The sequence below is a fragment of the Dendropsophus ebraccatus genome, chromosome 14 (genome assembly GCF_027789765.1).
Source record: "Dendropsophus ebraccatus isolate aDenEbr1 chromosome 14, aDenEbr1.pat, whole genome shotgun sequence".
Classification (NCBI taxonomy): domain Eukaryota; kingdom Metazoa; phylum Chordata; class Amphibia; order Anura; family Hylidae; genus Dendropsophus; species Dendropsophus ebraccatus.
The window spans coordinates 8,640,609-8,765,760 of NC_091467.1; the positions used below are offsets into that span (position 1 = coordinate 8,640,609).

The 125,152-nt window shown below is 46.5% G+C and overlaps 4 protein-coding genes and 1 long non-coding RNA gene across 6 annotated transcripts; 2 read left to right on the plus strand and 3 right to left on the minus strand.

The window, feature by feature from the left end:
* The first annotated feature begins 30,600 nt into the window (after nt 1-30,600).
* Nucleotides 30,601-39,146, plus strand: STK35 (serine/threonine kinase 35). Its single transcript, XM_069952833.1, has 3 exons — nt 30,601-31,221; nt 35,187-35,926; nt 39,005-39,146. Exons 1-2 carry the CDS (start codon nt 30,777-30,779, stop codon nt 35,909-35,911), a joined length of 1,170 nt encoding a protein of 389 aa, XP_069808934.1. The 5' UTR covers nt 30,601-30,776; the 3' UTR covers nt 35,912-35,926; nt 39,005-39,146.
* A 13,725-nt stretch (nt 39,147-52,871) lies between these two features.
* On the minus strand, nt 52,872-75,029 carry HELZ2 (helicase with zinc finger 2). Its single transcript, XM_069951481.1, has 20 exons — nt 74,756-75,029; nt 72,964-73,918; nt 70,829-71,012; nt 70,586-70,693; nt 68,848-69,377; nt 67,944-68,573; nt 65,970-66,747; nt 65,094-65,169; nt 60,121-63,508; nt 59,133-59,218; nt 58,904-59,035; nt 57,978-58,145; nt 57,734-57,875; nt 57,538-57,654; nt 56,173-56,365; nt 55,952-56,086; nt 55,593-55,808; nt 55,335-55,488; nt 55,088-55,255; nt 52,872-53,633 (listed from the first exon to the last, which is right to left on the minus strand). The coding sequence occupies exons 2-20, from the start codon at nt 73,908-73,910 to the stop codon at nt 53,515-53,517; spliced, it is 8,271 nt and encodes a 2,756-aa protein (XP_069807582.1). The 5' UTR covers nt 73,911-73,918; nt 74,756-75,029; the 3' UTR covers nt 52,872-53,514.
* Nucleotides 75,030-80,754: 5,725 nt separating this feature from the next.
* Nucleotides 80,755-94,130, minus strand: GMEB2 (glucocorticoid modulatory element binding protein 2). Of its 2 annotated transcripts, none has more exons than XM_069952353.1 (11): nt 93,980-94,130; nt 91,575-91,715; nt 90,518-90,592; nt 90,242-90,336; nt 89,730-89,860; nt 89,411-89,514; nt 88,321-88,478; nt 86,617-86,697; nt 85,349-85,486; nt 84,589-84,711; nt 80,755-83,676 (listed from the first exon to the last, which is right to left on the minus strand). In XM_069952353.1, the coding sequence occupies exons 2-11, from the start codon at nt 91,691-91,693 to the stop codon at nt 83,036-83,038; spliced, it is 1,665 nt and encodes a 554-aa protein (XP_069808454.1). In that variant the 5' UTR covers nt 91,694-91,715; nt 93,980-94,130; the 3' UTR covers nt 80,755-83,035. The 2 variants fall into 2 exon arrangements, with proteins under 2 accessions (XP_069808454.1, XP_069808455.1); XM_069952354.1 differs by lacking the exon at nt 93,980-94,130 and adding an exon at nt 91,798-92,303.
* A 13-nt stretch (nt 94,131-94,143) lies between these two features.
* Nucleotides 94,144-103,191, plus strand: LOC138772163 (uncharacterized). The gene is made up of 3 exons (XR_011359719.1): nt 94,144-94,303; nt 102,656-102,812; nt 103,104-103,191. It is a non-coding gene; the product is annotated as an uncharacterized lncRNA (long non-coding RNA).
* STMN3 (stathmin 3) lies at nt 102,423-116,116 on the minus strand. The gene is given in 6 exon segments (XM_069952355.1): nt 102,423-102,708; nt 102,711-102,749; nt 102,984-103,175; nt 109,316-109,491; nt 109,573-109,668; nt 115,903-116,116. Coding segments are annotated over 6 exon segments (579 nt in total). The 5' UTR covers nt 115,922-116,116; the 3' UTR covers nt 102,423-102,651.
* Between the last annotated feature and the right edge of the window lie 9,036 nt (nt 116,117-125,152).

The window sequence follows — 125,152 nt, forward strand, 5'->3', positions numbered from 1 at the left end:
CGGGAGCATCCGCCCCCTCTGCCCCCACCAAATTACGCTACTGATATATATATATATATATATATATATATGATAATAGCGAGGAGCAAAATGCTACAATGTATCAGTGCACCAGGACTGCCTATACTGGGTACAATGGTAACCAGGATTATATCTACAGTCCAGACTCCATAGAAAGAGCTGGAGACTCTTTCTATACATATACCTACAGGTGGTATATATAGGTATATGTTATTAGTACAGGTGGTATCTGTAAGTATAAGTTATTAGGATAGGTGGGATCTATAGGGATCTGTTATTAGAATATGTGGGATCTATAGGGATCCGTTATTAGGATACGTGGGATCTATAGATACTGTATCTGTTATGATTGGTGGGATCTATTGGGAATAGTTATCATGATTGGTGGGATCTATAGGGATCTGTTATTAGGTTAGGTGGGATCTGTTATTAGAATAGGTGGGGCCAATAGGGATCTGTTATTCGAATAGGTGGGGCCTATAGGGATCTGTTATTAGGATAGGTGGGATCTATAAGTATCTGGTTTTATGATTGGTGGGATGTATAGGCATCTGTTATTATGAATGGTGGTATCTATAGAGATCGGTTATTATAATTGGTGGGATCTATAGAAATCTGATCTTATGATTGGTGGGACCAATAGGAATCTGTTATTAGGATAGGTGGGATCTATAGGGATCAGTTATTAAGATAGGTGGGACCTATAGGGATCTGTTATTAGTATAGGTGGGATTTATAGGGATCTGTTATTAGTATAGGTGGGATCTATAGGGATCTGGGGCAAACTGAGGACTATGATAACATGTTGATGGATGAAATTACCAAACTGTCAGTAATATCCTTTGTAAAAGCAAGAATGTAATAGAGGCCCTTACAGAGACATCTCTAATACAGCTTGTGAGGTCACCGACCAGAGGAGAGAACATTCTGGATTTAGCATTTAATAATTAGACTGGAAGAAAATTTAGGTTCCAGTGATCAAGAGTGTTTATGGTTTGACATAAATAAGCCATCTCCTGCTGGTCCCGTCTCCGCCAGTGTGTTACATGGGAGACAGCATATGTACAGAGCCGGGACCAGTCGGCACGCACAGGTATACACTGCACCCACCAGGACAGATTTCCAGCCCCATTGGAGGCCGGACATCACGTACTGAGGGGACATAGTAAAGGCCCTATTCCACAGAACGATTATCGGCCGTAACATCCCGTGGAATAGAAAGCAACAATCAGCCAACATCGTTCATGTCGGCTGATCATTGCTTCGTTTGTCTTTCAAACATGTTCAAAGACAAATGACTCCGGCAGCAGACCACTGCTGTATGCCATGCGCTGCCCGGACGATCTAGCGATCACCCGGGCAGCCCCCGCAGCCCCCCTCGGACTCACCCGCTCGCTGCTGCCATGTGGAATAGCGGCAGCAGCGAACGGGGAACGAGGCGCAAACAAGCGCTAATAGCGCTCGTTTGCTCCTATCAGTCCGCCCGTGGAATAGGGGCTTAAGAGGCTCGGCTGAGACACAGTCTTTTCTGTTTTATCTCCTCAGAGATTTTACATTTGACTCCGTGTGAGGTCGGCTCTCTGTCAGTATGGCACTAATAGTCACTATGTAGGTGCGAAAGTGCCAAGACTGCTGATGGGAACACACATCTCTGTAAGAGTTTCGTTACTTATTAATATGGCACCATAGATTGTATTTAGGCACCGCTACACCAACTTTTGACTGATTGGGTCTTATAAAGGATGTGATTTCTGGGTGAATCACCAAGAGCAGAATTGCTTGATATACAGTATATGTGACCTTCTTAACCCCTGATGAACCGTTTCTTACACCCACAGGGAAATGTGTTGGGTTTTGAGTGTTTTTTTTTTTTGTATTTTTCTTCTTTTTTTGAGTGTATTTATACAGCTACTGACATTATTTGTTGGATTGTTTGTAGTCCGGCATATCATGCAACATGATATAGACCCTACCCTAGATCAGTGGGTATGTCAGAATCTTTGTGTGTGGCCTTTTTTTAATGTTTTAGCCGTATAATTAAAAGCTATGTTTTAATGTGTGATACACTTCTGTGAACGGTTCTATACTGCCCCCTATAACCCTATACTATGCCCTATAATCCTATACTGTACCCTGTAATCCTATACTATACACTATAAGGCTATAAGGCTATGTTCACACTATGTAAAATAACGGCTGTTGTCCGCGCCGCAAAACTACAGCCGTTGTTTTGAGGTTCCCTATAATGACTACAATGCAATGTAACTACAGCCGTTGAATTCACACTACATTTCAGATAACGGACGTTGTTTATATGGCCCCGTGAAAAATTAACATGTCATTTATTTCCAGATGGTAATACTGCAACAACGGCCGTGGATTTCAATGCGGCCGCGAACGTAAAACTTATATCTGCTGAATTGATTTTGATGTAAAGATTTTTTTGAGTGGTTTCTCGGGCTTGGCGCAGTATTTAAATGACCTGTTTCATCCCGTTTATAATCATGCTAGGAATCTAAATTAAACAACGGCCGTAGTTTCACAACTAGCCCGTACGATAGTAATTCTACGGCCGTTGTTTTGGCCTCAAAATAACGGCCGTTATTTTACGCAGTGTGAACATAGCCTAATACTATACTGCATTCTATTACCCTATATTAGACCCTATACTCCTATACTACGCCCTATAATCCTATACTGCCCCTATAATCCCAAACTGTACATTGTAATCCTATATTATACCCTATAATCCTATACTGTACCCTGTTATCCTATACTATACACTATAATACTATACTGCATTCTATTACCCTATACTCCTATACTACACCCTATAATCCTATACTGCCCCCTATAATCCTATATTGTACCCTATAATCCTATACTGTACCCTGTAATCCTATACTATACACTATAGTACTATACTGCATTCTATTACCCTATATTAAACCCTATACTCTTATACTACACCCTATAATCCTATACTGTACCCTGTAATCCTATACTATACACTATAGTACTATACTGCATTCTATTACCCTATATTAGACCCTATACTCCTATACTACACCCTATAATCCTATACTACACCCTAAATATTGGATTATAGAAAGAAACATTTGGTATACAAAAGAGTCCAACAGCAGAAGACAGTCCCAAGTGAAGGCACGTATGAGGATGCACGCTGGGGCCCACTATCCCAATCGGTGGGTGAATAGCTAGGAGTAAGATAAATCCAACAGCGTCCGTAGACATCTTCAAAACTTCATTCAGCTCACAAGTACAATACAACGTTTCGACTCACATACTTGACAAAGACTCATGGAGAGTCGAAACATCGTATTGTACTGGTGATCTGAATAAAGTTTTGAAGATTTCTACGGACGCTGTTGGATTTATCTTACTTATAGAAAGAAACATGTCTAGGAAAATGGAGGAGTATATACTGAATTCTCAGGATGGGATATAGCATCGGGAGGGAGCGTTCAGTACTTATAAATGACATAGGCAACTAGATTATGTGTAGGAGAAATTATTTAGAGAGAAATTAGCAAAAGGAAACCATTATACTAGAGATGTTCGGGCTATCGTGAGGGAACAAAGTCATCCTATACGAGGTATAAAGAGACTGGGGGTGTAGATGACAAAGAGATGGATAAAATTAGACAGAAGGAGACAAAGCAGATTATAAATGCAGCTAAAGCCTCAAAAGAGGAAGAAACGGCAAAACATGTTGTGGAGAGGAAGAAAACCTTCAGATATATTAGTGACAGGAAGAAGAAGACAGAAGGTTTGGTAGGTAAGGATAGTGACATAGAAGAAGTGTTGGTAGGTAAGGATAGTGACATAGCAGAAGGTTTGGTAGGTAAGGATAGTGACATAGAAGGTTTGATATGTAAGGATAGTGACATAGGAGAAGGGTTGGTAGGTAAGGGTAGTGACATAGGAGAAGGGTTGGTAGGTAAGGATAGTGACATAGGAGAAGGGTTGGTAGGTGAGGATAGTGACATAGGAGAAGGGTTGGTAGGTAAGGATAGTGACAGAGAAGGTTTGGTAGGTAAGGATAGTGACATAGGAGAAGGTTTGGTAGGTAAGGATAGTGACATAGGAGAAGGGTTGGTAGGTAAGGATAGTGACATAGGAGAAGGGTTGGTAGGTGAGGATAGTGACATAGGAGAAGGGTTGGTAGGTAAGGATAGTGACAGAGAAGGTTTGGTAGGTAAGGATAGTGACATAGGAGAAGGTTTGGTAGGTAAGGATAGTGACATAGGAGAAGGTTTGGTAGGTAAGGATAGTGACATAGGAGAAGGTTTGGTAGGTAAGGATAGTGATATAGAAGGTTTGGTAGGTAAGGATAGTGACATAGGAGAAGGTTTGGTAGGTAAGGATAGTGACATAGGAGAAGGTTTGGTAGGTAAGGATAGTGACATAGAAGGTTTGATATGTAAGGATAGTGACATAGGAGAAGGTTTGGTAGGTAAGGATAGTGACATAGGAGAAGGTTTGGTAGGTAAGGATAGTGACATAGGAGAAGGGTTGGTAGGTAAGGATAGTGACATAGGAGAAGGGTTGGTAGGTGAGGATAGTGACATAGGAGAAGGGTTGGTAGGTAAGGATAGTGATATAGGAGAAGGTTTGGTAGGTAAGGATAGTGACAGAGAAGGTTTGGTAGGTAAGGATAGTGACATAGGAGAAGGTTTGGTAGGTAAGGATAGTGACATAACCAGGAGAAGGTTTGGTAGGTAAGGATAGTGACATAGAAGGTTTGGTAGGTAAGGATAGTGACATAGAAGGTTTGGTAGGTACATTTTTCTTTTTTTATCAGATGCCAGTTTATTAAAAACAATAAAATAGAAAGACAGTATACATACACTGGCAAGTACATTGCATAACAATAAGCCCGACGGACTTGGCTGACACAAGTGGACTCACTAAACCAATATCTAGCAGTATTGTTGATATAACTCTGCCCCCCCCCCAACTCCCTGGCTGTATAGTCCCTTAACATATAGACCAATCACCCGTAGAATACTCCGTAACACAAAAACATGTCCTCTATTAGCGCGTCTGATTGCAACCCAGGATAATTCAACCATTTTCCCCATATTTTGTCAAACTTAGCAGGTGCCTGTCTTTTTAAGGTAGACCCTTTGTTCCATTAGAATAAGATTTGATGCATTGATTATTTCTGGCATACTTGGTGTATCTTCCTGGATCCAGTATTCCACAATCGCCTTTCACACATAATATATGATTTATCTTTACTATACCCTATAACCCTATAGTGCACCCTATAACCGTATACTATATCCTATAATCCCTATACTGCACCCTATAATCCTATTCTCTTCCCTATAACCCTATAACCATATACTATATCTTATAATCCTGCAGTTTGAAGCTACCAAATGTAAAATAATGCACTTGGGGAGATGAAATGCTCTGTCTAAGTATCATATCTGGAATTTAAGAGTCTCGAAACACAGGACCAGCCAGGTATCACTCTGGGAAGGACCCAGCCAAGGGGTAGCTCCTGTATGGAAACCACCATATTAAGTGGCCCCATAAGTCAATGTAATGTCGAGGGAAAACCAAGGCAAGGTATCCATCCACATACAGCTGTTTCGGGGTGTTACCCCTCATCAGTGTGAAGCAGGATTCTGGCTAGGTGGGAGCAAAGCCTAGTAAAGCCATAAGAGAAACAGATCCCTGATCTCAGGGAGACCAGCCAAACGATAACACTGCCGGCTGCTTGTTAAAGCGCCCAATGCAGTGAAATCCTAAGTGCATTGCTACCTGGGAAAAATAAATATGCAAAAAAGAGAGCCCATGGAGCCTCATTTAAAGAGGTATTCCCCCAAAAATTATTTTTGCATTAATACGTTGCCTACCCATAGCTTTCCATCTTTCCAATATCAATGTGTTATGGATTCTGCATAGTTTTGCTGTTATCTAGGTGCATTCACCCCCACCAAACGCACATAATTATCAAATCTCAGTCCAACCGACACCAATCCCTGCTCCTGGCCCCCACCCTCGGAGTCAGGATCACATGTCCTCAGTCTCTTCAATGGGCCGGGTTAGCGCTTCTAACCCAGTCCACTGAAGTGAGGGAGGACACCGAGACAGTGACAGCTTCTCCTATGTCACTATCCTTACCTGCCAACCCTTCTCCTATGTCTCCCACGGCACGACCCCCCCATTCACCTGCGGCCGCCTCTCCCGCGGATCAAATGCGGCAGCCAACCCCCTGCCTCACTCACCCGCGGCTAACCTGCGGCTCCCCTGTCACCTGCGGCCCGCCATCACCTGCAGCTTCTTCTGTCTGCACCTATATCTACATGAGATTGGTATACAAAGATGTAATATGTAATGTATTATAAAACTGTTTCATACTATTTACAGGAATTTAATTTTTTTTTATGGGGGGAGGGAGTTTTACTCCCCTTAAAGCATGATGCTATAACAATCCTGTTTATTCTTCTTTTAGGTCAGTGGGCTTACAATCAGATCCCTCTATCCTACCTTATTTCAGTAGTTTTACTGTGTGGGAGGAAAATAACAGATGGAGCCCCTGGTTGAAGTTGAACCCTGGACCCCAGCCCTATATACACACACACGTATAAGCCTAGGGCTAGGTTTTGTGAATCAGGTTGCTTCTATGGTAATTGTGTTCTTCTTCACCTCCTCCTCCTCCTCGGGTTCATCCCACTATCTGCAGCTCCACTATGTGACTTTCTACAACTTGTTGCTTCCTGGCGCTCTGGTTGTAACGTGTGTCCTCTGATTACTCCATACAGTTTCTGTGATTCATGCTGCTAAATATACATATATCTAAATTGTAGCGGCACGTTTATTGTCACGCATTACCTGGCCTCCCAATGGCAAGCAGGGTGGGGGCCCTCGGGGGACGTGTTATCGAGGGAGTGAAAGGTGCACAGTCCCCTGGGGGATAGGTTCTCGCTGACTCCGCGGTCACTACGCAAGGTGGCAGTCTCCAAGCGACGCTAATGAGACACTTTTAGGGCTGAGTGGGAGTCTGACTGTCTAATTTAACCCTCCAGTCACTGTAATGAGATAATAGATCCCTCTGTCATACCAAAGATATCAGTGACAGGTACTTTATGGTTCTAGTGCAGACGTCAGCCACATGTAGCTTTCCAGCTAAAGACATTGCAACTCTCAACATCCAACAATCACAACTCTCAACACCTTTATCAACAAGAATATAATACTGATCCTATTTACAAGACTATAACTACTATAATACTGCTCCTATTTACAGGAATATAACTACTATAATACTGCTCCTATATACAAGAATATAACTACTATAATACTGCTCCTATTTACAGGAATATAACTACTATAATACGGTTCAGGGAAGAAAAAGAGTGCTGCACCTCACACCTATGGCTGATACTAGTACCTCTCGGCTGCATAAAAAACATCAGAATTCTGTATGTGAATTGATCAAGCCACACTGCCCCATGTACCTCATGCAGGTATCTGATACACATGGGTCCCTACACTAAGTCCACACTGTGCCGGTTCCATTCTCTCCAGTTCGTGTTTTGCAATTCTCCCTCTCTGAACAGCTAGCACTCCTTTATAAGACCCACATGACCAAAATTAGCAGGAGATGCCTGTGCTCACATGTCTGGACCCTATGTCTTCCCTATTCTGTGAGAGCAGCAATGGTAAGTGTAATACCATATCCATACTTGTGTCGTTTGGGGGCAGCCTTCCCCGCCGGTGGTGCTGGCTGGGTTTTGGTGGGGCTTTTTGGGTCTGGTCCTGTGACATTGGGGTTGCAGGGCCGTTCCATGGCCTCCCTTCCCTGCACGTGCACGCTTTGCGGGGTTGGCGGTCGCTGACCGACACGGTGTGGAGTTAGCGTAGGGACCCGTGTGGACCAGAGGACCTGCGCGGTGGTACACGGGGCAATATGGCTTGATCAATTCATATACAGACACTCTGGTGTTGATTATTTATATAGGCCTAGCGGCATTAGTATCAGCCATAGATGGGATGTGCAGCCGTTCCACTCTCTCCAGTTCATATAACTGCTATAATACTGCTCCTATATACAAGAATATAACTACTATAATACTGCTCCTATATACAAGACTATAACTACTATAATACCGCTCCTATATACAGGAATATAACTACTATAATAGCTTTTATATTCTGTATAACACGTTGCTGGTTTTGTGGCCAGTGACCGGGGGCAGACCCTCTTCCCCCTCCAATAAGATCATGTAGCGGATGCACACAGTGAGTAATCCGATAAGACGCCGGGGTCTGCACGACTCTTCCTATTACTCTCACTCTCAGGTCGCTGACCCCTGTTCTGTCCGCAGCTTAATGCAGCCATCTGTAAACTCACCTCACGCCTCCAAACACTCGACTTCTGTTGCAGGTTTGGATAGTGTGATAATGGGGTGGCGTGGAGGGGGCAGGGGTGGCATGTGCCCAGCGGTGAAGGAGTTAACCTGTGCGACACCTTCTGGGCAGCCATAGAGATAGATGTTGATCCATATTGTCATGTGTTTATTTTCTGCTTGGATTATTGATCACCGCACCCGTACCTCATGCCTCTCAGATTAATGGCCGTTCATCCTCACTTTGCTGCCGCTGCAGATCACCGTCTTATTAATTTCCTTGGCCGGGTAATGATAAACTGCCAATTAGAAGGCTAATATCTGTACCGCGCCCGCACGTCACCTACCGCCATCTATCCTAACCCGCTAGATATATCACCATGATCTATGTGCTGGCATCCCAAGAGCAATGGCCCGGGAAACGCTGTGGATGCATCCGATACGTACAGAAGAGAAGGATGGCGACCATTAGGTTAAGCACGACTGAGCTCATAAAATAGTTGTTACCCAGCTTTCCTAGACGCCAGAACGGCATATTAGCCTGGTTACAAAGCATTGCAGGGATGCATTACTGGACCAATTCACGGGAAAGGCGGCTGATAACTTCTCATATGTAATCAAAGCTCTATTATAGATTATCACCCAGCTTTCCCAGACCCCTGAATGTGAGATTGGCCTCCTATACAGAACCATGATGTATGACTGTATAGAAAGCCATATTGTCTGTTATTCAGCTTTCCCATATTCCTGACAGGTACATTTTCTTAATAACAAAGTCGGCTGACAACTTCTTTGTGAGTTACAAAGTTGGTTGTCACCCAACTTTCTCCTAAACATCAAATGAATGAGACACACTGACACCTTCCACCAGGGATGGGGAACCTTCGGCACTCCAGCTGTTACAAAACTACAACTCCCATCATGGCTGTCCAGGCACGATGGGAATTGTAGTTTTGCAACAGCTGGAGTGCCGAAGGTTCCCCATCCCTGCCTTACACTATCCTCAATGCCATTCCAGACCATCTATAGAGGATATAGGAACGTAATAGATCTCCTCCGCACTTGTTCTGCAGACGCGGCCTCATTGCACCCACATCGTCTGGGCCCAGACCGGCATTTGTCATGTGGATTAATGGCTCCCATTACCCCCTCCCACCCGCGGCTCCCATGTACCGTATATACTCAGCACTCTGGGACAGATGTAATATTTTTTGGGAGACCTCTCTTCCTAAATAGGATGGTTATAATGGATTCACTGTTGATAAAAGCTTTGCAGATCCCCCGCAATAATTCAGAAGAGGCAGCGGACGGTGGGAATACAGTATTACACACCATATCCGGCCAATAAAGAGGGGGTCTAGAGTGGGCATAATATGGCATATTACATAATCCCATTAAACCTGGATGAAGACGTGCCAGTCGAGCATCACACCAAACACCACCTATAATCCGCACATATTACAACCAGTGGGTTCTAAACTCAACAGAGTACATGATGGGAGAACTGGGCTTTACCTACAGCAATTGCCGTACCTGGGTCCCTAATACTCATATAACCCCAGGACTTAGAGTAGGGCCAAATGTGAACATAAAAGAGATGTGACAATGCAATGCAGGTAAATAACAAGAATAAGAGGTTACCCGTAGATAATAGAACTGGAATGATGATGATGGGGATAGATGATTATGACACTGAAGTACAAAAATTGACCCTAACAAGATTACCTTAAATCAACCCCTAAACAGTGACTCTTACCATAAATACCTATAGGCCATGTTCAGACAGCGCATACCACTGGCCTTTCTGTGACCCGGTCGGGTCACAGAACGGCCTGTGTCAGAGAAGATCATGCCGACAGGTAATGCAGTACTGGCCGGATGATCTTCATTTTTGATGAATCCCAATTCACTGCTGCACACAATGGAGCGTGCGGCCGGAGCTGCGCGCTCCATTGTGTGAACTGACAATGAATAGCAGCCGCTGAAAACTGACATGTCAATTTTCTGTTCGGCCAGATGGAATCCCGGCCGGTGCATATACTATGTGTATACGCTCTGGCAGGGACTCCATTCATTCCAATAAAACATGCGTTGTGTGAACATGGCCATACACTGTGATCCACATAGAGCATACACTATAATCCGCACAGATCATACACTATAATCCACACAGAGCATACACTATCCTAACAATTAATGTTGAGCGGATCTGTCAAACTGTTCAGGTTTGGCAATGTTTTCCGTACCCGAATGCTCAGCCCTTGATTCCCTGCAGTTCCAAAAGTTGGACGCAGCCCTGGGGGGTCCTGGAAAACATGGATACAGCCACAGGCTGTCCAATCGGACATCAGCATGCTCCATTTATCTACTATAGGGATCCATATTCCCTGCACAGATATACGGCTGAGTTAGGTTATAACATTCTGTTTGCCTGCAGCCACCACTAGGGGGAGCTTACTGCATACAGACAGTGATTACCCTACATTCTGAGCATCCTCTAGAGGCAGCTGCAAACAGACAGATATTATACAACTCTACGGTATATTTATGCAGTAGGTTTTCAGCTCTGTACCAGGAAAAATCAGACCTTTGAGGCGACTTTTTTTAGACATGGATCCAGGGTCCTGAAAACAATTGGAGGTATCTGACACGTCATGGGAGAGTGAAAAAGATCCTGGCTTCCAGCCCCGGCTGAGGTAAATGGTCTTGCTGTAGCATCCGTGAATAGTTAGCACAATTGAAAAGACGACACATGTCCATCAATAATTCCCATCTCGTAACACTAAAGACAGTAATGTTCCGGATCCTTTCTCTCCAGCGCAGCCTGCGTCAGTCCTGGCACATTGAGACGCCTACGTGTGTGTGTTCTGGATTCATGTCATAGAACAGCACGCACTTGTCACAAAGACTCTGGCCTTGACAGCACAGTCCCCTATAGAACCTGTCAGTGCAGCACAACACCCTGCTTTCTCACAATGCAAGACGGATGGCTGCGGCTGACAAGGGGTTAACCCGTTCTTCACTGACCGTGAGAATCCATCATTGCTGCCACTACGTATACAGCCACCTTTGTCAGAGCCATTCACATAGGTGTCACATAATGCTTTCATGGGTGTCATATGTTGCAATCACAGACTAGTCGGTGACCAGGATCGGGTGCAATATGTAGCCAGTAGGTGGCCCGTAAAGATGAGCGAACATCGAGCGTGTGGTATTTCATTACTGGTGGCTGGAGAAGTTGGATTCAACCCTAGGAAGTCCTGGAAAACACATACAAACATAGGCCATATCGCCCAGGAATACATGACAAATTTTCTTGCAATATAACAGGCAGCACCCGTAGTTGTCAGCCACTAAAAGATATATAGTTATGTATCCCTGAATATGCCCATGCATACATGATTATGGGGATACAACCCTTATGGGTGACACCGCAGACAGCAGTGGTAATATTCTGCAGGTTATTAGTACATCTGTGCCCCCTTGTGACCAGGCTGGGTAACTGCATCTTCACTAGACTACACAGGTGTTTCCACCTAATGTTAAACTACAACTCACAGGTAGAGAGTCACAGGTTGGATGTCACTGCCCTATAATAGTTCACCGTCACCCATAAATCTGTTAGAATTATTGTATAAAGGGGTCAGACAATAAATTTGGGGGAGAGGGGTCCTTAGAACTTTTCCAGTTTCCCCGGCAGGATCGCTCCCTAAAACCAGAAATTCCCCAGTAAATAGAAGTCCTGGAGACATTTCTTCTATCAAAGTATATGCAATACTGCTCAGCTGCTTCTTGGAAAGCTGGGTGGCAACCAATATGGCAGCCATGCGTCTGTCACCCAGCTTTTCCCAAAAACTGTTACATAGCACGCGGAGAATCCCACCCATCTTTCCTAGATGCTGAATGCTATATTTGCCTGGTTATGCGTTAATGAGTTTTTCTGTAAAGATTTGCCATACGCAGCTCTAGAAAAGCTGGGTTACAACCCCAGTGTGGACCATAATGGCATCACTACTGTAACCCAGCATGTGTAATGCATTTGTGGTGTCCCACCACGGGTGTTGCTATTGCTTACACGCCTCGCAAAAGCCTGTACTTTTGTATTTAAGTGGTGATGTAGTAGTGATAAAGTTTCGCCACAAGATGTTGCTATTGTAAGTAAGTATATGCACTTAGGTATTGCACAGCTGTAGAACTGAAAGGGTTATTCTTTGTTTGCATGTCACATGGATCTGTAGACCAATGAGTGTGTTTTCTTCTTCTGTCTTACCATTTCTCTCTTTACTTTCCACATATGCACTCTTCACCCACTCACAGTACACCTTAAAGGGGCTGTAGATAGAAAGTCAAATGGGTAGAGGAAGTGTAGATGTCTTTTGGCACTAGACTCAGTAGAGGAAGGACGCAAGCCAGAACGCTCTCTATAGTAGTCCAGTTGGGCCCTGGCCCTCTGCCAGGTCCCCAGTCACAGTGTGCAGTCTAAAAGCAGACACAGGCACATGACGCCAACTGTTTCCTCTTTAGTAACTCCACTCCGCACTATTAAACCCTTCCCTAGAGAGAAGTCAGATATCATCTCAACCCACACCGTGGACAAGGAGAGTCACAGTGAAGGACAGTATCCACAAAGCAGAAGGCTAGGAACTGATCCGGATAGAGCAAAGTTGCTAGAAACCTATGAACTCAATCTCGCAGAGCAGGTGTCAGCAGGGAACCCTCAGCATTCCACTCATCCCAGGTAACAAGGTCTGGGGCTTGTGTCAACCACTAGGACGGGTCCCCCGACACTGGTAGGGCAATAGGTGGTGCGAAGACCCAAGAGTCAAAACACAGGCACAAGTATTCTCTCTTTCTTCTCAAGTATTCTTCTACCTCATCCTCCAACATCCCTTCTGATTCTCTACTCTCAGGACGCAACTCAGTCCGCACGACTGTACCACTCCCTATCCGCTCATTACAGATCTGGATTAACTTATACAGTGTCTTATTAAGTGTGACGTATCATTTCAAGGGAAAGCTGTATGACTTCCAAGTAAAGCAGATCTTATTTATGATAAAGAGACTTTGTGATTCCTCGCCCGGCACCAACACAGTACACAAACATTCCTTGGGTCATCTCCCCTTACTGTTGGTGGCAGTGCCAATAGTCCGGGTGGGTCATCACTCCACTCCGGACCACCGTGACAACAGCCCAAGGGACAATCTGGCAAGTGACCGGCCATACCTCCACCATACCACCGCAGGGGGTCACCACACATAGAAGGAAATTTAAGGGACATGCAGGTTACACCTGTGAGCGCAGATTATATGGGCTTTACATATTATAACACCGCACACCCCTGAGTAACTATTATCCCCTTTCATTCATAAGACGCTTTGCTATAAATATCCGACTTACACAGGATTTCATCCTTCTGAACCTGGGGACCAAACACCTCAATTCCTTTAAGAGGCTCTTTAAATCTGTGCGGCAGCCATGACCCCTCCCCCAGAACATTATTGATTAATGATCGCCCCAGGGTGTGTCTTTATCCAGGAGAATAGGCTGCTGATTGTAATGAGCCGCTCCGCACCTCCAACCCCGATCCACTCCAGCCGCAGCTGCCCGGATAAATACGCTATAACCAGACCGTCGCTGAACTCCATCCAAACCTAAGCCAGATTTACTGCCACCACAATTATAAGCTTTGTTACAGTCCGCAGCTTAATATTTCAGAACTGTGGACACAGTAGTCCTGATGGGAATGCGCAAAACAAGAAATCTGAGCGCCATATTGGACACTAAAACATGACCTTTATAGAAGTTACTGACGTGTGTGAAAACTTTTTTTCACACTATAATACTGCCCCCTATATATCACTACTATAACACCGCGCTCTATATACAAGGATGTAACTACTATAATACTGCCCCCTATATACAGGAATATAACTACTATAATACTGCTCCTATATACAGGAATATAACTACTATAATACTGCTCCTATATACAAGAATATAACTACTATAATACTGCTCCTATATACAGGGATATAACTACTATAATACTGCTCCTATATACAGGAATATAACTACTATAATACTGCTCCCTATATACAGGGATATAACTACTATAATACTGCTCCTATATACAGGAATATAACTACTATAATATGCACAAGCCAAAAAGACAGAAATGGCTGCACATCGCACCCATGGCTGACACGAAAGCTTATTCAGCTACATTTAAAACCAACATCAGAAGTTAGTATATAATTTGGCCAAACCATATTGCCTCATGTACCACGTGCAGGTCTTCTGATACACATGAGTCCCTAACCAAAAAACATCACTGTGCCAGTCAGCGACCACAATCCCCGCAAAGCGTGCGCAAGCAGAGAAGGGGGGCCACGGAATGGCCCTGCAACCCCATTGTCACAGAACCAGACCCAAAAGGGCCCCCCCGAACCCCGCAGGCGCCACCGGCGGAAAAAGTGGACGCCAAGCAACACAAGTGTGAACAAGCTCTTACCTCTCTCCATTCCTCTGCAGGTAGAATGGGAGAATACTAGGAGATCCTCCCCTTATGTACACAGGTGCTTCCTGCTAATTTGGATCACATGGGTCTTACACAGCACGAGTGCTAGCCACAATGAAAAAAGGGACAGAATACATAAAATATGCACAAGCCAAAAAGACAGAAATGGCTGCACATCGCACCCATGGCTGACACGAAAGCTTATTCAGCTACATTTAAAACCAACATCAGAAGTTAGTATATAATTTGGCCAAACCATATTGCCTCATGTACCACGTGCAGGTCTTCTGATACACATGAGTCCCTAACCAAAAAACATCACTGTGCCAGTCAGCGACCACAATCCCCGCAAAGCGTGCGCAAGCAGAGAAGGGGGGCCACGGAATGGCCCTGCAACCCCATTGTCACAGAACCAGACCCAAAAGGGTATCAGAAGACCTGCACGTGGTACATGAGGCAATATGGTTTGGCCAAATTATATACTAACTTCTGATGTTGGTTTTAAATGTAGCTGAACAAGCTTTCGTGTCAGCCATGGGTGCGATGTGCAGCCATTTCTGTCTTTTTGGCTTGTGCATATTTTATGTATTCTGTCCCTTCTTTCATTGTGGCTAGCACTCGTGCTGTGTAAGACCCATGTGATCCAAATTAGCAGGAAGCACCTGTGTACATAAGGGGAGGATCTCCTAGTATTCTCCCATTCTACCTGCAGAGGAATGGAGAGAGGTAAGAGCTTGTTCACACTTGTGTTGCTTGGCGTCCACTTTTTCCGCCGGTGGCGCCTGCGGGGTTTGGGGTGCCCTTTTGGGTCTGGTCCTGTGACAATGGGGTTGCAGGGCCATTCCGTGGCCCCTCTTCTCTGCTTGCGCACGTTTTGCAGGGATTGTGGTCGCTGACCGGCACAGTGATGAGGTTTGGTTAGGGACTCATGTGTATCAGAAGACCTGCACGTGGTACATGAGGCAATATGGTTTGGCCAAATTATATACTAACTTCTGATGTTGGTTTTAAATGTAGCTGAACAAGCTTTCGTGTCAGCCATGGGTGCGATGTGCAGCCATTTCTGTCTTTTTGGCTTGTGCATATTTTATGTATTCTGTCCCTTCTTTCATTGTGGCTAGCACTCGTGCTGTGTAAGAGCCATGTGATCCAAATTAGCAGGAAGCACCTGTGTACATAAGGGGAGGATCTCCTAGTATTCTCCCATTCTACCTGCAGAGGAATGGAGAGAGGTAAGAGCTTGTTCACACTTGTGTTGCTTGGCGTCCACTTTTTCCGCCGGTGGCGCCTGCGGGGTTTGGGGTGCCCTTTTGGGTCTGGTCCTGTGACAATGGGGTTGCAGGGCCATTCCGTGGCCCCTCTTCTCTGCTTGCGCACGTTTTGCGGGGATTGTGGTCGCTGACCGGCACAGTGATGAGGTTTGGTTAGGGACTCATGTGTATCAGAAGACCTGCACGTGGTACATGAGGCAATATGGTTTGGCCAAATTATATACTAACTTCTGATGTTGGTTTTAAATGTAGCTGAACAAGCTTTCGTGTCAGCCATGGGTGCGATGTGCAGCCATTTCTGTCTTTTTGGCTTGTGCATATAACTACTATAATACTGCCTCCTATATACAGGAATATAACTACTATAATACTGCCTCCTATATACAGGAATATAACTACTATAATACTGTCCCTATATGCAAGGATGTAACTACTATAATACTGCCCCCTATATACAGGAATATAACTACTAAAATACTGCTCCTATATACAGGAATATACTACTATAATACTGCCCCCTATATACAGGAATATACCTACTATAATACTGCTCCTATATACAAGAATATACCTACTATAATACTGCTCCTATATACAGGAATATATTTTCTATATTGTGGTAGTATATACAGATCTTCCTGTCTTTCCTCTTTGGAGTGTAGTTATTGTGGGGGACACCACCCTGTATAAGGTATGGTGTCCTGGACAGCGGGGGCGGTAGTGGAGACTAAGGGGTTAATGAGGCTATAGTGGGGCCGCGCGCTATGAACAGACAGCAGGTTGTGTGTTAAGGGGTGGAGGCTGGTTGTCCGGAAGGGGTTGGCAGCGGGAGGAGCCGGGGGATATATAAGCAAGGATGTGGGTGGGCTCTCCCTCTTTGCCGGCTAGCTGCCAAGAGTTTTGTCCCTCCCTGTGGTGCAAAAAAAAAAAAAAAAAAGTCTTGTTAGTCATTTACGACTTTTGATTCAAGTTCGACTGTGTGTGGTATTTGGTGTATGGTGGTTGATGATTCTTCCTTAAAGTCACAGCTGGCGGTGGATATTGGAGAAGTGTGGTAGGTGGCAGTGCCCGTCGGTTATCCGACGGCAGGCACGACCCCAGAGGAAGCATTTAATCTTTCTTACTTTAAGTGTTAATAAAGCTGTGGCCGACCCAGTCCACAAAAAAAGGTTAAAAGGTTGTCTGTGGTTATTTATAGCATGGCTTCAGTATGCGGTTGAGGTATCCAGGCAGTCTGGCGGTATGGACAGATCCTCCAGTTTCTGCTAGGTAACTCTGCAGCTCCTCCTGGTTTCCTTTAGTCTCTGTGCTGCCAGTCCAGTTAATGCCCACCTTGCCTGGTCTGAGTTTTGGTGGGCGCCCTCTCTTTTTTCCTTTGATGATAATGGAACTGTTTGTACTGCGGGGGACCAGAGATTTGGATAATTTTTTTTAATCCCAACCCTAACTTCTTAACAACTTTGTCCTGGACTTGTTTGGAGATCTCCTTGATCTTCATGGTGTGGTTTGGATAGTGGTGCCTCTTGCTTAAAGGAGAACTCCACATAAGGAAAACTTGCTTTCTATTAAAAAGTACATTAAAAGTTATTTAGATGTGTCTATATAATGCATTACCATATCTGTACGGTTCTGCCACACTGGTAGCCGATATCCAGGACATGAAGAAAAATGGCCTCTGTGACAATCCACATTGTCTCCTCTGCTCTCCCCCCTTAGGAGACAAAGATTCCATGCCTCTGTCTCACATCTGTGTGGTGTTACAGGTAGAGAATACAGCATGCTGTGTGGTGTAACAGGTAGAGAATACAGTGTGCTGTGTGGTGTTACAGGTAGAGAATACAGCGTGCTGTGTGGTGTTACAGGTAGAGAATACAGCGTGCTGTGTGGTGTTACAGGTAGAGAATACAGCGTGCTGTGTGGTGTTACAGGTAGAGAATACAGCGTGCTGTGTGGTGTTACAGGTAGAGAATACAGCGTGCTGTGTAGTGTTACAGGTAGAGAATACTGTGCTGTGTGGTGTTACAGATAGAGAATACAGCGTGCTGTGTGGTGTTACAGGTAGAGAATACAGCGTGCTGTGCAGTGTTACAGGTAGAGAATACAGCGCGCTGTGCAGTGCTACAGGTAGAGAATACAGTGTGGTGTTACAGGTAGAGAATACCGCGCGCTGTGTGGTGTTACAGGTAGAGAATACAGTGTGCTGTGTGGTGTTACAGGTAGAGAATACAGTGTGCTGTGTGGTGTTACAGGTAGAGAATACAGCGTGCTGTGCAGTGTTACAGGTAGAGAATACAGCGTGCTGTGCAGTGTTACAGGTAGAGAATACAGTGTGCTGTGTGGTGTTACAGGTAGAGAATACAGTGTGCTGTTACAGGTAGAGAATACAGTGTGCTGTGTGGTGTTACAGGTAGAGAATACAGCGTGCTGTGTGGTGTTACAGGTAGAGAATACAGTGTGCTGTGTGGTGTTACAGGTAGAGAATACAGCGTGTGCTGTGCGGGTGGAACTGCAAATAATTCAGTAACACAATGAAACTGCAATGTGTGAACACAGCCTAGATGTTCTGCAACAGATATGGGCTGGGAATGGGCAGGGTGGGGGACTCTGATGAACAGCCAAGGGAAAGCAATGCATTCTGGAACCTGTAGTACTGTGTACAACTGCTCAACCAGGAAGTACAGCCACACAAAAATTGGTAGTTTCAAAACTGGGATAGGTTAGTAATGCTTTATGCTTCTGCAGAAGTTACTTTTTTTTACCTCTTCCTGGAGTTCCCCTTTAATGGTGTTGCAGCCTCTGGGTCTGTTCTAGATTGAACACAGGTGGGCTTCATGTCACTAAGCATATAACTACTAAAAGAAAATTATAGGGGCCTTAAAGCAAAAGCGGTGAATACATATCTACATGTTGATTTAGAGTTTTTTTATTTCACAATAATTTTTTCACATATATATTTTTTCCTCTTTTCACGTCTCCAGACTATTCTGTGCAGATGCATCACGCACAATTCAGATTAAAACAACATTTAAACCAAGGTTGTAATGTAACAGAATAAATAAAAAGCCAAGGGGGTGTGAATACTTTTGTCACTGTATGTTCTTGTACATAGAGAGCAGTCTTACAATGGATGAAGCTTGTTCTTGGTACAGTGAATATGACACAGCCATTATGGGCCGGTTATTGGGCACACATCCCGTGGAGCCGGTGACGCTCTGTACCTGCAGATAGATGAGACCATTGATGTTAGCGGCACCTGTCGGGGAGATGCAGCTGCTGGGAAGCGGCATGAGGTTTGGAGCAGTAATTTGTGTTTGTAATGCGCTGGTGGCCACACGTCAGGGAGGACGATTTGTTACTTTGTTCAGGTGTGGAGTTATTTGCTCTTTGTTTGTGTGACGCACGTGAGGAAGAGGAGGTGGCAGCCTTGACAATCTGCCGCTCGTTCAGTACAGCCGGCGTCAACTACTGCATTGATTTCTCCTAAATTCCATTAAAGTGACAGGATGGAGGTTATTCCAGGAATTAGGAGCGCCCCTACATGGGTGCCTACACTCAGTACATGGGGTCCACAGAACTATTAGTCATCAGTCAAATCTATATTCATAGGACTTTAGGCAATCTCTAGGGTCTAGGTCGCTTCTTGCTGTCAGCAAATGGGAGCACGCACGCTCGCCTCCAGAAGTGGGAACACGCACGCTCGCCTCCAGAAGTGGGAGCACGCACGCACGCTCGCCTCCAGAAGTGGGAGCACGCACGCACGCTCGCCTCCAGAAGTTGGAGTACGCATGCACACTCGCCTCCAGAAGCAGGGGCAAATCCATGGGGGAGGGGGGGGGGAAGAGTCTAAATAGAAAAGTGCATGTGGGGGGTGGGAGATTGGTGGCAGATTCAGCAGAGAGGAAAGTGTCTGGAAGGGGTGGAAGAGGACTCTGGTGGGCTGGGGTCAGTGGATCCTGGGGGATGGAGGTTGTTGCACCACAGAGGATCCCGGTTAGAATGCAAATAGAGGAGGGAGAGAAGGACAGAGGGGACATGGCCTCCTCCTCCAGTGCCCAACTTGCCACAATTTATGCCTTATGGTCCCCATACAACTCTAATAAATAACGGACGAACAATCATCCAGCTCTCTGCTGCCACCTCTGTCCATGTCAGGAACTGTCCAGAGCAGCAGCAAATCCCCATAGAAAACCTCTCCTGCTCTGGACAGTTCCTGACATGGACAAAGATGGCAGCAGAGAGCACTGTGTCAGACTGGAGAGAATACACCACTTCCTGTAGGACAGGGGTCTCAAACTCGCGGCCCGCGGGCCAACTGCGGCCCTCGGGACACTAGTTTGTGGCCCCCACCTCAATGGTAGCTTTCCTGTAAGTGCGGCCCTCATCAGCTGCTCAGCTGCGATTGGCTGAGCTTAACTTTATGCTCAGCCAATCGCGGCTGGGTAGCTGATGACGCGGCAGAGGGGGGTGGGCATCAGGGACGGCTGCAGCTGTTCGGCCGGCCTCCCAAAGACGACTGAGAGGTGGGCGACGGCGGTGGTGGTGGTGGTGAGAGGGGAGGTGTGCGGTGCAGGGGCCTACAGCCGCCTAGCAGAGCCGCCGCCCCCTAGGGTCTCTACCGCACATGCAGCCCCCCGGTCTCTGGAGGAGGAAGCCGCGGGTACTGCAAGGTGATCGCATCGCTGCAAGTCCTGGGGCTGTTCAGCAGGATCGGGGGATGCAGTGAAGACCCCCGATCCTGCTTTACAGCCCCAGGACTTGCAGCGATGCGATCACCTCACCCTGCAGTCCCCGCGGCCTCCTCCTCCAGAGATCGAGGAGCTGCATGTGCGGCTGAGAGGAGAGCGCCGGTGCCGGGGGTAAGAGGAGGAGGAGGAGGGGTGTGTGCCCAGCTCCCCCTAGTGCCCTCTCAGTAACCCCCAGCTCCCCCCAGTCCCCTCTCAGAGACCCCCAGTCCCCTGTGTCACCCCCAGTCCCCTCTCAGAGACCCCCAGTCCCCTTTGTCATCCCCAGTCCCCTGTGTCACCCCCCTGCTCCCCCAGTCCCCTTGTCAGTCCCCTGTCACCCCCTGCTCCCCCCAGTCCCTTGCGTCACCCCCCCAGCTCCCCTCTGTCACACCTGCTCCCCCCAGTCCTCTGTGTCACCCCCTGCTCCCCCCAGTCCCTTGCGTCACCCCCCAGCTCCCCTCTGTCACACCTGCTCCCCCCAGTCCCCTGTGTCACCCCCAGTCCCCTCTCAGAGACCCCCAGTCCCCTCTGTCACCCTCCAGCTCCCCACAGTACCCTTCTTGTGTAAAACCTGATGCGGCCCAGCCTCACCCAGACTCTACCTCCAGCGTCCCCCGGGTAAATTGAGTTTGAGACCAATGCTGTAGGACATACTGCTGCTGATAAGTACTGGAAGACTAGAGATTTTTTTTTATAGAAGTAAATAACAAATCTCTAGCATTTTCTGGCACGACTTATTGAACAACCTATTTAACATATCAACATCCCATATTGGAATCACATGGGTGCAGGTGAGGGACCCCTGCAGTCCAGCGCCTGCTCTACAACAATAGGTCAAAGAAACCTCCAATTCGGACCATTTAACCCCTTTCAGTCTGCCATGTATGGAAGCCTATTACACTCAGTCGGAGGTAAATCTGCCCACATAAGATAACGCACTGTGTAATGTAAGAGATCAAAAATCGTATGGTGGAGTACTAAGAATGCAATATAGTTCAGGGGACTGATGACACCCATTCTCAGGGTGTCAACAGTCCTTCCCCCCCCCCCCCCTTCCCATTAGCTATTTATTCCCTATTCTGGGAATAACTTTGGACCTTCGGGAAAAAACCCTTTAAGGCTCAAAATAGGTCAGTGACTAAGGAGTGTATATATAATTTTTTTTTTTATGTATATACACACACACACACACACACACTATTACCTATCCATACAGACACATTTTACACTGCCAGCTGCATTTAGAGACAATGCGAAATCGCAAATAACCTTATTTCATATGTTATAAAGTTGCTTCTTTTTCACCCCATGGCTTACCATGTTCTCTCCCCCAATCCCTCATATGTATTCCAATATCACAGCTCATATGAAATCCACAAACACTGCAAGAGACAAGATAGTGAAAGTCTGGAGCGCCCCGCTAAATAATACAGTGTAACACTGACCCCTGCAGGTCATATTGAGGTACTACATACTTGTCTATACAAGATTAGGGATTCTCTTCTGCTATACACTGCTTCTCATTCACTGTCACTGTAAAAGAGAGAAATCACTGACAACTTCTACAACTTTCACTATTTTCAAGATCCCTATCTGCTGTCAGTGACTGCAAACGTGTGTGATTGTATTCTGTCCGTGAAAACCTAATCTGAACGCTGAGGTTTCGCTACAATTGTATCCAATCTAACACATTATCAAGTGATTTTATTCCTATCATGGTCCTGTGCTCTAGAGTGGCTTAGAGGTTGACACATAATACTTTCAGGTTAAGAAGGGGTTAATATACACTATACATGGTGGTTATGGGTTAGTTTCTTATGTAGGCTGGGTTCACACTACGTATATTTCAGTCAGTATTGTGGTCCTCATATTGCAACCAAAACCAGGAATGGATTAAAAACACAGAAAGGATCTGTTCATACAATGTTGAAATTGAGTGGATGGCCGTCATATAACAGTAAATAACGGCCATTATTTCAATACAACAGCCGTTGTTTTAAAATACCAGCAAATATTTGCCATTAAATGACGGCCATCCACTCAATTTCAGCATTATATGAACAGATCCTTTCTGTGTATTCAATCCACTCCTGGTTTTGGTTGCAATATGAGGACCACAATATTGACTGAAATATACGTAGTGTGAACCCAGCCTAACTGTATACACACACATACATGTACTGTTCTTTCCAATCTGTGACTCGCTAGCTGCCCAGCTGCCCAGCATGCCCTGACAGCCTTTGGCAGATTATTTTTCGATGGTTCTAATACAGCGATTCCCAACCTGCGACTCTCCAGCTGCTGCAAAACTACAACTCCCAGCATGCCCTGAGAGCCAAGGGCTCTCTAACAGGTTGGAGAACAGCATAATAAAATCCTGCATTGCTGCAGCTGCCTCTAGGGGGCGCTCACTGCGCAGGGATTTTTACAGCTCACATAAATTCCTATACAGTGTAGGTCACCCTAGTGGTAAGAGAGTGAATTACAACCTTTAACAGTTTGTTTTTCTGTCCTGCTCAGCCTGGGTTACAGGTACTACAAGTGCACAGATGGTAGATGACACCAGGGAGAGCCCACCCATTCAATGCTTTGGGTCTCTGAGGGGCTACACACACACACACACACACACGTGCTGCATTCATGTAACAGGTTCTTCTGCACATAGAGACGTGAGCCCAGGTACATGCAGCTCGTCGCTTTACAATAACCTGAAATCTGAGAAGAGAAGAATGTCTCTGCTGATGTCACACGCTCCCTCGGGGGGCACACGTTCCCGCACACCTTATAGTTAAATAGTATTTTTAACTCTGCGCTTCTATGATGTATACAGAGCCCCGGAGGCCACATGTCTGCTCGCATTTACCCGATACCTCCATATCCTACTACATATAACATGCACATTGCTACTCACTCTATTACTATCTGGTATCAGCCATGTCAGGCTGGGGGGGGGGGGGGGGGGGGGGGGGGAAGAGGTATATTACTCTCTGGCGGTGGTCTGCTGCCACGGATCCTGTTATGTGGAGTGACGTGTTGCAGACTGTAACATTTCACCATGTTGAAAGAACACAATCTGTCAGCTGATCGTCGACTTCCAACATGTCCTATTACACTAAACCATGGTCGGCCTCAGCTGTTGGTAATCGGCCAAGTACGTCCGATAATAGTTTAGTGTAACAGGGCCTTTAGGAATATGTTTCACGCGACTTCTCCGCGCTTCATCTGATGAAGCGCGGAGAAGTCGCGTGAAACAGCTGTCATAGCAGGGGGGGTTGGAGTCTCTCCGCTTTTTACCTGTCACAATGTTTTTCTACATAAATTAATGCACGAATAAAGATGGTCTACTATACGGTGAGTGCCCACAGCTCTTCCTTTTTCTTGATGATTGCTTGTACCTAATATACTCTCTGCTGTGTAGTAGCACCCCGTAGCTTGACCTATATTCCCACCATAAGTAACGACACGTTACATAGGGCCCGGCTTGTCTGGATGGTAGTGCCGACCGCTATCTCTTTCGCTTTTGCTAAATATAAAGCCCCCCAAAAGTAAGACCTTGCAACGTTTTTGTTTAGAAGCATGGCCGCCACTGTTGTTGCCTAGCTTCACTGTCCATTGCAGAGCAGCTGCATGCAGGACATGAAGATCGTTACCTGTCGCCAACCAATATGTTCCCTTCTGTGGCCGTCACTTGTAGATGTGCAGGCACAGCATCAAAAAGGCCCGTCACCTTCCACGATCCACGTTGTCCCCTACCGCCACATACAGAGCTGCACACAGTCTGCTATTGTGGTGTCCCACCACGGGTGTTGCTATTGGTTACACCCTTCTTAAAAGCCTGTACTAGGGTTGGTCCGAACAGAGTTCGGTTCAGGTTCGTACGAACCCGAACTCTCGGTAATGATTCCCGCTGTCTGCCCGCTCCGTGCAGCGGGCGGATCCTGCGGGAGGACCGCCTGAAAAACTGGGATACAGCCATAGCCATAGGCTGTATCCCAGTTTTCCAGGCGGTCCTCCCGCTGTATCCACCCGCTGCACGGAGCGGGCAGACAGCGGGAATCTGATGCCGAGCGGTCAGGTTCATACGAACCCCAACCTCGGAGGGTTCGGACCATCCCTAGCCTGTACTTTTCAGAGTAAGTGGTAATGTAGTAGTACCAGAGTTTTTTGCCACAAGACATCATTATTGCAAGCATGTAGACCTAGATATTGCACGGCTGTAGTACCCAAAGGGTTATTGTTTGTTTGTGTACCACATGGATCTGCACACCAATGAGAGTTCTTTCTTCTCTTCATCTATCATCTCTCTTTACTTCTGCATATGCACTCCTCACCCACTCACAGCACACCTTACATGCACTGTAGGAAGGAAGTCACATGGCTAGAGGAAGTGTAGGGCTTTTGCCTTTTGATTCTATAGAGGAAGGACGCAAGCCAGAACGCACTCTACAGCAGTCAAGTTGGGTCCTAGCTCCTGCCAGTTCCCCAGTCTTAGTGTGCAGTCTAAACGTAGACCAGAGCACATGCAGCTAGGCACAATTTCTTCTCAAGTAACCTCACTCCACACTATGCAAGTGTTAAAGGGGAACTCCAGGTAGAGGTTAAAAAAAATGAAACTTCAGCAGAAGCATATAGCATTACTTACCTATCGCAGTTTTGAAACTGCTAAAAATCCATTTGTTTTGGGGGGTTCTGTTCTTTATTGTGTTTCTGTACTTCCTGGTTGAGCAGTTTCCAGAATGCAGTACTGGTTCCAGAATGCAATGCTTTCCCTCAGCTGTTCATCACAGTTCACAGTCCTTGCTGCAGCTGCTTCTGGCCGGTCAGAGATGGTGAATCACTTAAGAGGATTGGGGGATCAAGCCAGGTCTCCTGTGACATCACACCCTGCCCCCTGTCTGCATCATCAGCCTGTGCTCAGCAAGCACACACAATGTGAGAAAGAGGCATGGAATATTTGTCTTCTAAGGTGGGATAGCAGCAGGAGCAGGAGACAATGTGAATCATCACAGAGGCCATTTTTCTTCACTTCCTGGATATCCATCAGCTACCAGTGTGGCAGAACCATACAGATACGGTAATACATTGTATAGACAAATACATATAACTTTTAATAGAAAACAAATTTTCCTTATGTGGAGTTCCCCTTTAAGCTAGAGAGGACAAGTCAGAGATCATCCTAACCCACGCCGTGGACAAGGAGGGACACAGTGCAGGACAGTATCCATAAAGAAGTAAGGAACTGATCCAGATAGAGCAAAGTTGCTAAAAGCCGATGAACTCTATCTCGCAGCGCGGGTGTAAGCAGGAAACCCTCAGCATTCCGCTCATCCCAGGTAATAAGGTCTGGGGCTTTTGTCACCCTCTAGGGTGGGTCACTCGACACTGGGGGGCAATAGGTGGTGCAAAGACCAGAGTCAAAACACGGGCACAAGTATTCCCTCTACTCTCAAGTATTCTTCTATTTCTACCTCCGAAGCAGAGCACAGTACTACTTAGGTTGGGACTCTCTCGACATCCTCCTCTGTACTCTTCTGATCCTCTCTTCTACTTCTCATCAAGCAACTCAGTCAGCACGACTACCACTCTCTCTACTCTCAGTACAGATCTGAACTCTAAAGTATTAAGTAACTTATCAAGTGTAAAGTATTGTATTAAGGCAAAGCTGTATGACCTGCTGCCTACCTCAAGTATCTTCAGAGTAAACAAGATTATATTTATGCTAAAGAGACTCTGTGGTTCCTCGTCCAGCACAGACACAGCACACACCCCTTCCTTGGGTCATCTTCCCTTTCTGTGGGTGGCAGTACCAATAGTCCGGGTGGGTCACTAACCACTCCGGACCACCGTGATAAGTACCCAAGGGACCCCGCAACAGCCCGGCAGGTCACTGTCCACAGGGGAACAAGGTATAGCCGACCTATTAAAATAAAAGCAGGTGTGCCACCATACCTGAGTGCCCAACTGGCACTGGCGTCACAACAAAATACTATGGGGCAAGGCTATATCTTGGCCAACCACCACAGGACTGGCGTCACGCTTTACCATCTGGCAAGTGACCAGCTGTACCTCCACACCGGGGGTCACCACAGAATTATTCTGTTGCCTGCCGCCATACTGTACACTGTCCCTACTGGGCTTTATGAGTGTGCTGTAGTAAGCTCTCCCTGGTGGCCGGAAGCCGCCATACCGTACGCTGCCCCTGCTGTGCCGAGCTCCCCCTGGTGGCCAGAAGCCGCCATACCGTACGCTGTCCATGCTGTGCTGTACGAGTGTGCTGTGGTAAGCTCCCCTGATGATCAGAAGCTGTCATACCATACGCTGCCCCTGCTATGCTGTACGAGTGTGCTGTGGTTAGCCCCCCCTGGTGGCCGGAAGTCGCCATACTCTACGCCCTGCTGTGCATGTGACAAGTGAATTCTTCATGGAAAAATAAGACTTAGCGCATCTGTGGGAGCAAAAATTAATATGACAATCTTATTTTCGGGGAAACACAGTATGCAGAATGCAGGGGTTGTTCACTAAAAACAAAAAAAAACAAAAAAAAAAAAACTTTGTCAAATCAACTGGTCCCAGCAAGTGTCAGAGATTTGTAATTCACTTCTGTTAAAAAATCTCCAGTCTTCCAGTACTTATCAGCTGCTGTATGTCCTGCAGGAAGTGGTGTATTCTGTCCAGTCTGACACAGTGCTCTCTGCTGCCACCTCTGTCCATGTAAGGAACTGTCCAGAGCAGCAGCAAATTCCCATAGAAAACCTCTCTGGATTATTGTGCATTAGATGAACATGGCTGCTTTCTTTTATAAAACAGCACCACATCTGTCCACAGGCTGTGTGTGGTATTGTAACTAGGCTCCATTGATGTAAATGGAACTGAGCTGTAATACCACGCACAAACTGAGCGCAAGAGTGGCGCTGCTTGTAGAAGAAAACACTCACGTTTTGTTTTTTTATTCTGGTTCTTGTGCTTTATTCTTGTTAGTGCTTGTCGCCACCTGTCGCCCCTGGACATCCGCATTGCTGCGTCCGCTCCTACTGTCTGCGGGGTTATGTAATGTATTGTATAACTCCAAAGCAGATCACACACTTTCAGGGTGAAACAGGAGGGGGGGGGGTGTCTGCAGACATAGCACAGCACTGAGAACAAGGGCTCATAGCCTGGGGGTTCCCATAGATGATATATAACAAGAGGCGCCTATGTGTACCACAGGTGAAGGGACTAGGTGTGGATTTTGTGCTGTACTATACTTCTTCCTGGGGCCCCAAAGTGCTTAAAGGTATTGTATAGGCTTAGAAAAAAATGGCCGCTTTCTTCCAGAAACCGTGCCACTCTTGTCCTCAGGTTGGGTGTGGTATTGCAGCTTAGGCCTATTAAAATGAATGGAGTTGTAATACCACATGCAACCTGAGGACAAGCATGGGGATGTTTTGCAACAAAGTAGTTGTGATTTTTTTAAATACAACACCCACTTTAAAGGGAATCCGTCAGCTCCCGGGCACTGCCTGAGGTGCTGACAGTGTGCTGTAGCTGGCGGTCCCCCAGTACGCATGGTGCCTTTTTGGTAATTTTCCGTGCAGCGGATTATGTACAATCTTATGTCTCCTACTGTCACAGAGCAGTTGTTCGTGCCACACTTGTCATGCATCCTACTCCCTCTTCATAAATAATCAATGCTGCCCGGCCTCCTGCTCGCTCAGCTGTCAGATTGCAGATCAGTCCTCTGTAGGCAGGTTATGTCTGAAAGAATCTCTCCTCCCTAATGTGTTGGAGCTGTGGTCTAGGGGTAACTCACCTGTCTAGAGATCTGCCAGCAGTTTATTCTCTTGTTCGAATCCCCTGATGAAAATTAAATAGATGTCTTTCTTTCCCCTCATTATCGTATCATTTTTAATGCTATGTTCACACACAATATTTTTGGTCAGTATTTTGCAACCAAAACCAGGAGTGGATTGAGAACACAGAAAGGCTATGTTTTCACACTGTTGAAATTGAGCAGATGGCCGTCATTTAATGGCAAATATCGGACGTTGTTTAAAAAAAAAAAAACTGTGATTATTTGCCATTAAATGACGGCCATCCACTCAATTTCAACAGTGTGTGAACATAGCCTTTCAGTGTTTTCAATCCACTTCTGGTTTTGGTTGCAAAATACTGAGCAAAAATACTGTGTGTGTGAACATAGCCTTAAAAATGATACAATAATGAGGAAAAAAATACATTATTTAATTTCCATCAGGGTATTCGAACCAGAGAATGAACTGCTGGCAGATCTCTAGACAGGTGAGTTACCCCTAGACCACAGCTCCAACACATTACAGAGGAAAAATTCTTTCAGACATAACCTGCCTACAGAGGACTGATCTGCAATCTGACAGCTGAGCGAGCAGGAGGCCGGGCAGCATTTATTATTCATGAAGAGGGAGGAGGATGCATGACAAGTGTGGCACGAACAACTGCTCTGTGACAGTAGGAGACATAAGATTGTACATAATCTGCTGCATGGAAAATTACCAAAAAGGCGCCATGCGTACTGGGGGACTGCCAGCTACAGCACACTGTCATCATCTTAGGTAGGGTCCGGGAGCTGACGGATTCCTTTTAAGAATGATACTATAGACCAGGGATGGGGAACCTTCGGCCCTCCAGCTGTTGCAAAACTACAACTCCCATCAAAGCTTTGGCTGTCCAGGCATGATGGGAGTTGTAGTTTTGCAACAATTGGAGGTCTGAAGGTTCCCCATCCCTGCTATAGACTAATAATATGACCATGTATAAATGACTGGGGGGGGGGGGGGGGGGGTATGGGAAATTACAAATATTTAGGGTGCGTTGACACAGACAGATTTATCTGACAGATATTTGAAGCCAAAGCCAGAAACAGACCAGAGAGCCTGAGATTTCTCCTCTTTTCACATCCATTCCTGGCTTTGGCTTCAAAAATCTGCCAGATAAATCTGTGTAAACACACCATTATTCTTATTACTACTAGTTACCGTACTTGATTTAAAGGAATTGTCCACAGTAAAGTTAATAATACGTAATTAGTGATAAAAGAAAGGTTATGCAGGTTCGCACTAGAGTTTATACTTCCCTCCTCACCGGTGGTAAGACCTCTGCTTGCTGTCAGCGAGTGGCCCCTGGTCTCTTTCTATGGAGCGCCTCAATGACACCACACGGTGTGAGGAGCACCTGCTCAAAATCTTATTAGCCGCGCATTTTGGTCACATGACCGGGACCGCCTTAAGAGCTGAAATAGGGGGAGCCCAGGTGCTCCCCACACGGATTTCTACCCGGCAGACAATACAGGTTCCCGGCGTTATCTGTACGCCTCTTCCCGTTCTTTCCAACCTCGTTCTTCCGATATTCAACATGCATAATTTCACGCCACATGTGACTCTTTCGCCCCCCTTCTGGAGGTTTTGGTTTGTTCCGGCAGTCCCCTGTTTACATTTTGAAAGGTTTGGGACTTACCATGTGTATAGGGGGGAATTGATTATTTTATATGTATTTATCAAGTTCTAAATGTGTACCTTCATTTACCAATAAATACAATTGTTTATAATATGATTACTTTTATTAATGTGAAAACGTGTGCTGGGTGTAAGGCCTGCTTGTGGGATCCAGGAGTGTCGCCGCACCCCCCCATGTATGTGCTGCAGTGGTTCAGTCCTTGTCTCCTGTAGTTCTCCCCCCGGTAGTCCCCACTCAATGTGTGAGGAGCCGGCTGGGAGCTCGGCTCTAGGGAGGACATGAGGCCTGTTTTCTGCCGTTATTCTTCTCAGCGTTGCCGGTTGTCGTGCGCCCCTCAAGCCACAGCGGGGAAGGGATGAGGGGCTTCGGGTCTGCGGAGTAGTCGTCATGGAATCCGCCAAAAGAAAGCGCCGGAGAAGCCCCGGAGTGCGGCCCCTGAGAGAACGGCTCCCCGCCCCCCTCCTCAACGTGCCAGTCAACGGCATAGTGAAGCCCGAGGCCCCGGAGGAGGCGGCGCTCCTCAGCAGGCCCCGGCGGCCCCGCTACAGCTTACTGTCCGAGATAGGCCGCGGCAGCTACGGGGTGGTGTACGAGGCCGTGGCCCGGAAGAGCGGAGCCCGAGTGGCCGTGAAGAAGATCCGCTGTGACGCCCCGGAGAACGTGGAGCTGGCGCTGTCCGAGTTCTGGGCCCTGACCAGCCTGCGCCGCCGCCACCCCAACATCGTCCGCTTCGAGGAGTGCGTCCTGCAGAGGAACGGCCTGGCCCAGAAGATGAGCCACGGCAACAAGAGCAGCCAGCTCTACCTGCGCCTGGTGGAGACCTCGCTGAAGGGTGAGCTACTACAGCCCGGGGATGCGGCCTACCGGGGGAGAGGGCAGGGGGGACCGGGGGAGAGGACCGGGGGAGACGGGGGGGAGAGGGCAGGAAGGACCGGGAGGGGGGAGAGGGCAGGAGGGACCGGGGGGGAGGGGGGACTGGGGGGGGGGGGGTATGAGAGGGCAGGGGGGACTGGGGGGGGGGGAGAGGGCAGGGGGGACTGGGGGAGAGGACCGGGGGAGACGGGGGGGGGAGAGGGCAGGAAGGACCCGGGAGGGGGGAGAGGGCAGGAGGGACCGGGGGGGAGGGGGGACTGGGGGGGGGGGGTATATGAGAGGGCAGGGGGGACTGGGGGGGGGGGAGAGGGCAGGGGGGACTGGGGGCGGGGGAGAGGGCCAGGGGGGACTGGGGGCGGGGGGAGAGGGCAGGGGGACTGGGGGGGGGGAGAGAGGGGCAGGGGGGGACTGGGGGGGGGGGGAGAGAGGGCAGGGGGGGACTGGGGGGGGGGGGGGAAGAGAGGGCAGGGGGACTGGGGGGGGGGGAAGAGAGGGCTGGGGGGGGGGGAGGAGAGGGGCAGGGGGGACTGGGGGAGAGAGGGCAGGGGGGACTGGGGGGGGGGGGGGAGAGAGGGCAGGGTGGGGGGGAGAGGGCAGGGGGGACTGGTGGGCGGGGGGGGAGAGGGGCAGGTGGGGGCGGGGGGAGAGGGCAGGGGGGACCGGGGGCGGGGGGAGAGGGCAGGGGGGACCGGGGGGGAGAGGGTAGGAGGGACCGGGAGGACTGGGAGGAGAGGACAGAAAGAGCAGCCAGCTCTACCTGTGCCTGGTGGAGACCTCGCTGAAGGGTGAGCTACTACAGCCCGGGGATGCGGCCTACCGGGGGGGGGAGAGGGCAGGGGGGACCGGGGGGGGAGAGGGCAACAAGAGCAGCCAGCTACCTGCGCCTGGTGGAGACCTCGCTGAAGGGTGAGCTACTACAGCCCGGGGATGCGGCGTACCGGGGGGAGAGGACCGGGGAGAGGGCAGGGGGGAACCGGGGGGGGGGGAGAGGGCAGGGGGGGACCGCCGGGGGGGGGGGGAAGAAGGCAGGGGGGGACCGGGGGGGGGGGGGGAGAGGGCAGGGGGGACCGGGAGGACTGGGAGGAGAGGACAGAAAGAGCAGCCAGCTGTACCTGCGCCTGGTGGAGACCTCGCTGAAGGGTGAGCTACTACAGCCCGGGGATGCGGCCTACCGGGGGAAAGGGTATAGGGGCATCGGGGATTGGGCCTAGCGGGGTGTATCAGCCAGGGAGAGGACCTGGTTGGGGTGTGTCACCACTGGGAGAGAGTACAGGGGCCAAGAGGAGAGGGCAGGGGGGAGCTTGGAGATTAGGCCTAGTGGAGGGGGGTGTCAGCCCTGGAAGAGGGTAGGGGGGACACTGGGTGAGTGAAAATTGGGCCCCGGGGGGAGCTCAGGGATAAGGCCTGGTGGGGGTGTCTGCGAGGCAAGAGGGTACAAGGGGCCTGAGGAGAGGGGTATGGAAGGCTATCAGCCAGGCCTGCGGAGAGGGTACGGGGGGACCAGAGATCAGGCCTGACGAACGAAGAGAAGTCAGCAGCTGGGGGTAGAAGGGTATGGGGGGTGTCATCTGAGCCTTGGACAGGGGTATAGGGAGTGTAAGCAGCCGGGCCAGGGGAGAGATTACACAAAGTGTCAGCTGTGCCTGGGGGTGAGGGCAGGCAAAATCCAGGGAGAGGGTACAGGGGGCGTCAGGGAAGAGGGTACAGGGGGCGTCGGTGAAGAGGGTACAGGGGGCGTCGGGGAAGAGGGGGGCTAAGGGGTGTCGGGGAAGAGAGGAGAGGGCTACAGGGGGGTGTCAGCAGCTGGGCCCTAGGGAGGAGGAAGGGGAAATCCCAGGAAGAGGGGTAGGTGGCTAAGAGAGAGGGGTACAGGGGTGTCAGCCGGGCCAAGAGGGGAGGGCTGGGGAAACCAGAGGAGATGGGTGCGGGGGTGTCAGCTAGGCCCGGTAAGGGGGGAGCGACAGGAGTGAGTACAGGGAGCCAGTGGAGAGGGATGGGAGAGTCAGCTGGGCCTGGAGGAAAGGGCGGGGGACCCGGGGCGAGGGTACAGGATGGTGTCAGCTTGTCCTGGGGGAGAAGAGGACAGGACGAGGGTATGGCGGGCGCATTGGGTTTAGCAGCTGCGCCTGGGCAAACGTGTGGGGGTACAGGGGGAGCCCTGATATATGTGGTGGTGTATGATGTAGTGGGACTGGGTCCATTGATGATACTGGAGAGTTAGTGGTTACCAGGGCAACTCCTGAAATTACCCCCAAACCCCTGGCAATCCCCTAAAGGAGTATTGATGAGTTAGTGAACCTGTCAGTTTGATTCCCTGCGGCTGCCAGGAGAGCAGATACAGCCATAGGCCATAGACTCTCCATGTTTTCTAGGACTTCCTAGGGCGGCATCCAACTTCTGCGGCCGCAGGGACTCAAACGTGGCCGACCTGCCATCTATGTACAAGAATATAACTCCTGTAATCCTGCCCCTGTGGGTAATATGCTGCTGTATAGTCTTCCTATAGGCTGCCTTGCTGTGGTTCTCCTACAGGTCAGGATACTGGCTATACTGGGTTATGCAGCGGCATGGCTCTGGAGTGGTGCCAGCTGCTGGGTGGGTAGGAGGGTTCCTGTGCTGGGCAGGGAGCTATTGTCCTATGACATATCAGACTAATAAGGGCTGTAAAGTGGGCAGAACCGGGTGTCAAGTCTGCCAGGGTGCCAGTAGTGAGGGCAGAGGGTTGGACATTCATGTGTAAGGCATTTAAAGGGGAAATGCACTTTTAAATCCAATGTGTTTGGGGGGGGGGAGGGTCTAATGCAGCTGCTTTCCCTCTTGAGACTGTCAGTCCATGCTGAGAGTTGTAGTGTCTCTGCTTTGGCCCGGCCTTTGTCACGCCATCTGTTCCCTGTTGGCATGGGGCCTTGTGCTGTGCTGGATGTAGGGCAGTGCTTTGTCTGGAGCGGCTGCCGGTGCACAGTGGTAGCATGCAGGTGATCCCAGGAGGCAGTCATCTGTCAGGTGTGGGAACTGAGCCAGGAAGGGGCAGGGGGTGTTTGTTTTGGAGGAAGGCGGCCATGTTTGTTTTCTGTACTTTCACTGATTGGGATATAGACAGAATAGGATGTGGACGTGACCTCTCGGGGAGGGACAGATGAGGTGACATAGGAAGGTTCGGCTTATCCGTCTAGCTGTGGGACATGATGTCCAGATTAGGGTCAGTGACTACACATAATCCCCCTCAGTCTGATCTCTGACCAGAGCTCGAGGTGACCCGTTCTGTATAATACACACTGTCACCTCTATTCCCTTATATCACTAAGTGTCATGGTGGCCCCTGACTAGTGGATCGCCCCATGTGCTTTCACTTTCTATAAATTGTTTAGCCTGACATCTCTGCCCCAGGGAACAGCTGAGCTGCCTCTATTACTGACATCTATTAGAGAGCGGTCACCAGGGAACAGGTATACCCTGTGAGTGATACATGTGGATAGGCTGACATCCCCGGTGTGATACAGAATGGCTATACTGAGCTATAACATAACACGAGCTGTGCAGAATGGTGAGTGCAGCTCTGAGGTATAATACAGTATGTAACTCCGGATCAGTAATGTGCGTACACAGTGACCCCACCAGCAGAATAGTGAGTGCAGCTCTGGGGTATAATACAGGATGTAACTCAGGATCAGGAATGTTTGTACACAGTGACCTCACAGCAGAATAGTGAGTGCAGCTCTGGAGTATAATACAGGATGTGACTCAGGATCAGTAATGTATGTACACAGTGACCTCACAGCAGAATAGTGAGTGCAGCTCTGGAGTATAATACTGGATGCAACTCTGGATCAGTATGGGAGACTTGCCTGCTCTTTCCTTTTGTCTGTACTCTGTATACTTTATATGGTGGAATCACTGATGTATTTTTTTCCTTTTTCTCTGTAGGGGAACGTATTTTGGGCTGCACAGGGGAAGCTTGTTACTTATGGTTTGTCATGGAGTTCTGTGAAGGGGGAGACCTCAACCAGTATGTCCTGTCCAGGCGCCCAGACCCGGCCACAAACAAAAGCTTCATGCTTCAGCTGACAAGTGCCATTGCTTTCCTGCACAAAAACCAGATTGTTCACCGGGACCTGAAACCGGACAATATCCTGATCACAGAAGAATCCGGCTCCCCAGTGCTCAAAGTGGCTGACTTCGGCCTCAGTAAAGTTTGCGCTGGACTTACAGCCCAAGGGAAAAAGAGCTCCGAGGGAGGCGGAAACGAGAACAAGACGGTCAACGTCAACAAGTATTGGCTGTCGTCGGCCTGCGGCTCTGACTTTTACATGGCACCGGAGGTGTGGGAGGGACACTACACAGCGAAGGCGGACATATTTGCCTTGGGCATCATCATCTGGGCTATGATCGAGCGGATCACTTTTGTTGATGCTGAGACAAAGAAGGAGCTGCTGGGGACCTACATAAAGCAGGGCAGCGAGATTGTCCCTGTGGGGGAAGCGCTGCTAGAGAACCCAAAGATGGAGCTTCACATCCCGCAGAAACGCAGGACTTCCATGTCAGAAGGTATCAGACAGCTGCTTAAAGACATGCTGGCTGCTAATCCACAGGATCGGCCAGACGCGTTTGAGCTGGAGACCCGGATGGACCAAGTCACTTGTGCCGCTTAGGGCACCCTTTATTTGGTAAGTGCAAGCGTTTACCACATTGCACTACAAATAGGGGCAGCCACTTGTTGTGCTCTATAGCTCTGCAATGTGATGGGTGCATAGAACTCCACACCTAGCTGTGGTTCTAGCTGTTGCATGATGGGAGTTAGTTCTACAACAGCTGGAGAGCCACAGGTCGGTGAACACCATTGTAAGTCAGGGATGGGGAACTTTTGGCCCTTCAGCTGTTGCAAAACTCCAATTTCCATCATGCCTGGACAGCCGAAGGCTGTTTCCCATCCCTGCTGTAAGGGAAAGATAGGCGTGTGGATTACTAAGCGGTTGCTGCTGCTGTTTGGTAATAAACATCCCCTGCTGGTGAAACGTGGCACTGCACAGCTCTTGAACGCGTCCGCAGAGGTTTTGCACTCCATTCATGCTTCACTAATGCAGCTTATATAACTTGCCCAGAGCCTGGGGGGGTGAGGGGTGGATCGTGCTTGGTGTACATCTGCTTCCTGAGAGCTGCCATCTCTGCACATTCCTGCACACCGACCCCCCCCCCCCCCCCCCCCCCTCCTCACTCTGTCCTAATCCTCACATGCTTGTGCCAGGCTGTCTGTGCCGCGGTGCCCCCTCCACACGTGCTGGGAAACCTTTTTTTCCTATCATGTCACATGGAGCAGCTCATAAGTGGGTCACCCAGTCATTAAGGCCGAGCCGCGCAGCCGCCTCCTCCGTTCTGTAACACAGGTGACGTATAGGGTCGTCACATCTAAAGTGCGTGGTCTTGTTAAAATTAACACCCATCTGTGTACACAGTTGGGGTTCATAGGGGTCACAGTCCAAAGGCATCTGCCTCTTTTACATTTCTACTAGAGGGTTTTTATTCCCAACAGAAAAGATCCCCCCCCCCCCCCCCCCCCCCCCGTCACCCCTGCACGGTCTTCTATGATGTGTTGGTTGCAGTCCTCGGTCTGCCTCTATCTTTACATGTTGCCTGTCCCAGGGAACAATCTCTGCCTGGGGCTGATCACATGGACCGCAGGAATGTGTGGATATCATTCCCAGGCCTGTAGTGCAGCCTCGGTCCATATGGTGCACGGACAGGAGCAGGTTCTCCGCAGGAACGCAGCCTCCCCAGACGCTAGAGATTATAACGTCAAAGTAATTTCCTGTACAGAAAACCATCTGAATCCATCACTCCTGCGTTTCAGGATATTTGTAGGATAAAGTGGATATAGGGGTGCTGGGACTGACTAAAATAATTTCAGTAAGGTAAAGGGGCCTCTACAAGGGGCTGTTAAAGGGGTTACCCAGAATATAACATTGCCTACCTACAGGATAGGGTGTGTGTATATGTATGATTGATATAATTATATCTATATATATATCTATATATATATATCTATATATATATATATATATATATATATATATATATATATATATATATATATATATATATATATATATTATATCTATATATATATATATAATATATCTATATATATATATATATATTATATCTATATATATATATATATAATATATCTATATATATATATATATAATATATCTATATCTATATATATATATATATAATATATCTATATATATATATATATATATAATATATCTATATATATATATATATAATATATCTATATATATATATAATATATCTATATATATATATATATAATATATCTATATATATATATATATATAATATATCTATATATATATATATATATATATAATATATCTATATATATATATATATATATATAATATATCTATATATATATATATATATATATATAATATATCTATATATATATATATATATATATAATATATCTATATATATATATATATATATATATATATATAATATATCTATATATATATATATAATATATCTATATATATATATAATATATCTATATATATATATATAATATATCTATATATATATATAATATATCTATATATATATATAATATATCTATATATATATATAATATATCTATATATATATCTATCTCAATATCAATGTGTGTATAATTATGGGTCCCTTGTCACTTGAACTACTGGTGCACAGTGTACATGACCTGCCATTGCCATCTCCTTTGTCCTGCTATGGTACCCTACTCTCACAATCAATGGGGGTCTTTAGGCATTTGGACCTCATTGATCAGATGGGAAGAATGGTTAAGTGTTAATCTTGGGGATAACCTTTCATCACTTTCCTGCTGTCTGAACAGTCATAGGGGCGGTCCCTAGTGGCTCCTCAACTTAATGTTCAGGTTCGACAACATTATCCAAACCTGAACGATCTGCATTTGATTCTCCGCCACCCTAGGGAGTCCTGGTGGATACGGCCATAGGCTCTATCCATGATTTCCGGGACTCCCTAGGGCTCCATCCAACTTCTGCAGCTGCAGGGAATCAAATACAAAGCGTTTAGGTTTGGATATTGTTGCCAAATTGAATTCTTGCTCGCTTTGACTGCTCTCTTCTATAACCAAAAGATCTGTCAATCAAGGCCTGTGGGTCCAGAGAACCGCTCCCTTATTACTTGTGGTTGGGGCAGCGTAAAATTGTCAGGTTTTCTTCAAAGGGGTTATCCAGCGCTACAAAAACATGGCCACTTTTCCCCCTACTGTTGTCTCCAGTTCAGGTGCGGTTTGCAATTAAGCTCCATTTACGTCAATGGAACTGAGTTTCAAAACTCCACCCAAACTGGAGACAACAGTAGGGGGAAAGTGGCCATGTTTTTGTGGCGCTGGATAACCCCTTTTAACCTTGTCAGGGAAAGAGAATTATCATGGCTTAAATGTCCGCCTATCATCTGATGATGATCCTTGTCCATGTTAGGTCTCCTGCTGAAGGGCCTATTGGCTGTTTAAGGGTTTTCGAAGAATCTACTGATGCCCAATACTCTTAATAGTTGTGCTCTGTCATGTGATACTGTCGGCCATGATGACCGTTTCTTCCCTCTCACCATGGTCATAACATGATTGTGCCGGTATCATACAGTAGGGTAGATGGTGATGGAACACACTTATGTTGCTCCTCTAATCTGACTCTGTCTTCTGTTTCCTCCAGGTTTAAAGTGGGATCAAGGCTTTTGTTCTGTCTTCCCGAAACCCGGAGATGTCGACATCCTCCCCTCCCCCCACCCTTGGCCTGTTCGCACCTGGATCTCTCTCTAGAGACTGGATCACCTAATAAATGTTCTAGAATACAACAGTGGCTCCTCGGCGATCACTGGTGCTAGTTACAATGTGTTACCGAGCACTTGACTCCTACGTTCTACACCACCTCCCCCCCCCCCCCCCCCCCCCCCCCCCCCCCCCCCCCCCCCCCCCCCCCCCCAAATCCTCTTCACTTCCAGGGGGCTGCAATAAAAACCAATGATTAACACTAGAGCTGGGGGAAGGCAACAGCAGGGATTATGGAGTCCTCAGAACTGTAGGTTATTACTTTATGCAATGAATAGTGGCCTGTTACTACCCTCTTTCTTTGCTGGTAGTTTAGGGGGTTATAGTAAGCTGTTGGGGGTCGCACTTAACGTGTCTGTGCCCCCTTTCCTTTACATGGGGTGAGCAGTTCTGTGGCCGCTTTTAGACTATCCTATGTAAGACACTGCCGTCTTAACAGCCACATCTGTGGCTTAAAGGGGTTATCCAGTGTTAGAAAAACATGGCCACTTTGTTCGAGAGAATGCACCACTTTTGTCTCCAGTTTGGGTGCTGGTTTTGCAATTTGGTTCCACTAAAGTGAATGGAGTTGATTCGGAAAGCACACCTGACCTGCAGACAAGCGGTGCTGTCTCTGGAAGTAAGTGGCTGTGTTTTTTCTAATGCTGGATAATCCCTTTAAGATGGGAATGTTCTTAAATAGGGTGGGCAGGCCCATCAGTGCCCTTGTTCCCATGTCCCCCCCCACCTCTTGTTCCCCTTCAGACATATCGCCTGTGGGTGGATGATGGAAAGGGGTCAGCACGTCTTACGCCCAGCACTGCTCTGTCCTGCACTTATTGTCTCAGGGAATCTGACTAGTGGGTATATGGAGCCCCATCTTCCCTGTGCCTCCTATCCCCACACCCCCATCTTCCTGACTTCTGCATGCAGAGGGGGGAGGTGTGTTTTTTTTTTTTTTTTTTTTATGCCGAAGTGCCTATTGCTAGACGGGGAGACCTGATCTGTAATCTGGGAGTATCGCTTGCACTCTTCACTATCACTTGTGTTTTTGGAACACTGTGCCTTATTTCTTTTTGCTTCCAGCACCCAGCTACCTGCTAGTCCCCTGAGCCCTTGACACTGCCCCTTCCCTGATTCTTCACCTCACTGGATGGGCTGTACTGCAGACTGCTCACCTGCTATAAATGGGACTTAAGGGGTTAAGCTCATTGAATCTATGCATTGGTTACTATTTGGGTTGTGTAAGGGTCTCTGAGGTGGAGGACCTTGGATCTGTGAACCCAGTCGAGCTTCTGAGCTTCTATCACTACAGTAAGGGAAGGCAGAAGGTTTTTTTTTTCTGGAAGCAACTGGACCTTGTCTGAACCAGCTTTATTTACCCAGCACAGAAGCTTTCCCTTTACTGCTTGCTGCAAAGGGCTTGTCCGTAGACCTGCCCTACCCTCTTGGCACTTGTTCTTATGGGGTCACTGTCTGTCCCAAGTTTGCCTTTTGTGCCATATGTTTCACTAGACCACACAGCACCCTCCCATGGGTTATTCTGTGGAGTTGTGTGTCTTTTGCTCCTGTCCTCTCTCTCCCATTCCTTTGGCTCAGGTAAAAGTTCTGCTGGACGCTGGGGTGCACAGGTGGGATCGATGCCCTTGCAATCTCCACCCAGAGCATAGGGTAGGGCTAGTAGAAAACTATTGCTGCCATGGACAGAGGTGTCAACAGAGAGCACTGGAAATGATATATCACTTTCTGCAGGACATACAGCAGCTGATAAGTTTTAATAAGTTATACAGATTGTAAATTACTCCTGACACCAGATAATTTAAAGAACACGTATTTCACTCTAGATTAACACTTTACTAGGTCCAGTTTTTACATTATCATCCAAGTGATGAATTACCAGAATAGTTAGAATAAGGGCAGGGGGGCCCCCCCGCCATGTGCTCAGGACCCTCAGCTATGGAGGAGGAGGAGGGGGGGTTACAGTCACATTGTGCATGATCGGCCCTGGCCCTGCACATGCCTCTGGCTTCAGATGGGTTGCTCCCCGACATCGGGATGCATTGGTTTTAGCTCTCCCTCCCCACCCTATGCAAAATATGTGGGCGGGGTGTAAAAAAAAAACACGTCCTCCCCTGTACTGGGTGTTATATAAAGCAGGGACCGCTCCCACCGGTGCACCCCCCTTCCTGATGGTTGGAGCTTTTGTCCGCTCCCTTGTTTTGCACATACGCTGGTGACAGGACCTTTTTGTTGTTGTTTCGGTTGTGCGTTTACAATGTTGTATTTATGTTCCTTTTACACTGTAACTCTCCCTGATGTGTGAATGGCGGGCGTGATGATGGACGATGAGTGGATATGTAAATATATATATATATTTTTTCCTCTTGTGAACATTAATAAAGGGAGTACAAACTGCAACGTGTGTGTGGTTTCCTTTCTTGGTGTTTTAGTCTGATATACATGGAAAAGCAATGTACCCGTATAGTGGCATATGGGGGTCCATCTGTTACATCAGCAAGACACTAATCTCCTAGATACACCTCTGTAAGAGGACGTGTTCAGTATGAACCTATAGGATGCTATGGGTATCTTATTACTGATGGGTGCTGTATAAATCACAAGAGACTCCTGCACACATCTGTTTGGTTTTCTGTTCTACAAAACACAAGGACAGCCCGAGTGTCGGCCATGGGACAACTGGTTGCAGCCATTTATATCCAGACGCTGTAGGATTCGAGGTCTTGTGCTTTGGCCCATAGAACACAATAAGTCATGTAGACAGTAAGGGCCCTATTCCACCAACGATTATCGTTAAATCGTTTGAATCTAAACTATAATCGTTCGGTTGAAATGTAGTTAACGATTAACGACCGAATGAGAAATCGTTGATTGCTTTATAAGACCTGGACCGATTTTTATCGTTGCTCGTTCGCATTGACTAAGACGTTCGGCTCGCAGTAGATACTAACGCAATAACGAAGAAAAAAAAACGATCGCAAATACGATCAGAAGTAACTATTATTGTCCCATGGAAATGAGTGAACGTTTTCAGGTAATTCGCAATAGTGGGTGTTTGAGATTGTTAATCGTTAACGATTATGCAAACTATAATCGTCCGGTGGAATAGGGCCCTAAGTATGTAAACTGTATCTTGCAATAGTGTGCAAGGAGCTAATGTCCAGAATAACACTGTGGCTGTGAGATGATGCAGTTAAGCAGTCTTAAAAGCGTAAAAAGCTTTCTGGAGACATCTTTAAATCCCTCAATATAACTACTATAATACTGCTCCTATATACAAGAATATAACTACTATAATACTGCTCCTATATACAGGAATATAACGACTATAATACCACCCCCTATATACAGGTATATAACTACTATAATACTGCCCCCTATATACAGGAATATAACGACTATAATACTGCTCCTATATACAGGAATATAACTACTATAATACTGCTCCTATATACAAGAATATAACTACTATAATACTGCTCCTATATACAGGAATATAACTACTATAATACTGCCCCTATATACAGGGATATACTACTATAATACTGCCCCTATATACAGGGATATACTACTATAATACTGCTATATACAGGAATATAACTACTATAATACTGCCCCTATATACAGGGATATAACTACTATAATACTGCTCCTATATACAAGAATATAACTACTATAATACTGCTTCCTATATACAGGAATATACTACTATAATACTGCCCCTATATACAGGAATATAACTACTATAATACTGCTCCTATATACAGGGATATAACTACTATAATACTGCTCCTATATACAAGAATATAACTACTATAATACTGCCCCCTATATACAGGAATATAACTACTATAATACTGCCCCTATATACAGGAATATAACTACTATAATACTGCTCCTATATACAGGGATATAACTACTATAATACTGCTCCTATATACAGGGATATAACTACTATAATACTGCTCCCTATATACAGGGATATAACTACTATAATACTGCTCCCTATATACAGGAATATAACTACTATAATAATGCCCCTATATACAGGGATATAACTACTATAATACTGCTCCTATATACAAGAATATAACTACTATAATACTGCTCCTATATACAGGAATATAACTACTATAATACTGCTCCTATATACAGGAATATAACTACTATAATACTGCTCCTATATACAGGAATATAACTACTATAATACTGCTCCTATATACAGGAATATAACTACTATAATACTGCTCCCTATATACAGGAATATAACTACTATAATACTGCTCCTATATACAGGAATATAACTACTATAATACTGCCCCTATATACAGGGATATAACTGCTATAATACTGCTCCTATATACAGGAATATAACTACTATAATACACGAACTGGAGAGAGTGGAACGGCTGCACATCCCATCTATGGCTGATACTAATGCCGCTAGGCCTATATTAAAAATCAACACCAGAGTGTCTGTATATGAATTGATCAAGCCATATTGCCCCGTGTACCACCGCGCAGGTCCTCTGGTCCACACGGGTCCCTACGCTAACTCCACACCGTGTCGGTCAGCTACCGCCAACCCCGCAAAGCGTGCACGTGCAGGGAAGGGAGGCCATGGAACGGCCCTGCAACCCCAATGTCACAGGACCAGACCCAAAAAGCCCCACCAAAACCCGGCCAGCACCACCGGCGGGGAAGTCTGCCCCCAAACAACACAAGTATGGATATGGTATTACACTTACCATTGCTGCTCTCACAGAATGGGGAAGACATAGGGTCCAGACATGTGAGCACAGACATATCCTGTTTCTTCCCTGAACCGCATAACTACTATAATACTGCTCCTATATACAGGGATATAACCAGGGCTCCAGACTAAAAAATTTACCTGGGAGCCATTGGCTCCTAACCTGAAAAATTTAGGCGCCAAATAGAATATTTGGTCGCCAACATTTTAAACCATGTAAAATTAATGTTATGTTACATGGGACTTACTGTGTGCAGAGGCCGCGGCAGCCTCCTCCTCCTTTAGATTCTTTTCTTAGTTTGAAAATGTTCAACATGGAAACTTGCAACTTGACAACCATATACAGTCTGACAACCATATACAGTCTGACAACCATATACAGTCTGACTCAGTACTTCAGCTTCACTTGGCTAGCCTTTTAATGAGGCTTACTCTTCTGAACTTGAACTTAAAGGGAACCTGTCACCCCCGGTGACGGGGTGACAGGCTCCCAACCCCCCGTTAGAACCCCCTATACTCACCTCATCGCGCCGGGTCCCGCTTCTGAAGATGGTCGGGTCACGGAGATCTCAGCCGCTGCAGCCCGACGCGCACACTGAGAGATGAGTCCAACGCTCATAGAGAATGACGGGAGAGTCCAGCGCTGATGTGATGAGGTGAGTATAGGGGGTTCTAACGGGGGGTTGGGAGCCTGTCACCCCGTCACCGGGGGTGACAGGTTCCCTTTAAAAGCTTGCAACAGTCTATACATACTGAGCTAGACTTATGACTGCAGCCATAGTGACCCCCCACAAGATGTGTATATAGATAGATATATCTCTCACCTAGTGACTAATGCAAGTGACCCCCTACAATACAGACACCTGAGGGGCCCTGATAATAATAATTGTGCATATATCTATCTCCCAGTGTCTGCAGCCAGTTTGCCCTACACTTATAGATGGCCCCCTCCCCTTATAGATGACCCCCTCCTTTTATAGATGACCCCCTCTACCCCCATTATAGATGCCCCCTCCTCCCCCCCATTATAGATGCCCCCTCTCCCCCCCATTATAGATGCCCCCTCTTCTCCCCCCCTTATAGATACCCCCTCCCCTTATAGATGACCCCCTCCTCCCCCATTATAGATGCCCCCTCCTCCCCCCCATTATAGATGCCCCCTCCTCCCCCCAATTATAGATGCCCCCTCCTCCCCCCATTATAGATGCCCCCTCCTCCTCCCCATTATAGATGCCCCCTCTTCTCCCCCCCTTATAGATACCCCCTCCCCTTATAGATGCCCCCTCCTCCCCCCCATTATAGATGCCCCCTCCTCCTCCCCATTATAGATACCCCCTCTTCTCCCCCCCTTATAGATACCCCCTCCCCTTATAGCTAGCCCCCTCTCCCCCCTTGAAGATGGCCCCTCTTCTCCCCCCATTATAGATGCCCCCCCTTCTCTTCCCCCCATTATAGATGGCACCCTCTTCTCCCCCCATTATAGATGCCCCCCCTTTCCTCTATGCTAAGCAGTATTTAAAAAAAACAAACACACAAACTCACCTGATAACCCGCTCCCCCGGCGATCCTCTTCTTCTTCGGACGCTGTCCCCGGCTGATACGCGGCTGCCGGGGGTGTCCCGTCCTATCCTCGGCAGCGCGGCGCATCAGTGAGCTCCCTGTACGCCGGGGCTGTGACTTCTGACACAGGAAGCGTCTCTGACGCGCGCTTCCTGTACCGGAAGTCAGGGCCCCAGGCAGCTCACTGATGCGCCGCGCTGCCGGGGATAGGATGGGACACCCCCGGCAGCCGTGCATCAGCCGGGGACCCGGACTTGAAGAGACAGCACGCCGCCGCCGGGGCCAGTCGCAAATGGCGCCCAGATTAATAAATCTGGGCGCCATTTGCAAAATATCAGTCGCATTGGCGACCATTTTGGTCGCCATCTGGAGCCCTGTAACTACTATAATACTGCTCCTTATAAACAAGAATATAACTACTATAATGGCTGGCTGGGTTTTGGTGGGGCTTTTTGGGTCTGGTCCTGTGACATTGGGGTTGCAGGGCCGTTCCATGGCCTCCCTTCCCTGTACGTGCACGCTTTGCGGGGTTGGCGGTCGCTGACCGACGGTGTGGAGTTAGCGTAGGGACCCGTGTGGACCAGAGGACCTGCGCGGTGGTACACGGGGCAATATGGCTTGATCAATTCATATACAGACACTCTGGTGTTGATTTTTAATATAGGCCTAGCGGCATTAGTATCAGCCATAGATGGGATGTGCAGCCGTTCCATTTTCTCTAGTTCGTGTATAACTACTATAATACTGCTCCCTATATACAGGAATATAACTACTATAATACTGCTCCTATATACAGGAATATACTACTATAATACTGCTCCTATATACAGGAATATAACTACTATAATACTGCTCCTATATACAGAAATATAACTACTATAATACTGCTCCTATATACAGGGATATAACTACTATAATACTGCTCCCTATATACAGGAATATAACTACTATAATACTGCTCCTATATACAGGAATATAACTACTATAATACTGCTCCTATATACAGGAATATAACTACTATAATACTGCTCCTATATACAGGGATATAACTACTATAATACTGCTCCCTATATACAGGAATATAACTACTATAATACTGCTCCTATATACAGGAATATAACTACTATAATACTGCTCCTATATACAGGAATATAACTACTATAATACTGCTCCTATATACAGGGATATAACTACTATAATACTGCTCCTATATACAGGTATATAACTACTATAATACTGCTCCTATATACAGGGATATAACTACTATAATACTGCTCCTATATACAGGGATATAACTACTATAATACACGAACTGGAGAGAATGGAACGGCTGCACATCCCATCTATGGCTGATACTAATGCCGCTCGGCCTATATTAAAAATCAACACCAGAGTGTCTGTATATGAATTGATCAAGCCATATTGCCCCTGTAACTACTATAATACTGCCCCCTATATACAGGAATATAACTACTATAATACTGCCCCTATATACAGGAATATAACTACTATAATACTGCTCCTATATACAGGGATATAACTACTATAATACTGCTCCCTATATACAGGAATATAACTACTATAATACTGCTCCTATATACAGGAATATAACTACTATAATACTGCTCCTATATACAGGAATATAACTACTATAATACTGCTCCCTATATACAGGAATATAACTACTATAATACTGCTCCTATATACAGGAATATAACTACTATAATACTGCCCCCTATATACAGGAATATACTACTATAATACTGCTCCTATATACAAGAATATAACTACTATAATGCGGTTCAGGGAAGAAACAGAGTGCTGCACCTCACACCTATGGCTGATACTAGTGCCGCTAGGCTAAATAAAAAACACATCAGAATTTAGTGTATGAATTGATCAAGCCATACTGCCCCATGTACCTCGTGCCGGTATCTGATACACATGGGTCCCTACACTAAGTCCACACCGTGCCAGTCAGTGGCCACCAACCCCGCAGGCACGCACAGCCAGGGAACGGGGGCCATGGGACGGCCCTGCGACCCCCATGCCACAGGACCAGACCCAAAAACACCACACCAGAACCCGGCCAGCACCGCCGGCGGAGAAGGTCGCCCCCAAACAGCACAAGTCTGGATTGCTGCAGCTATGGTGTTTGCTGCAGCTATGGTGTTTGCTGCAGCTATGGTGAGTGTAATACCTTATCCAGACTTGTGCTGTTTGGGGGCGATCTTCTCCGCCGGCGGTGCTGGCCGGGTTCTGGTGTGGTGTTTTTGGGTCTGGTCCTGTGGCATGGGGGTCGCAGGGCCGTCCCATGGCCCCCGTTCCCTGACTGTGCACGCCTGCGGGGTTGGTGGCCACTGACTGGCACGGTGTGGACTTAGTGTAGGGACCCATGTGTATCAGATACCGGCACGAGGTACATGGGGCAGTATGGCTTGATCAATTCATACACTAAATTCTGATGTGTTTTTCATTTAGCCTAGGGGCACTAGTATCAGCCATAGGTGTGAGGTGCAGCACTCTGTTTCTTCCCTGAACCATAACTACTATAATACTGCTCCTATATACAGGAATATAACTACTGTAATACTGCTCCTATATACAGGAATATAACTATTATAATACTGCTCCTATATACAGGAATATAACTACTATAATACTGCTCCTATATACAGGGATATAACTACTATAATACTGCTCCTATATACAGGAATATAACTACTATAATACTGCTCCTATATACAGGAATATAACTACTATAATACTGCTCCTATATACAGGAATATACTACTATAATACTGCTCCTATATACAGGAATATAACTACTATAATACTGCTACCTATATACAGGAATATAACTACTATAATACTGCTTCTATATGCAAGAATATAACTACTATAATACTGCTCCTATATACAAGAATATAACTACTATAATACTGCTCCTATATACAGGAATATAACTACTATAATACTGCTCCTATATACAGGAATATACTACTATAATACTGCTCCTATATACAAGAATATAACTACTATAATACTGCTCCTATAGAGAGCACATGTAGCTTGTGTGTTGGTGTGAAGCAGAGGTGTCAGGAATGTGATGGTAGTCGGGGGAGGCCTGGGGCCGCTGTATGGTGATGATCCTCCTCCTATGTATCAGTACACGCCTGGTTTATGATCGGGGTTTGTCTGATCGGTTCTGACACTGTAGTGAGTCCAATTACTTCAGGGCGGCTGCTCCTAAATGTGAGCTGTCAGTGTCGGTGAACTCGCTGTGTGACTTTCCCAAGCGGCAGGAAGACACCTGCGATAGAGAGAACAGCGTGTACCGGACCACTGCATGTGCCTCACCTGACCCTAACAGAATTGTGTGGCCCTTTACACGGGGGCCCCGTCTCTTCCACCATGCATTGTCCCCATATAGTCCTTGTAAGAGAGACCCTGGGACTGTTGTCACCCTGTTAGGATCGTGCAGAGTCAGCAGACTGAAGTTGCTGACCGAGCGGAGGAGTCGCTTGGTGAAAGGCTTTCATTGCATTAGTGATGGTCCATTTTGCTGAAGCCCCTGGGGAACTTGGGTACGTGGGATAATGCGCCCCCTACTGGCAATGAGAAGAGGCCAAAGACATCCTGCACCTGTCTCAAAGTTTAGAGGCTACTGTTGTCGAGCATCATTGTAATGCATACTCAAGCTGCTGCAGAACCTCTTTCACTCTTTTCAAAGCCGGGGTTTGCGTTCGTTATAACAGCTGTGTCGCTTCAGTGGTGGAGCTCACTGTATTATATTGCATTATGATGCAGGGAATTACATAAGAGTTGAAGAGCCCAGTGTGTTATTAAGCAGTCAGCTTAAAATTATATCACAGACATGAAGGAGTGAAGTATACAGTGTATGGAGACATAGCAGCAAGTCTCCTGCTTCTGAGGGTGTACTATAGAGATATAGGGGGGCAGGACCCCCTCTTCTGTGTATATACAGTGTATGGAGACACCATAGCAGCTAGTCTCCTGCTTCTGAGGGTGTACTATAGAGATATAGGGGGGCAGGATCTCCTCTTCTGTGTATATATACAGTGTATGGAGACACCATAGCAGCAAGTCTCCTGCTTCTGAGGGTGTACTATAGAGATATAGGGGAGCAGGACCCCCTCTTCTGTGTATATATACAGTGTATGGAGACATCATAGCAGCTAGTCTCCTGCTTCTGAGGGTGTACTGTAGAGATATAGGGGAGCAGGACCCCCTCTTCTGTATATACAGTGTATGGAGACACCATAGCAGCTAGTCTCCTGCTTCTGAGGGTGTACTATAGAGATATAGGGGAGCAGGACCCCCTCTTCTGTATATACAGTGTATGGAGACATAGCAGCTAGTCTCCTGCTTCTGAGGGTGTACTATAGAGATATAGGGGAGCAGGACCCCCTCTTCTGTATATATATATACAGTCTATGGAGACACCATAGCAGCTAGTCTCCTGCTTCTGAGGGTGTACTATAGAGATATAGGGGAGCAGGAGCTGCAGCGCTCCTGACACAGACAGCTCCCCCCAGTATAATGTCTATTCTATAGCTATTAGAGATAGATATATATAGATAGATATATATATATATATATATATATATATATATATATATATCTATCTATCAGAGGAGGCTCACTATGGCCATGACACAATGTTATTCCATGAATCCGCACAGAAAATAGGACATAGATTCGGTAGAACACGCGGCTCCATACTCTTTATCCACAGAACTTTGTAACTTCTCGCCGTCCCTGTAACTTTGGATGAATCTTATTGCTGAGATTTTACCAATCATTATTATTCGTCCATCAGGAGCCGATTACACCGGGTCCAGGCGAGCGCCGCTTATCATTATCCCAAGATTACCTCATTTATCCTCTCATCCGACAATTTCCTCTGCACAATAATTGATATAATCGGGTTCCGTCATTGAGATGTTCTATTTTTTTTTTCTTACTTTTTGCATAAAATTCAGTCCTCCGTTTCCAAACTGCGTAATTTGCCCTTTTTCCTATGTGATTACATTGATGTGCACATCATTACATGGCGTCACTTATACGAGTGCAGCTCTGGAGGTAAGACAGGATGGGGTGTAGTTATAATGGGTTCACCATCCTATGGCCTTATCTACCCCCGGGGGTCTACACTTATATATCATTCATCACCTATATACACCGTTACTGCTGTGGGTCAGCGGAGCCTGGTGTGACCCTTCGGTGAGGACACATTACACTGATTGGGATTTAGCGTTTAGCGGAGAGGGGGGGGGGTATTTGGAGGAGACATGTTGTGATCTTTTCCTAATGGGTCCTAGATCATCCCTGGCGCAGAGTTAGGTACTGTCTGTTCTGTGCAGTCTGTGGAAGAGATAAAACCCAAATGTGCAGCCACCATGAAGAGGCAGTGTACCCAGCCAGACCTGGCCTCACATGGCACACTGACCCACATACATTCCTAAATTTAAACCTAGCACTGCCCGGCTGTCACATACGGCAATGCCTTTGAGCTGGCGCACTGACCCACTTACAGAGCTGACACTGCTAGAACTCTGCTGACACCTGCTGGCCACACAGTAAAATGCAGGAAGCACAGTTATTTACAAGTTTCTTATATCTAGGGGGTCAAACTACTGGGAACCGCATCAATCCCCAATTGCCTCTCTTAGGCTGTATTGACACGTTCCGTACGAAACACGGACATGGAATGCCTGTAACGGACTTCCTCCCCGCCCAGGCAGCATCTGTCATATGATTCTGGGAGCGGGGGAACTGTAGATATGCACCACGCTGTAATGAATCATGCACATCTGTACAGTTCCTCCGCTCCCAGCATCTCATCACAGATGCTGCCCGGGCAGGGGGAGAGTCCATTACAGGCATTCCATGTCCGTGTTCCGTGCAGAACACGGAACGTGTGAATGCAGCCTTAGTATGGACTGTGTTTAGTGCCTCAAAGATGGTCTGTGAATTCCACCAATGTGAACAGAAGATCATTTCCATTGGATTCACTTTATACATCAGGAATACATCTACTCTTTTGTGTATACAGATCATCTGTAAACTTAAATGGGTTATCCAGTGTTAGAAAAACATGGACGCTTTCTTCCAGAGACAGCACCACTCTTGGCTCCAGGTCAGGCGTTGTTTGCAATTAAGCTCCATTCACTTCAATGGAAATGAGTTGCAAAACCTGCATCCAAACTAGAGACAAGAGTTGTGCTGTCTCTGAAAGAAGATGGCCATGTTTTTCTAAAGCTGGATAACCCCTTTAAGCATCTCCATGGTTACCATCCTAAAAACAGTAGTCTGATTCTCCATATGCCCCTTTTCTTTAGAGACCTTTAGAGCATAAAAGTCGAGCCAAACACAGAGTGGAGTAACACATAATAGCAGGATCAGACTACACATGGTTTTGTTTGCAGTCTGTTACCATGGAGACGCACAGAACTGCTTAGGAGCTGTAGAGAGTTCTCTCTGATATTATATGACATTTGAGGCACCTGTAAGGAGTATGCTGCAGGTTTAGGAGATGAGCCTGCCCCATGTACAGTGGTGGGTGCCGGATGTTATCTGAGATAGTCAGCACAGGCAGGCGTTCAGATCACAATACACTGCAATACATTAGTATCACAGTGTACTGTCATCACATGATCACTATAAGTATAAACGCAAGGAGGAATAAACTATAACGGGATCGAGGAGGGAACACTAAATTACTGAATCAGGAAGGGGGTGGAGGAAGAAAGTGGGTCCTGGGGGGTCACGATTTATATATCACATGATCACAGCTCAATAAATACACAAGCAACAACTCCAGACTTTACATAGATATTTAATTTCTCATAAATTGCAGTAAAATTTTAAAAAAAATTGTTAAAATTTATTTCATTTGTTTAAATTATTTAAAATACTTAGAAATACTGACCTCAGTGTATTTATATCATCACCTCTCCCCCCCCCCCTCTTAGAAGAGAAGGTTTGGGGTGGGGGAGGTGGGAACACCACCAATGCATCAGAGAGGCTTAAAGGGACACTCCACCAAAAACTGACTCATTGTATTGTCTGGTGCTGAAGCTGACATGGGCGGGTAGAGAGGGACCCCCATGCCTCCTTGTCCCCTGTTTTAGACATAACACAATGTATTGGTTTGGTCACTCCTTAAAATCCCCCTCCCAATCATTAAAGGGGTACTCTGGCAAATCTTTCAAATCAACTGGTTTCTGATGTTATATAGATTTGTAATTTACTTCTATTTAAAAAATCTCTAGTCTTCCAGTACTTATCAGCTGCTGTATGTCCTGCAGGAAGTGGTGTATTCTTTCCAGTCTGACACAGTGCTCTCTGCTGCCACCTCTGTCCATGTCATGAACTGTCCAGAGCAGCAGCAAATCTCTCCTGCTCTGGACAGTTCCTGACATGGACAGAGGTAGCAGCAGAGAGCACTGTGTCAGACTGGAAAGAATACACCACTCCCTGCAGGACATGCAGCAGCTGATAAGTACTGTGAGAATGGGGATTTTTAAATAAAAGTAAATTTCAAACCTATATAACTTTCTGACACCAGTTGATCTGAAAGAAATATTTTCGCTGGAGTACCCCTTTAAGGCTATTAACACTAAAATCTCATTGTAGGTATAAAATGTACAAAATAGATTGTATCTGTATAAATTAATGCACATATAATGTTAAAAAGAGGTAAGGATGCTGCACACATGTCAGTGCCAGTGGGGTTTACCTGAGGAGCTAGCAATCTAATGCCAATAACACATTGGGTGATGGAATGTAAGAAGATAGCTGGTGACATGTATGCAGACCGACCCATCCGTTCCCCCTCCAATGTGATACAGATGGGGGGACAATCACCAGTTATACAGGAATGTAAAATAAAGAAGTGCAGGAATGAATTCCCCCCCTCTGCCAAGCTACAATGGAATGTTCCACTCCTCCTGGCTACTGTCAGTCTATGCTGGATAAGGATGGAAGGTTCCACCAGAGCTGTATGGAGGTAATTCATAGAGTGATGAGTCCCGGCTGGTGATGGGGTCTCCATCCATTCAGCGCCGCCTCGGAGCAGAGACAGTGATCTCAGCAGCATCGGTATACACCGCCTTCTGCATGTAGTGCTGCAGGAGTCGCTCCCAGAGATAGGAACACCTCAACAGGAGAGGGTTTCCTGAAAGAAGCAATGCCATAGGAATTAATGGATGGGTCCTGCATTGTATACAGGGTGATCAGGGATGGGTTCTGTATACTGGGTGATCAGGGATGGGCTCTGTATACTGGGTGATCAGGGATGGGCTCTGTATACTGGGTGATCAGGGATGGGCTCTGTATACTGGGTGATCAGGGATGGGCTCTGTATACAGGGTGATCAGGGATGGGCTCTGTATACTGGGTGATCAGGGATGGGCTCTGCTCTGTATACTGGGTGATCAGGGATGGGCTCTGTATACTGGGTGATCAGGGATGGGCTCTGTATACTGGGTGATCAGGGATGGGCTCTGTATACTGGGTGATCAGGGATGGGCTCTGTATACTGGGTGATCAGGGATGGGCTCTGTATACTGGGTGATCAGGGATGGGCTCTGTATACTGGGTGATCAGGGATGGGCTCTGTATACTGGGTGATCAGGGATGGGCTCTGCTCTGTATACTGGGTGATCAGGGATGGGCTCTGTATACTGGGTGATCAGGGATGGGCTCTGTATACTGGGTGATCAGGGATGGGCTCTGTATACTGGGTGATCAGGGATGGGCTCTGTATACAGGGTGATCAGGGATGGGCTCTGTATACTGGGTGATCAAAGATGGGATGGGCTCTGTATACTGGGTGATCAGGGATGGGCTCTGTATACTGGGTGATCAGGAATGGGCTCTGCTCTGTATACTGGGTGATCAGGGATGGGCTCTGTATACTGGGTGATCAGGGATGGGCTCTGTATACTGGGTGATCAGGGATGGGCTCTGTATACTGGGTGATCAGGGATGGGCTCTGTATACTGGGTGATCAGGGATAGGCTCTGTATACTGGGTGATCAGGGATGGGCTCTGTATACTGGGTGATCAGGAATGGGCTCTGCTCTGTATACTGGGTGATCAGGGATGGGCTCTGTATACTGGGTGATCAGGGATGGGCTCTGTATACTGGGTGATCAGGGATGGGCTCTGTATACTGGGTGATCAGGGATGGGCTCTGTATACTGGGTGATCAGGGATGGGCTCTGTATACTGGGTGATCAGAGAAGTGCTCTGTATACTGGGTGATCAGGGATGGGCTCTGTATACTGGGTGATCAGGGATGGGCTCTGTATACTGGGTGATCAGGGATGGGCTCTGTATACTGGGTGATCAGGGATGGGTTCTGTATACTGGGTGATCAGGGATGGGCTCTGTATACTGGGTGATCAGGGATGGGCTCTGTATACTGGGTGATCAGAGAAGTGCTCTGTATACTGGGTGATCAGGGATGGGCTCTGTATACTGGGTGATCAGAGAAGTGCTCTGTATACTGGGTGATCAGGGATGGGCTCTGTATACTGGGTGATTAGGGATGGGCTCTGTATACCAGGTGAGCTGCAGTCCCCTCCAGTCTCCCCCACCATCTTGCACAGACGGCTTTCCCCTTACCTAGTACACACAGTCCTTCCTTGGCCCGTGTCAGTGCTACATTTATCTGGTTTGGGTCTGAAAGGAAGCCGAGATGCAGGCGCAGCCAGCTGTATGTAGGTCGGGAGTCCAGGCCTTCAGCAGGAGCCGAGCGTACGGTGGAGAAGATGACGTATCGCCACTCACTCCCTGCAGATGGAGAACAGTGATGTATAATACCGCTATAACACCCGCTGCTATCATACCCTCCCAGTGAGCGGACGGAGACCTTGGCTCTTCATGATGGTGCAGGCGGTGACCTCGTGCAGTCCTCGGCTTTGCAGTCTCTTGGTGACCTCTGCCACCTGGGCGTTGTAGGCCGTCAGGATGACGATATCTCTGGGCGCAACCGACCGACTGACCAGAAGATTTGCCAGACGCACCTAAGAAAGTCAATGACAGCATTAAAGGGGGGCGGCATCTTGGGTGCTGTATATGACAGGGGTGGCTACAGGACGTTCACAATGGGGGGGTGATATATACATACCGCCTGCTCTGCCTCTTTAATGTTCGCCTTAGAGTTCGTATTCCCCTCTTCAGTGGTCACGGTCAGGCTCTGCTCCTCTCCATCCACACTCCCGAACAGCAGGGGGCAGCTGTGATGTTGGTAGAAGAAGAGACTGGGCTGCAGGTTGAGCGAGGGTGAGGTGAGTAAGCGCCCATGGTAGAACTCATTGGATGGGAACTCACAGATATCAGAGTGCTGGAGGAGGAGGGAGAACAACTCACATCAATGAGCTGTAATACCACATACAACCTATAGACGGGGTGGCGCTGTTTCTCTGTATTACTGGAATGGTGTCGGGCCCCATAGCAGTGCGGTAGTCTCAGCGAGAAGGCACTTACCATGCGGTACTGTATGTTCAGCAGCAGCGCCTGCTCCTGGTATCTTTCAAACAGGGAACGATCCACTTTCAGGGTGCGACATAGATCATTGATGACCACGGGACGCAGCTGGCGGTGATCACCAATCAGAACCACCTGTCAGAGAGGGAGTCAGTGTATAACGTCCACAGTATACGGCCGTGCAGGTGACGGGTAGTGAGCGGCACACGGACAGCACTTACGGATTGCACCTTCTTGTGGCTGACAATGGGAACCAGCGTCTCCGGCTCCGTGCACATCCCGCTCTCATCTATGATTATCTGGGACACCGGCAGATCTGTCAGCACTTTGTTGGATGATGTCACACAGGTGCACAGAATGATGTCATGGCGCTCAAGCTCCACTTTTCGAGCCTTGCTTAGTAGCTTTTTATAACTAATTTGGAAAAGAACAAGTGAGTAGATGAGAGATGAGAGGGGTCATGGGCAGGTGAGAGATGGGAGGAGTCATGGACGGGTGAGAGATGGGAGGAATCATGGATGGGTGAGAGATGGGAGGAGTCATGGATGGGTGAGAGATGGGAGGAGTCATGGATGGGTGAGAGATGGGAGGAGTCATGGATGGGTGAGAGATGGGAGGAGTCAAGGACAGGTGAGAGGGGAGGAGTCATGAACAGGTGAGAGATGAGAGGGGTCATGGACAAGGGAGAGATGAGAGTATGAGTCATGGACAGGTGAGAAATGGGAGGGGACATGGACAAGTGAGAGAGGGGAGCATGAGTCATAAACAGGTGAGAGATGGGAGGAGTCATGGACGGGTGAGAGATGGGAGGAATCATGGATGGGTGAGAGATGGGAGGGGTCATGGGCAGGTGAGAGATGGGAGGAGTCATGGACGGGTGAGAGATGGGAGGAGTCATGGATGGTTGAGAGATGGGAGGAGTCATGGACGGGTGAGAGATGGGAGTATGAATCATGGAAAGGTGAGAGGGGAGGAGTCATGGATGGGGAGAGATGGGAGGAGTCATGGACGGGTGAGAGATGGGAGGAGTCATGGATGGGTGAGAGATGGGAGGAGTCATGGATGGGTGAGAGATGGGAGGAGTCATGGATGGGTGAGAGATGGGAGGAGTCATGGATGGGTGAGAGATGGGAGGAGTCAAGGACAGGTGAGAGGGGAGGAGTCATGGACAGGTGAGGAGTCATAGACAGGTGAGAGGGGAGGAGTCATGAACAGGTGAGAGATGAGAGGGGTCATGGACAAGGGAGAGATGAGAGTATGAGTCATGGACAGGTGAGAAATGGGAGGGGTCATGGACAAGTGAGAGAGGGGAGCATGAGTCATAAACAGGTGAGAGATGGGAGGAGTCATGGATGGGTGAGAGATGGGAGGAGTCATGGAAAGGTGAGAGATGGGAGGAGTCATGGATGGGTGAGAGATGGGAGGAGTCATGGATGGGTGAGAGATGGGGGGAGTTAAGAAAAGGTGAGGACAGATGGGAGGAGTCATGGACAGGTAAAAACAGAAGGGAAGAGGAGTCATGGACAGGTGAGAACAGATGGGAGGAGTCAAGGTCAGGTGACACAGTTCCCCCCTCTCCTCCTTACTTTGCCACATCTTCCAGAGATATCTCCTCCCTTCTCTGAATCCGTGCATCCATTTCTCTGATCTGGGTGGCACAGGGGTTGGAGGGCATGCGGATCAGGTGATGTAGGGTGATGGATCTATGAGAGACGCCAAGCGCTCAGTATCACATTAGCCTCCTCCTCCTCCTATCATCCTTCTTTATAATATGTCTGTTACCTGAGATTTTCCAGCGGTTTACCCTCCCGGAGGTATCCGCATACTCTCAGGTTACTCCCAGGGTAAGGAAATTCAGACAGTTCCATCTGTTCACTGTATATCCGCAATAGGCGGAGCTTGCTACGAAGGGGGAGGAGCTTTTCTAAAAAAGAAATATATATATTACAATGATCAAGGAATGGCTGCACTGGCACCAGACTGGGCACTAGGGGGCACCACCTCCATTGTTTCTCCATGTTCTTACCAGCTATGACATCCACAGACTTATTTGAGGGGCCACAATACATGAGCACCCGCCTGCCGCTCTCTTCCTCTTCATCTTCATCTTCTTCTGATGTCGAGGACTCAAGAGCTTGATTGGCTTCATTGAACCAGTAGGCCAGGTGAGCGCCCACTATAGTCTTCCCAGTACCTGATGGAGGGTAATAGCCACCGGGTTATCTGTGTGTCCCTGCACGGCTTAGATAAAGCAGCTCTGCAGAAGTATCACACATTAAGCTTAGATACAACAACTCTGAATTCTGAACACTTTATAGGATTAGTTACATAGCTCTGATTACATATACGTGGCTCAGCAAACAGTATCCCACATCATAGGCTTAGATACATAGGTTTATTAAACAGTATTTTACACCATCATGGCTCAGCATCCAGTATCACAAACCATAGACTTAGATACATGGTTCAGCAGACAGTATCACACATCTTAAAGGGGTAGTTCGGTGAAATGTTTTTTTTCTTTCTAATCAACTGGTGTCAGAAAGTGCCAGAGATTTGTAATTTACTTCTATTAAAAAATCCTCAGTCTTCTACTACTTCTCAGCTGCTGTATGTCCTGCAGGAAGTGGTGTATTCTCTCCAGTCTGACACAGTGCTCTCTGCTGCCACCTCTGTCCATGTCAGGAACTGTCCAGAGCAGCAGCAAATCCCCATAGAAAACCTCTCCAGCTCTGGACAGTTCCTGACATGGACAGAGGTGGCAGCAGAGAGCACTGTGTCAGACTGGAGAGAATACACCACTTCCTGCAGGACATACAGCAGCTGATAAGTACTGGAAGACTGGAGATTACTTGTAGAAGTAATCTACAAATCTCTGGCACTTTCTAACACCATTTGATTAGAAAGAAATAAAAATTGCTGAACTACCGCTTTAAGCTTAGATACACTCACCAGGGGGTCCCTGTATCAGGGTGAAGGGCTGCATCAGGGCTTTGCCTATGGCTTCTTCCTGACTAGTATTGAGGCCTCGGGACAGCTCCGGGACGGTGAACGATCTCGGTGTCTTAAACTTCATGTTGATAACTGCAACGAAAAAAACAAGAAGTGAGTCTGTGGTCCTGAGGAGCCACCTCCACCGCCATCTTGTCTCCTGGCACTTGTGGCCCCTGTGGTAACGCACCTTTATCGGGAACCTGCTTGCCCAGGACGATACTTTTGGTCAGTTCTGAGGCGACAGTCAGCTGACTCACCGCCTCTTCTTTCCGTCTGATGAGACAAGGGATGGATGAATACATACAGTATAATATATATGTGGTTACTTCACGCATTACATCATAGCGATGTAGCCAAGGACGACTCTCTAAGTTACTTTACATTTGGATTTTTTTTTTACTATTTACAAAATCCTTGCTTTTAATGAATGAAACTTTTTTGGTTTACATGGACAAGATGAGAACCAGAACGGGAAAAGAAAAATATTTTTAAATCAACTGGTGTCAGAGTTATCTATAGTTATATAAATTCGTAAATTACTTCTATTAAAAAATATCCAGTCTTCCAGTACTTATCAGCTGCTGTATGTCCCGCAGGAAGTGATGTATTCTCTCCAATTTGACACAGTGCTCTCTGCTGCCACCTCTGTCCATGTCAGGAACTGTCCAGAGTAGGAGAAAATCCCCATAGAAAACCTCTCCTGCTCTGGACAGTTCCTGACATGGACAGAGGTGGCAGCAGAGAGCGCTGTGTCAGACCGGAGAGAATACACCACTTCCTGCAGGACATACAGCAGCTGATAAGTACAGGAAGACTGGAGAATTTTAAATAGAAGTAATTTACAAATCTGTATAACTTTCTGACACCAGCTCCCCTTTTATACATGTGGGAGCAGAGGGTTACAGCTGCATAAAGTCTATGGCGATGTTCCCTAACTTATGGCTCTTTAGCTGTAGCAAAACTACAACTCTCATCATGCTAAGCTGAAGGTGATCTATGCAGCTATTACTGCAGGCTGCCCGGGCATGATGGAACCTTGGCTCTCCAGCTGTTGCAAAACTACAACTCCCATCATGCCTGAGCAGCCAAAGTTGGGTGACAACTTTTTCAGTAGTTGGCATGGAGCCCTATCCGGTTACATCACCCATTGCTAACAATATCGATGCTTTCCTTACATGTCTGGTAACAGCTTCGGGATGATCTCCACCGTGAACATGGCTTGGCTTTGGAGGACGGCTTCAGGAACGTCCTTCATGGTAGCCTGGTGTATGTAGAAGACCACTCTGCCGCCTTCCTCCCTGGACACCTTATTGCTGGCTTTGGTCAGGCCATGTGCCACCCAGGTGTAGCTGTCATATGCCGAGGGGTCGGAGGTGCCGCATCTCTGCAGATCTTCCTTTCGAATACACAGGTAGCAGTTCCGAAAATCCATATTAAGATCACAGTCCTGAATTATGTGGGAGGTCAATTTGAAGGATCCCTCTAAGCCCACCGCTTGCTTGCTGTTCCCTTTGGTCTTCCACCTCACCGGAACGTCTCTGAGGAGTATACCTCCACCTTCAGCCACAGCTGACGCCACCGATTCCATGCTCCACAGGGGCAACCACACTGACTGATATTCTTGGATGTTTCTGTATCGTTTTTGAGGAGCCCGGTTGGCCAGACTGGAGAAGCAGTCGACAGGTCGAGATGTATGTTCCAGGCAAAGCTCTATACCTGGTGCAGGAGAGCAGAGCTGAGGACTGGGCACAGGTATGCCACGCTCCAGGACGCTGCACAGTTGGACAGGAAGACAGTCACCAGGGTGCAGATCAAGGGTTAATTCCATGTAGTGACCACAGTGACTTTGGTCTACATAACTCATGGGGTCAAAGGGTTCGATACCTTCTTTTAGGGCATCTATTGCCATCTTTGGTTCACCCCGGCTTACGGCTGCGACAGCTTCATGCCAAGCTGCGGGATTAAAGGAGATTATGTCTCTCCGTGTTTTGCTTTTAATAGGTTTTTCCCGGTAGGAAATGTAGGAATACACCCGACGTCTCCAGGACAAGCGGCAGCCATTTTCAAGAGGTGCTGGTTGATCTACTGGCTGCAAAACATTATAATCCAAAGACATTGAATTCGACAAGGAGTCTCCATTGAGAGGGAAAGCAACTTTAACACTTTTATTCCTGGCATCGGCACTGACGACCACCGACAGCTTTTGCTGCAATTCCTCATGAAGGGATAGCGCCAGCTTGAGTGCATGTCCTCTCTTCTCATAGCCTGACTCCTTCTTTACCCTCATATCAAAATTGTGACAGACCATGTCCATCTCGGAAAGAGAAAGAAGAGGCTTTGATGCCATTTTAAAATCTTTTCTGAGCAACCTTTGCACCACAATGTCTATATATCGTCGAAGAGGCGATGAAGCCCAGGTATAGGCACAAAGCTGGAGGGAGTAGTGCCCATTGGCACTTGGTAAGCCAGCCCGGCTCATGAAGGAGCGGCCCAATTGGCTTCGAAACTCTCGAACGGCATAGCAGAGCTCAGGGTGCAGGTCTTCTGTGGCTACTAGATCAGTGATCTTGGCATGGTCCTGCTCTTTTGCTGCATCTAGCAGCTGTTTCCACACTGAGGTCAACATGTTCACCTTGTGATCAGATGACGGACTCGGTAATTCGGGAACTTCCAGTAGATGATATGACAAGAAGGCAGAAAAAGGCAAAAGATGCTGGAACTTTGTCCTCAGCTCTATGATCTTGGGTAGGCTTGGCCCGTTCTGGCATCGTACTGGGACAACATCCATCAACATATCATTGCTGGTGAGATGGTCTGCCACCCAGCTATTGTACATGATCATCAGTTCCTCTATGACGCGTTGGGCGCTGCGAGATCCCGGGAGACAATCTTCATCTGGTTGCTTGTAATTGGAAGCTTTCTCCAGGCGGAACGTCCGATGGACTTCTGAGAAGCGTGCGGCGATGCAGAGACACCCTTCTACTGTGTCGAAGGTTATAGGATCTCCACTTTTAGCTTGCAGGATGATGTTAGCCTCATCGTAGGATAACTGCCGCTTAGAGCAGATGATGGTGGAGCACAAATGGCCACTCACCATTTGGTCCGTGTCCTTTCTCACTTTCACAAAGAGAGATATGGCCAGCCGCTCACATTGTGGCTTCAGGCTGCAAAGATCTGAACACAACTTATGTGGCAGCATATGGACCGGGTCACGTATAGCGGAGTAGAAGGTGACTCCTCGTCGTTTGGCTTCATTGTCTAATGGCCCTCCTTGGGGTATAACAGCCGCCAGGTCGGTGATATGGACGCCAATCTCATAGCAGTCACCTTGGTCTTGTACAGAAAGGGCATCATCCAAGTCTTTGGCATTTACAGGGTCCACAGTAAAAATGATCATGTCTCTGCAGTCCTTTCTATTTTTGTCCACAGTGGATGTAATTTTTTTAACCTCTTCCATGACCTCCTTAGGGTAGCTGTTGTCCTTCTCAATACCATATTCCAGGTTTAAGATGTCAACTCCTTGTTCTACACTGAGCATGCGAGGTATAATGCGGGTTACAATGCCCAGAGGGTAGTAGAAGCCCTCCCGCCAGCAGACCACCTCCACCAGGAATAATCGGTTCTGTCTCATCTCCTCGGTCACCTTCTCCATACGTTCTGTTACGATTTTTTCACCTACAAATTTACGGATTGGGATATGGTTCGGGTTTTCTTTACACTGAAAACAAAAGATCTTGGTGACTGATCTGTCAATGGGGATCATTATTCTATGATCTCTAGGGTCCATGACACATACAAAGCGTCGATTTGACTCTCCTGCCTCTAAGACTCCCACCACTTTCCCTCCTTCATTGCCGGTGTTTGAGAACAACTGAACAACAACTTTGTCGCCACTAAATGCCAGACCGCAGTTGAGCCGCCCATTCACAGCTATGCGACGGGGCGGGCATTGTTCAAGGGTCAAGGCATAGCCACGGTCAAAGTTCTCCTTGACCAGAAGACACTTTTTGTAGATGTTGGGCTGTTTTATGAGGTACTGCTCCAGCTTATATGATGGAAAGTTAATATAACGGTCTCTGGTGTGTTGAGCGTTGGATTGTGGCTCCACTTCCAGCATCCCCTCCTTTGTCACTGTCACAATGCTCTCCTTATTGCTATCCAGCAATTCCTGAAGGATGGCGTCTTCAAGGTTGATGTCTACATCAGATGACCAAGAATCACTGTCCTCATCGGTCTCCTCCTCCCCTGGTTGTTGCCGCCAGGCCATTTGGTCGCATAGGATTTGCTTTATCTTCTCCACGTTAAGATCTGCAGGCACGGCGCTCCCCGCCTCCACACATTCCCGCAGGTAATTCTTCCAGATACGACTGCAGCCACCAAAGGAACACAAGGCCGCGACATCTCCCACTACTATGACCTGAGCGCGAGCACGTGTCAGGATCGTGTTCAGCACTCGAGGATCACAGAAGAAGTCTAAGCTGAAGGTGGAAATGGATGGAGGATGAAGTGGCAGAGAGTCCCGGGACCGAACAGTGCTGAGAATGATGACAAAAAACTCGCAACCTGCAGAGGAAAATAACGTACAGGATTAGTAACCAGAAAGACATAAGCCGAATACAATAATTTATAATATATCAGAGGTAAAACAGCCACAGGATCATCGGACAACTGCCAGGAAATATCTGCACAAGGATTATGGCGGAGATTTATCAAAGCGGTGTAATGTAGAATTGGCTTAGTCACACCTAGCAACCAATCAGATTTCACTTTTTATCCTTCACAGATTATTTGGAAAATGAAAGGTGAAATCTGATTGGTTGCTAGGGGCGACTGAGCCAGTTTCACTTTACATCAGTTTGATAAATCTCATTCATATACACTCACCGGCCACTTTATTAGGTACACCTGTCCAACTGCACGTTACCACTTAATTTCTAATCAGCCAATCACATGGCGGCAACTCAGTGCATTTAGGCATGTAGACATGGTCAAGACAATCTCCTGCAGTTCAAACCGAGCATTAGTATGGGGAAGAAAGGTGATTTGAGTGCCCATGGTTGTTGGTGCCAGAAGGGCTGGTCTGAGTATTTCAGAAACTGCTGATCTACTGGGATTTTCACGCACAACCATCTCTAGGGTTTACAGAGAATGGTCCGAAAAAGAAAAAACATCCAGTGAGCGGCAGTTCTGTGGGCGGAAATGCCTTGTTGATGCCAGAGGTCAGAGGAGAATGGGCAGACTGGTTCGAGCTGATAGAAAGGCAACAGTGACTCAAATAGCCAACCGTTACAACCAAGGTAGGCAGAAGAGCATCTCTGAACGCACAGTACACAGTATGGGCTACAGCAGCAGAAGACCACACCGGGTGCCACTCCGCTCAGCTAAGAACAGGAAACTGAGGCTACAATTTGCACAAGCTCATTAAAATTGGACAGTAGAAGATTGGAAAAACGTTGCCTGGTCTGATGAGTCTCGATTTCTGCTGCGACATTCGGATGGTAGGGTCAGAATTTGGCGTCAACAACATGAAAGCATGGATCCATCCTGCCTTATATCAACGGTTCAGGCTGGTGGTGGTGGTGTCATGGTGTGGGGAATATTTTCTTGGCACTTTTTGGGCCCCTTGGTACCAATTGAGCATCGTTGCAACGCCACAGCCTACCTGAGTATTGTTGCTGACCATGTCCATCCCTTTATGACCACAATGTACCCAACATCTGATGGCTACTTTCAGCAGGATAATGCGCCATGTCATTAAGCTAGAATCATCTCAGACTGGTTTCTTGAACATGACAATGAGTTCACTGTACTCCAATGGCCTCCACAGTCACCAGATCTCAATCCAATAGAGCATCTTTGGGATGTGGTGGAATGGGAGATTGGCATCATGGATGTGCAGCCGACAAATCTGCGGCAACTGTGTGATGTCATCATGTCAATATGGACCAAAATCTCTGAGGAAGCTTCCAGCACCTTGTTGTATCTATGCCACCAAGAATTGAGGCCGTTCTGAAGGCAAAAGGGGGTCCAACCCGTTACTAGCAGGGTGTACCTAATAAAGTGGCCGGTGAGTGTATATTTACCTGAGGCTTTAAAAGATAAGAAAAATTAACAGCTTAAAAAACTTGAACGTTATGGGATGACGTACCAATTATGTTTTCATAGCTTCCTACTGTTACGTCAGACAGCCTTAATTTACGTAGCTCCTGACGTATCAACTTTACCTGAGGAGTTACACAAAACAGAAAGACAGATTAAAGCTTTTCTATAATAATATCCCCTATACAAGAATATAACTACTATAATACTGCCCCTCTATATAGGAATATACTACTATAATACTGCCCCTATATACAGGAATATAACTACTATAATACTGCCTCCTATATACAGGAATATAACTACTATAATACTGCTCCTATATACAGGAATATAACTACTATAATACTGCTCCTATATACAGGAATATAACTACTATAATACTACTCCCTATATACAGGAATATAACTACTATAATACTGCCCCTATATACAGGAATATAACTACTATAATACTGCCTCCTATATACAGGAATATAACTACTATAATACTGCCTCTATATACAGGAATATAACTACTATAATACTGCTCCTATATACAGGAATATAACTACTATAATACTGCTCCTATATACAGGAATATAACTACTATAATACTGCCCCTATATACAGGAATATAACTACTATAATACTGCCTCCTATATACAGGAATATAACTACTATAATACTGCCTCTATATACAGGAATATAACTACTATAATACTGCCCCTATATACAGGAATATAACTACTATAATACTGCCTCCTATATACAGGAATATAACTACTATAATACTGCCTCTATATACAGGAATATAACTACTATAATACTGCTCCTATATACAGGAATATAACTACTATAATACTGCTCCTATATACAGGAATATAACTACTATAATACTGCTCCTATATACAGGGATATAACTACAATACTCCCCTCCATCGTACCTGGCTTCCATGGGATACAACAGAAATTTTACTTCTATCCACTTTTCCCCAGTGCTCCGGCCATCGGCGGACAATATCTCTGACAACCTCAACCACTTGCAATGTTTCTGACTGATTCATCCAGGAGTTTCCATCACGAGAACAGGGGCCCTGACAGTGGTAAAGCCCCAGGGCATGGCTTCCTTGTGGGGGTCGCTTTGGTTTGTCAGCACAAGCCTCAATAGCGTTGTTGCGGCCAACATAGAAGCATCGCGACACAAAGGAGATGATGTCAGGGACGGATCGGTAGTTTTGGTGGAAGATGATGCGGGCACTTTTGGCCCCTGGACAGTCTTTATCTTGGTAATGGAAGAACAGGCGGGTGAGAAGGGTGTGCTCCTCTCCGGCTTTTCTGTTGAAGAACCGCGGGGTCTCCTGCATGTGGTCTCCGGCCACGACCACACGTGTGTGATGGTTTGCCAAAGCCAGTGGGATCAACGCCTCGCTCTCCATCATCTGTGCTGCCTCATCTATAAGGATATGGCTGAAATAACCCCGTGGCACGTCCAGATTCCGGGAGGTGACTGCGGACGTCACAATAATGCGATAATTTTCAAGAAGGTTTCGAGGGGGGTTAATAAAGGCGGACTGATCGGGGTTGAGGGGGCAGTACTGAAGTGTGACCGGGTGGGTCCTGTTTAGAGGACTATACGTAGTTTTTACTCTCAGGGGAGTGGCTTCTGGGTGGCCGGACGTTACGTACGGATGGAAATGTTCCTGGATATACAGATCAGCGGCACTACAAAGACAAAGCACAAGAGGGTGACTGTGTGAACGTGCATGGCCTTCAGTTTCTTAAGTGGACATGCCCTTTAAGCAAATGTCTTAATGGTGGAGGTCTGATGACCTGTCACTAGAAACGTGGGTCCTGTAGTTTGAATAGAGCATTAGTGTTCAATTTATTACGTAGCTTCTGCTAGCTCTGCCAGCGGAAACCGGAGCCCATGTGCTGGGCCCTGTGCCGCCTACCCTTTGGCCCCCTGTTCCTAATTGCAGTAGCCTATAAGTATAAATTCCTGCACCTGCCCTGGCTTCCTAGTTGGAGCCTCTGCAATAACTAACCTAAGTGATGTGGTCCCAGCACTGTTGACCGTGACTCCTGCCCTGTGGTTCCTTCTGTGTTCCAGCCTGCTGACCTGTCTACATTGCCTCCAGCTGCACCTCCCCCACCACCACTAGCAAGCCAAACCAGGGGTAGCGACCTGGGGGTCCCCTGCCGCAGCGAGTCCATCCTTTTCATGCGTTTTTGCAAAAAAAGGATGAAAAACTGATGAATAAAATGGATGCAATTGTGTGCATCCATTTTTACATTGACTTCCATTATAAAAAAACGGATAAAAACGGATCCTTTCATTTTTTAACATACACAAAAACGTAGTCTGCCTCATTTTTGTGTCCGTTAAAAAAAAAAAAACGGATCCATTTTTTTCATAATGGAAGTCAATGGAAAAACGGATCAACACGGATGCACACAACTGCATCAATTTTGCAAAAACGTAGTGTGGACCCAGCCTTAGACTCCCACTCCCTGATGTAGCTTACGCCATCACTAGCGGTGGTCCATTGGATCCACAACTGTTTTTCAGGCACCGATCTGGGTGCAGTCTGTTATTTATCAGGGATACAAGAGTTAACTACTGCTGACAAGTTGATACATTCCAAGAGCCGGTCATCTGGCTTTTGCTGTGTGTTCCTCCATTGTTCCTCCAGGAAATGTATAAAAAAACTGACAACTGGGCATTACTATAACCGTACATTTTTCCTGGAATGTGTCAAAGAGCGTAAGGACATGTCCTATTGAAAAATAAAATGGTAACGCCCAGTTGTCAATTTATTCATATATTTTTATGAGGAATAAAAGAGGAGCAGCAGCATTCTATATGAAGGTGATAGAAGTATTTAGAGGCCCCTTTAAGCCCTGGTTAGTCTTGGTACCTGTTGTTGTGGGTGCAGATCAGCACTCTGGTGTTAGGTTGTCTGATCACCTGCAAAGCGGCCTGGGCCATCGTTGACGTTTTCCCGGTACCAAATGGTCCGTATATAAGGAGAGGGGCTACCGGCTGATTCCCCTTCACTGATCCAGCAATGTAAGAGATTGCCTGCTGCTGCTTCTGGTTGCCCCATGCCATCTGCTCCTGGTAGATGGGAACGCTGCACTTGGACAGATCTGGCAGTAATAACTTCTCATCCAACAGGCGGTCAACCGCTTCATGGTTGATGCAGAACGGCAGGCGGTCAATCTGGAACTGGACCTCCAGCTGGACGCAAGCCTTTTCCTTGAAGGACAGCTCCGTGCAGCACCTCTCTGTAACCCTTAGTAAAATCCCATCCTCTAACTGAGTGCTGTGGTCAACGTGAACTTCATAGACTCTGTTGTTCTGCCGAGGGTAGGGGGCGATGAGGGCGGTGCCGACGGATCTCTGCAGTAAATACCCTTCTTCAGTATCCTGAGTCATCCCTGTAGGTAGAGGGAGCTCTGCAAACAGCTCCCCTGGCTGGGCAATCTTCATCCCGTCCAGAGCCATCACCATCTTCTTAAGGGTCACCGGAGCTCTCAAGTTTAACCTGAAATCAGCGGTAATGTTTACAGAAGTGATCCCAGAAACCCGCACACCCAAACATTGCCTTCATATAGAAAAAATCTCTAATACTGCTCATCCTGAGCTTCCTGGTCAAATGGAAGTCATACACTGGGTAAGGAGGTGTGCAAGAGAGCCTGCTCTACACACGGTGGGTGCCAGCTGTTAGGGAAGCTCTATAAAACTCTATAAATATGGTCATCTCATATAAAATTGCCCCGAACTGCCCACATTATAATCCACCACTGTGTATCTCTCACCTGGATATCACCTGCTCTCTTGCCGCCTCCTCTTGGAGTAGACTGATGTGCATTATTTGGCGGTAGTTTTCCACTGTAAGTGGCTTCCTATCAGTGGTTGTTGGAATGTAACAAGGATTCATAGAGGGAGATTTGTACACATCGAGGAGCCTCTTCTCCTCCAACGTTCTCTCCTTGCATGGGATACATAAGAGCTTGTCTGGGCACCAGCGTTCCACGGTTGGCTCTGGTCCGTCCTGTCGATCTGAGCCTTCATCCTGGCGTTTTAAGGGTTCTTCTTGACCGCCGACCTGCATGAAGATCTTCTGCAGCAAAACTGGACGGATTCCAAAATCCAGAGCCAACCACTGCTCGAAAACTCCAAACACCGAGCACTGGACCTGTACGGAGAGCTTATAATGTGTCCGAGACCCTTTCACCAGGAAACAATGGCCTCCGGCGTAATGGCAGGGTTTTTGGTGTCCCTTAGCGTCCAAAGAGAAGACGGCCCCAGGATTGGTCTTTAACAAGGCAACATGGAGGAGAGGCATCTAGAGGGATAATCGGTGACAACTTAGATGGTGCATCACAAGAGCTACTCTGGAGACCAATGCTTTCCAACAGTTGGAGAGCCACAGGTTGGGAAACATTATGGAGCTATTACTGGAGACTATAGGGCAGGGGTCCTCAACTGGCAGACCGCGGTCCGAACACTGCGCTGCTCCCCTCTGCACAGTAACTATAAGCGCTCGTAACGAGCGCTCATAGTTACCGTGCAAGAGCAGCACTGACAGAGAGGGAGCCATTGGCTCCCTCCCTGTCAGTCACTTTTGTGGCCACAGCGGTCACAAGAGGCTGCTCTCTGTCTCTGGTGCCGGCCCTCGAGTGACATCACTGAAGCGCCGGCGCCAGGACAAGGGGAGAGCGGCCTCTTGTGACTTCTGCAGTGCAGCCACAAGAGGGGAAGAGAAGAGGAGACACCCGGACCCAGGTGAGTATAAGTGTTTTTTTTTATGTTCTATACTATATGGGAGGGGGAGCACAGGGGGGCTTTATAACTAGGGGAGCACACAGCAGGGGTGCTATATACTACTGGGGAGCACAGGGGGACTATATACTACTGGGGAGCACAAAGCAGGGGTCTATATACTACTGGGGGAGAGCACAGGGGGGCTATATAAAACTGGGAGAGCGCACAGGGGGGGCTATATACTACTGGGGAGCGCACAGGGGGACTATATACTACTGGGGGAGTGCACAAGGGGAATATATACTACTGGAGAGCGCACAGCGGGACTATATTCTAATGGGGAGCACAAAGCAAGGGTCTATATACTACTGGGGGTCGCACAGGGGGGCTATATAATACTGGGGGAGCGCACAGGGGCTATATACTACTAGGGAGCACACAGGGGGATTATACACTACTGGGGGAGTGCACAGGGGGACTATATACTACTGGGGGAGCACACAGGGGGACTATATACTACTGGGGGAGCGCACAGGGGAGCTATATACTACTGGGGGGGCGCACAGGGGGGCTATATACTACTGGGGGAGCGCAACATGTTTACTAATGACGTTCAGCTCAGACCTTCATCTGACAATAGACCCTGGTAAGTGGACCTACACTAACAGTTGTTGAGTACCCCTGCTATAGGGCATGAGGAAAACTGTAGTTTACCAACAGCTTGTACACCATTCATTGAGCGGACATATTTTCTTGCTGGAATGGCTGATAACAGATAACAATAGATACCTTAGAGTGCAGAGTGAAGTCCCATGTTCTTTGCACAAGCTTCTCCGGGGAATGTATTTTTAGTGGATGGCTACACGTTATTTTAACACCTTCAACTTCTTCCGAAAGCTGCAAAAAGCAAAGAGGAACGATAGAATGATCAACCGCTACACAACATAAAACCTATTAAAACGTGTCACCTTATAACTGTTCACTATAAAGGTGGTGGTAAAAGATGCAGCATCCGTTCCACGTGCAACTCACCACTTCCACATCACTGCTGTAGTGCTGATACTCCTGTATAAGACGGTCCTGGTAGGACTGGAGACCCTCTTCCTCCACCAACTGCTTATTGCGCCTGGTGACCTTGACCCTAAGAATCCACTCCTGCAGCTCCTCCTGGCTGTGCGCTTTCTCACAAGCATTCCCATATATACACTGCAAAGGGCTTAACATAAAAACACAGGAAAAGAATCACACAACCCCATTACAGATGACTGGCTATATCTCAGACAGTTTGTACAAGTATAAGGCACAGCGATGGGGTCAGACAATACCCCTTACTGGGGTATTCTGGGGAGAAAAAAATGTTTCTTTGAAATTGATGTCAGAAAGATATGCAAATTTGTAAATGTTTTAAAATCTCCACTGTTCCAGTACTTATCAGCTGCTGTATGTCCTGCAGGAAGTGGTGGGTTCTCTCCAGTCTGACACTGTGCTCTCTGCTGCCACCTCTGTCCATGGCAGGAACTGTCCAGAGCAGCAGCAAATCCCCATAGAAAACCTCTCCTGCTCTGGACAGTTCCTGACATGGACAGAGGAGGCAGCAGAGAGCAGTGTGTCAGACTGGAAAGAACACACCACTTCCTGCAGGACATACGGCAGCTGATAAGTAGTAATAGACTGGAGATTTTTAAATAGAAATAAATTACAAATCTATAAAACTTTGTTTTTGGGGGGGGGGGGGGGTTTGCGGAGTAACCCTTTAAGAATGTACTTTAGAATTTTCTGTATTTCCTAGGATACAAAATATGCAAAGCAGCTTTTCGGTACCACCATTCTCTTCAAGTCTGTGTCTAAATCCTTTAAGAAGACTAGGGATTTATTAGGCCAAGCCCCAAACTCAGTCCCCTGCAGATGGCAGTTTTGGGGTTGCTCCTTGGTACAGAGCCGGGTGTTGACTGGCACTTGTCATTGGTGTGGGACCAACAAAGTAATTGCTCTCCTTGAGGAGACAGCTGCTTTGCATATCCTTCTTCATAGAATTCCCAGTGTATTGTAAATGGGCTTTAACCCCTAGGCGAACCTGGACGTACCCGTACGTCCAGGGACGCCTCCACATGTTCAGAGCGGGGCCGCGCTCTGAACCGCCGCGGTCCAAGGTGCTGTTCGTAGCCTGGGACTGCGGCTATTAGTGGGCACGGTCCGATCGCCATGCCCGCTAATACAGTAATCGGATGCAGCTGTCGAAGTGTACTTACTGCACAACCTCCCTGGTGTCTAGTGTCTAGTTATCCAAGTTCAGCAGCCACCACTAATCAAATACCGAACGTTCGGGTTCGGGTGGACTTCAGCATGCTCCAGGTTCGCTCATCTCTAGTTATTATCAATAAAAGTCAGAATCACCCCCCTTTTCCCATGTTATAAATAAAAATAAACAAATAAATAAATAAACAAACATGTTTGGTATCGCCGCGAGCGTAATCTCCCGAACTATTAATTTATCACATTACTGATCTCGCACGGTAAAGCGCAAGCGCATAAAATCCCAAAGTGCAAAATTGCGCATTTTTGGTCGCATCAAATCCAGAAAAATTTTAATAAAAAGCGATCAAAGAGTCGTATATGCGCAATCAAGGTACCGATAGAAAGAACACATCATGGCGCAAAAAATGACACCTGACACAGCCCCATAGACCAACGGATAAAAGCGCTATAAGCCTGGGAATAGAGCGATTTTAAGGAACATATTTTTGTTAACAATGGTTTGAATTTTTTACAATAAAAGTTATACATGTTATATATCATTGTAATCGTAACAACTTGAGGAACATATATAACAAGTCAGTTTTACCCTAGGGCGAATGGTGTAAAAACAAATACCCCCCAAATAAACAAAATGCGTTGTTTTTTTTTCAATTTCACCACACTTTGAATTTTTTCTGGTTTCGCAGTGTACTTTATGCAAAAATTCAGCCTGTCATTGCAAAGTACAATTAGTGGCGCAAAAAATAAGGGGTCATGTGGGTTTCTAGGTGGAAAAATGCAAGTGCTGTGGCCTTTTAAGCAGGAAAAAACGAAAACACAAAAATTTAAATTGGGTCCTCTAAGGGTTAAGAAGCCTTAGAACCTGACTGGGGTGTCCATACATTGTTAAGGTGTGACTGAGGACGACTCACCTTTCACAGAGAGAGAATTTAGTCATGCCAAATGGTGGAGCGCGGTGATACCACTGTGACAACGAATCGGCCGCCATCATGCGTCCATGTTCCAGCGAAGCACAGTGCACCTCGAAGCTTTCTTGGGTGTTGGCACTGACCAGGCATAGACGGCAGTAAAAGCCCATATTCAGTTCCTGGTTCTCATTGATCTCACCACGGGTGAGCCCATGGTTCTGCTCCGCTTTCCAAACTGTAAGCTCCACCTCGCTGTGGGCGTTTGGGCACTGTTCTTTCTCATTCCGGCAAAAAAGCCCACGAGAGCGTTGGTTGCACAAGCGGACGTGGCGCGAGGACGGGAATGGGCGGATAACATTGCATTGCTTCCTGGTGTCATCGATGACGATGTGAGCCAGTAGCGGCATGGGGCGAGGATGGCATTGGCAGAGATTGGTAAGGGTGACCTTGGGTGGGCTCTGGTAAAAGCATTGCTCACAAATGTCCTGGAACTGACCCCCAAAAAGACTCAAAATATCTTCCCAGTTTTTGGGTTCATTGAGGGAAGCGGCCGGCGATAATGGCCGGAGCAGCATGGATCTGAGTTGGGGTCTTTCAAGTCTGTTTGTCCTCTCGAAAGACCAGACGAGAACCTCTTCAGCCGACCAAGCAAATGTGCAGTTCTGGTGGTGCCTGATGCAGCCCTTTCCAGGCTGATAGTGCCAGCACACGGCGTAGCGGGCGGGCAGCGGGTAGGATGGGCGCTGTCTCACTTCATGCCAATCTGTTTCATTGCTGCGACCTTTGTTTTTGGCCAGAAGTAGCTGAGCAGAACAGCTGTGCCCCACAGGACGGTAGATGTAGGAGATCCCCTGCTTCTTCCTGCTACAGGTGGCGCAAGCCAAGAGCAAATCCACCTGTTCTAGAAGCTTCAGCTGACTGGGGGGGCCCAGCCCCGAGAACTGCCCCATCGCTGTCCCTGAAACAATACCAGAGAGTCACCGAAGGTTCTTACCGGATGATGAGGTCACAAGTGGTGCAGGATACCAAGTATCAGCAATCCAACTCAGAAGGGTCAGCGTGTACCCCAAGCGTCACTATCCTGTACCCCAAGTGTCAGCGTGTCACTATCCTGTACCCCAAGTGTCAGCGTGTCATCACCCTGTACCCCAAGTGTCACCATCCTGTACCCCAAGTGTCACCATCCTGTACCCCAAGTGTCACTATCCTGTACCCCAAGTGTGACCATCCTGTACCCCAAGTGTCACTATCCTGTACCCCAAGCGTCACTATCCTGTACCCCAAGTGTCAGCGTGTCACTATCCTGTACCCCAAGTGTCAGCGTGTCACTATCCTGTACCCCAAGTGTCAGCGTGTCATCACCCTGTACCCCAAGTGTCACCATCCTGTACCCCAAGTGTCACCGTCCTGTACCCCAAGTGTCACCATCCTGTACCCCAAGTGTGACCATCCTGTACCCCAAGTGTCACCGTCCTGTACCCCAAGTGTCACCGTCCTGTACCCCAAGTGTCAGCATGTACCCCGTGTCATGATCCTGTACCCCAAGTGTCACCATCCTGTACCCCAAGTGTCACTATCCTGTACCCCAAGTGTCAGCGTGTCACTATCCTGTACCCCAAGTGTCAGCGTGTCATCACCCTGTACCCCAAGTGTCACTATCCTGTACCCCAAGTGTCACCATCCTGTACCCCAAGTGTCACTATCCTGTACCCCAAGTGTCAGTGACATTATCCTGTATCCCAAGTGTCACTATCCTGTTTGTCTCTGTTGTAATTGGATACCGTAAGGTTCTTACCAACAAGATGATGGCGCTCTCTTTTACTCTCTCCCTCTTCACTCAGAGTGCCATTTCTGTCCCAGTCTCTCTCTCTCCTGGTGGTTGCAGTCTCCCTCTCTCTCTCTCTGCTGGTGATGGCAGTCTCTCTCTCTCTCTCCTGGTGATGGCAGTCTCTCTCTCTCTCTGCTGGTGATGGCAGTCTCTCTCTCTCTCTCTCTGCTGGTGATGGCAGTCTCTCTCTCTCTCTGCTGGTGATGGCAGTCTCTCTCTCTCTGCTGGTGATGGCAGTCTCTCTCTCTGCTGGTGATGGCAGTCTCTCTCTCTGCTGGTGATGGCAGTCTCTCTCTCTGCTGGTGATGGCAGTCTCTCTCTCTCTGCTGGTGATGGCAGTCTCTCTCTCTCTGCTGGTGATGGCAGTCTCTCTCTCTCTCTCTGCTGGTGATGGCAGTCTCTCTCTCTCTGCTGGTGATGGCAGTCTCTCTCTGCTGGTGATGGCAGTCTCTCTCTCTCTGCTGGTGATGGCAGTCTCTCTCTCTCTGCTGGTGATGGCAGTCTCTCTCTCTCTGCTGGTGATGGCAGTCTCTCTCTCTCTGCTGGTGATGGCAGTCTCTCTCTCTCTGCTGGTGATGGCAGTCTCTCTCTCTCTCTCTCTCTGCTGGTGGTTGCAGTCTCTCTCTCTCTCTGCTGGTGGTTGCAGTCTCTCTCTCTCTCTGCTGGTGGTTGCAGTCTCTCTCTCTCTCTCTCTGTGTCTCTCTCCTCGGATGTGCTGCTGTCTCATATAAGCTTGTGATGTGTTTTCCTTGTGGTTTCGGTTCCTGGGTGTGACGTGCAGTCTCAGTCTCTCTCTCTCTCTCTCTCTCTCTCTCTTTTCTCTCTCTCTCTCCCTACCGTCTCTCCGGTATTACTGACTCTTTGTAGTTTGGTTTCGTTTCTCCTCGTGCGACGGGTGATAGACTGATGACGTCACCGCAGCCCCGCCCAGGAGAGGGAGCACATACAGTATAGGGCACATACAGGTATAGAGGAGGAGGGAGGGGAGCACATACAGTATAGGGCACATACAGGTATAGAGGAGGAGGGAGGGGAGCACATACAGTATAGGGCACATACAGGTATAGAGGAGGAGGGAGGGGAGCACATACAGTATAGGGCACATACAGGTATAGAGGAGGAGGGAGGGGAGCACATACAGTATAGGGCACATACAGGTATAGAGGAGGAGGGAGGGGAGCACATACAGTATAGGGCACATACAGGTATAGAGGAGGAGGGAGGGGAGCACATACAGTATAGGGCACATACAGGTATAGAGGAGGAGGGAGGGGAGCACATACAGTATAGGGCACATACAGGTATAGAGGAGGAGGGAGGGGAGCACATACAGTATAGGGCACATACAGGTATAGAGGAGGAGGGAGGGGAGCACATACAGTATAGGGCACATACAGGTATAGAGGAGGAGGGAGGGGAGCACATACAGTATAGGGCACATACAGGTATAGAGGAGGAGGGAGGGGAGCACATACAGTATAGGGCACATACAGGTATAGAGGAGGAGGGAGGGGAGCACATACAGTATAGGGCACATACAGGTATAGAGGAGGAGGGAGGGGAGCACATACAGTATAGGGCACATACAGGTATAGAGGAGGAGGGAGGGGAGCACATACAGTATAGGGCACATACAGGTATAGAGGAGGAGGGAGGGGAGCACATACAGTATAGGGCACATACAGGTATAGAGGAGGAGGGAGGGGAGCACATACAGTATAGGGCACATACAGGTATAGAGGAGGAGGGAGGGGAGCACATACAGTATAGGGCACATACAGGTATAGAGGAGGAGGGAGGGGAGCACATACAGTATAGGGCACATACAGGTATAGAGGAGGAGGGAGGGGAGCACATACAGTATAGGGCACATACAGGTATAGAGGAGGAGGGAGGGGAGCACATACAGTATAGGGCACATACAGGTATAGAGGAGGAGGGAGGGGAGCACATACAGTATAGGGGGCACAGGTATAGAGGAGGAGGGAGGGGAGCACATACAGTATAGGGGGCACAGGTATAGAGGAGGGAGGGGAGCACATACAGTATAGGGGGCACAGGTATAGAGGAGGAGGGAGGGGAGCACATACAGTATAGGGCACAGGTATAGAGGAGGAGGGAGGGGAGCACATACAGTATAGGGCACATACAGGTATAGAGGAGGAGGGAGGGGAGCACATACAGTATAGGGGGCACAGGTATAGAGGAGGGAGGGGAGCACATACAGTATGGGGGTACAGGTATAGAGGAAGGAGGGGAGCACATACAGTATAGGGGTCACAGGTATAGGGATGGGAGGGAGGGGAGCACATACAGTATAGGGGGCACATACAGTATAGGGGGCACATACAGTATAGGGGGCACAAGTATAGAGGAGGAGGGAGGGGAGCACATACAGTATAGGGCACAGGTACAGAGAAGGAGGGGGGCACATACAGTATAGGGGGCACATACAGGTATAGAGGAGGGAAGGGAGCACATACAGTGTAGGGGGCACAGGTATAGAGGAGGGAGGGGAGCACATACAGGTATAGGGGCACATACAGTATAGGGCACAGGTATAGAGATGGGAGGGAGGGGAGCACACACAGAATGGGGGGGGGCACAGGTATAGAGGAGGAGGGAGGGGAGCACACCCAGTATAGGGAGCACCGGTATAGAGGAGGGAGGGGAGCACATACAGTATAGGGGGCACAAGTATAGAGGAGGAGGGAGGGGAGCACACAACAGTATAAGGGGCACAGGTATAGAGGAAGAGGGAGGGGAGCACATACAGTATAGGGCACAGGTATAGAGATGGGAGGGGAGCACACAGTATAAGGGGCACACACAGGTATAGAGGAGGGAGGAAGGCACATACAGTATAGGAGGCACAGGTATAGATGGAGGGGAGCACACTCAGTATAGGGTACAGGTATAGAGGAGGGAGGGGAGCACATACAGGTATAGGGGCACATACAGTATAGGGCACAGGTATAGAGATGGGAGGGAGGGGAGCACACACAGTATGGGGGGGGCACAGGTATAGAGGAGGAGGGAGGGGAGCACTGGTATAGAGGAGGGAGGGGAGCACATACAGTATAGGGGGCACAAGTATAGAGGAGGAGGGAGGGGAGCACACAACAGTATAAGGGGCACAGGTATAGAGGAAGAGGGAGGGGAGCACATACAGTATAGGGCACAGGTATAGAGATGGGAGGGGAGCACACACAGTATAGGGGGCACAGGTATAGAGATGGGAGGGGAGCACACAGTATAAGGGGCACACACAGGTATAGAGAAGGGAGGAAGGCACATACAGTATAGGAGGCACAGGTATAGATGGAGGGGAGCACACTCAGTATAGGGTACAGGTATAGAGGAGGGAGGGGAGCACATACAGTATAGGGGGCACAGGTATAGAGATGGGTGGGGAGCACATACAGTATAGGGGGCACAGGTATAGAGATTGGAGGGGAGCACATACAGTATAGGGGGCACAGGTATAAAGGAGGAGGTAGGGGAGCACACACAGTATAGGGGGCACCAGTATAGAGGAGGGAGGGGAGCCCACACTGTATAGGGCACAGGTATAGAGGAGGAGGGAGGGGAGCACATACAGTATAGGGGGCACAGGTATAGATGGAGGGGAGCACACCCAGTATAGGGCACAGGTATAGAGGAGGGAGGGGAGCACACAACAGTATAAGGGGCACAGGTATAGAGGAGGAGAGAGGGGAGCCCACACAGTATAGGGCACAGGTATAGAGGAGGAGGGAGGGGAGCACACACACTATAGGGGGCACAAGTATAGAGGAGGGAGGGGAGCACACACAGTATAGAGGGCACAGGTATATAGGAGGAAGGGGGGGAAGCCAATACAGTATAGGGGGCACAGGTATAGAGGAGGAGGGAGGGGAGCACATACAGTATAGGGCGCACAGGTATAGAGGAGGGAGGGAGGGGAGCACAGGTATAGAGATGGAGGGGAGCACACACACCGTATAGGGGGCACAGGTATAGAGGAGGAGGGAGGGGAGCACATACAGTATAGGGCACAGGTATAGGGATGGAAGGGGAGCACACAGTATAGGAGGCAAGTAGAGATGGGAGGGGAGCACACCCAGTATAGAGGGCACAGGTATAGAGGAGGAGGGAGGGGAGCACACACAGTATAGGGGGCACAGGTATAGAGGAGGAGGGAGGGGAGCACATACAGTATAGGGGGCACAGGTATAGAGGAGGAGGAGGGAGGGGAGCACACACACACAGTATAGGGGGCACAGGTATAGATGAGGGAGGGGAGCACACACAGTATAGGGGACACAGGTATAGATGAGGAGGGAGGGGAGCACACACAGTATAGGGAGCACAGGTATAGAGATGGGAGGGGAGCACACCCAGTACAGGGTATATTATATAATAATTATTTATATAGACAGCACAAGAACACATGGCATGGCTGATGTTTACATGTGTTATACATGTCCTGCCTGCACCGCAGAGTGACTTTATACCAGGAAAAAAAAAAACACAACTAAAGATGATGTAATATAACCCTTCCCTGATGCCGCCTATTTGGGCAATTGTCTTTTGGGTTATGCTTTTACGATGTACACTGTGCAGTATAAAATATGGAATAAAACACAGTCAAATAGTCACATCAACTCTAAAATAGCTCGTCCTGCAAAAAACAAACCCCCTCACTGCTCCATCAAGGGATAGATAAAAAAAAATTATAGGGGCCAGAAGCAAAGCATAACAAAACTATACAGCAATTGAATCATGTGTGTATGTGATCTACAGGAATTCACTGCTAGGTGTGAATCCAGCCTTATGTATTTACTTGGGTCTAGACTCCTTGGTGTGGAGCCACAGTTTTCCCCTAGGGCAATCAATGTCCTTTCCACTTCTTTGAAGCACTAAACAATAATAGTGTAATAGCAGACAAAAGTGAGTGCCCCAAATAATCAATAGCGATCCTAACCTGCTTATAGAGTCCAATAGGGCATGGGGTAGCGAGGAGACACTATGGCTTTATGGGGGAACCATAACTTTGTGTAATATTTAAAGGGGTACTCCAGAAAAAAAAAATCTTTCAAAGTACCTGGTCTCAGAAAGTTATAAAGACTTGTAATTTGCTTCTATTTAAAAATCTCCAGTCTGCCAGTACTTAGCAGCTGCTGTATGTCCTGCAGGAAGTGGTGTATTCGCTCCAGTCTGACACAGTGCTCTCTGCTGCCAGCTCTGTCCATGTCAGGAACCGTCCAGAGCAGGAGCAAATCCCCATAGAAAACCTCTCCTGCTCTGGACATTTCCTGACATGGACAGAGGTGGCAGCAGAGAGCACTGTGTCAGACTAGAAAGATTACACCACTTCCTGCAGGACATTCAGCAGCTGATAAAGTACTGGAAAACTGGAAATATTTAAAGAGAAGTAAATTACAACATCTATATAACTTTTTGACACCAGTTAATTTGAAAGAAAAGGATTTTTTGCCGGAGTTTCCCTTTAATTCTCCCTGTGGTAGCGCTGCAGGGAAACTGAACAGGGTCTCTTTACTCTGCCTGACAGGGGACAACAACCCAAAGTTGATCATTGACACAAGCTAGACTCCTTGTTATTGGCCTCCCTGTTTGGACAGGGCCTTGTGTGCCCAATAATGATGATATAAATGGCAGCACAAAAGAGTTGGCTAATCGCTGGCCCTTTTGATTATTGGTACTAAACACTCACATGGCCTATAATCAGCCAAAGCCTGTGGCTGACCAGGCATGATAGGAGTTGTAGTTCTGCACCAGCTGGAAGGCGGCAGGTTCCCCATCCCTGGTCTATATAATATTATCTGCAGGCACCTGTTACAGCTAATGTATTATAAGCCTATGAGGAGACACCACAGGACAGATATGACTGAAAACAAACATTCTTGTCCCTTGTCGGATTGTGAGGTCAGTGTGAATAAAACATTAAAGACCAAAAGAAGAAATCAGAAGCATTTTAGTGTTTTATTCTTCCTGTGAGAAGTCGCGTGATGCCAGTTATATCGCACTGACACACGAGGCCCCGTACATCCAGACACAAACATTTCAGAAAATGAAATGGTTTTCTAAAAACATCAAATTTTCCCCCCAGTCGATGGCGTCTATCGGTTTCTCCCCTTGTCAGAGCGCATGTCCACCGTCCCACCTTTTACACTGGAGAATTTATCTGCATGTCAATTCATTTGCATCCTGTATTTTTCTCCACAGCTGCGTTTATAATTCTGCAGGCTAAAATCTCCAAACGGAATAGTGAGTGCAGCTGTGGAGTGTAATACTGGATAAGTATTAACAAATATAATTCATTCTATATACACTGAAAGGTGGCTATAGCCTCAGTCCCTTGTCTTGGCGCTGAGCCATTGAGTTAGATGGATGACGATGCCTGTACCTATAGCATCTGAATACCATATTTCAATGGTACAGGTCAGAGCAGGAGTGGGGAACCCTGGCTCTCCAGCTGTTGCAAAACTACAACTCCCATCATGCATGGAGAGCTAAAGCTTTGGCTGTCCAAACATGATGGGAGTAGTAGTTTTGCAACAGCTGGAGGGCCAAGGTTCCCTACTACTCAACTGGATTCAGTTTAGTTTCTCCCTATCCCCAGAGACGTCTTCAGGGAATCAGCACAACTTTTACAAGACTAAATGAGCCGATGGCCTATGCATACTGTAGAACTGCTCGACTCTAGTTGTGACCTGACCGTCTGCCATGTGTTACACCGATAGTTTAGGTCTGTTGTAGATGTCAGCGATGGCCGCTGTGTAGGCAGACATATGAATGCAATTTGTCTGAATTTGTGCATAGAACTTCTCTGTGAACAACTTGTGATCTTGGCCATTAAGGTAGACAGCATTACTGTATATTCAGCAGTGCATATAGGCCGTGGGGGGTCCAACAAATGGTCCACAATCTGTGCTTCTCCAGCCATTGTTCCCATTATGCAGGACGCTGGTCTACGGTTTTTAATGGCCCAGCACTATGGCTGCCTCCTAGGAAGGGGGTGCTGACACCAAGGCCTCTTGCCACCAATCTGATTTGCTAATATAATTGACTGATATTGTTACCTCCATTTAACTCCTGCTGCTTTATTTGTCAGTCGGTAAGATGAGAGAGGTGTACCCAGGGCTGCATCCCCTCCACCCATCACTTTCACTGCCCTCTGCTCCTATAGCTGACAGCCAGGCCTCTCTGGGTGCCGTGCATCCTCAAGCTGCATCTACACCGACCCGCGGCCCATGTACGTTCAGTGACGGATGCTAGAGCTCATTCTTCTTCCACTATTCCGTTACTGGAGGCGTGTGAGAAGCTAGACACTGACCGCACATGCGCATCAATGAGGATGTAGGGGTATGGAGATCCCTGACTGTCAATTAAAGAAGGAACAAGTGGGGAGGGGAGGCCCAGGTTACTTTAGTGACCCTTACGAGCGGAAAATTAAATGGGTATTTCATGGCTACTGTGACGGTGCAGTTAAATCACCAATAGTCTTCTCCCTTACAGCTGTATTACCCGGTCGCCGAGGGCAAGAAGCACATGGCCAGTGGGCTCTGCATCTTGGGAAAAAACTATAACTAAGGAAGGTTATAACCTGAACGCTAAGGGAAAATCTCACCTATCTGCTGGAAATGCCTCATGTCAATTCTGTCCTAAGATCTATATTTAGAGAGCTCTACAGAAGCATCAGAAAGCTGAGGGACTACAAGAACCAGCATGCGCATAAGGTCACAGCTGGAGACACTTTATGCAGGTCCAAAATGCAGAGATGTCAATAGATCCTGTCTAACTTCTCCTGAGAATCGGCTTCATCTGCAGATGAGGTGTGAGATTGGGCATACCTCCTCCCCTCTACTAGCCTCACATAGCGGCAGGATATACATGCTCATTACTTCTGTTTATCGACTGGGGCAGTAAAGAGGAGATGCTCTGTATCGCTCTACATAATTGGCGTCTGACATTAATAACACTGAGTTTTGAGCGGCTCTACTTGCGAAGTATGGCGCAAGTGCGGAGAACAGGACGAACGTGAGTACTTTCAGACTGCCCACAGGAAGAGCTTAACACCAAAACAATGTCATTTGTCCAGTGTCAGAATGATCTGCAGTATAGTTCTGTGCAATGTGCTGCAGAGCCTCCCCCTCAATCCTCTTTGGTTCATCCAGCTTTCTCATCCGTCCTCAGAAACATGGCACCTCTGGGCTAAAACACGTTCAAACAGGGCTCCCCAGTCTATTTCTGGTCCTCGGACAGTGACGTCACTTCTATGGTGGTATGCTCCTCTTCTCCATCCCCTGACTCACAGGGCACGGCTACTATAGTGCTCCCCGCCGGCGCTATCTGGGCCAGGTTCTGTATTGTGGCACCAAGGCCCTGCAGCGTCAGCAACTGGATGGGGCTCACTACTTTGAGAACGGTGTTACTGTCTTGCATGGCTGCAGTGCTCAGGACGGTGAGGTTAGAGGAATCGGGGTGAATCTCCAGCGTGCCTGGAAAATTGCTCCCTGAAGGGGTGAGTATGGTGTAACCCCCCAAAACAGGGGAGGAAGGTGAGCTGGCCTGGGAGCTAGAGTTCTTGCTTATGACAGTGGAGCTGGAGGAGGATGGGATGGAGGCGGAAAGTACTTTACTGAAGGGAAGGCTGGTCAGCTGAGAGATGGACATTCCTTGTGGCAGAGTGATCTGTGTTGGCTGAGAAGAGACCTGGGAGCTGATGGCGGCCGGACCGGATGTGGCTCTGGTTAGTCGTGGTCTCTTGACGGGAGGGGACACACTGACAGGCGTCAGAGTCATCAGGACGTTGTTTAGGTGCTGGGACTTGTGTTTTAGCTCCTTAGCTCTTCGTCGATGCTCGTCACACTGCTGCTCCAGAGCTGCAAAGGGAAGAAGATTTACCGTCAACTGGAAATAACGTCCATTGCATAAGATATGGTACGAGCTATTCACACCCAAGGAAACAATGCACTGTGTCAACAAGAACATTGTGCCTCCACATACACGCGTAATGGACCTGAAGAACCACATACATTAAAGCTGAACCTGATGGTGCAATGGTCTATGAAAGGTACAGCCATAAAACCAACCCCCCCATGGTGCCAATCTAGCGGTAAGAAAAAGGTGTGTTATATATGGCCAAAAATGGTGTATTTAAAGTAGAAGTCCAGGGTCAGATGTTTTTTTTTTTTTTTTCAAAAAAGCCAGAGGGGAGGTGGCCAAACATAACAACATGCACTACATCTCCAGCTCCAGTGCTGGGTTCCACTGTCCCCTGCGCTCCACCAGTGGCTTCCTGGTCGGAGCGGGGACCCAGGTTGTGACATGTCAGCCCCACAGCCACCGTAGTCCCACCTCAGCCACTGACTCATCACAAACCCAGTCCCCGCTAAGATCATAAAGTGGCTGGTGGAGTGGGGGACCCAGCACTGCAGCCAGGGAGACAGGGCATGTTATGTTCAGCCACCTCCTCCCCGACTCTTTTGAAAAAAATGTCCAACCCTGGACTTCCCCTTTAAGTTAATGCCCACCATTTATACACAAAGCAGTGACAATATCTAAGGCATGAAGTATCATAACCAATCACATGACTGGGAGGAGGCATTTCCATGAGTGCTGCAACCTCTTCAATCAAATCATCGGTGGGATTCATGGGAGTCTGACCCCCAACCCAGGATATTTATGACCTATGCTCAGGAAACACCATCAATATAAAAGTCCTGGAAAACCTCTACAAGGATTTAGTTACCCGAAACCTGAAAAAAAACACAACTGTATCCTAGGAACTGTACCTGCTAAGTCCCTCGTGTATTGCTCCCTGGACCGGTCCATTTGGCTCTTGTGACCGGCTAACACTTTCTTGATGAGGTCCAACATCCCAAAATTCTGGACGATGTTGTTGAGCAACATGGCGTCTATTAGAGAGAAGAGACAAGTGATTATCTGAGACAGTCATGGGAGACACGACCTGACTCCTTCTCTTCTCAAGTACAGATTCAACTTCACACCTGCTTTGAAGGGGTAGCTGACCAAAACAATTTTGGTGTGCCCTGCAGGAAGTGGTGTATTCTTTCCAGCCTGACACAGCGCTCTCTGCTGCCACCTCTGTCCATGTCAGGAACTGTCTAGAGCAGGAGAGGTTTTCTATGGGGATTTGCTGCTGCTCTGGACAGTTCCTGACATGGACAGAGGTGGCAGCAGAGATCACCAGCTGATTTGAAATTTTTTTCTTTTTCGAGAACTAACCCTTTAATACAATGGCCCAGTCTGGTTTATAACACACAGCACAGAATATTCCTGCACTTTATCACTGCCACTTGCAATGTCCACTGCATAGTGATGGAATTAATGAATACAGCAGGACATACACTATACATGGTGGCTGCACTGACCTAACATCCATTAACATGGGACAGTAGGATCTGCTGAATGTATATGTTCTTAGTGCCGTAGGGAGGGAGGGTACGATGCTGACATACATCTCTGGTGCTGGAACAAAGCAGCAGTCAGGTAACAAAAATCCAATAGAATAGAAAATGCTGGATAATAAACCTTGTAGCTGGATGGGAGACGTCTGCAGCCGCTGCTTCAGTCCTTTCATGGTCTCCAGCAGCTCCTGGTGAAACTTCTGGATGACGTCCCCCAGCAGCCCTGCATCCCGCAAACCTTGCCAGAACCCCAGGGTCTCATCTGCAGAACAGAAATTGTTCAGTGAGCTCAGCAACTGTGATCATGTTGAAGGGGTACTTCGAAAAAATGGTTTTTCTTTCAAATCAACTGGTGTCAGAAAGCTATACATAGATTTGCAAATTACTCCTATTTAAAAATCTCCAGTCTTCCAGTACTTATCAGATGCTGGATGTCCTGCAGGAAGTGGTGTATTCTTTCCAGTCTCTGCAGTACTCTCTGCTGTCACCTCTGTCCATGTCAGGAACTGTCCAGAACAGGTGTGGGGGGGAGGGGGAGGTGGAGGGGCTTGTGTGTAACAGTGGGGGTTCATGTGCTGTATGTTAGTAATTTACTGACCACGTTTGTATAGGCAATGTAGCCATCAATTGACAGGTCAGGATGTGGTGTGCATGGACTTTTTACTTATTTATTTATATACAGGCACTTGCACTTTAAATAGGTTTGGTACATACAGCATTTTATTTATTCATTTTTTACATTAGTATAGCCTTGTCCTGTACATGCAGTGATATTTATGAAATCTTGATGTTATGACACCCCTCCACCTTGTTTTTAAATGTCTATTGTGTATGTGTTGATTTTATGGGATACTTTGGGAATCATGGATTAAATAAAGTTTTTGGATAATGAATCTAGTGCATTGTGTGTGATATTACAAATTAGGGGTATTTTTTGGTTGATTATGTTATGAGTAACCCTTTGGTGTAGTTTACAAGGACTTAGGAATCTTATTAGTTGGTTTTGTACTGTCCAGAGCAGCAGCAAATCCCCATAGAAAACCTCTCCTGCTCTGGACAGTTCCTGACATGGACAAAGGTGGCAGCAGAGAGCACTGTGTCACTTCCTGCAGGACATACAGCATCTAATAAGTACTGGAAGACTGGAGATGTTTAAATAGAAATAATTTACAAATCTGTATAACTTTCTGACACCAGTTGATTTGAAAGAAAAAAAAAATCCTGGAGTACCCATTTAATGCTAAACTAAAGCTGCTCAAGAACCATACTGTACCCAACTTTACAAGGAACAGATAACTAAGCAACATCTCAGCAGAGTTTTAACATTTGTCTATGTGTCTCCGACTGGTCGCCGTAGTTTAACCCTTTACCATCATAACTGGTTGCCCTTACCTGCCACTGTGCTACCCCACTCTCCTGAATTTTCACAAGTTTCAATTGTGATAGTAGTCGGGGTCCCGTTCACTGTAAAATCTATGTAATAAAAAAAAAAAAAAAATTACTTAATTTAATTAATTTTACCTGGTTAAATACTTGCTTTGGCATAGATGCTGAAGGCAGACCGGACAGTGATTGAACCTTCTCTTAGCAGATACTAAAACCATATTGTATGGCTATATCAGAATAGAAGCCAAATGCCCTCAGGTTGCCCTTTAGTGTGCCAACAGCTGAACCTGCTTTGCCGGGTTTGATGTCACCTTGTGAGCAATGGCAAAGAAGCCAAGTAACTTGCAGCAAATGTTATTTCATGACTTCAATGTTAGAGATTCTTATACCTTCTGTACACAGGACATCTTCTCATGTCAGCTTCTACTGCAACACACTGGGCATCTGCTGCTCTACAGATCATGTACAGCCCCTAATCTAGAAGAGGGCCGCACCTCCTGCAGCAATTCATCATGGCATGGCTGTCTCTGCTGGAATGTCGGCCCACGTGGACAGGATAGTTTCTCAAAGTTCTCGCAGCACATTACATGGAGGTCCTGACATAAGCGGCCCCCTTCTACCTTATCCCAGAGATGTCTAAAGGATTATTATCTTAGGACTGTGAAGACCGGGGAAGAAAGGAAAACGGTTTTCATGCTCATGGAACCGATCCATAACTATACAACCACAGTTCTGCTGACAGTCTCCTTCTGCCATAAAAGAAGCCGCTTCAATGGAGGGATGAACTGCAAAAGTTGGATGAGCCCCATTGTCTAAATATCCATCCACGGGTATAAGAGGAGCCAGGCTGCACCAAGAAAACACCATCTGACCGGCCATGTTTGTCCACAGAGATCTGGATCCATCTGACCGGCCATGTTTCTCCACAGAGATCTGGATCCATCTGACCGGCCATGTTTCTCCACAGAGATTTGGATCCATCTGACCGGCCATGTTTCTCCACAGAGATTTGGATCCATCTGACCAGCCATGTTTCTCCACAGAGATTTGGATCCATCTGACCAGCCATGTTTCTCCATAGAGATCTGGATCCATCTGACTGGCCGTGTTTCTCCACAGAGATCTGGATCCATCTGACAACTATGTTTCTTCATACAGATCTGGATTCATGCTTCTCTGCTGCTCAGTGATTCAATTTTCCCTCTTTCCCCCTGGAGTCTAACCTGTTTCTCTTAGCTGTTTGCTGTTATTGTATACAGACATGTTTGTCAGTCACCAGCTGTAGTTTCCGGGCTCCACTCCTACGCTTCATTGGGATGATTCCTGACATCCTGCTCTGACCCCTTTCAGTTTCTGTCCACAGAGACACCTTTCTCTGTATGTTTTTCCTAGCTTGCACAAATTTCCACAAACCATTACATGAGAAACACCCACTGGTTTACAGTGAAATCCTGGCCTCCTGGCCCTTGCTTGTCTAGCCCTGATGATCGGTTCTCGTTCCAAGTCGCTCATATCGATGGATTTTCCAATCTAATGTGAAATCACACTGACAGTGATCACTGGACTTTGGGGGTAACATAAAGGGGCAATTGTGGAAGGTCAACAGACTCTTATAGGGCTATTTAATGTTCATTTTCTGGCTAGTAAACAACAAAATGATTTTTACAATGAAGCTGCACACTTGTAGCAGTCTATACCCACAGTACTTACTCTCGCTGGATGCAGTTGTGATGGGAATGTATTCTGTAGACACCTGGCTGCACAGCGACACCCGGCTCCCCGTCACATCGATCTTGGTGCTTCGGCAGGTATTGGAGCAGACCTTCGAGTGCTGATAGAAATCTAGCTCTCCAGAATCCATAATTTTTCTAGTGTACAAAGAAGAGGTGATATTGTAGCCATGACAGAAAAATTATTATTTTTCCACACTGCACCGGTCACACGTTACATGAGAATCAATATGGAAACACAGAATGCAAATATTGACCAAAATATCGTGTTTCTAGGCACGTTTGTTTTATTTTATATTTAACATCTTTTCTACTGACAGAGAGGAAGATTGCTGATGGCATTTACAGATACCCTTACCTATGACTATGTGAGTTTATTCCCTACCACCCACTAACCTGAGCATAACGCCATTCATTCGTATCGCCCTCTTCCAGTACTTCAGGGTAATAAGAGAAACAGATCACTGATCTCAGGGAGACCAGCCAAAGATAACACTGCCGTCTGCTAGGTAAAGCACTCAATGCAGTGATATCCTAGGTGCATAGCTCCCAGGGAAACATGAATACGCAAAAGAAGAGCCCGTGGAGCCTCATCTAAGAGTCTCGAAACATAGGACTAGCCAGATATCCCTCCACAAAGAACACAGCCAAGAGGCGGCTCCTGTAGGGAAACCCCCAAAACCATATTAAGTGGCCCTATAAGTCAATGTAATAACAAGGGAAAAAACAAGGCCAGGTATCCATCCACATACAGCTGTTTCAGGGTGTTGCCCATCATCAGTGTGGAGCAGGATTCTGGCTAGGCGGGAGCAATGTTTAGTAGACAAAAAAAGAAGGTGTGCAAATAAGAGGTGATATTGTAGCCATGAGAGATCTCTCTTTTTTTTCACACTGCACCGGTCACATGTTACATGAGAATCAACATGGAAGCACAGAATGCAAATATTGACCAAAATATCATGTTTCTAGGCACGTTTGTTTTATTTTATATTTAACATCTTTTCTACTGACAGAATTTACAGACAGCCTTACCTATGACTATGTGGGTTTAATCCCTACCACCCACTAACCTGAGCATAACGCCATTCATTCGTATTGCCCTCTTCCAGTCCTTCAGGGTGGATTTTCCAGCCAGGTGAACAAACTCCTTCGGTGTTATCAAGTGGTCATTGTACTAATTAAGAGAGAATACAGAACCGTCATAAAAGGAGGAATAATAAGGAGGAGTGATGGTATGTATGAGCTACTGGATCATGTGACTATATAGAACCAAGAATCTTTTTCTTTTCTGACTCACGTTACACTTCTACCTCTATGACAGGATCATACCGATAGTCTATTATAAGATCTGTCCTAGTCACATGGTGCAGGTGCATAGGTCTGTCTCACCTGTACACATTTGACGTTGATCCCCGGACACACAAACTTCCTCCATAGTAGATTGGCCTTGCTCTCTCCACAGGTGATGGGGTAAGCGATCTCAGCCTCCAGAGCCTCCTCTTCCTCATCCCCCATCTTCACTTCTCATCAGAAAGGGGAAAAGGAAATATTGTCTTATGAATTTTCTAAACTATTATAGAATGAGTGAGAGAGAGCGCAAGAAACAGAGAGTGAGTGAGGAAAAGAGAGCAAGAGGGCGAGAAAAAGAAAGCAAGGGGAAGAAGAGAGAGAGAGAGAGCGCAAGGGGAAGGAGAGAGAGAGAGCGCGCAAGGGGAAGAGAGAGAGCGCAAGGGGAATAAGAGAGAGCCATGGGGAGAGAGAAAGAGCAAGGGAGAGAGAGCACACAAGGGGAAGAGAGAGAGCAGAAAAGGGGGAGAGAAAGAGAGAGCACAATGGGGGGGGGAGCAAGAAAGATTGTAAGGAAGAACAAGGGAAGGTGGTGTTGCGAGGGCTTCACATACCTAATACAGCTTCTTTCAGTTCCGTAGATGCACTAAATGCTGCTGCAGCTGCGGCTGCCACATTCTCAGACTCCAGGGCTTCTTCAGACAGGGTCCTGTATAGAGATGGAGGATGAGGAATAACTATAAACATACATGAAGACTCCTGGGGTCGGGGTCTGCAGGATGCGGGTAGGTGATAAAAGTGTCATAAAACAAATCGTGACCCCCGGTCTAGACATCACACAGCAGCTATTGCTCCTTATGCCATGAAGCGGCCCAGTGGTAGATCCCTACCTGAAGACTCCAGGCGCAGAGATATCACTACTCTCAACCCAGGGCAGCCTCAGCTCCTGCCCGTTCCAGACTGGACTGTAATATTAACACAAAGAAATTACTGAGATGTTAGCAGGATCAAGGCCGACATTTTATTTATATCATTCCCCAATGTGGGTTCAGATTTCATATAGACACTGAAGATGATTACCCCACCCCCAAATACTTATTGGCAAATATATTTGGTCCCCATACAATACATCAAAATCAAGAGTACAAGTGCAAACCCATATGACTCCACAGACACTGTATTACATAAAAACATGTAAACAATAAATTCTCTATAAAACTTTCAATAAAATTTACTAATGGAAAAAAAAACTAGATCTGACTATTGATGTCCCTTTAAATTTCCTCTATAACCTATATAGAGAGGTGACTGGCCCGGATGGAGCGAGCGATCAGCCGGCAGCCCCCAGCTGGAAGTGTTTGAAGACGCTCCCATGAGTTCATCTCGGAAGCAGGTCCTGCCTGTTGCCATGACAAAGCCGGGGGAGGCAGATGGGCACCGCCGGGTACAGCCTCGTATCTGTTTCCTCCGTGGAGAGATGGTATATAAGGACACCGCCAAGCAGTGCAAGTCACAAAGGAACGTTAAAAGATTTCTATTATTCTTACAAGTTTTTGACTTATCAGAACACTTGATCCCCAGAACCCCTGTATTAGACATTTGCGGCACGCAGCATTTATAGTAAAATATAAACATCTGAAATTAGTTTATTTTGTGTATACAGCTTCTATGCAGACCAAGTTGTTGCCAAGGTAACAGACTACAAACAAGCTCTGCATAGTCTGATCCTGCAGTCATGTGTTACTTACCACTTCTCCCGCCTCCTATATTTTGTAGGTTATCAACTACAGGGTCAGACTACGCACAGTGTAGTCTGTTACCACGGAGACATATTTTTCACTTATCTATTCTAACCATAGGTGCGCTGCAACAATAAAAATGATTGCAAAATGCTACACAGCCCCCTGCTACATCCGAACCTATAGGGTACTGCTGAGAGACTCCTACCTGTTGGTGGTAACGAGGACAGCTTTCACCTCTTCCACCCCACTCCCGTCCATAATGTGATCCGGTGTGGTCACCACCACCACCTCTTCCACGTGCACGCTGACATCTGGGGTGGCCATGGCTGGAAAGACCCTGACGGAGCTGATGATGGGAGAGAACACACATAATGAATACAGAACGCCTAAACCGCACAATGATACTCCTCCTCCCCCGGCTCCCTCACCTGTGTCAGCAGAATACAGATGAATAGGCCAAGGTCCTGCTGATGGATTCTGTGATCTGCACCTAATGGAGACTTATCCTAACTATATGTCCTAGGTTCCTGTAATGCTAGGTCTACATGCTAAAGGAGTAGTCTGGCTTGATCGGCCGCTTATCCAATTGTCTATTAGGTCATATTGTGATCAGGACTACAAAGAAGAGCAGCTCTTTCCTTGGAGGACCGCCAGCACCCATGCATCACCCACATCCACTGACTGCAGCGGACGCCATGTTAGGCTTCCCATTGCTGCAGGGAAATTACTGGATGGTTGCTCCAACAAAGTCTTAGAAAAGGAACAGCCTGCCAATCTGCACCAGAAAAATCTCCAGTCTTTCAGTACTTATCAGCTGCTGTATGTCCTGAAATGGTGTATTCCTTCCAGTCTGGAGAGCAGGAAAGGATTTCTATGGAGATTTTCTGCTGCTCTGGACAGTTCCTGACATAGACAGTGGTGGCAGCAGAGAATACACCACTTCCTGCAGGACATACAGCAGCTGGTAAGTATATATATATATATATATATATATATATATATATATATATATATATATATATATATATAATATATTTTATGAACAACCCCTTTAATGATTTCAGACTGAAAGGGTCCCATAGATTTAGGCTACATTCACACACCTGTAGTGCAGCCTGCGGCCCGCACTGCCAATGTGCATCTGTAGTGCTCACACTTCATTACCTTTGCAATCTGGGCTGCAAAATGCGGTCCACATTACAGCATGTTCTTTTTTTTTTTTTTTTTTCCCCAGAGCGGATCGCGGTCCCATACACAAGTATGGACGTGTGAACGGGGCTATTGAATACCATTAGTCCTATGTTCTGACCGCAATTGCAGACAGAACAACTGATATATGAATGTCGCCTTAGAGGCAGAACGTCCCTACTTGGCAGTGTTTCTGCCATCCTAGTGGGGACCAGATGGAACTAATCCCCCCGGCATTGTGCCCCCACCCCTGCCCGAAACGGCACAGCTCACACGCCACCCTTGTGATGATACCAGATCATGTTTCTCACTTTACAGGCAGAGAATATGTCGCTGGGATGATAATTGTCTTTCTCTGATTTCCAGGAAGAGCAACAGAGGGAGGAGAGGAGGACTTGTGTGGGATCAGGTGACAGGAAAAGCTTATATAGCTGCCAGGATCACCAGCCCCACAACTACAAGTCCCAGGAGGGAAAAGAGGAAACAATCAGGATACTAAAACAAGAATGTGGCCCCTCCGCCTGCTGCAAAACTACAACTCCCATCATGCCTGGACAGCCAGAGCTTCAGCTTAGAGCCCTGCAGTTCCTGATACAAACAGTGGTGGCAGCAGAGGGCGCCCGCTCGCCCCTCACTGCTGCAGCTCTATGGACCTATAGATAATAAGTATATACTATACGTTATGTTACCAGTAATATTACATTATTACAGCAGTGTAGTGCGCCAATTATTTTTCTCCTCCGAAGTATCCCTTTAACAGGCAGTAATGAGGGTACTACAAGTCCCAGCAAACACTGAGGGGATGACAAGACTCTGCAGGGAACAGTAATGGAAATACAAGTCCCAGAAAACAGTGGAGGAACTACAAGTCCCAGCAGGAGTCACTGAGGGGATGACAAGACTCTGCAGAGAACAGGCACCAGGGAGGGACCACAAGTCCCAGCAGGAATGGCTGAGGGACTCCACCAAGTCCCAGCAGAGAACAATAGAGGGGCTGTAATCATAGGACTACAAGTCTCAGCAAGCAACAATGAGGGGGCTTTAGGTTAGTTAGTAAGGGGACTACAAGTCCCAGCAGGCACCAGGGGGGGACCACAAGTCCCAGCAGGCATACTGCGCGTTGGCCGCCATTGAAGTCTAGGGCGTGCCTCAGTTGGGGGAGGAGCAGAATTTCGGGGTACACTTCACAGAACCCCCAATATTTAAGGGGGGGGGGGTGACCGGTTGCCATGGTGACGGCCCAGGCCCCGCTCCCGGGCGCTGTGCGGAGGTGACGCTTATAACGCGGCCTCGCACGCAGCCTCCTCCTCCCCCCGGCGCCGCCGTGAGCACGGCCCGCCGTCACGTCCTGACGCTCTGCAGGGACCCGGTGCGTGATGAGGGGGAGGGGTGACGACTCCCCAGGCCGTGGGCGGCACTCACCTGCTTTCCGAAGCTCCCGGGCCTCCGTGCCGCCTGCTGCCCCGGGGTTTCCGCCGGTTATTGGGCGGTTTCGGGGACGCGGGCGGGGGTGAAGTGAGCAGGCCGCGCTCGTTCACGTCTCCGGGGAGAAAAGGAGGGGGCCATGCGCGCTCATGTGACGGCTTCAAATATGGCCACCGTGGACGCCACTGCGCATGCGGGAACTATTAGGTCCTCGGACGTTAGATGGCGCTGGTCTGCTTCTCTATAATCAGCAATATACCATCGTGGACACTAGATGGCGCTGTGTTCCCTCTTGCATCTGCTATTATCGTAGTGACTGCGGTATTATGGGCTGTTCATATTCTTCCTATGGCGTCTATAGACGGGGGTCTATATCCAAGTGGGGGAGCACACAGGAGGTCTATATCCAAGTGGGGGAGTACACAGGAGGTCTATATCCAAGTGGGGGAGTACACAGGAGGTCTATATCCAAGTGGGGGAGCACAAAGGGGGGCTAAATACCCCTGAGGGAGCACACAGGGGGCCTATATCCAAGTGGGGGAGCACACAGGGGGTATATACAACTGGGGGCAGCACACTGGAGGTCTATATACTTGTGGGGGAGCACACAGGGGGTCTATATATAACTGGGGGAACACACAGGGGTCTATATACTACTGGGGGAACACACAGGGGTTTATATACTACTGGGGGAAGCAAACAAGGAGTATATACTACTGGGGACAGGACACAAGGGGTATATACTATTGGGGGCAGCACACAAGGAGCATATATTACTGGCGGTAGCGCACAAGGGGTATATACTACTGGGGGCAACACACAGCGGTCTATTGTTTTGGAACGCGTGTCGAGGGGGGGGGCCCAGACATAACTTCGCTTGGGGCCCCAGAAATGCCAAGACCGCCCCTGATTGCACGAAGCGATTATCGGCCATTACAGCCGATAAGCCGACATCGTGCATGTTGGCTGACCGTTGTCTTGCAACTGGCTGAAACGGCAACGATCAGCCTGCCAACGATCTGCGGCCGTCGCCGTGTGCAACAGGAGCGGCAGCAGCAGGAGACAGCTTCTGTCTCTTATGGGCTGCACGATCGCCAGGGCATTTTCCCCTCCCCCCCCCCCCCCGGCTCTTACCCGCTCCCCTCTCCGCTTGCTGTTGGCATGTGTAATAGCGCCGGCAGTGGGCGGGGGAACATGGTGCAAGTGAGCGCTCTCTTTCTCTCCACGTCACCCCATATAATAGGGGCTTTAGTTGCTCCTATCAGATTCCACCTTTCATTTTTTCAAAGAGTCTGTGAGGAAAGAAAAGTGGAATCTGATTGGTTGCTAGGGGCAACTGAGACAATTCTACTTTACACCAGTTTGATAAATCTCCCCCCAAAGTGCCTCTTTGGGAGCAAAAATGAATATAAGGCACTGTCTTATTACTGCTCTGCACAGTTCCTGACGTGGACAGAGGTGGCAGCAGAGAGCACTGTGTCAGACTGGAAAGAATACACCACTTCCTGTATGGCATACAGCAGCTGATAAGTACTGGAAGACTGGAGATTTTTAAATAGAAAAAAATTACAAATCTGTGTCACTTTCTGACTCCAGTTGATCTGAAAGAAAACCTCTTTAGGAGATCAGCAACAAATTTACTGCGGTAGCTGCGAGAAGTGGGCCGGAGCGGAGAGAACACCAGGAGGGTAGAGAGGTAATGTATAAAGCAAGGACTGCACAGACATCGCTACCATTATGTATATGAAAAAGGTGAGTATGGTCAGCAGTCAGCCAGTGTAGATATGCTTCTAATGCTGCGCTTACACGGAACGATTATCGTGCGAATTCGAACGATAATCGTATGTGTAAACGCAGCGAACGATCAAGCAACAGCCAGAAATCGTTTATTTTGATCTTTAAACATGTTCTGAAATCGTCGTTGGTCGTTCACAAAAAAAAAAAAAATTGCAGATCGTTCTGTGTAAACAGTCGTTCACCGATTTAACCTATGTGCGGGATAGGCTTAAGAGATCGCAAAACGATTTTTCCGTGCAATATATCGTTCTGTCTAAACGGTCGTTATAAAAAAAACCGACCGTTTATAACGATCGTTATAAAAAAACGTTACTTCGAAAACGTTAATCGTGCGATCGGGCGAATTATCACTTTGTGTAAACGCAGCATAAGTCTGATTTGGCTGGGTGAAGCCCCCGGTCTCTGGGGTGAACACACAGAAGAAAGAAAAAATTCAAATCAGCTTTACTTAGAATCTTTAAAATTACTGTTATTTTAAAGGGAACCTGTCCTTAGATGAGTCCAACGCTCATAGAGAATGACGGAGCGTTGGACTCACCAGTCATTCTCATTTCAGGAGCGCGCGCTCCGGGCTTTGGGTGCTGATATCTCCGTCACCCGACTGAATCAGGAAGCGGAACCCGGCGGGATCAGGTACGTATAAGGTGCTTTAGCGGGGGGTCGGGAGCCTGTCACCCCGGCACGGGGGTTACAGGTCCTCTTTAATGATTCAAAATAAAGCTGATTGAATTTTATGAGCTGAAGGAATCAATTTCTTTCAATAATATACGTATACATATATATATATATATATATATATATATATATATACACAGCACTTGCTGCATAGTTGAGCCGTGTAAAAGCCTCAGTAAGTGATCGCTGATCTAGCAGATCTGTAGTGATCAGGCCGTCTAATATGGCCCTAAGGGTTCTTTGAGATGTAGCCGTTTCTCAGCTGTCGGGGGCCGCAAACCAGCGATTTTTAGTAATCATGTCATGTAATATTATGGGCAAAGTATAAGTGGGTTAATTAACTCTGAGATATAGAGACCTGGCTGTATACTGTTATATGTCCATTGGAACTATTGTGTATAAACTAAGGGTCCTTTTTCACGTGCCGATGGGGGCCCGATCAACGATGTAAATGAGCGCCAATCTGCTAGATCGTCGCTCGTTTACTGGGCCTATTCCATGGCGCGATGATTGTTGAGCGACATCGTTACCCATGTCCTTGCAGCCGTTGCAGCATACATTACCTGGCAGGGCTTCTCTTCCGCTCCATCTTCCTCCCCAGGTCCCACAGTGCAGCATCAACTCCGGCGCAGCCTGACTGAGCTGTCAGACCACTCAGCCAATCACTGGCCGCGGCAGTCCTGGCCAGTGTGCCGCGGGACCCGGGGAGGAAGACGGAGCGGAGGAGAAGTCCTGCCAGGTAATGTATGCTGCTACTTCTCAAATCGGCGCCCACCCGCCGCGCACCGCTAGTCCACCGTAGCGATGCGCGGTGGGGGACCAATGATTTTAGGTCTGGCTCTAAATAAACGGTCAGCCGATGACACGATCATCGGCTGATCGTTTTCTCTATTCCACTGAGCGATAATCGGCCGATTATCGCTCCTAAGGATCACAGGCGGCAGTGTATACTTACCATCCACATGTTTGTGATCCAGCATCCAGGTCTCCCGCCTCTGTCTTAAGGTCCCGCCCCCTCTGGCTGTCAGTCATTCTGGAGGAGGTGGAGCCTGAAGTTATAGTTGGAGGCTGGAGGACTGAAGAAACGTGCTGGATCAGTAGTGGACATGGAGTGGAAATTTAGCAGTAAGACCGATCCTGCTGTTAGATCTGCTGTCAGTATAACAACTTGGTGACCTTCCTTTTCTATGAGCAGTGAGCTGGAGAAAGCTGGGGCCATATTCCTGCAGGTAAATCTCCCGACTAGATTGCTAATCTTTAGCAATAGATTTTAAAGCCCACCAAAAAGGTTTGATCAGCTGAGGATCAGGAGTTTTCCCCGCCCTCAGCTGATCGCTGTCACTTTTACACAGACCGATAATAGGCCGAAGGAGAATTTTCTAGCAACGCCCCTGGCTGATAATCAGCTCATGTATGGGTCCATTTACACAGAAAGATTATCTGCCAAAGATTTGAAGCCAAAGCCAAAATTAAACTGAACAGAGATCAGGTCATAAAGGAAAGCCTGAGATTTCTCCTCTTTTCAAATCCATTCCTGGCTTTGGCTTCAAATTTTTGGCATCTAATCTGTCAGATAATCTTTCTGTGTTAATGGACCCTAAAGGACCTTAACTCTTTAAGGGAAGAGGAACAGCAGTTCTTTATATGATCACTGCACCAACCTTATGGGATCAGAACTCCATTTTGTTAACCCTTTAACGACCCTTGGTGCTGTAACTGTAAGACCACACAGTTCTCTCTATGATCATAGAGATGAGTGCAAGAAGGCGATAGAGAGGACTGTACAGCTGTAACTGTATGGCCACACAGTTCTCTCTATAGTCACAGAAATGACTGCAGTGAGGGGATAGAGGGGACTGTGCAGCTGTAACTGACTATATAGTTCTCCCTATGATCATAGAGATGAGTGTAAGAAGGCGATAGAGAGGACTGTACAGCTGTAACTATGGCCACACAGTTCTCTCTATGATCATAGAGATGAGTGCAGGGAGGGGATAGAGAGGACTGTGCAGCTGTAACTGACTATATAGTTCTCCCTATGATCATAGAGATGAGTGTAAGAAGGCGATAGAGAGGACTGTACAGCTGTAACTATGGCCACACAGTTCTCTCTATGATCATAGAGATGAGTGCAGGGAGGGGATAGAGAGGACTGTGCAGCTGTAACTGACTATATAGTTCTCCCTATGATCATAGAGATGAGTGTAAGAAGGCGATAGAGAGGACTGTACAGCTGTAACTATGGCCACACAGTTCTCTCTATGATCATAGAGATGAGTGCAGGGAGGGGATAGAGAGGACTGTGCAGCTGTAACTGACTATATAGTTCACCCTATGATCATAGAGATGAGTCTAGGAAAGGGATAGAGGATAGGGATTCATTTTCCAAAGAGTCAGTGAGGAATGAAAGGCGGAATCTGATTGGTTGCTAGGGGCGACTGAGCCAGTCTCACTTTACACCATGTTTGATAAATCTCCTGAGAATGTTTTCCCAATTCTATGGCCCATACTGGTTCCACCTTACGCCATTCCATATCCTGGGCTTTATATAGTTAATATTACAGGACCTGAGCCCGGCTGTAAGCTAGCCCTGATCTCCTAGATCGCCCTTGTTTATAGGGCCTATTACTTTGCTTGTTGATTATTTATTGACAGGTCAGAGATGAGCGATCAGCTGATGAGGGAATGTTTGCTTGTTCATCAGCTGATCGCCGGTCATGTCTGTGGAGCGGTATCTGACAGATTTGACAATTATCGGCCCATGTAATACTTGGAGACTTTAAGGCAGGAGTGTGGGCCAGTCACACTACCAACACAGAGAGGGATGCCCGGCATCACACCCAAAACTGTCCAGCCTGGCCCAAAGTGCGTCTGGGTGTAAAAGCTGGCATCAATGCGGGCAGGGGATGTAGATACTGTGGGCCGCAAGTTTATACTGTGTCCAGGGGTTTGTCCTCTCTCTGCCTGGATGTCAGGACATGCCGAGCGGGATACATAGGTGTCATCCCGGGATGGTGGACATTACCCCAAAATCAGGAATGTCCTGCTGAATCTGGAACGGTTGGAAGGTTTATTGTATTAGTGTTAAAGGGGTACTCCAGGCGGGGGTTATTTTTAAGGTATGGCTGGGGAAGGGGTGGAAATAGAGGCTGCTGGTCACTTACCTCCCTGGTTCCAGCGTCGGGTGCCGTCGCTGGAACCGGGGAGATAAGTGACCGGCGGCCTCTATTTCCACCCCTTCCCCAGCCATACCCTAAAAATAACCCCCGCCTGGAGTTCCCCTTTAAAGCGAATGTACCATCAGTACTATCACTGTAAGTGTTTCACATGGATGGAACTGCGCCAGCAAGGGGCACCAGCCTGGGCTGAAGCACTGAAGGCCTGCCCCCAGTGGGAGGAAACCCCTGCCCCTCTATGACGTGGCTCCATTAGAATCAATGAAACTGCATCATAGAGGGGTGGGGGTTCCTCTCTCTGGGGGGCGGGCCAGGCCGCCACCGATGCTTCACCCCCGGCCGGTGCCCAGGAGTAGAACGGCGCTACACCGTTCTATCCGTATGAAACACTTACAGCGATAGTACTGATGGTACCTTCACTTTAAACACCTGTACAGATGGGACTGAATGAACTCACTGGTGAAGAGGCCATGGAGGAGAGTTATAGGAAGGTTTTCTTGTTGCCCACAGCAGCCAATCACAAATCAGCTTTCATATCCCACATTGCTCTGGTAAAGTGAAAGCTGAGCTGTGATTGGTTGCTGTGGGTAAGACAGCATTGTATATATAATATATAGTTATATGGGCTGAAGAGGCTGTGGTAGCACTGGACATCCCACTCATATCAGAGGGCAGCGGTGCTGTATACATGGCTGGGGGGCTGGTACAGGGTTTACATTGAGGATCTACAGGTCTGATTATACCTGGACCCAATGCTTATTGCATCTCTTGTGACACAGACAGGACGAGCGGCTGTTATGAATGATGAACTAATAGTGTATCTGAACATGCTGGGATTTGTAGTTCCACGTCAGATAAGTTCAGTTTCTGCAGGATTTGTAGGCATCTTTGCTGTTAGTAAACTATTTTCATTGGAATCCATAGTTTTTGAGCCTTCTCATCTTTTATCCCCAGTTCCCGGGTTACGATGCTGTAAAGCAGTCTGCTGACCCAGCGGTGACATTGCTGCAATGCTAATCTATGTCCTTTGTCCCTGTATGTACATAACCCACGACTACCTCACAGGGATGTAGCTTTATATGTCCTGTGGCATTTGTCAGCGACTCTGTACCCCCAATCTGCCCCCCCCCCAAAAAAAAAACACCCCGCCTGTACCTTCAGATAGATGCTTTTAATCCAAGGGGTACGTTCGGCAGGTGATGCAGTTATTGTCCTAAAAACAACTTTTAAACTTGCAGTTCTGTATCAAATTGGCGTGGCCTAGGCTTGCACCGCTCCTCCACCCCGCTATCTTCACTATTAGCAATGTCTCTAGGCAGCATTTCTCCTATTCATCACCTGTGTGGACACTGCACATGTGCTGCATCGTTGGGGCACCTGTGCAGTGTTCAGACAGTTGATGAATAGTAGAAATGCTGCCCAGGGGTGTTCCTAATTGTAAAGAGGGCGGGGAGGAGGGACGGAGAGGCGGTGCAAGCCTAGGGCACAGACAGACTGTAGGCCATGACAATTTGACACAGGGCTGAAAGTTTAAAAGTTGTACAATCGCTTTGGGGGGGGGGGGGGGCAGATTGTGGGTACAGTGTCGCCTTAAAAGGTTTATGAATCACGAATTTAACTTGTATGTAATACCCTAATAAGTCCATTAGGTGGTGCCAGAGCTCTAATCACGGTACTACTGGAACACATGACGTCCACCTTAGCACATTACATTTGGGGCCCTCAGTTCTGCCCCTCCCCAGGACCTTGAGGGCCACACTGAGCAAACCCCTACAATAGCCAAAGCAAGTCTAAAGTCGGGAGCAGTAAAGCATAGACCACCCCAGCTGGACAGAAAGCCTGACCTCCGCCCATAGATCTAAGAAAAGGTGAATGCTCATTCATTATGGGGACGATTGCCTCCTTATTCTCAGGATCAGTGGGGGATCCTAGCGGTTGGACCCCCAGCGGTTGGCCTAGCGGTTGGCCCCCAATCCTATAACAGGCTAAGTTGGGAATAACCCTTCACACTCTCTTCTGTGTCCCTTCCAGCTCATTTCAGCATCAAGTAGATGTGGGATTACTGAACAGTGTCTTCCTTATCAATGTGTGTACAAGGCCATGGGGTCACTGACACTGTTCTAGGGGCACTCTGGCTGGCATTTTAATAGAGAAACCATCTTAGGTATAGGTGACCTCTGGCATGTTATGGAAGCCCTGTGGTTGACACTATTGAATGAGACACACTCACACAGTTAAAGGGGAACTCTGGCAGGATTTTTTTCCCTCAAAGGATTTGGTGTCAGAAAGTTATACGGGTTTGTAAATTACTTCTAATTAAAAATCTCCAGTCTTCTAGTACTTATCAGCTGCTGTATGTCCTGCATTCTTTCCAGTCTGACACAGTGCTTTCTGCTGCCACCTCTGTCCATGTCAGGAACTGTCCAGAGCAGGAGAGGTTTTCTATGGGGGTTTGCTTCTGCTCTGGACAGTTCCTGACATGGACAGAGGTGGCAGCAGAGAGCACTGTATCAGACTGGAGAGAATGCACCACTTCCTGCAGGACATACAGCAGCTGATAAGGACAGGAAAACTTGAGATTTTCGAATAGAAGTAACTTATAAATCTATATAACTTTCTGACACCAGTTGATTTGATAAAATCATTTTTCACCGGTGTACCCCTTTAATGCTCCCATACCCTCACTTACCCCTCGAATTTGATGACATCCCAGTCTCTAAGGCACTGATTCCTGGGATCACTTATAGCGAGTCCCCTCTCTCTTTATACCACACAATGAACCAGACTTCAAATGGTCGAACAATTGTAATTTATATGGTTTAAAAATAAAATATGCAGGGGGGCGTAATTCTCCGGAAGAATCTGCAGACGTGCGAACCGTATGACATATGAACCTCATTACTCCGGTGCGACCGGGTCATGGCGGTGACAGATCAGGGGATATGGGGAGAGACTGGGGGGGAGGGGGGATGTGAGATGACGTGACAGATGACATGTACATAAAATAGTTTTGTTTGCTGTTCAGGAGCTGGCATGGAAGTCTGCGGCGGCGGCTTCTATCCAGACATCTCCTCCTCCCGCTGCTCCTTGTTCCTGCGGACCTCTGCTGCATGGAGCTCCTGCACATAGAAGATAGATTATCGTACAATGCTGGTAGGAGGCACTGCTGCATTGCATTGTGGGTATTGTAACCTTATCTACAGAAGACTACTCTATATACTGTAAATACAGATCTACTCAGATACTGAATTCTGAGTGCAGCTCTGAAGGTGACCATTGTGAAAATAAAATATATAAGTAGTGTTAAAAAGCATAATAAAAAATCAACACCAGGACACAAGGCCACCCCATACCTTCTCACGGAGACGCTCCCTGAGAGCCGCCAAGTGGGCGTCACGTATCTCCTTGCTCAGCTCCATCTTGTAGTTGAGTTTTTCCTCAGCCATTCGGCTAAAGTTGTTATTGTCTTCTAGTGCCCTGTGCAGAACGTCCCTCTCGTGTTCCCTCTTTTCTGCAAGTTGTCGCAGCACCTGAGCTTCCTGGGTCTGAAATGGTAAAGACATAAGGTAGGATACCCAGATTACACCAGCATGGCAGCTGTGCACACACATATATATATATATATATATATATATATATATATATATATATATATACACAGGATCTACCCAGGTTATACCAGCTGTACATATATATTATATACAGGAGATCCCCAGGTTATACTAGCTTTACATATATCATATAAAGTATATACCCAGGTTATACCAGCTGTACATATATAATTATATACAGTATATACCCAGGTTATACCAGCTGTAGATATATAATTATATACAGAAGATCCCCAGGTTATACCAGCTGTACATATATAATTATATACAGGAGATACCCAGGTTTTACCCGCTGTACACATATAATTATATACAGTATATACCCAGGTTATACCAGCTGTACATATATAATTATATGCAGTATATACCCAGGTTATACCAGCTGTACATATATAATTATATACAGTATATACCCAGGTTATACCAGCTGTAGATATATAATTATATACAGAAGATCCCCAGGTTATACCAGCTGTACATATATAATTATATACAGGAGATACCCAGGTTTTACCCGCTGTACACATATAATTATATACAGTATATACCCAGGTTATACCAGCTGTACATATATAATTATATGCAGTATATACCCAGGTTATACCAGCTGTACATATATAATTATATACAGTATATACCCAGGTTATACCAGCTGTACATATATAATTATATACAGTATATACCCAGGTTATACCAGCTGTACATATATAATTATATACAGTATATACCCAGGTTATACCAGCTGTAGATATATAATTATATACAGAAGATCCCCAGGTTATACCAGCTGTACATATATAATTATATAGAGGAGATCTCCATGTTATACCAGCTGTACACATATAATTATATATAGTATATACCCAGGTTATACCAGCTGTACATATATAATTATATGCAGTATATACCCAGGTTATACCCGCTGTACACATATAATTATATACAGTATATACCCAGGTTATACCAGCTGTACATATATAATTATATGCAGTATATACCCGGCTTATACCAGCTGTACACATATAATTATATACAGTATATACCCAGGTTATACCAGCTGTACATATATAATTATATGCAGTATATACCCAGGTTATACCAGCTGTACATATATAATTATATACAGTATATACCCAGGTTATACCAGCTGTACATATATAATTATATACAGTATATACCCAGGTTATACCAGCTGTACATATATAATTATATACAGTATATACCCAGGTTATACCGGCTGTACATATATAATTATATACAGGAGATACCCAGGTTATACCAGCATACTTAGTATCACACAGGCCAACCAGAGGATCCTCTGGTGGAACTGACGGCTGCAGAGCCCTCCAAGGAATCATTTATCTGTTGGAATGAACAATGGCAGAGGACCTCCAGCCAGCAACTGTGTAACACGCTGCCGCACCGTAAGAAAGAAGAACATTCTGGGAGAGGAACAGCAGTAGAGCTGTGTAACAGGTGTGTTTTTATTTTAAAGGGGATCATATAGGGACTCCAAAGAGGGGCTTAAATCTACATGGGGTTGCAGAGAGAAGCCTAATACTATATAGGGGCTATCTACTCTATGGATGCTGCACAGAGGAGGTTATCTGATTTATAGGAGCTGCTCAGAGAAGCCCTAATATTATATAGAGGCACAGAGGGGGCCTAAAACTATATGGGGGTTGCCCAGAGGAGGCCTACTACTTTTTGATGGCTGGACAGAAGGGGGATTATTCTATACCAGGGCTGCACAGAGGTTGGCCTAATACTATGTGAAAACACAGAGGGGTTCTAATACTATATATGGCACAGAGGGGGCATAACACTATGGGTGCACTGAAGTGACTAATATATGGGTCCACAGAGGGGGCCGAGTACTATATGGAGGCCTAATACTTAATGGGGCCACAAAGGGGCCTAACTACAGGCAGGGAAACATAATACTATATAAGTGCACAGAAGGCACCTAATACTCTATGTGCGATCGGTAGTGGGCCCAACTACTATTTGATGGGGCAACTATAAGATGGGGCATTTGAGATGAGGACAGGGCTAGTGTGACGAGCCTAAAATGCTGTGTGACTAGATGGCCTGGACTGGATGGAGAAGAAAAGGAAAAATGAATGACTAGATTATATATTGGTATTGGTTGGTATTAGTCAGTATCGGGGCGTATTATTTCTCCATTGCATGTTGGTGTTATTGGTCTTATTTGTCATAACATTACCTCTCCACTGAGCATGCGCGCACCGTCATGGTATTACTTAGTATGGGCTACCGTGTGCACATGCACAAGAGTACATTATGCCCTAATGTGACGCCATTACGTCAGCACGCCCCAATGTGGCGTTACCGCGTCACTACACGGACCTGCTTATGGATACACAACCCTGCTGTCGTCGGTGCATGCACGATATAGCGATTCGCTCCGTCGTGACATCATCACGTCATGGGACAAGATGCGGATTCAATCAGGCCACACAAATAGATGCTAGAGGCAGCCCACTCAATGGATGCTTATCGCTGTCTCCGCCGCACCAGCCACCTGACTGTGCTCCTCCTCTACCTGCATCTTAGTAAATTTAAAGTGTCACTGTCGTTTTTTTTAGTAGTCCAGGCAATTTTAAGAAACTTTGTAATTGGGTATAATTGGCAAATATGCCATTATCTGCATTCAGAAAGGCTTTCCCCAGGTCCCCCCACCCCTCCCTCCTCTCATTCACTGCTCATTATCAGGAAATTGTGTCTTGTTGCATCAGACATGCCCCTGTCTGTTTTATGCAGAGGGGAGGAGGAAGGAGGGAGATTAGTCGGCAGCAGAGAACAAAGTATTAAACAGCGGGAGCTGTGTGAAAGCCAGTATTCAGAGGTCAGAGAGGTCAGTGCTGACTTAAGAGGCGATAGCCCAGTGATGTAGCTGTAAATTAACTTTGTTGTCCTTTTTTGGTGCCTCACCTCCCCCTACCCACCCCTCTCTATAGAGAACAATGAAGACGTAGGGAAAAGGTTCAAGCTGCTTTCTCATGATAAAAATGCATTTGTCTGCTAATAACCCTAATTACAAAGTTTCTAATCACCTGTACTATTCATTTCTGCAAAAAAAAAATTAAAATGAAATGACAGGTACACTTTAACGTTCATTTCCCTCATTATATTCATTATCTATCATGTACTTTTTGTGTACAACTGTATCATTTGTTATTAGGCTCTTAACTTACTTACAAACCTGCGCCAATACCTCTGATATCTTCAGAAGAGACATGCGTTGTACAAACCGTATACATCTTCCATTCAGGTACTGTCATCTACTACACCTCTTCATCATTATATAATGTTATGTGGGCCTAAAACCAACCGTACTAGGGACAGATTCATTATATCGTCATCATATTTTGTTTCTAGGCCAGTTTACTATCATCCCCTACTAACAACATTCTCCGATCTGTGGACGTTCATGCGTCTCTATAATGGCTTCTGGCACTCAGAAGAGGTAAATCCTACAGCTTTCATATCTTGTAGCATTCTGGACTTACATTTGCCCCCATAGTATTGCATGACACTTTGTTGCACTTTTACCAGACTTCTCTTAAACACCTGATATGGCTGACAATCCACAAAGCATCCCTGATGAACCTAGCTATCCTTACCTCACGGGGGAAACACGTAGGAGTAGTGGAGTATCCATATCTTTCCGAAAAGGCATTAAAGCCGAAAACCTTCTGTCCATTCAAGAGAGTACATACCACATATAGCTATATTTTATGTTGCTATCATCTCCAAGCAGGAACTACTATACTTTAATATCTATCCTACATAAGTGACTGAGCAACCAGACTTTTTCTGACTGTCTCCCTCACTTAGAGTAGGGTCAGTCCTGCTTGGCACAGGGGACGCACTAACCTAGCGGCTCATAGAGTTAGGTAGGGTGTAATAGACTTTTTCATCTTGGACAAACACCCTCCCTCGTCTATCGTTATAGTTCTGTAGATATGCTACTTTTTCTCACTGTATATTATTTGTTTATATTTATTTGTTATTTATATTTATATTTATATGTATTTATTTGTAAATATCCTTTTTGACACTTGAATCTATAGTGTTAGTCTACCACTTATTGTTATTACTGTATGCTTCAAATTGTTATTGGTCTTAGTATACTGGTTTTGTATCATACTAATCGGTAGTGGTCATAGTTTGGGGGCCCTTGTATACTGGGTGGTCAATAACAGTACGGCGGGAATAGTAACACCCATGGTGTGGGGGTATTATTTCGCCCTTGTATACCAGTAATATTGGTCTCTGCTTACTGGTGGATTAGTAACAGTATGGTGGTAATGATGTGGGGGTATTATTTGGCCCTTGTATACTGGTTGATCGGGAACAGTATGGCAGTAATATGGTGATAATATTTCTCTTTGTGTGCTGGCATTATTGGTCTCTGTATACTGGTTGATCACGAACAGTATGGTGGCATGGTGCGGTTGTATTATTTGGCCCTTGTATACTGGTTAATTAGTAACATAATGGCAGTAATAGTAGTGGTCATGGTGTGGGGGTGTTATTTGGCCCTTGCATACTGGGTGGTCAGTAACAGTATGGCCGGAATAGTAACAGTCATGGTGTGGGGGTGTTATTTGGCCCTTGCATACTGGGTGGTCAGTAACAGTATGGCCGGAATTGTAACAGTCATGGTGTGGGGGTGTTATTTGGCCCTTTTATGTTGGTACCATTGTTCTCTGTATACTGGTTGATTAGTAGCATTATGACAGTAATAGTAGTGGTCATAGTGTGGGAGTGTTATTTGGATTTTGTATATTGGGTGGTCGGTAACAGTATGGCAGTAATAGTAGCGGTCATGGTGTGGGGGTATTATTGGTCTCAGTATACTGGGTGGTCAGTAACAATATGGCAGTAATAGTAGTGGTCATGGTGTGGGGGTGTTATTTGGCCCTTGTATATTGGGTGGTCGGTAACAGTATGGCAGTAATAGTAGCAGCCATGGTGTGGGGGTATTATTTGTCTCAGTATACTGGGTGGTCAGTAACAGTATGGCAGTAATAGTAGTGGTCATGGTGTGGGGGTGTTATTTGGATTTTGTATATTGTGTAGTCAGTAACAGTATGGCGGGAATAGTTGTGGTCATGGTGTGGGGGCATTAGTTGGCCCTTTTATGTTGGTACTATTGGTCTCAGTATACTGGGTGGTCAGTAGCAGTATGGCAGTAATAGTAGCAGCCATGGTGTGGGGGTATTATTTGGCCCTTGTATACTGATATTATTGGTCTATGTATACTGGGTGGTCAATAACATTATGGCAGTAATAGTAGTGGTCATGGTGTGGGGGTGTTATTTGGCCTTTGTATACTGGTATTATTGGTCTCTGTCTAAAGATTGATCAGTAACATTATGGCAGTAATAGTAGCGGTCATGGTGTGGGGGCATTGTTGGTCTCAGTATATTGGGTGGTCAGTGACACTATGGCAGTAATAGTAGTGGTCATGGTGTGGGGGTGTTATTTGGCCCTTGTATACTGGTATTATTGGTCTCTGTATAATGATTGAGCAGTAACATTATGGCAGTAATAGTAGTGGTCATGGTATGGAGGTATTAATTGGCTCTTGTATACTGATATTATTGGTCTCAGTATACTGGGCAGTCAGTAACATTATGGCAGCAATAGTAGTGGTCATGGTGTGGAGGCATTATTGGTCTCAGTATATTGGGTGGCCAGTGACAATATGGCGGGAATATTAGCAGTCATGGTGTGGGGGCATTAGTTGGCCCTTTTATGTTGGTTCTATTGGTGTGAGTATACTGGGTGGTCAGTAACAATGTGGCAGAAATATATATGGATTATAATATAACCACTTATATACTGGTGTTGTGGAAGATTTTTTTTAATTTTTTTTAGTGATATAGCGTGGCTTTTTACATGAAAATCAGTTAATGCTGGTGTGAATATGTCCTAACAATGCTGCTGCAGTGATGTTTGGGCCCCTGGTGGACCCAGTATACTCCAGTCCAGCACTGAGCATGCTCCATATGGCTATACAGAAGATGATGTATAACGTTTACCTTCCTCCTCTCCTCCGCAGCCTCCAGCCTCTTCTGCAGTTCTTCTAAGGAGACCTCCCTCTTCCTGGGGGAGATGGCCAGGGGGGGACCATCTGGGGATAAGTCTGAAGGAGATTTCAGGATCACCTCAAAGCTCTGCCCTGACGACCTCTTGTTGAGCTGCTTCACCTCCATGTCTGTGGACACACAAGCCCATTATTACTATTATTGTGGAGTCAGTGACTATTAGTCAGGAGGGATATGGGGGATTTCCTGACCTTCATACTCATAGATTGTCTTGGGATGAGGCTGCGAGTAGAAGCAGGAGCAGATCAGGGACAGCATCGACAGCTCCTTCATCTTCTCTTTGTAGGCTGCAAGAGAAAAGAGGGTATAATGGGCCGCTGCTGGTGACTAATAATAAGACTATGTTCACACCTTTGTGTCCATTTCTGTTACAGCAAACGAAGCAATTTGCAAACCGTTTATTTTTGGGCCTGAAAAGTGACTAAAATAGTGCAAAAGTTGTACAACAGTATGTGACTGTGTAGATCAGAGAAAACTGCCCGTGCTGACACATTGTACGTAGCAGCTGTCAATGGAGGTAAGAACTGACTAAAGGCAATATATAGTGGGATTTCCTACACCGACACATTGTAACAAACAAGCTGTTGGAGCAGGACAAGGTAAGTAAAGACCTAAAAGCACTACTAGGTGTAGTGCGGCTTGTCTAGACTGGCAAACTGTAACAAAGCCGGTGGTAGCAGGACTGGGTTAAGGAATTATAGGGGAACGCCATATATCAACTCATGTTGAAAGTTATACAGATTACTTCTTTTTAAAAATCTCCAGTCTTCCAGTACTTATCAGCTGCTGTATGTCCTGCAGGAAGTGGTGTATTCTCTCCAGTCTGACACAGTGCTCTCTGCTGCCATCTCTGTCCATGTCAGGAACTGCCCAGAGCAGCAGCAAATCCCCATAGAAAACCTCTCCTGCTCTGGACAGTTCCTGACATGGACAGAGATGGCAGCAGAGAGCACTGTGTCAGACTGGAGAGAATACACCACTTATTGCACGACATATAGCAGCTGATAAATACTGGAAGACTGGAGATTCCGACACCGGTTGATTTTAAAGAAAAACAATTTAATCTAAGTAACCCTTTAAGTTACTTATCCAGGCACGGAGTGTGAAGTATTTTCTATACTTTCACTTTCACTAGCAAACCCTCTGCTGAAGCCAAAACATTAACCCAAGTTCAATACTAGGTTTACAGGGAATTGCTTAGACCAGTGTCCCCGATCCAAAGGTTCCCCAGCACTTACACAACTACTATCTTCTATCATGGAAGCATGGTGGGGGTTGTAGTTTTGCAACAGCTAGAGAACCACCTTTTGAAGGAACACTAGGCTCGACTTATCAAAAGTGAGTGATCAGGACTAGGAGAAGAATGAAAAGTGTATGTAAGTGCAGGGTGATGATCATGTGCCAAGATGAGGGAGCTCTATACCAGCACCAGTATATATACGGCACTGTTTGTGCCATACATATGATAGGTAGATGGTGGTGCCATGCAGTACATGAGGCAGGAGACCCAGCAAGGAGGGGAGAAGGTGTAAACCATGCAGAAATCTACACCTGTTCCGGAGGCGTGCACCTCTTAGTAAATACATCCGGGTAGATGGGGCTTTATTTAAGACCGGAGTATGAATACATTGGTCTTAAAGTGTCACTGTGGTTTCATTATTATTATTATTATTATTATTATTATTTATTTTTTTTTCAGAAATCAATAGTATAGACAATTTCAAGAAACTTTGTAATCTGGTTTATTAGCAAAAAAAATGCATTTTTATCATGAAAAAGCAGTTTGAAGCTCTCCCCCCTGTCTTCATGGTTCTCTTATGGAGAGGGGAGGGGTTAAGGGAGATGAGGCACCAAAACAGGACAACAAAGAGTTAATTTACAACTACATCACCAGGCTATCTCCTCTGAAGTCAGCAATGACCTCTCTCTTCTCTGAATACCGGCTTTCACACAGGTCCCGCTGTGTAATCCTTTGTTCTCTGCTGGTGACTAATCTCCCCCCTCCCCTCTTCATAGATTAGACAGGGCACGACTGATGTAAAAAAAAAATCGAGATTTCCTGATAATGAGCAGTGAATGAGAGAGAGGGTGGGGGACCTGGGGAAAGTCTTTTTGAATGCAGATAATGGCAAATTTGCCTAATAAACCCAATTACATAGTTTCTTAAAATCGCCTGGACTATTGATTTCTGCAAAAAAAAAAAAAAAAATGACAGTGACACTTTTTCAGTAGCAAAAACAGAACTTCTGCAGCGCAGCAGCACACAGCAGACAGGGCTGTGAGACTCAGACTAGTCACCAAGGACTCTCAAAGCCTCTGCCCAAACATCCAGTCCTCATCATCTGCTGCGTGTACAGCCTCTCTTCTCCAGAGACCACAGAGCCTGGCGCCAGCTATCAGCCCTAATTACCAAATGCCAGACATGACAGGCAGCTGGCAGCAAGAGCGAGTGTCCTGGGTATAAAGCAAGAGGATGATGGGGATGACTGGCTACAAAGAGAATAGCAGAACAGAGGGCCTTCTGCTGCATATACACTGGGCGTGACAATACTGGTCTAACATAGTAATAGTAATGATAATATCTTTTACTTATAAAATTTAAAAAGAATTAAATTACAAATCTATATAACTTTCTGACACCAGTTGATTTGAAAGAATTTTTTTTCTGCTGGACTATATCCTGTGAATGTGTGTAGGGACATAATACCGGCGGGAGAGCAGCTTATATTGCGCTTCCTGCAATCTGGAAGAGATCGAGGAGGAATGGGTGCAGGAGTATATTCTTTCGACCCGGGCCGCAGAGAAAGAAAGGCCTAAGTCTGCCTCCCAAGCTGACAAGAAAGGCAGACATGGCTGTCCCGGTGGGGAGCCCAACATGGAGTAGAGAAGAGAGAGTGACGGAGAGGGCCAGAACCCAAACATAGGGACTCAAAGGTGGGAAGAGCCCATGCGAAGCCAGGTGGTGAAGGTAAAGAAAGGAGAAAGTGGTGAAGCTGCATCTGTAAGGTCCTTAAGGTTTGAGATTGAGAACCAAGAGGAGCTGCAGAGGAAGTTTTTAGCCCTGAAGAAGCCCGACTATCTACAAAGAACAGGGTCATCCATCTCGGGAGAGAAGGACGGGTTACCCAGCACAGCGGAGAGGGGAGCAAGGTGACGCAAAGAGAGGTGCTTATGGCACACTTTTAAGGTGGGAGCTATGGTAGGATGGGCATTACCAAAGCAGACAGAAGAGGTTGACCAAGGGGCGGCAAGCAATGGTATTGGGGAGAGAGCCTTTTCCATCTTGACCCAGAGCTTAGTCGAGTCATGTCTATGCCAGTCTAGGAGCCTGGATAGGTGTGCAGCGGCATAATACTGGAGTAGGTTAGGGAGGCCTACACCTCCACAGGCTTTGGGGCGACATAGGATAGACTTGGCCAGACGGGGCTGCTTGTGAGCCCAGATAAACTGTGTGAGGAGAGAAGAGAGTTGCTGAAAATAACACTAATAAATTGAAAAGTCTGACGTAAAGACCTGATCAGCCAAGGATTGGGCATTCTCCCCGTCCTCAGCTGATCACTGTGACTTTTACACGGACCAACCATCGCCCGCAGGAGTGTTACTAGCCACAATTACTAGGGATAATAGGCCTGTGTAAAAGGGCCTCAAACCCGACCAATCTTATAGAAATTGTCGGCCTTCCTTCTGTCTTATCTCTCGTGCAGGTGAATGTTATCTCCTATTACCACTAGAGCATCATATCAGATGCAATTCCAGAAGCCCCTATCCCCTTCCTCCCCATTATTCAGAGGCCTGCAATGGGATTGGTTGCTATGGAAACTGTTCCTCTGCTATAGTAAATTTCCCCCTATCAGTTTTTGTTGGTTTAAATGGGTACATAGCGAGGTGATCTCTACTGATAGCAGCCATGGTGGTGTCCTAGGGGCTGTCACTATCTGTCTGTCTATCTATCTATCTATTTATCTAGCTCCTATCTATCTATCTATCTATCTATCTATCTATCTATCTCCTATCTGTCTATCTATCTATCTATCTCTCTCCTATCTATCTATCTATCTCCTATCTGTCTATCTATCTCCTATCTATCTATCTATCTATCTCCTATCTATCTCCTATCTGTCTATCTATCTATCTATCTATCTATCCATCTCCTATCTATCTATCTATCTATCTATCTATCTATCTATCTATCTATCTATCTCCTATCTATCTATCTATCTTTCTCCTATCTATATATCTATCTATTTATCTATCTAATCAATCATCTATCTATCTATCTCAGTCTCATATATATTCCCCCTTCCCCTGTGTATACATTGGGCGCCATGGGCCTGTACTCTCCTCTGGCCCTGTATATCTTGTATAGATCACAGTTTGCAGATGATTCTCTTCGCCATGGTAACAGGACTGGGCCACAGAACCTAAACCCATCTCCTCTCTATTTCCTGTGTGGTTCAGGGCAATCTATTGTTTCCTGTTATCAGCCATCTCATATTGGGAAGAAAGGCTATGATTGTAATGGATATAGGAACTCTGAAATAGTCCACAATATATCTCACATCTTCATTCTTGAGACCTCCATAGACACCTACGGTACCTCATATGTAACTGATATCAGCCGCTCCTCTTATAACACTCCAGCACTGATATAACCTCCAGACGTCTACATCGTATGTGACTGATATCAGCCGCTCCTCTTATAACACTTCAGCACTGATATAACCTCCAGAGATGGATATATACAGATGTGTCAGATATTCTTATTATTACGCTCCAGAACTGCTATAACCTCTATAGACATAGACATACAGATGTGTGACATATCAGCTGCTCCTTTTATTACGCTCTAGCACCGATATAACCTCTATAGACATACAGATGTGTGACATATCAGCTGCTCCTTTTATTACGCTCTAGCACCGATATAACCTCTATAGACATACAGATGTGTGACATATCAGCTGCTCCTCTTATTACGCTCTAGCACCGATATAACCTCTATAGACATACACATGTGACATATCAGCTGCTCCTCTTATTACGCTCTAGCACCGATATAACCTCTATAGACATACACATGTGACATATCAGCTGCTCCTCTTATTACGCTCTAGCACCGATATAACCTCTATAGACATACACATGTGACATATCAGCTGCTCCTCTTATTACGCTCTAGCACCGATATAACCTCTATAGACATACACATGTGACATATCAGCTGCTCCTCTTATTACACTCCAGCACTGATATAACCTCTATAGATATACATATGTGTGACATATCAGCTGCTCCTCTTATTACACTCCAGCACTGATATAACCTCTATAGATATACATATGTGTGACATATCAGCTCTTATTACTCTCCACACTATTATAAGCTCCTGCAGGTATAATGCATTGTGCAGCAGGGTGGCTTCATGTCATGCATTCAGAGAACAGACATCAGGAGCAGGATACATGGAGGGCGACATTCCCAGGCTCCAACCCAGCAGACATCTTGTCTTGTGACACTGGTTATAGTGGATGTAATGTAAATATAAATATATATATATATATATATATATATATATATATATATATACACTTCCAGCTGTAATCATTATTCTGCATCATGCCATAGACACTGTATATCCAGAGATATCCCATAGATATTCCCTCCCACCTTTTTTCTTTCCCCATTGCAACCTCAGTGTTCTCCACCCATAAATCCCAGCCCAGAATCCGCCAGCACTGCAGACAATAGGGAGGATTTGGTGACTGGAGCTTGTTGGATACCCAGAGGATCTGTCAGAATTTACATGCCTTACTGTGCACCATTATCACCCAGCAGAAGGGGGGTCCTGTCCCCAGGGGCTGGAGCATGGCAGGATATGGTGCTGATCAGCTGCCACTCCCTAGGCTAATATATATATATATATATATATATATATATATTTATGATATAAGACCCCAATAATGATGGGACCCCTGGTGCTGAGATGCCTGACTGCACCACCAAGGGCTGGGTGATAGGTTCTAAGAAATCCCACCCATGCAGGTTGAAGGCAGACCCAGTATGGCTGCGTGGGCGAGGGGTCCAGGCGATGGCACTGCCATGTCCTGCTTCATTGTGCATTGCCATAGCCCAGGAATTATTAACAAAGAAAGAAAATGTGGCTGCATGGGGAATGGAAAAGCAGAATAGGGGGAGGGTCAGCCATCATACATGTCATGTACATGCCTGTGCATATATACAGAGGAGGATGGGCTGCTCTATACAATGTATCCCTATGTGCAAGAGGCTTAGATATCATCATCATCATCAATATAATATGCATCAATGTCCACAGTGCACACCCAGCATCCTGCTGTATGCATCCATATAATACATGCTAGAGGAGGCAGACATGCAATCCAACATACAATATGGAGAAAAGCTCCCTCCACCACACCCAGGGAGCCCCCAGTGTGCCCGGATATAGAGGGTCTTATAGGGCAGAGGGCAGGGTGATGGCACAGGGCAGGGGGGCTGCCTACCTGACACGGTGCTGACCATGGTGCTGGAGGAGGATGCGGCGTGGAGATGGTGCTGGGTGGCGGAGTACTGCAATGCTGAGGAGGGAGAGGGAGCGCCTGACTCAGCTCTAGGGGGATCCAGGCAGAGGAGGAGGAGACAGAGGTGGAGGTGGGGTGGACGGTGCAGGAGACAGCAGGGTGGGGGGCTCCGGGTCACCCTCACAGGAGGCGGCAGCAGCAGCCAGACCCTGAGATCTGCTCCGAGAGATTCCTGCAGCTAGAGGAGTCACACCCAGCCTGCTGCCCCCAGCACTATTGTCAGAGGAGGACCACCCCCTGTGCCAGGCACACCCAGAGCCCCCCGACTCCTGCCAGCAGCCCAGACCCCTGTGTACTTACACACTGCATATACACCAGGGGCGTAGCTAGGGGTTAAGCCTAGGGGGGGCGAGTGAGTCTCAGTGGGCCCCCAACTAATTATGTTACCCATAGGGAACCTCAGTAGATGACAATGCTTTCCGAATAATAAAGGGTATTTTCTACTACATTATTCATAGTGCACAGGGACTGAGAACAGTGGAAAATACTTTCTACATTTCACATACTGTATATAACCATGTTAAAATTTAAGGGGTTATCCAGCATTGCAAAAACATAGCAGCCTTTTTCCAGAAACAGTGCCACTCTCCCCCAAAGCTTGGATGTGGTAGTGCAGCTCAGTTCCAGTAAAAGAGAATGGAACCAAGTTGTAATACCACAAACAACATAGAGGAAGTTATGGCGCTGTATCTGTTTTCTAATTGACCATCCATCCATTCTTCTATCTCTTAATCTCATATCTATCTTTATCAGGCAATCCCCCCCCCCAAAAAAAAAAAGATAGTATCCTGCATGTAGGCATCACCTCCAGCACCATCTCATGTAGGTAATCCCCACGGTATGTATTCCCCATGCGGCCACCCCCTTCCCCAGCTGTAATCTCCCTGGTAATCCTCCTGGTGGTTAGACACCACCACTGTGAGTGGACTGTACCTCCAAATTAGGTACCCCTATTCAGTTAGGCAGCACATCCCATACCCCAACCCCTATAGATAACATCCTTCCCAGGAGTTAGCCATCCATCCACATAGGTCTCCTCTATAACTAAGGAAACAAAAGCCATACTTACCTGCTGTGCGGTTGCAGTACTGTAGTCTTTTCATGTCAACTCTCTCCCTACTCTGTGAGCGCATGAGTGACATCACTCATGTCCAAAAGCTCTAAGGGAGGGAACAGCCACTTGTGGCCACAACAGTGATTGGCAGGGTGGAGAGCCTATTCAATCACTGTGCCGCATTCAACCGTATGTTCTCGCATCAGGCACAGCATTTGCTAGCCATGTAGAAGCACGTAGTGCTGGCCAGGGGCCACCTACAGCCAATAGACATTTGTTAAGTCTGTCTGCAAAAGCAATAGCTTTTGCAGACAGCATTAACTGGTGAAATCTTCAGTGGGCCCCCTGCCTGTGTGGGCCCGGGAGCATCCGCCCCCTCTGCCCCCACCAAATTACGCTACTGATATACACCCATCTACACATCTATCTCCTATCTATCTATCTATCTATCTATCTATCTATCTATCTCCTATCTATCTCCTATCTATCTATCTATCTATCTCCTATCTATCTCCTATCTATCTATCTATCTCCTATCTATCTATCTATCTCCTATCTATCTATCTATCTATCTATCTCCTATCTATCTATCTATCTATCTCCTATCTATCTATCTATCTATCTATGTCTCTATCTATCTATCTCCTATCTATCTATCTATCTATCTATCTATGTCTCTATCTATCTATCTATGTCTCTATCTATCTATCTATCTATCTATCTATCTATCTATCTATCTATCTCCTATCTATCTATCTATCTATCTATCTCCTATCTCCTATCTATCTCCTATCTATCTATCTATCTCCTATCTATCTATGTCTCTATCTATCTATCTATCTATCTATCTATCTATCTATCTATCTCCTATCTATCTATCTATCTATCTATCTATCTATCTATCTAATAAAGGGGCATAAAGCGTTTGCACTAGCATTTTCCTACTATCAAATATTTCACTAACAAACTAGACAAAAATGCTTGATCTTTGTACACTGTCCATCAGATGGGTGGAGCTTAGCAAGCAGTGGGAGTGGTTTTATTGTAAAAGGGGGTGTGATTCAAATATGGAAAAAGTGCGGCAAAATCTAATCCGAATTAAAGATAGCAAAGGGCCATGGTCACACTACATAAGTTAAGTAATATTCATGGCCGTTGTTGACGATTTGCAACAACGGCTGTGATTACTACGTAGCTTACATAGTGCTGCCTTCAATGAAATCCCGGTAGGAGTGTATACACATAGTACATATATACATACACATAGTATACACCCCGGCCGGGATGATCTTCTCAGACACCGGCCGTTGTCTTACAGAGTGGGAACATGGCCTTAAGGGGCATACACACAAAAATACAGAAAAATGCAACAGCTCACTGCAATGGTAAGATGCAGACTCAATACAGAGATGAAGATCACTTAAAGCAGCCCCCATCCCGAACTGCTAAAAAAAATGTCCATAAAAAAATGTCCATAAATCGGTGTCCCCCTGACGTTCCTTACTTGTGGAAGATGTCTTCATTGTGCTGTTCCTCTGTTATTCTTCCTGGAATAGTCTGAATAAATTGACAATTGGGTGATACCATTCATGTAATTAATGGGCCGTGTTCTGCAGGCCACGCTGACAGCACTGACTGGGCACTACCAAGGTATGAAGGGACAAGTGTAACGGTATCACTCAGTGTCAGCGTGTTCCTGTATTTCCAGGAGAAATAACAGAGTTAAGAATTTTTATTCCAGATTGTTATAAATCAAAATTGATGGTTGATTGAATAGATTTGGTGAATCATACTGTAGCATTTGTTTACCTCTACTTACCTCACATGATGTCAGGCAACCTATAGGCAGCTTTTTTGGCCATGATATTGTTTTTTAGAATTTTGTCATTTCATTCACTAAAGACAGCCCTAAAGAATTGGCCACTAGGTGTCTCCCTTCCCTGCAATCCGCTGTCCACTGCCTGTTGTCAGAGAAAATCTGTCTCTAGTAACAGCTAGATCAGGACCGAACACACAAACTGGGGCGGGGCTTAGCATGTGCTGTGTGCAGGAGAGTAGGCTGTGTACCTGCAAGCTGAGCCAGTCTTCCTGCTGGGGATGATCCACACTGCTCCAAAAGGCAGACAATAATAGCCGATCACAGATGTTACAGTATGCTGAAATAGTATGGCCAATGCACTGTAGAGGGTCCCTGGAGGGACTAATGAAAATTAAACAAATTTTAAAAATCCCCCAATAAAGAGTATATTTTTTTCCCTGAAACAAAGGTCAAGGTGAACACATAAAGGGTGATATTAAACAGTACAACTTGTCCTGCAAGAAATATAAGCCTCATACGGCTCTGGCAATGGAACACTAGAAATGTTTGGTTGGGTTCACATATGTGTCATATACATAAACCTGATCCGTATGCAGTCATCATTGTTTGCATCCGTTCCTCAGTCCCTTTTGAGCATGCTCGTTTCCAAAAACACATCATGATAGGTAGATGGTAAAAGGAGGGAATTTGATGGATATGAGGGCGGGCTTTAGAATGCTCCTTTGGAAGCCATCTACCGAGCTTCTACAGTATAGAGAAAGCGGGCACCACTCTACAAAATAATAAAGCAATTGGGTGCAATACACGAAATATTGTGAAAGAGAAGACTAAAGAATTATGTACAGTGGTGCCTTGGTCTTGGTTTAAGAAAGTTTTAAAAGAAGAGCTCACAGTTTTTCAAAGTTGTAACTTGGTTTAAGAGCATTGCTTTGGTGTAAGAGCTCCCTGAACTGGGTGGGAGGGGGAGTGGAGGAGGGGCATGGTCTGCATAGCGGGGTCTACAGCCCTGTACTCTGACCCAGGAAGTCTCCCTCACCTTCCAAATCATGGCAGATCCTTTTCCTCCCTATTTCATGCTCCCTGCAGTCTCTGTCAGCTCTTGTGTTTCCCATCCTCTTCATTCCTGCTATAATGTACCTGCACTTACACTCAGCTATACACACTGCTGCTATAATGTGCCTGCACTTACACTCAGCTATACACACTGCTGTTATAATGTGCCTGCACTTACAATCAGCTATACACACTGCTGCTATATTGTGCCTGCACTCACACTCAGCTATACACACCGCTGCTATAGGCTGCATTCACACTACGTATATTTCAGTCAGTATATTTCAGTCAGTATTGCAACCAAAACCAGGAGTGGATTAAAAACACAGAAAGGATCTGTCCACACAATGGTGAAATTGAGTGGATGGCTGCCATATAACAGTAAATAACGGCCATTATTTCAATATAACAGCCGTTGTTCTAAAATAACAGCAAATATTTGCCATTAAATGGCAGCCATCCACTCAATTTCAACATTGTGTGAACAGATCCTTTCTGTGTTTTTAATCCACTCCTGGTTTTGGTTGCAATACTGACTGAAATATACTGACTGAAATATACATATACTGACTGAAATATATGTAGTGTAAACGCAGCCTCAATGTGTTTGCACTTACATTCAGCTATACAAACTGGTGTATAGAGAAGTTTCTATCTCTGTCCTCCTGCAAAGCTCTGTGATTCTCACTTCCTGATTGGTCCATGCTGAACACACACCCCTCCCCCATTGCTGTCATGTGACCACACAGACCTCTGACAGCAGCCCTGCTTTCCTATTCTAGCCTGTTGTACTACGCTACTGCATTATGGGGATCTGCAGCTCCATCCTGTATCTACAAACTGCTGCTGTGTTATCAGGGTTATACAGTTACTATACATTATATACCACATGCTGCTATACTGTACAGTAACTTATATATCACATAGCCAGCTGCTGTGTTATCAGGGTTATGCAGTTACTATACATTATATACCACATGCTGATTGCTATACTGTACAGTAACTTATATATCACATATCCAGCTGCTGTGTTATCAGGGTTATACAGTTACTATACATTATACACCACATGCTGCTATACTGTACAGTAACTTATATATCACATATCCAGCTGCTGCAGTGTTATCAGGGTTATACAGTTTCTATACATTATACACCACATGCTGCTATACTGTACAGTAACTTATATATCACATATCCAGCTGCTGTGTTATCAGGGTTACACAGTTACTATACATTATACACCACATGCTGCTATACTGTACAGTAACTTATATATCACATATTTAGATTGTGAGCCCTAATGGGGACAGGGGAATAATTGGTGTAACTATGTAAAGTGCTGCGGAATCTGTGTGCGCTATACAAATAAAAGCATTATTATTATTAATATTATTATTATTATTATCACATATCCAGCTGCTGTGTTATCAGGGTTATACAGTTACTATACATTATACACCACATGCTGCTATACTGTACAGTAACTTATATATCACATATCCAGCTGCTGTGTTATCAGGGTTATACAGTTACTATACATTATACACCACATGCTGCTATACTGTACAGTAACTTATATATCACATCCAGCTGCTGTGTTATCAGGGTTATGCAGTTACTATACATTATATACCACATGCTGATTGCTATACTGTACAGCAACTTATATATCACATATCCAGCTGCTGTGTTATCAGGGTTATACAGTTACTATACATTATACACCACATGCTGCTATACTGTACAGTAACATATATCACATATCCAGCAGCTGCGGTGTTATCAGGGTTATACAGTTACTATACATTATATACCACATGCTGATTGCTATACTGTACAGTAACTTATAATATCACATATCCAGCTGCTGTTGTGTTATCAGGGTTATACAGTTACTATACATTATATACCACATGCTGCTATACTGTACAGTAACTTATATATCACATATCCAGCTGCTGTGTTATCAGGGTTATGCAGTTACTATACATTATACACCACATGCTAATTTCTATACTGTACAGTAACTTATATATCACATATCCAGCTGCTGTGTTATCAGGGTTATACAGTTACTATACATTATACACCACATGCTGATTTCTATACTGTACAGTAACTTATATATCACATATCCAGCTGCTGCAGTGTTATCAGGGTTATACAGTTACTATACATTATACACCACATGCTGCTATACTGAACAGTAACATATATCACATATCCAGCTGCTGTTGTGTTATCAGGGTTATGCAGTTACTATACACTATATACCACATGCTGCTATACTGTACAGTAACTTATATATCACATATCCAGCTGCAGTGTTATCAGGGTTATACAGTTACTATACATTATATACCGCATGCTGCTATACTGTACAGTAACTTATATATCACATATCCAGCTGCTGTGTTATCAGGGTTATACAGTTACTATACGTTATACACCACATGCTGCTATGCTGTACAGTAACTTATATATCACATATCCAGCTGCTGTGTTATCAGGATTATGCAGTTACTATACATTATAAACCACATGCTGATTGCTATACTGTACAGTAACTTATATATCACATATCCAGCTGCTGTGTTATCAGGGTTATACAGTTACTATACATTATATACCGCATGCTGCTATACTGTACAGTAACTTATTTATCACATATCCAGCTGCAGTGTTATCAGGGTTATACAGTTACTATACTTTATATATCACATACTGATTGCTATACTGTACAGTAACATATATCACATATCCAGCTGCTGTGTTATCAGGGTTATACAGTTACTATACGTTATACACCACATGCTGCTGTACTGTACAGTAACTTATATATCACATATCCAGCTGCTGTGTTATCAGGGTTATGCAGTTACTATACATTATATACCACATGCTGATTGCTATACTGTACAGTAACTTATATATCACATATCCAGCTGCTGTGTTATCAGGGTTATACAGTTACTATACATTATACTCCACATGCTGCTATACTGTACAGTAACTTATATATCACATATCCAGCTGCTGCTGTGTTATCAGGGTTATACAGTTACTATACATTATACACCACATGCTGCTATACTGTACAGTAACTTATATATCACATATCCAGCTGCTGCTGTGTTATCAGGGTTATACAGTTACTATACATTATATACCACATGCTGCTATACTGTACAGTAACTTATAATATCACAGATTCAGCTGTTTGTAAATGTTTGTTTCATCTGTTTTACATGTTATTCAGAATTTTAAAAAAAACATACATTATTTTTGGGGTGTGGAACCAATTGTCTGCATATCAGTGATTTCTTATGGGAAAATTTGCTTTGGTTTAAGAGTGGATTTGGATTACAAGCGCGGTCCTGGAACGAATTATGCTCGTAATCCAAGGCACCACTGTATATCCAAAATAGGGGCCGGGTATAGGAAAGATGTATACAAAGAATGCAGAAAAATAAATATATAATCAAAATAAATGCATGAGGGTAAATGTATACAAAAAATACACAATAGTGAATATCTTATCAAAAGAAATGGATGAAGGACAATGCATCCTGTAATAGGCAATACCCAGGTGGTCAGAGGGGTGGGAGAACCCCAGGCGTTACACTGCCACCTTGCAGCTTGGTCAGTATCTACCAAGCTTCTGGCATGCAGCTGGCTAGAGGTCCTAATATCAACCTCTTCGCACATCCCGGCTGGGTTCACACACAGTATATTTCAGGCAGTATGGTCCTTATGTCAGGTCCTCATATTGCAACCAAAACCAGGAGTGGATTGAAAGCACAGAAAGGCTATGATCACATAATAATGTTGAAATTGAGTGGATGGCCGCCATATAACAGTAAATAACTCCCATTATTTCAATATAACAGCCGTTGTTTTAAGATAACAGCAAATATTTGACATTATATGGCGGCCATCCACTCAATTTCACCATTGTGTGAACAGATCCTTTCTGTGTTTTCAATCCACTCCTGGGTTTGGTTGCTATAAGGACCTGACATGAGGACCAAATACAGCCTGAAATATACGTAGTGTGAACCCAGCCTAAAGGAGAAGTCCGGTGAAAATGTTCATAAAAGTATTGTATTGGCCCCCAAAAGTTATACAAATCCCCAATACACACTTATTACAGGAAATGCTTATAAAGTGCTTTTTTCCCTACACTTACTACTGCATCAAGGCTTCACTTCCTGGATAACATGGTGATGTCACTTCCTGGTTAACATGGTGATGTCACTTCCTGGATAACATGGTGATGTCACTTCCTGGATAACATGGTGATGTCACTTCCTGGATATCATGGCGATGTCACTTCCTGGATAACATGGCGATGTCACTTCCTGGATAACATGGTGATGTCACTTCCTGGATAATATGGTGATGTCACTTCCTGGATAACATGGTGATGTCACTTCCTGGATAACATGGTGATGTCACTTCCTGGATAATATGGGGATGTCACTTCCTGGATAACATGGTGATGTCACTTCCTGGATAACATGGTGATGTCACTTCCTGGATAACATGGTGATGTCACTTCCTGGATAACATGGCGATGTCACTTCCTGGATAACATGGTGATGTCACGACCCGACTCCTAGAGCTGTGCGGGCTGTGGCTGCTGGTAAGGATGATGGCAGAGGGATGCCCAGTGTCCCTCCAGTGTCCTGTGTCCCTCAGTGTCCCCCTGCCATCATCCTCTCCAGCAGCCACAGCCCTCACAGCTCTGGGAGTCGGGTCGTGACATGTCCATGTTATCCAGGAAGTGACATCACCACGTTATCCAGGAAGTGACATCACCATGTTATCCAGGAAGTGACATCACCATGTTATCCAGGAAGTGACATCATCATGTTTATCCAGGAAGTGACATCACCATGTTATCCAGGAAGTGAAGCCTTGATGCAGTAGTAAGTGCAGGGAAAAAAGCACTTTATAAGAATTTTCTGTAATAAGTGTATATTGGTGATTTGTATAAGTTTTGGGGGCCAATATGATACTTTAATAAAAAATTTTGCCGGACTTCTCCTTTAACTTTGCTGCTGGCAGGTATTGTATGCTCCACACACAGTGGATGGCGGCTGCCACAGCCAGGATCAGCATTAACGCCTACTGTGGTGGTTTAACCCCTTAGATACCCCATCAAATGGGCTGAGGCATCTGAGTGGCTAGACACGACTGCGGTGTCGCAGGGTTGTGATTTCATCCAAAGCTTCTAGTTC

What these genes read in the sequence shown, in the direction of transcription:
- STK35 (XM_069952833.1), top strand. Translation starts at nt 30,777, where the DNA reads ATGGAATCCGCCAAAAGAAAGCGCCGGAGAAGCCCCGGAGTGCGGCCC. An exon ending in GGTGGAGACCTCGCTGAAGG is followed by an intron (nt 31,222 to 35,186) that starts GTGAGCTACTAC and finishes TTTTCTCTGTAG; the next exon opens with GGGAACGTATTTTGGGCTGC.
- HELZ2 (XM_069951481.1), bottom strand. Translation starts at nt 73,910, where the DNA reads ATGGGGCAGTTCTCGGGGCTGGGCCCCCCCAGTCAGCTGAAGCTTCTA. An exon ending in AGAGAGCAGGTGATATCCAG is followed by an intron (nt 68,574 to 68,847) that starts GTGAGAGATACA and finishes CGCTGATTTCAG; the next exon opens with GTTAAACTTGAGAGCTCCGG. An exon ending in GGAAGGACTGTGTGTACTAG is followed by an intron (nt 53,634 to 55,087) that starts GTAAGGGGAAAG and finishes TGCTTCTTTCAG; the next exon opens with GAAACCCTCTCCTGTTGAGG.
- GMEB2 (XM_069952353.1), bottom strand. Translation starts at nt 91,693, where the DNA reads ATGGCCACCCCAGATGTCAGCGTGCACGTGGAAGAGGTGGTGGTGGTG. An exon ending in GTCCTCGTTACCACCAACAG is followed by an intron (nt 90,593 to 91,574) that starts GTAGGAGTCTCT and finishes TTAATATTACAG; the next exon opens with TCCAGTCTGGAACGGGCAGG. An exon ending in CACAACTGCATCCAGCGAGA is followed by an intron (nt 86,698 to 88,320) that starts GTAAGTACTGTG and finishes TTTATTACATAG; the next exon opens with ATTTTACAGTGAACGGGACC.